Raw genomic sequence first — 144,179 nt, 5'->3', positions numbered from 1 at the left:
TCATTTTATTAATTTGGGCTTTCTCTCTTTTCTTTTGGATTAGTGTGGCCAATGGTTTATCGATCTTATTGATTCTTTCAAAAAACCGGCTTCTAGTTTCATTGATACGTTCTACTGTATCTCTCGTTTCCACCTCATTGATCTCTGCTCTACTCTTGATTATTTCCCTTCTTGCATGTGGAGTTGGTTTGATTTGTTGTTGATTCTCCAGTTCTTTAAGGTGTAGAGACAGCTGGTGTATTCTGGATTTTTCCATTTTTTTGAGGGAGGCTTGGATGGCTATATATTTCCCCCTTAGAACCGCCTTGGCTGCATCCCATAGGTTTTGGACCGAAGTGTCTTCATTCTCATTGGTTTCCATGAATTGTTTAAGTTCATCTTTGATCTTCTGGGTGATCCAAGCATTCTTAAGCAAGGTGGTCTTTAGCTTCCAGGTGTTTGAGTTCCTTCTGAACTTTTCCTTGTGATTGAGTTCCAGTTTCAAAGCATTGTGATCTGGGAATATGCAGGGAATAATGTCAGTCTTTTGGTATCAGTTGAGTCCTGCTTTGTGACCCAGTATGTGGTCTGTTCTGGAGAAGGTTCCATGTGCACTTGAGAAGAATGAGTATTCTGTTGTTTTAGGGTGGAATGTTCTGTATACGTCAATGAGGTCCATCTGGTCCAATGTTTCATTCAATGCTCTTATTTCTTTATTAATTTTCTGCTTCGATGATCTGTCTATTTCTGAGAGAGGCGTATTAAGATCTCCTACTATTATTGTATTCATATCAATATGACTCTTTATCTTGATTAATAGTTTTGTTATGTAATTGTGTGCTCCCATATTGGGAGCATAGATATTCACAATTGTTAGATTATCTTGGCGGATAGTCCCTTTAAGAATTATGTAGTGTCCTTCTGTATCTCTGACTACAGTCTTTAGTTTAAAATCTAATTTATCTGATTCTTCATGATTTTCTTAATAACATTTTTTCTAGCTTACTTTACTGTATATAATACATATAACATAAAATATGTATTAATGAGCCCTTTATGTCATTGGTAAGGCTGCCTTTCAACAGTAGGCTATTAGTAGTCCATTTTGGGAAAAGTCAAATGTAATACACAGATTTTTGCTACACAGAGAATTGGTGCTCAAAACCCCAATATTGTCCAATGATCAACTCTATGTTGCCCTTTCTGAGTCTGATAAGCAGACACTGCTTTTCCTTAAAAAGAGAGTAGTAATAAGAGGTCTAAATTTCCAGCATGTACAGCAGAAGGATTTAATGTAAATATTTTACTGTTACAATAATGATTATTAAGGATTATTACAGAACCACTACATCTGGGGAGCTTAAAGAGTAAACCTGACAATTTAAGGGATAAAAAGATAGCCAGAAAATAATTTGGATCTCACTGTTCTTTGAATGCAATGACAAGTGATGCTGAAAAGACCCTCTACAGGACCTAGGCCAAGAGGAATGAAAGAGAACACACAGAACCGGCAGTTTACTTTAAAAAATCAGAATTTTTGAGGGGTTGCTGTTATTATTCTTAGCCACCAGACTTTTAAAACTAATAGCTTTATAGAAACATAATTAACATACATATAATTCACCCCCCAAAAGTGTAAAAATCAGTGGTTTATGATATATTCATAATTATGGGACTATCACTACACTTAATTTTAGAACATTTTCACGACTGCAAATTAAACTCTATACCAATTAGCAGTCACCTCCCATTCCTTCCCTCATCCCATCCCAGAACCTGGAAACCACCAATCTACTTTTTGTCTGTATGGAGTTGCCTATACTAGAACTTTTATATAGGTGAATTTACACAAAAGATCACTTATAGGTGCCGGGGGGGCTCAGTTGATTACCTTTGGTTTGGGTCATAATCCTAGGGTCCTGGGATTGAGTACCCCATCAGGCTCCTTGTTTGGCAGGGAACCAGCTTCTCTGTCTGCCTGCCACTCCCCCTGCCTGTGCTATCTGCCATACTCTCTCTTTCTCTCTCTCTCTCTGTGTCAAAGAAAGAAATAAATAAAATCAAGAAAGGATGCTGTATTTTGTCAAATGCCTTCTCTGCATCAATTGAGAGGATCATGTGGTTCTTATCTTTTCTTTTATTGATGTGCTCTATCATATTAATTGATTTCTGAATGTTGAACCACCATTGCATCCTGGGAATAAATCCCACCTGTTACTGGTGAATAATCCCTTTAATTTACTGTTGTATCCTATGGGCTAGAATCTTGTTAAGTATTTTGGCATCCATGTTCAATAGGGATATTGGACTGTACTTCTCCTTTTTGATGATGTCTTTGCCTGGTTTGGGGATCAGGGTAATGCTGGCCTCATAGAACAAGTTTGGAAGTTTTTCTTCTATTTCTATGTTTTGAAACAGCTTCAGTAGAATAAATATTATTTCTTCTTTAAATGTATAGTAGGATTCCCCTAGGAAGCCGTCAGTTCCTGGACTCTTGTTTTTTGGGAGGTTTTTAATTACTGCTTCAATTTTGTTACTGGTTATTGGTCTGTTCAGATTGTCTGTTTCTTCCTGCTTCAGTCTTGGCAGTTTATAAGTTTCCAGGAATGCTCCCATTTCTTCTAGATTGCCTAATTTGGTGGCATACAGTTGCTGGTAATAATTTCTAATAATTGTTTCTATTTCCTTGAAATACAAACAAACAAAATTCCATGAATTCTGTTCATGATTTTATTAATTTCGGTCCTTTCCCTTTTCTTTTGAATAAAGTCTGGCCAGCAGTATATGGATCTTATTAATTCTTCCAAAGAACCAGGTTCTAGTTTCATTGATCGATTCTACTATTTTTCTTCTTTCTATTTCATTGATTTCTGCTCTAATCTTTATTATACACCATCTTTTACTGACTAAAACTCTTCAAAGTACAGGGATGAAACCATCCATGAAGAGCCCACAGCAAATATTATTCTCAATGAGGAAAAACAGAGAGCTTCTCCCTTAAGAACAGGAACACGACACGGATGCCCACTTTCAGCAAAGTACTAAAAGTCCTAGCCTCAGCAATCAGACAACAAAAAGAAATAAAAAGCATTTAAATTGGTAAAGAAGAAGTCAAACTCTCTCTCTTCAAAGATGACATGATACTTTACATGGAAAACCCAAAAGACTCTACCCCCAAATAACTAGAACTCATAAAGCAATTCAGCACTGTGGCAGGATACAAAAGAAATACACAGAAATCAGATGTATTTCTATACACTACCAACATAACTGGACAAAGAGGATTTAAGGAAATAATTCCACTTACAACAGCTCTGAAAACCATAAGATACCTAGAAATAAATCAAACCAAACAGGTAATGGATCTATACTCTAGAAATTACAGAACACTTATGAAAGAAATGGAGGAAGACACAAAAAGAAGGAAAAACATTCCATGCTCATGGATGGGAATAATAAACATTGTTAAAATGTCTATCCTGCCTAGAGCAATCTACACTTTCAATGTAATCCTTATCAAAATACCATTTACATTTTTCACAGAGCTGGAACAACCAATCCTAAAGTTTGTATGGAACCAGAACAAACAATCCTGAAGTTTGTATGGAACCAGAAAAGACCCCAAATTGCCAGAGGAATGTTGAAAAAGAAAACCAAAGCTGTGGGCATCACAATGCCTGACTTCAAGCTATATTACAAAGCCATGACCATCAAGACAGTATGGTACTGGCAGAAAAACAGACACATAGACCAATGGAACAGAGTAGAGAGCCCAGCTATGGACCCTCAACTCTATCGTCAAATAATCTTTTACAAAGCAGGAAAGAATATCCAGTGAAAAAAAAGATAGTCTTTTCAATAAATGGTGCTGGGAAAAGTGGCCAGCTACATACAGAAGAATGAAACAACTATTCACTTACACCATACACAAAGATAAACTTTAAAGATAAGATAAGCTCAAAATGGATGAAAGACCTCAGTGTGACACAGGAATCCATCAAAATCCTAGGGGACAGCATAGGCAGTAACCTCTTTGACATTGGCCACAGCAACTTCTTTCAAGACACGTCTCCAAAGACAAGGGAAACAAAAGCAAAAATGAACTTTTGGGATGTCATCAAGATAAAAAGCATCTGCACAGCACAGGAACAGTTGACAAAACTAAGAGGCAACCCACAGATTGGGAGAAGATATTCCCAAATGGCATTACAGATAAAGAACTGGTATCCAAGGTCTATAAAGAAATTCTCAAACTCAACACTCAAAAAAACAAATAAGTCAAAAAGGGACAGAAGACATGAACAGATACTTGTCCAAAGAAGACATACAAATGGCTAATAGATGCATGAAAAAATGTTCAACATCACTAGCCATCAGGGAAATTGAAACCAAAACCACAATGGGATACCACCGTATACCAGTTAGAATGGCAAAAATTAGCAAGGCAGGAAACAACGAGTGTTGGTGAGGATGTGGAGAAAGGGGAACCCTCTTATACTCCTGGTGGGAATGCACCTGGTACAGTCACTTTGGAAAACAGTATGGAGGTTCCTCAAAAAGTTAAAAATAGTGCTACCCTATGACCCAGAAATTGCACTACAGGGTATTTGTCCCAAAGATACAGATATAATGAAAAGAAGGGGCATATGTACACAATGTTCATAGCAGCAATGTCCACAACAACCAAACTGTGGAAGGAGCTGAGAGGTTCTTCAACAGATGAATGGTAAGATGTGGTACATATGTACAATGGAATATTACTCACCCACAGAAAGGATAAATACCCATCATTTGCATTAAAATGATGGAATTGGAGGGGATTATGTTAAGTAAAATAAGTCAAGCAGAGAAAGTCAATTATCATATGGTTCAACTTATATGTGGAACATAAGGAAATAGGATGGAGGACCATAGAGGAAGGGAGGAAAACTGAACAAGGGGAAATCAAAGAGGGAGATAAACCATAGAGACTATGGACTCTAGGAAACAATCTGAGGATTTCAGAGGGGAGGAGAGTGGGAGGATGGGGTAGCCAGGTGATGGGTATGAAGGAGGACATGTGTGACAAGCGCTGAGTGTAATATGCAATTATTGAATCATTGATCATTACTTAAAAAACTAATGATGTACTACATGGTGACTAACTGAACAGGAAAAAAAGAGTGTTTTATGGTTTGATTCTCTGTTTTGTTTCTTGAATTCCACATATGAGTGAAATCATATGGAATTTGTCTTTCTCTGACCAATTTCACATAGCGTTAATACTCTCTAGCTCCATCCACGTCATCCAAAGGGCAAGATTTCGTTCTTCTTATGGCCGAGTAATATTCCATTATGTGTGTGTATGCGCACACATATGTGAATGTGTGTGTGTGTGTGTGTGTGTGTGTGTGTGTGTGTGTGTGTGTGTATCACATCTTCTTTATCCATTTACCAGTCAATGGACATTTGGGCTTTTTCCATAATGTAGCTGTTGTTGATAATGCTGCTATAAACACTAAAGTGCATGTATCTCTTTTTTTTTTCAGTATTTAAATTTATTTATTTTTTCAGTGTAACAGTATCCATTGTTTTTGCACAACACTCAGTGCTCCATGCAATACGTGCCCTCCCTATATCCCACCACCTGTTCCCCCAACCTCCCACCCCCGACCCTTCAAAACCCTCAGGTTGTTTTTCAGAGTCCATAGTCTCTTATGGTTCGCCTCCCCTTCCATTTTTTTTAATAAACATATACTGTATATTTATCCCCAGGGGTACAGGTCATGTATCTCTTTGAATCAGTATTTTTGTATCCTTTGGGTACATTCCTGGTATTGTAATTGCTGGACCATTGAGTAGTTCTATTTTTAACCTTTTGAGGAACTTCCATTGTTTTTCAGAGTGGTTGCACCTGTTTGCTTTCCCACCAACACTGTAAGCTCTTTCTCCACATCCTTGAAAACACCTGTTTCCAGTATTATTAACTTCAGCAATTTTGAGTTGATGTGAGGTAATATCACATGTGGTTTTTTTTAAATCTTTTAAAAAATTTTTATAAACATATAATGTGTTATTAGCCCCTGGGGTACAGGTCTGTGAATCACCAGGTTTACACACTTCACAGAACTCACCATAGCACATACCCTCCCCAATGTCCATAATCCCACCACCCTCTCCCTTCCCCTCTCCCCCCAGCAACCCTCAGTTTCTTTTGTGAGATTAAGAGTCTCTTATGGTTTTGCATGTGGTTTTGATTTGTATTTCCCTGGTGCTGAGTGATATTGAGCATTTTTTTAATGTGTCTGTTAGGCATTTGTATGTCTTCTTTGGAGAAATGTCTATTCATGTTAGTAGTGATTTCTCCCCTGTGATTCATGATTTTATTAATTTGGGTCCTTTCTCTTTACTTTTGTTAAGTCTGGGCAGAGGTTTATCAATCTTATTAATTCTTCCAAAGAACCAGCTTCTAGTTTCATTAAACTATTCTACTGTTTTTCTGGTTTCTATTTCATTGATCTCTGCTCTAATATTTATTATTTCTCTTCTCCTGCTTGGTTTAGGCTTTATTTGCCCTTCTTTCTCCAGCTCCTTGGGGTGTAAGGTTAGCTTGTGCATTTGGAATTTTTCTAATATTTTGAAAGAGGCTTGGATGGCTATGGACTTCCCCCTTAGCAGTATCCCTTTGGCTATCCCATAGGTTTTGGACCAATGTATTTTCATTCTCATTGGCTTCCATGAATTGCTTAAGTTCTAGTTTACCCATTCATTCTTTAGCAGGATGCTCTTTAATTTCCAAGTGTTTTAATTCCTTCCAAATTTTGTCTTGTGATTGAGTTCCAGTTTCACAGCATTGTGGTCTGATGCCATGCAGGAAATAATCTCAATATTTTGGTAGTGATTGAGACCTGATTTGTAACCCAGTATGTGTTCTATTCTGGAGAAAGTCCCATACGCACTTGAGAAGAATGAGTATTCTGTTGTTTTACAGTGGAATGTTCTGTGTGTATCTTTGAGGTCCATCTGATCCAATGTGTCATTTAAAGGTCTTGTTTCTCTGCTTAGATGATCTCTGCTTAGATGATCCTCTGCTTAGATGATCTGTCCATTGCTGAGAGTGGAGTCCTGAGGTCTCCTACTGTTAGTGCATTATTATCAATATGGTTTTCTTACTTTGGTTAACAGTTGGCTTATGTAGTTCGTTGCTCTCACTTTGGGGGCATAGATATTTACAATTGTTCTTGTTGTATAGGCCTTGTAGATATGATGTGTCCTTCTACATCTCTCACTGCAGCCTTTGGTTTAAAATCTATTTTGGGGGGCACCTGGGTGGCTCAGTGGGTTAAGCCGCTGCCTTCAGCTCAGGTCATGGTCTCAGGGTCCTGGGATCGAGCCCTGCATCAGGCTCTCTGCTCAGCAGAGAGCCTGCTTCCCTCCCCACCTCTGCCTTCTTCTCTACCTCCTTGTGATCTCTCTCTGTCAAATAAATAAATAAAATCTTTTAAAAAAATCTATTTTTGTCTGATATGAGAATTGTTACCCCAGCTTTCTTTTGAGGTCTGTTGTCATGATAAATAGTTCTCCATCTGCTCATTTTCAATCTGGAGGTACTTTGGGTTCAAAATGAGTCTCTTGTAGACAACATATGGATGGGCCATGTGTTTTTATCCAATCTAAAAATCTAAAACCATCTGTTGCTTCATCAGAACATTTATGCCATTCCCTGGTGATGGTAACTATAGAAAGCTATGAATTTAGTGCCATCATTTATTGCCTGTAATGTTCCTGTTTCTATAGATTGCCTCTGTCATTTTCTGGGTTTTTGCTATTATTGGGGTCTTTCTTCTTTTATAGAACCCCTCCTTAATATTTCTTGCAGGGCTGGCTTAGTGGTCACATATTCTTTCTGTTTCTGCTGGTTCTGGAACCTCTTTTTCTCTCCATCCATTCTGAATGACAGCCATGATGGGTAAAGTATTCTTGGCTAACATTTTCTTATTTAGTACCTGAATATGTCCTGCCAGCCCTTTCTGGCTTGCCAGGTTTCTGTGGACAGGTCTGACATTATTCTGATATTCCTCCCTCCATAGATAAGAAATCCCTTTTCCTAGCTGCTCTCAAGATAGCTTCCTTGGTTCTAAGATTTGCAAGTTTTACTATGACATGACAGGGTGTTGGTCTATTTTTCTTGATCTTGAGAGGGGTGCTCTCTGCCTCTTGGACATAAATGCTTGTTTCCTTTACCAGATTAGGGAAGTTCTGAGCTATGATTTGCTCAGATATACCTTCTAGTCCCCTCACTCTTTCCACCCTTCAGGGATCCCAATTTTTCTGACATTGGAACATTTCATGGCATCATTGATCTAAATTCTGATCTCATGGGCTTCTATCTGTTTATCCCTATCCTGCTTGGTTCTCTTCCCTTTAATCAGCTTATCTTCCAGATAACTAACTCATTCTGGCTTATTTACCCTAGCTGTTAGAATATCCTGTTCAGGTGGCACCTCATACTTAGCAATTTTAAGTTTGGCCTGATTGGCTCTCATTTCTGCCCTTAGAAATTCTATATTATCACCAATGGTTTTCTCAAGCCTAGCTATTGACATCATAATTGCTAACCTGAAGTCTATCTCTGACATCTTGCTTATATCCATATCCATTAGGTCTGTGGCAGAGGCCACTGTCTCTGGTTCTTTTCTTTTTTGGGTGTTCCTCCTCCTAGTCATTCTGTTGAGGGATGACTGAGGGAATGCAGAGTACAAAATATCAACCATGACCCAAGCAAGATGCACCCTAGGAAAATCTGGAGTGTTAGAAGCCACCACCAAAAAGACAAAGTCAAAATGAAACACAAGAATAAAATTTATAACATTAAAAAAATAGAAAAAAAATTAAAAATTAAAAAAGGGAGGGGCATGGGAAAGGGAGGTTGAAATCTCTCAATGTGGACAAAGTAGGGTGTTTCAGTTGTTCCTGGGTGTATTTTGTTCTCCTTGTTAGAGGACACTACTTACCAAAGTTACAGGGAAAAAAAAAACTTGTATATATATAAAGGTAATATTGAATGGGGGGGAAAAGTACTAAATTGAAGCTTATATTAATAAAAAGAATATGGATGTTAAAAAGTACAAGTTAAAAAGCTACTATGAAATATAGGTTGATATATTAAAGAACTAGTCGAAATTAGAAAAAGGTAAAAAGAAAAAGCATAGAAACATAAGAGGAAGTAAAAAGAAAAAGAGAGTTATATCTGAAAAGTAAACAAGCATGAGGCAACACCTGAGCTCAATATACTATTTTCCCCGGTGTTGGCATTTTAGTCTTATGGGGACCATTGATTTGTTGTCCTTTTGTTCTTCCAGCCTGTATTCTAGGGTAAGGGTCTGCTGCACTCTTTCTCAGGCAACCCTGCTTGTGCAGAGTTTCCCTGCTCCTGGTTGTGGGCTGGACTCTGTGGAAACCAGTCTTTTGAGTTTTGTTCTCTGGCAGCTTTTTGCACCTCTTCAGTGGGTCAGAGCAGAAATGGCTGCACCCAAACCTCTGTCTCAGAGCAGAGAAATCACAGTCTTTTCTCTTCACTAAGCCCTCCAGAACACAGAGTCTCTGTTTCTGTATGTGCCACTGAAAACAGCAGCCACCCGCTGTGTGTGCCCACTGTGATTCTCTCAGGGGCCTGGGTGTGTCCCTGCCCTTTGTGCTTCTAAAACCATGAGCAGCGGTTTTAGAACCGCTAGGTTCTAGGTTTAGGTTGAGGGGGCTCATGCACACACATACACACACACATGCATTCTCAATTCCTGGGTCTTGCCTGAGCACTGCTCTAAAGCCTTTTCCTGCTGCTACCACTCTTGTGACTTTTTGCCCAGTTCCTGGCTCAGGACACTTTTACACTCAGTGTTATATCACTTTCTAGATTCAGCTTATGGATGTTCCCACCCTCTTCTATTTATCTCCTGTATCTCCCTACAGATTCATGATTCTGCCCTTCCTACCTCATAACAGGTGGTATTTTTCTGCTTGTAGGGATCCAGATATATATCTTCTTACATCTCAGACTGATTTTGTGGGTGTTCAGGATTGTTCGGTAGATACCCAACTAAATTCAGGGAACTGGTTGAAATAGGGTTCTCTACTTCTCCACCATCTTGCCTCCTCCTCCCATAAAACAGATTCTTTAGTATAGAGAATAAATGAGGGTTGCTGGAGGGGAGGGGAAATGGGTTAAATGGGTGATGGGTTTTAAGGAGTGGACTTGTGATGAGCACTGGTTGTTGTATGATTGATGAATCACTAAATTCTACACTTTATACATATTATGCTGAGTGAAATAAGTCAATCAGAGAAAGGCAATTATATGTTTTCAATCATATGTGGAATATAAGAAATGGCCAGGGTCATAGGGGAAGGGAGGAAAAACTGAATGGGAGGTCATCAAAGAGGGAGACAAACCATGATAGACTTTTAACTATAAGAAAGGAAGTGAGGGTTGCTGGAGGGGAGGTGAGTAAGGGCATGGGATAATTGGGTAATGGGCATTAAGGAGGGCATGTGATATGATGAACACTGGGTGTTATAGGCAACTGATAAATTATTGAATTCTACATCTGAAACTAATGACATACTATATGTTGGCTCCTTGATTTTTTAAAAAAATGAAAAAAAGGAAACACATGTTATCAGACTATCCCACCTACCAACTCTCCCTTGTCTTATTTCAACCATATTATCATCATCCTAGACAATATTTCTTCTTCATTAAAGCTTTGATTCCTGACTTATAGTCTTTCTTCATCATTTATCTTGTCATCATTATTGATGATTCTAATATTCCTAAAGGTAATCCAAGCAATATCCAAGTTATAGCTCCTTTACCTCTTCACTTCCAGTGTACTTGTTTTCCAACTCACTGAAGATACTCCTCCCATAGGCATTCTTGAAAGTAATTATCATACCATCACCAAAATCTCTTTTCTTTTTTTTTAAAGATTTTATTTTATTTATTTGACAGAGAGAGATCACAAGCAGATAGAGAGGCAGGCAGAGAGAGAGAGAGAGAGGGAAGCAGGCTCCCTGCTGAGCAGAGAGCCCGATGTGGGACTTGATCCCAGGACCCTGAGATCATGACCTGAGCCGAAGGCAGCGGCATAACCCACTGAGCCACCCAGGCGCCCCTAAAATCTCTTTTCAAACATACTTCTTTCCAATCACTTTTTTTTCCTGCTTATCCTATTCCAACAAGCCTTTGAACTCACTGGCACTTTCAACTTACTGATCTTACCACCTTTGTACTACTATCCATCATTTCATTCACATTTTCGCTTTCTCCTTATTTGGTTGACATTCCATGTCAGTCATTTTTATCATTTTCTTGAATATATTCTCAACTCTTTTGCTCCTCTCCCCTTCATCATACTCACCCAACATATTCCAACGTTTATTAGATCTAATTTTCTGTCTACTCAGCACTTTCACTTGAGTATATGAACATAGTTCAAGAAAAATAGTCAGCCAGCTATAGGTCTCACATTAAATGTAAGATACCCTAATGAAGTGGTCCTTCAATTTATCCAGTATTCTTTTATTCTATTCTATTAACATTGAACAACTTCTTTACCTTCCTCACACTTTTTCATGACATTGTTTTTTCTTGAAGTAAATAAAAAAGATCACTGTCTGTCAAACAAATAAATAAAATCTTTAAAAAAAAAAGAAAGAAAATAACCACATCTGTCTATGCCTTTTACCCTGCCTTCTTTTTTTAAAATAATGCATGTGAGCTTAGCTTCTCCATATGTGCATTAGGTCCCATCCCCTTAGGCCTGCTCAAAAACTTTGAAATGTGATTACTCTTCTATCTCCTGGATCATCACATTCCCCTTCTTTACTCTCTAATTCATATCAACATACAAACTGTAGCAATAATCTCCCATAATATCCCTTTTTAACTCCACATCACCCCACTATCTACCACCTTTTTTTTTTGGCAAAATTCTTTGAAGGGGTTATTTACATGATTTCTGCATTTATCCTGTTGTTCTTCTCTTAAAGGCAGCAAAAGCTTCCACCTTCCCACTAAAGCAGTTCTCGCTAAGGTAATCATTATCTCCACATTGGCAGAACCAATGAAGTGTGCTTAGTCTTATTCTTTCCTAACTTGTTTGAAGAAAGTTGACACAGAAGCAACAACTTGAAATACTTTTTTCATTAATCTTCAAGACATCAAATTTCCCTGGCTTTCTTCTTACCCTATTCATGGCTCCTCCTTATTAGACTCTCTGGTTCTTCCAATCTTTCAATGTTGGAATGCTTCAGGATTTGATCTTCATATCTTTGCTTTTCTGATTCTTTAATATGTTGAACATCAATGTTACATTTTCATCCTGTTATGAATTCAATGTTTGCATCACCAAAATTCATATATTAAAGCCATAATCCCAATGTGATGTTATTTGGAGATGGGGAACTTGGGGGTAATAGGATTAGATGAGGTCTTGAGAATGAAGCCATGATCTGATGTTAGCACTCTTAAAATAAGAGACAACAGAGAGCTAGCACTTTCTGTCTCTCTACGCATGTTCAAAGAAGAGGTCTTGTGAGCACATAGTAAGATAGCATTCACTTGCAACCCAAAAGAAGAGGCAACAAATTTCTGTCAGAAATAGATATCTATTGTTTAAGCCACCTAGTCTGTGGTATTTTGTTATGGCAGCCCAAGCAGACTAAGACACCTCCCTATGCATCTCATCAAGTTTCATGATTTTCCTTTAAGTAATGAAAAAATATTTAATATGCTGAACATCAAAGTTACATTTCCAGCAACACACTTGTATCTCCACTTGAAATACCCCATAGAGGTCCTGGGATCGAGTCCCGCATCGGGCTCTCTGCTCAGCAGGGGTCTGCTTCCCTCTCTCTCTCTCTGCCTGCCTCTCTTATCTACTTGTGATCTCTCTCTGTCAAATAAATAAAATTAAAAAAAAAAAGAAATACCCCATAGACAAATTAACTCAATTCTCTCCCCCTACCCCACAACTTACTTTCTCCTTGCTCCTTAGTATCTCAATTAATGACACTTCCTCTGCCCCTTGGGAGGATCAAAATCTTAGTATTATCATTGATGTTCTACTTTCTCTCACATTTCACCTGTAATTTTTAGAAAATCCTACTGCCTCTGATGTAGGAAAGACATTAGGGTTCAAATTGATGGCCAAGAAAGAATTCTTGAGATGTCTTTGAAGCAAAAATGTAGCTTTATTAAAGCATGGGTACAGGATCTGTGGGCAGATAGAGCTGCATTGGGGTCATGAGGAGTGGCTCATTGTATACCTTCAGGTTGGTGGGGTTTAGGGATAGCATGAGTCTCTAAGGAGTTTTGGAATAAGGATTACCAGGACCTTGAGGGGGCTAGCTATTGTTGGGAAAAGATCATTTATTGCCATCTAATAAAATCTTAGTCATGAGACCCTTCAGGAGTCTATCAGTGGGCCACATGCTTGAGAGATGATTACCAACATGATCTTGGGAGATTTAGAGATAAAGGAAGTTTTCCAAGCAATTTTTATATGTTAAAGTAGACTTACTGGTTCCTAGGGTGAGGGAGGATTTGGCTAGGATTGCCTTTTGCCCTTAGCAAAGTATTAACATCAAGGCAGTTGAGTCCCTAGAGGAATATCACTCTGCTTGTTTCAAGGACTTGTCAGCGGGCTGTAGGTAGTAAGGAAATTTATTTTTTTTCTACATAGGTTTCCCACATCTTTAAAATATACTCCAAAGAAAAATCTTGCTTCCCTTTGGTCTAAGCCATAATCATAACTTGCCTGGATTATTGCAATCACCCCAAACTGAATTCCTTGAGAACAAAACAAAAGCAAAAACAAAAAAAAAAGTCCACTCTTGTCTCTATGTTTTTTCTCTATATAGCAGTCAAAATGATTATTTAAAAACACAAGTCATAGAATGTCAAATGACTACCAAAGATCCCCCAATAGATTCCTTCATGCATAAAATGAAACATATAGTCCTTACTATGCTCTACAATGCCTTACATAGCCCAGTTCCCTGCCTCCTCTCTGCTCTCTCTTACCCTTCTTCACCTCATGCACAGACCTTCAGACTCTTTGCATTCATTATGCTTCCTTGGACAAGAATGATCTTGCCTCAAGGTTTATGTATCCTTTGTTCTCTCTGCCTGGAGCTTCTCCCAGATACATAAGCAAATTCTCCTCATTTATTTAAAATCTCTGTTTAAATGTTACTTACAGTGTGATGGGTATTAAAGAGAGTACCTGTGGTGATGAGCACCCGTTGTTATATGCAAATAATGAATCATTGAACACCACATCAAAAACTAATGATGTATTATATGTTGGCTAATTGAACATGATAAAAAATATAAATAAATTAATAAATAAATAATACTTTAGTAAATAATACTTTAATAAATAATACTCTAAAGAGACTTCCCTGATCACTCTTTCTAAAATAGCAGACCTTAGCATAATCTGTGCTCTTACCCAGCTTTATTTTTCTTTATAGCATTTATCACAACCTGATATATGATATATCTATTGTTTATTTGCTTATAGTATTTCTTCCTCACTAGAATATAAGTTCCCCATGGTCAGGGGCTTTTTCTGGCACTTTCACTGAGGTATGTGCTGTGTATAGAGTAGTGTTTGGCACTTCAGAGGTGTTCAGTAAGTATCTGTTGATCAAATACGTGCATTGAGTTGTAAAAAGAAAGAAGAGAGGCTATTATAACTTACAACTTTTTCCAGAGAAAGGGCATTTTCTTTGAGTAATTTACAGGAATACTAATGTGTCCAGAGTAATTTTCAGATCTTTAGGTATTCAGTATTGGGAATATGAGGAAAGAAGGCAACACAAGGCAAAAATTATGCTTCTTATATGTTCATTCAGCGAATAGGTATTGAGTACCTATGCTGTGCTAGGCACTGTCCTAGGTATTGAGAATAAACAGTAAACAAAACATACAAAAACCCATTTACTCATGGGGGTAATATTAATTAGGAGAATGAGAAAATAAACAAGATCAATTAGTAAGTTACATAATATGTTAAGGTGTGATAGTCAGGGGGTAAAAGGGGAAAGAAACACTACAGGTTAAACACCCAGAATTCAATATATTCATTGTAAAGAAATTAAGGGAGAATGAACACATGAAAAATACTTTAAAATATGACTTAACTATGGTGTTTAGAAATGAATATTTGGAAGACAAAATAAAAAGTGCAAGAAAATGATTGCTACGAAATTCAAGGTAGTTGTTAATTATGAAAGGAGTGACAGAATTGTAATAGGAAGGGGCACGTGGAAGGGACTTCTGAGGTGAGTGACAGGGTTCTGTTTCTTAACTTGGGAGACTTTTACAAGGATATTCACTTTATAGAGAGAATCTTTTTTTTTTTAAGACTTTATTTATTTATTTGACAGACAGAGATCACAAGTAGGCAGAGAGGTAGGCAGAGAGAGAGAGGAGGAAGCAGGCTCCCTGCAGAGCAGAGAGCCGGATGTGGGACTCAATCCCAGGACCCTGAGATCATGACCGGAGCCGAAGGCAGAGGCTTAACCCACTGAGCCACCCAGGTACCCCCAAGGATATTCACTTTATAATGACTCATTAAGCTATACTTTTTTTTTTTGCATGGTTTTCTGTATCTGTGTTTTATTTTACAATAAAAGATTAACAACAAAAAAAGGCAATGGAAAGCAAAGAACCACTCCCAGTAAGGTCAATTATCAAACAAATACTCTTGCAGTTAACTATCAACTCTAAACAAAATATAAATACAAATACTTGAAGGAAATTGAATCATGAACTGTAGGGAGTCAACACTTGGCAGAAGAAAACAAAAGTCAATTTCCCTTTTGTTAGTGTTGCTTTTAGCTATGTGCAGTAGTTAACATTCTGATAGAAAACTAAAGTCTTATTGCCTTAAGAAATAGAAAAGAAGGTTTGAGTTTACAGTAACACATTCACTGGAAAGTGAGAGAGGAGATCCCAGGAAGAAGCCAAAAAAAATGAAAATCCAAAATTCTGCGTATAAAACAGAAAGAAATATAAATCTTCAGCAAGGCATAAATGATCATTGTAAATGGTAATTATGTATATAAATATAAAAGACTGTTTCCTCCTTAATTTCTTTAGAATTAAGATAACTAGACAAAAACTATAAAATTGTATGGTAGGGCATTTGCAGATGTAATGTGTATGATAACTATAGCATGAGGAGGTAGTAAATGTACCTTTATATTTACAAGGTTTCCACATTTTATGTGAAGTAGTACAAAATTAATTCAAAACAGACGGGTAAAAGCTAGGGATGTGAACTTAAATCCCCAGAAAAGCCTAAAAAATGTGAACAAAAACAAAAACAAAGTATAGCTAAAAAGCCAGTAGGTAGCTCTTTTCCTTCCTGGCTGCTTGAAGCTAAGCCACCATTATGAATGACACAGCAACTATTTGGACCAGGAATTTCATGACCAACCAACTACTTCAGCATAAACAAATGGTCATAAATGGTCTTCACTCCAGAAAGGCAACAACAGAAAGTAAGACAGAAATCCTGGAAAAATTAGCCAAAATGTATAAGACCACACCAGCCATCATCTTTGTATTTGGGTTCAGAACCCATTTTGGTGGAGGCAAGACAACAAGTTTTTGCATGATCTATGATTCCTAGGATTATGCAAAGAAAAATAAACCTAAACATAGATTGGTAAGACAGGCTTTATGAGAGGAAAAGACCTCAAGAAAACAGTGAAAGGAACACAAGAACAGAAGGAAGAAACTCAGGGGGCTACAAAAGCCAATGAAGATGCTGGCAAAAAGAAATGAAGTGTCTAGCAGTGAGCTGGAGATTGGACAGTAGAAGGAGTACAGACTCTGCAGTGACTTTATCTGTAGTGATTGAGCAGATTTTTCATGAGAGGACTAATAAACTAAGAACTTTAATAAAATAAAATAAAGTAAAAAGCCAGTAGGTAAATTAGATGGAATTCTAAAATATATTCAATTAATTCAAAACAAAATGGGAAAGAGGGAAGAGATGAATAAAAAACACAGGAGTCAAAGTGGAACAAATAGTAGAAAGGTAGATCTGAATTCAATCATATCGATAACTATGTCAAGTGTTAATAAACCAAATACTCAAATTAAAAGGCAAAGGCTGTCAGAATGGATTAGAAAGAGAAATCCAACATGCTGTCTACATAAAGACATATAAAGATAGGTTGAACACAAATGGATAAAAAGGTACACAAACACTAAGAATGAAGAGGAAAATTACCCAGAGTAGGCCGAGGCCTGCAAACCCCAGTAAATGGGAAGTAACTAACGATAAGCAAGAGATAACCAAAGCCCCACTGGCAGCAAGAGATTTCTCCTTCTGTAAACAGGCCTCCTGAATAAAGCAGGTCCCCCCCCACCCCCGCCACCCCAACTCCCCCAGTTTAAACCCACCTACCAGTAGTCAGCATAGCCCTTGGAACCTGACCTCCTGCACTTCCTGCTGTCCGGGACCCAGAATTTCAAATGCATGCTTGTCTGGGTCTGCTGGCATAAAATAAACCCGAGTTCTCCTGCTTCTCAGAGTGTCACCTGAGTGTCACCTGTCACCTCGCTAGTCTGATTATTTTTCCTAACAAGAATATGACTGCAGGGGCGCCTGGGTGGCTCAGTGGGTTAAAGCCTCTGCCTTCGGCTCAGGTCATGATCCCAGGGTCCTGGGATCGAGCCCCACATCGGGCTCTCTGCTCCGCGGGGAGCCTGCTTCCTCCTCTCTCTCTGCCTGCCTCTCTGCCTAGTTGTGATTTCTCTCTGTCAAATAAATAAAATATTTAAAAAAAAAAAAGAATATGACTGCAGTAGCTCTATTAATATCATATAGACTTGAGGGCAAGATATTATGAGGAATTAAAGAGAGAGATTTCAAAATAATAAAAGGAAGAGAAAAAAATTAGAGGTACCTGGGTGGCTCAGTCAGTTAAGTGTCTGACTCTTGATTTTGGCTCAGGTCATGATCTCAGGGTTGTGAGATACATCCCTAAGTTGGACTCTCCCTCTCTCTCTTCCTATCCCCCCACTTGAGCTCACTCTTGCTCTCTCTCTCACTCTAATGTAAATAAATAAATCTTTAAAAAATGAATACATAAAAAAACATGTAATGAGCTAATAGATATTTAGGAAACACTGCATCTAGGTAAGAAATTATGGTGATTTGGGCCAGGTGAAGGGCAGTGAAGTGGTGACAAGTGATCAAATTCTAGATATGTTTTAAAGACTGACTTGGGAAAGTCATTTAACATCTCAAAACATTGGTTATAAATCAGTAAAATGAGGATAAATTGTGTCAACCTCATTGAGTCATTGTGCCTTTAAATGAGATTTTACATTCAAGGTGTTTAGCATAGCACATGACTCAGAGCATGCAATTAGTACACTTAGTTTTACTATTACAATCTGGGGGAATCGTTCATTCAGAAACACTTATTGAGTCTTCCTGTGTACCAGGCACTAAGTTAGGTGCAGAGAAAACTTATTTGAATATAATGAACTTCATCAAGGATGAAATGGAAACCAAACTCTGCACTTCATTAAAGTACCAATTGGGAGCAGGTATGCCCAGAAGCAATAAAAATGAGACATAAAAGCTATGATATTCATTTGTTAAAATGTCTTTCAAGAGGACACACCTGTAATTCTATGCTTTTTACCACTCCTACAACTGTATCTTTGAGCCCCTATGCAGAGTCAGATCACCTAACAATAGCTTCATGTCAAGAGAATATTGTGGAAAAGAATAAGTGATACCCGGTTCAAATTGTCAGGGTTCATTTTGTAAGGGCCTGTTTTAGCCAGAGCTATTCCATCTTGGATTAAACAGTCCTTTTGTTGTTTATGCAGTAAAACTTAAGGTGACCTTGCCCCCCATCCCAGGGGACTTACTTAAAAGCAAGCCCAGGAAACCAGCCCCAGGTAACAAAGCCCAAATACAAGGGGGGGGGGGGGTCAGGACAGGTGGAGATATCAGTGGGGTGCATACTGTCTCCTTAGCTACCAATGAGTATGGGCCCCGCCTTTTGGGCACCAATTCTGACCAAGGTGATAGGCTAGTTCAAATATCTGCTAGGGTAAATTGTAATTCAATTGGCCACCCATGTGTGACCTAACGTGACTGTGCAGCTTTCTCTGTGTGTTACAATCTCATTGGCCACCTGTGTGTGGCCAGGCCCAACCACATTGCCCTTGCCCTTTAAATGTTAGTCGGTAAGGTGGAGGGGTGGCGGGGGTAGTACACTCTGTAAGAGGCATGGCCCTGGCCAGTTGGTTTGATTCTTGATGCTTGGCACAAAATAAAGCTTTGCTTGTATCAGTCTCACTCCTTTAATCACGGACCCATTATTGGGGGAACCTTTCAATCTTTAGATTCTTCTATCCTAACTGAATCCAGAATATCTGGCTTCTATTGCTTTTTGCTAAAGGAAGACTGACCTGGATTCTGTAAAATTAAAGTAGGAGAATAAGAAGTCTAAAAGCTGGAGACTCAAGAGAAAGAATTTACAGTAAATATTTGAGTAGCACATTATCCATATCGTACCACACTCTGGTCAAGAAATATTTTGACAATGGGAAAAGGGCTTTTTCAAATTAAAAATTTTAAATTTTTAGGAGATTGATCCCAGCTGGTCTATACCAATTGGAAGGGGAATAGGAAAATTGTATAAAATGATCCTATGAAACTAAGTGGGTCAGAATAATTGTTTCCATATGCACTGGGTTAACACCTACATCTTTATTATATCTCCCATGAGCAAGTGCTGGGCACAGCAGGTACAAAGAAGAATGAGGTACCATTAGAGGCTTCCTCCAGGAAACCTGTTGTTATCAGTCTGGGAAGAAACTCACTGACGCAATGATCATGCCACCAGCTCTGACTCAGGATAGTTTCCTGGTCCTCAGACAGAGATAAATGCTGAAGGCAAAAGCCTAAAGAAGGAAACCCCCTAGATTTTTAGCTGGTTGACTTCTATATGCATTTCAGGCCCACACACAACATCCCACATCCCTGTTCTGTAACCACAGAGGCTGATTCTATGGGCTATCTTACTTGGCTCCCCTGCTTTTCAGTCTTCTAAGAAGCATTCATTGAGTAATGCTGCATAATCAACAACTTCACATTATTACACTGAATATATCTGTCTCATGTTACACAAGGGCTAATCTAAAAATTTACCCCTATATTTGTGTCTAAGGCTTTTACAGTTTTAATTCTTACATTTAGGTCTTTAATCCATTTTGCTGTACTTTTGTATATGGTGGGAGGCAGTGTCCAACTTCAGTTTACTCAATGAAGATATCCCTTTGTCAGAACATAATCTGAGACTATTCCTTTCCTCCACTGAATGGCATTGGTCCTCTTGTCAAAAATCATTTGATTATAAATGTAGGCTTACTTCTGGGTTCTATTCTACTCCATTTTTCTATATGTATAACTTTATGCTAATACCACACTCTTCTGACCATTTTAGGCTTGTAAAGTTTTGAAATCAGGAAGCATGAGCCCTCCAATTTTGTTCTTTTTCATGATTATTTTGGCTACTCTGGGTCCTTTACAGTTCTATATAAATTTTAAAACCAGTTTGTTGATTTCTACCAAGGAGACACTGAGAATTCTGATAAGGATTGTATTGACTCTGTAGATAAATTTGTAAAGTATTGCCATCTTAACAATATTAAGCCCTTCAATTCATGAACATGGGACATCTTTCCACTCATCTAGGTCTTTAATTCTTTTCAACAATCTTTTGTAGTTTTCAGTGTACAATTTTTATACCACCTTAGTCAAATTTATTCCAAACTATTTTATCCTTTTGATATTAATGTAAATGGAATTGTTTTCTTGATTTTATTATTTATTTTATTTACTACTATTGCATAGAAACACAAATGATTTTTTGGTTGATATTGTAACCTGCAACTTTGCTAAAATAATTTATTACCTCTAATTGTTTTGGGATTTTTTTATGGATTCTTTGGGATTATCTACATTTAAAAGCAAGTATCTGCAAATAGACATATACATGCTCATCTTTCACCAAACTTGATGACATATTTAACCATTATTTTTTTTAATTAATTAATTTATTTTTATTTGCTTATTTACAGCATAACAGTGTTCATTGTTTTGGCATCACACCCAGTGCTCCATGCAGTACGTGCCCTCCCTATTACCCACCACCTGGTTCCTCAACCTCCCACCCCACCCCACCCCTTCCCGCCGCCCCTTCATAACCCTCTGGTTGTTTTTCAGAGTCCATAGTCTCTCATGGTTAACCATTATTTTTAAAAATATTTTTCTGGGGCACCTGGGTGACTCAGTGGGTTAAGCCTCTGCCTTCAACTCAGGTCATGGTCTCAGGGTCCTGGAATCAAGCCCCACATTGTGCTCTCTGCTCAGCAGGGAGCCTGCTTCCCCCTCTCTCTCTGCTTGCCTCTCTGCCTACTTGTGATCTCTCTCTGTGTGTCAAATAAATAAATAAAATCTTTAAAAGAAATTAAGTCTCACCCTGGAATATCAGAAATAACAGAAAATATTTATTTAAAGTCCTATAAAATAAGAGTATGGAGAAGATAAAATATATTAAATACAAAACAAGAGGGCCTTTGGGGAAATACATATGTATTTCTTTTTCTAAATCTCTCTTCCACACAGAAGTAAAGGAAGAAGAAAGAAAGAAAGAGGAAAGAAAGACCAAGAAACAAAATTGCATTCCACTTGTAAGTCATATAAAATAGTTTCTTCAGGATGGGCATAAAGCTCAGTTTATCTACAGAGAAATACCAACCTATAAAGTATTTCAAAATAAGGATGCAGGGCACCTGGGTGGCTCGGTGGGTTAATCCTTTGCCTTTGGCTCAGGTCATGATTTCAGGGTCCTGGGATTGAGGCCCGTATCAGGCTCTCTGCTCAGCAGCCTGATATGCTCTCTGCTGAGCAGAGAGTCTGCTTCTCCCTCTCTCTCTCTCTGCCTGTCTCTCTCCATACTTGTGATTTCTCTCTGTCAAATAAATAAGCAAATAAATAAATAAATAAGTCTTTATAAATAAATAAATAAAATATTTTCTCTGTCCCATTTTCTTTCTTCTTTCCCTCTGAGACTTCTATTATGCATATGTTCTTATGCTCGATAGTGTCTCACGGGTCTCATAGACTCTGCTCACTTTCTTCTGTTTTTTTTTTTTTTTTTTCCCTCTTCTTGGAACTCAAACCAAACAATCTAAATTGATCTATCATGTCCCTTTTCACTGCTCAAATCTACTACAAAACTCCTCTAGTGAATTTTTCATTTCATTTATACTTTTCAACTCCAGAATTTCTAGTTGGTACCTTTTCATAATTTCTTTCTCTGTATTGATATTCTGTCTTTAGTATGACATCATTATCCTGGTTTCCTTTTGCCCTTTGTTTTGGTTTATTATTATTATTAATGTTATGTTAGTCACCATACAGTACATCATTAGTTTCTGATGTAGTGTTCCAACATTCATTGTTTACATATAACACCCAGTGCTCCATGCAATATGTGTCCTCCTTAATACCCATCACCAGGTGAACATATCCCCCCATTCCTCTCCTCTCTAAAACCCTCCATTTATTTCTCAGAGTCCACAGTCTGTCATGATTTGTTTCCCTCTCTGATTCCCCCCCCTTCATTTTTCCGTTGCTTCTCCTAATATCCTTCATCTATTCCTTGTGTAACACAAGTAAGTGAAACCATATGATAATTGACTCTGTCTGCTTGACTTATTTCATTCAATATAATCTCCTCTAGTCACATTCACGTTGATGCAAAAGTTGGGTATTCATCCTTTCTGATGGCTGAGTAATATTCCATTGTATATATGGATCCACATCTTCTTTATGCATTTGTCTGTTGAAGGGTATCTCAGCTTTTTCCACAGTTTGGCTACTATGGACATTGTTGCTATGAACATTGGGGTGCAAATGGACCTTCTGTTCATTACATCTGGACCTTTGATGTAAATACCCAGTGGTACAATTGCCAGCTAATAGATAACTCTATTTTTAATTTATTGAAAAACCTCTGAGAAAGAGTCCTCAAAGTGGCTGCATAAACTTGCATTCCCACCAACTGTGTAAGAGGATTCCTCTTTCTCCACATTCTCCCCAAAACTTGTTGTTTCTTGCCTTCTTAATTTTGGCCATTCTAACTGGTGTAAGGGGGTATCTTAATGTGTGTTTTTTTGTTTAAATAGACAACTTATTTTTATTTTTATTTTTTCCTTATTATCACTTTTTTATTTTTTATTTGTTTATTTTCAGCATAACAGTATTCATTGCTCATTATCATTTTTTTAAATTTATTTATTTATTTTCAGCAAAACAGTACTCGTTTTTGCACCACACGTGCTCCATGCAATACGTGCCCTCTCTATTACCCACCACCTGCTTCCCCAACCTCCCACCCCCCGCCCCTTCAAAACTCTCGGGTTGTTTTTCAGAGTCCATAGTCTCTCATGGTTCATCTCCCCTTCCAATTTCCCACAACTCCCTTCTCCTCTCCATCTCCCCATGTCCTCCATGTTCTTTGTTATGCTCCACAAATAAGTGAAACCATATGATACTTGACTCTCTCTGCTTGACTTATTTCGCTCAGCATAATCTCTTCCAGTCCCGTCCATGTTGCTCCAAAAGTTGGGTGTTCATCCTTTCTGATGGAGGATAATACTCCATCATGTATATGGACCACATCTTCCTTATCCATTCGTCCGTTGAATGGCATCTTGGTTCTTTCCAGTTTGGCGACCATGGCCATTGCTGCTATAAACATTGGGGTACAGATGGCTCTTCTTTTCACTACATCTGTATCTTTGGGGTAAATACCCAGCAGTGCAATTGCAGTGTCATGGGGAAGCTCTATTTTTAATTTCTTGAGGAATCTCCATACTGTTCTCCAGAGTAGCTGCACCAACTTGCATTCCCACCAACAGTGTAAGAGGGTTCCCCTTTCTCCACATCCTCTCCAACACACGCTGTTTCCTGTCTTGCTAATTTTGGCCATTCTAACTGGTCTAAGGTGATATCTCAATGAGGTTTTAATTTGAGTCTCCCTGATGGCTAGTGATGATGAGCATTTTTTCATGTGTCTGATAGCCATTTGTATGTCCTCATTGGAGAGGTGTCTGTTCATATCTTCTGCCCATTTTTTTATTTGATTATCTGTTTTGTGTGTGTTGAGTTTGAGGAGTTCTTTATAAATCTTGATTATCAGCCCTTTGTACTATCATTTGTGAATATCTTCTCCCATTCTGTGGGTTGCCTCTTTGTTTTGTTGACTGTTTCCTTTGTTGTGCAGAAGCTTTTGGTCTTGATGAAGTCCCAAAAGTTCATTTTCATCTTCATTATCATTTTTATTTTTTTAACTTTATTTTATTTTTTCAGTGTTCCAAGATTTATTGTTTATGCATCACACCCAGTGATCCATGCAATACATGCCTTCCTTAACACCCAACACCAGGCTCACCCAATACTCGACCCCTCCCCTCCAAAACCCTCAATTTGTTTCTCAGAGTCCACAGTCTATCATGGTTTGTCTCCCCTTCTGATTTCTCACGTCTTCCTTCTCCTCTCCTTCTCTCAGTGTCCTCCATGTTATTCCTTATGCTCCACAAGTGAAACCGTATGATAATTGACTCTCTCTGCTTGAGTTATTTCACTCAACATAATCTCCTCCATTTCCATCATGTTGATACAGAAGTTGGGTATTCATCCTTTCTGATGGGGGCATAATATTCCATTGTATATACGGACCACATCTTCTTTATCCATTTGTCTGTCTGAAGGGCATCTTGGCTCTTCCCACAGTTTGATGACTGTGGCCATTGCTTCTATGAACATTGGGGTACTGATGGCCCTTCTTTTCACTACCTCTGTATCTTTGGGGTAAATACCCAGCAGTGCAATTGTAGGGTCATAGGGAAGCTCTATTTTTAATTTCATAAGGAATCTCCACACTGTTTTCCAAAGTGGCTGCACCAACTTGCATTCTCACCATCAGTGGAAAAGAGTTCCCCTTTCTCTACATCCTCTCCAACACATGTTGTTTACTGTATTGTTAATTTTGGCCATTCTAACTGGTGTAAGGTGGTATCTCAATGTGGTTTTGATTTGAATCTCTCTGATGGCTAATGATGGTGAAGATTTTTCATCTGTCTGTTAATTATTTGTATGTCTTCATTGAAGAAGTGTCTGTTCATGTCTTCTGCCCATTTTTTGACATCATTATCTGTTTTTTTTGGGTGTTGAGTTTGAGAAGTTCTTTATAGATTCTGGATATCAGCCCTTTGCCTGTACTTTTCATTTGTGAATATCTTCTCCCATTCTGTGGGTTGCCTCTTTGTTTTGTTGACTGTTTCCTGCACAGAAGCTTTTTGTCTTGATGAAGTCCCAAAAGTTCATTTTCACTTTTGTTTCCTTTGCCTTTGGAGACGTGTCTTGAAAGAAGTTGCTATGGGCAATGTCAAAGAGGTTACTGCCCATGTTCTCCTCTAGGATTTTGATAGATTCCTGCTTCATGTTGAGGTCTTTTATCCATTTTGAGTTTATCTTTGTGTATAGTGTAAGAGAATGGTCAAGTATCATTCTTCTATAGGTAGCTGCCCCTGTTTTCCCAACACCATTTATGGAAGAGACTGTCTTTTTTCCATTGGATATTTTTTCCTGCTTTCTCAAAGATTATTTGACCATACATTTGAGGGTCCATAGCTGGACTCTCTACTCCATTCCATTGTTCTGTGTGTCTGCTTTTGTGCCATGATGTCTTGGTGATCACAGCTTTGTAATAAAACTTGAAATTAAGCAAAGCGATGCTCCAATCTTTATTTTTTTTTCAACATTTCCGTAGCAATTTCAACATTTCCAGTTCCATACATATTTTAGGAATGTTTGTTAGAGCACTTTTAAGAATTCCACTTGTATTTTGAACAGAATGGCATGAAAGTATAGATTGCTCTGAGCAGCATAGACAGTTTAACAATATTCATCCTTCTGATCTATGAATATAGAATGTTTTCTTTTTGTGCCTTTTTCAATTTTTTCATGAGTTTTCTGTAGTTCCTCAAGTATAGACCCTTTACCTCTTTGGTTATGTTTTTTCCAAGCTATCTTGTAATTTTTTTTGGTGCTATTGTAAATGGAATCAATTCTCTAATTTCCCTTTCTACAGTTTCAATGTTAGTGTATAAGAAAGCAACTGATTTCTGTGCATTGATTTTTTATCCTGCCACATTACTGAATTGCTCTATGAATTCTAGTAATTTGGGGGTGCAGTCTTTTGGGTTTTCCACATAAAGTATTATGTCATCTTTGAAGAGAGAGAGTTTGACTTCTTCTTTGCCAATTTGAATATGTTCTATTTCTTTTTGTTTTCTGATTGCTGTTGCTAGGACGTCTAGTACAATGTTGAATAATAGTGGTGAGAGTGGACATCCTTGTCATGTTCCTCAAGGGAAAAGCTCTCAGCTTTTCTCCATTGAGAATAATTGCTGTGGGTTTTTCATAGATGTATTTTATGAAGTTGAGGAATGTTCCCTCTATCCCTATTCTCTGAAGAGTTTTAATCAGGAAAGGATGCTGCATTTTGTCAAATGCTTTTTCTGCATCAATTGACAGGACCATGTGGTTCTTGTCTCTTCTCTTATTTATGTGTTCTGTCACATTGATTGATTTGTGAATGTTGAACTACCCTGATATCCCAGGGATAAATCCCATCTGATTGTGGTATATAATCCTTTTAATGTACTGTTGTATCCTATTAGCTACGATCTTGTTGAAAATCCCATATTCATCTGGGATATTGCTCAGAAATTCTCCTTTTTAGTGGGGTCTTTGCCTGGTTTGTGGATCAAGGTAATGCTGGCCTCATAGAAAGAGTCTGGAAGTTTTCCTTCTGTTTCTACTTTTTAAACAGCTTCAGGAGAATAAATATTTCTTCTTTGAATATTTTGTAGAATTCCCTAGGGAATCCATCAGGTTCTGGGCTCTTGTTTTTTGGGAGGTTTTTGATCACTGCTTCAATCTTGTTACTAGTTATTGGTCTATTCAGGCTGTCAATTTCTTCCCGTTTCAGTTTTGGAAGTTTATAGGTTTCCAGGAATGCATCCATTTCTTCTAGGTTGCTTAACTTATTAGGATATAGCTGCTGATAATTTCTGATGATTGTTTCTATTTCCTTGGTGTTAATCGTGATCTCTCCCCTTTCATTCATAATTTTATTAATTTGAGTCCTCTCTCTTTTCTCTTAGATTATTTTGGCCAGTGGTTTGTCAATATTATTAATTCTTCAAAGAACCAGCTTCTAGTTTTGCTGATGTGTTCTACTGTATTTCTGGTTTCTAACTCACTGATCTCTGCTGTAATCTTACTTATTTCCCTTCTGGTGCATGGGTTAGGTTTAAATTTTATTGATTCTCCAGATCTTTAAGGAGTGGTTCAAATCCTTGACTTGAATATCTTGTTTCCTTTCCTAGGTTGGGAAAGTTTTCAGCCACTATTTCTGCAAATAATTTTTCTGTCACTTTCTCTTCTCTCCTGGGACTCCAGAACCACGCTCTCCACTGGGCAAGGAGCCCAATGTGGGACTCAATCCCAAGATGCCAGGATCACGATCCTAGTCAAAAGCAGACATTTAACCAACTGAGCCACCAAGGCATCCCACCATTGTTTTTCTGCATAAATTCCATTGCTTGATCTTCTAGTTTATTGATCTACTTCTGTTTCATCAAGTCTGCTGTCGAGCCCCACTAGTGTATTTTTAAGTTCAGTTATTGCATTCTTAAACTCTGTGACTACATTGTGGTATTTTCTTAAGTTTCTACATCTTTGTTGAAGTTCTTATTGTGTTCTTCATTTCCTCTTCCAAGTTCAGTGAGCATATTTATGATCATTACTTTGAATTCCTTATCAGGTACATTACTTATCTCCATATTATTTAGGTCCTATTTCTTTTGTTTGGAACATATTTGTGTTTTCTCATTTTGCTTGACTCTCTTTTTATTTCTGTGTATTATGTGAAAGAGCTATGTCTCTCAGTCTTAAAGGCTTGTATAGATGATGACCTCATTCAAACTCACCCTATCTCTTGGTTCTCTCTTAAACCTTTGTGTTTTTCTAAATAGCTGATTTATTCCTGATATTCCCACATTGCTGAGAGTGTGCAATGACCTGTCAGTGATTCAAAGAGGAGAATCTCATTTAGCACCTCGTTTTGGGCTGACCAGAAACCACACTCTCAGGCAGCAGTTTTTAAAGTATGTAAATATACAGATCTGGAGTATCAATCATAATCCTTGCTGATCTCCAGACCAGGAGATATGGAAGTGTCCCCTGGGTGATAGTTGCAATAACTGGGGCTCTAGGAGAGTGTATAAGCTCCTTCCCAGGAAGTCTCATCAACCTCTAGCAAGGCCAAGGGAGAGTGCAATGATGATGTATCCCTGCTTATATCCCTGGAAGCTCTCCTTACCATCTAGATGTGTGGGATACCTAAAGCCTGTCCCTCAGGCTGAAGCTCCAAGCTAATAAGTGAGCATTTTTCATAGGAAGACTGGAGTTGTGTTTAAGTCTGATGTCTGTGCAGTGCCTTGGGTTTGATGACCTGCCAAAAACTGTCTTTCCAATTGTTACAGTCTTGGCCACCAGGGCCAGGCAATCAAGAAATGTCTCTTGTATGGATTGTGTATATCTACTAATTTGTGCAAGGAAGTTAGAGAGTATATAGGTGGGCCACACTCACCAGCTTCAGAAATGCAGTGAGCAAATGTCTTCACTGCATGCCTCCACAGCTTTCAGCAGTGCAGTGCAAGAGCACTTTGTCTCTGCACACACACCAGTTTTGAGCTAAAAGCTGGAATGTGATAACTGCTTGCTCTTGCCCACCCCAGTCAGAAAGTGAGGGAGCACTACAACTACCTGTGCTCTCTGCCTCAGCACATGCTGTAATTTCTTTCTTGCTCACCCCCATCACAGCAAATGGGGGTATGAGGGTGGTGAGAAGGTGCTGCATCTGAGCTCACCTGCATGTTCTTACAGACTGTGTGAAGAGGAGAACAGTTGTGTCCACCAGCATCTCCATCTCTAGGAAACACCTCAGCTGCTCCCTGTCCTTCCGGCCAATGGTTCCAGATCAATAAATGAATGTCCCTCATATAGTATTGGTTCTTTTCAAACTGCTATTTTTTCACTGGGTCTTGGGGCAAGTAAGCCTGTATGTGAACTCTCCAAGAAGAGAATCTCAGTTTCTTATTGCATTCTCCAGAATGCAATCAGGCACATTGGTTTTTCTAAACCAGATTTCTGGGGGCTTGTCTTTCCAGTGCAGATTCCACAGGCTGGGGCATCCAATATGGAATACCCTCACTCCTCTGGGAAAAACACCTATCTGGTGACATCCTTCATGCTGGGTGTTGGCATTTTTTGAGATTGTGTCTCTGCCTCTCCTACCCATCTTGATGTGGTTCTTTTATCTTTGTTGTATCCTTTTTTGCTGTTCTTTGTTGTGGAGAGAAGTTCATCTAATTTTCAGATCTTTTTTCAGAGGGAATCGATTCATAGGCAGCTATAGATTTGGAATGTTCATGAGAGAAGGTAAGTTCAGGAACTTCTCACTATCACCTTAAAACTCCCTCCAAGAATTTCCATATGAACAGTGCTGAAGGTGAACTGCAACTCTGAACAGAGCCAATACGTGGGAGCAGAGGCAGAGGAGGATTGTGAGTTGGAGATGGGAGTGGGGGTTGCATATAAGATAATTCTGATGTGAGTTGGAAATAAAAAACATAAATAAACCCATAATTTTTTAAAAAGATTTTATTTTATGTATTTGACACAAAGAGAGAGAGAGACAGTAAGAGAGGGAACACAAGTATGGGGAGGGGGAGCGGGAGAAGCAGGCCTCCTGTTGAGCAGGGAGCCCTATGCAGGGCTCTTGGGTTTGATCCCAGGACCTGAGCCAAAGGCATACACTTAATGACTGGACCACCCAGGTACCCAAAAATCCATAATTGTTTAATTAAATTTTAAGATGGAGATGGGGAGAAGACAGAAAGTAGGGAATCTTGAATGCTGACAGGATTGTAGCTCTATTGGCTTTTTGTATGCAGTTAAAATCCTGCCAAAATCTCACCCACTCAGATCTCCTTCTTACAGTGATCTGGTTCTATGCCAAACTTTGGGTAATAAATAGGATCTGCAAGCTCTCCAAACACAGAGCTGCAGCTTTTCGGAGGAGAAATCAAAACAAGATTACACGGTAAGAATAAAACTAATATCGTGCATTTTTTGTCAGGTTTGGTAAAATAAGATCTTGGGAACCATGGAGAACTGGATTTTATTTCTATAAAATAAAGGATTAGGTTGGTTTGTTATTTAGTGCCAACACTAGTAAAAGTGGATAATTACAGTTGCTACTAGCTTATAGTTCCACTTTGATTTCCTTTGGATGATTTAGAGAACAATTAATAAATTGCTAAAATTGATTATGATAGTCTTTATAGTAAGTTTCCATCCCCCACCACAAAACTTTATAAAACAAGTTGATAATTCTACAAACCTACTCACAATTGTTTACCAGTGGCTTCAAATAAGGGGGGCAAATAAAGAACAAATAACAATAAATAAATAAATAACAAAGATATCTCATAAATCCATCCCTTCAAAATCATCTACTCAAAAAATAAACCATTTTTGAAACAATAAGAATTGGCATCCTAAATGAGTAAATTCAAAAGCTCATTAGGTTTGCTACTATTCTTCATTTTGATACTGTCTTTAAAATACTGTTTTACTCACTTTATTTCTTTCTGTCTGCCTTGTGGCAATTTTTTCTCCTTGCACTTTTCTCTGCCTTATTTTGCCATACATAAATACGTGCCTCCAGACTATTTTAATAAAGGAAATGGTACAAATCCAAAAGTACTGTGGCTGCACAAAGTTGATTCCAGACCTTTGGAAACTTGAGAGTTTAGGAGTAGGTGTGGTTGGATCTTCCTGACTCTCACTCCCTCCTCAGCTGAAGCTTGAATCACCCCTGTATGCCAATGTGGTTCAGTGCTGTTCTCAATATCCTTACTATTGCTTCTCACATTTGTCTTTAGAATACTTTTTGCTCCTCTTTTAATTTTGTCCCCCAAAAGGCACAGTTCTGGGTTCAGAAAATGTTAGAATCCTCTATTTCCCAAAGTTTGGAATGCCTGAGAAGAATCACACAGTTGAGTAATATCCTTAAATAGTTAAGAACTCTGCACAAGCCTCACTCCCTATAGCTCAAATTTCACATTTTTCACATTTTTCTCTGAAAAGATCTTAGATTTTCTACCAGTCCTTCACTGGCAGCTGCATTATTCATTTTCTCAGCAATGATCTAGATCTTTTTCTATTTCCTATTGCTGTTTAGCTTACAATGTCTACAACCTAAATGTACCTCTTTCTCTTTTCCATTTATAAAGAAAGGAGAATTCTTAGGAGAAATTTTACTTCAGGTTTGAAACAGGGATGAAAGTAAGGCGAGAGTTGAAAAATGGGAGCTTCCGCTCCTCGTTAGGGTCAGCAGAAGGTTAAAGAAACAGAGCTTACAACTTACTTCTGGGAATGTGTCTGAGATTTAATTGCAAAAAAATTCATCCATGGGGGAATTAAATCATTACAGAGATTTACTGTGGGGTGTGTGTAAGAAGTAAGTAACAACTTACTTCTGGGAATGTGTCTGAGATTTAATTGCAAAAAAATTCATCCATGGGGGAATTAAATCATTACAGAGATTTACTGTGGGGTGTGTGTAAGTAGCACCAAAGGGAGGAAAAAAATAAACATCAAGGAATATTTATGCCAGTAAATTTGATAGCACAAGGCCTTTTTCGGAGATAGCATGCAGAATTAACTCTTTACAGAGAAGTTCTGCAGAACATACTGGTATTGAGGGAAATTTTATGCCAGCAAATCTGATAGCATGAGGTCATTTTTGGAGATATGAGTGTGACTGTGCTAGAATCAATGTATCTTTTACTCAAACAAGTTGAAATTCTGGCAAACATAGTTGAAATCAAAAGTAGCAGTAAGAATTTTTCTTCTTTATATTACAGCTTGTACAGGGACATTTAGAAACATTAAGACCAAAAATAATCTCCTTGAATAGCAGAAAGAAATCTTAATTCCTTCAAACAAAATGATGGATTCAAGGATTTCGGGAAATCGTGGTAGAACCTCTTATCTTTGTTCAGTTTCCCTCTGGGTTCTTTGGTGCTGACATTTGCATGCAAAAATAAGATTTAAGGGAACACAGCCTCACAGGGCAGCCAAAGTTCATTGTTGCGGGATGGTAATCGGAAGTAAAGAGTTTGGGGCACTTCCTCCTTCTAACAGACTCTTGGCAGATACTCACATGTTGGCCTTGTTATTGTCAATAGATCATGCTGTATTTGGGATAATTTCTGGTTTTGTTTTTGTTTTATGTGCAGAGCACAATATAGCATAATAGTAAAAATACACAGATTTTTTGAGTCAAACAGATCTTAAATCCATCATCTATCACTGACTACCTGTGTGATTTGGGATCTTACTTAATCTTCCTGACCCTGAATTTTTTTCCTCTGGTGCAAAATATAAAACAAAAAAAACAGTAACAATAACAAAACATCCTACCTTAGAGACATGTTCTGATACCTATGGAAATAAAGCAAGTCAGAAGAAGTCATTAATGACAATTATTAATCACTGATCACGTACTAAATGTGAGATATTTTCCCCACATTATCCCACTTAATTCTCAGAGTGTCTCCATGAGATAACATTCTCCGTTTATAAAGTTAAGCAAGAAAAATTTGGAAAGATTGTACTAACCCAAGATAATTCAGTCAGTAAATTTCAAATCTGAGGTTAAAACCCAAAGTTCAGTCCCATGTGGAAAAGAACCAAGAAGGAAGATGGATTCCAAAAACTTCATTTAGTGAGACTTTAATCTTGTGAAGCCATTTTCTATTCAAAGTTTCCATAATTTTCAAACATAAAAATATTAATGAGATCATATTAAAACCTTCCACCTATTGTTTTTAGGGTTACATTCATTGCCATCTGAGGTAAAAATTTCCACTTCCTTTTGTAATTTTCTTTCCCATTGGTATTGCCAGAACCAAGAGGGGTTCACCCACAAACTTGACTCAGTGCTTTCACTTTTAATTAGCACAACAGTTTACATCTAAGTCTCTTCACTTTGAATACCTTATTAATTAGTTGATTGCCACAATTTTCCGTAGCAACACCAAGGAACACTAGTGCATCTGAGACTTTTTGCAATTCTCTTGAATTTCCTAGCAAAGATTCAATGTTTCTTTAAAAAGTTTGATAGAATTTCATAGTTTTGCACATCTGCTGTGTTCAAATATCAACCACTCTAACCTCTTAGCCTGTTGGCTCTAACAGTCGCAGATGTTTAAGAAATGTTATCTAAGCAGTTAACATTTTTTTCGTTAAGAGATTATGAGCTTTTTCTCTTGTGTTCTTTGGAGACTTATTATATACAAACATGAATATTCCTCTAGCCTATATTTGTTTGTTCCAAAATTTTTCCTTTCTGAGGTTATATTTTTCCATTATCTTTTATGTATTAATGTATGTACATATATGTATTACTTGTCCACATTCTTTAGCAACCCTGTTTAAACAATACTTTATCAATAATCAGCATGACTGCTTCATATTGGTAAATCAGTAGTAGTTGTAGTATTCAGTTACTGTGAGTAATATTTCTTTCCAATCTTTTTAAAAAGTTTCAGCCTCAGGGGTGTCTAGGTGGCTCAGTTGGTTAAGGGTCCAACTCTTGATCTCAGCTCAGGTCTTGATCTCAAGGTCAAGAGTTTGGGGCCCTCACTGAGCTCCACACTAGGCGTGGAGTCTACTTTAAAAAAAAGTTTCAGCTACAGACATAGTTGTTAATATCTATTCTAATGTAATTTGGTAGATATATTCAGCTTCTTTTTTTTTTCTTTACTGCAACCTATATAAGATCCATATTACCTGAATGTAAATACAACACTGCTTTATCAAGGATGGCACATAGTTCATCTTCACTGACTATTCAAGAATAATATTGTTTGTGGGGCGCCTGGGTGGCTCAGTGGATTAAGCTGCTGCCTTCGGCTCAGGTCATGATCTCAGGGTCCTGGGATCGAGCCCCACATCGGTCTCTCTGCTCCGCAGGGAGCCTGCTTCCTCCTCGCTCTGCCTGCCTCTCTGCCTACTTGTGATCTCTCTCTCTGTCAAATAAATAAATAAAATTAAAAAAAAAGATTAAAAAAAAAGAATAATATTGTTTGTGACATAATCATAATTGTCACAGTGTGGTGGTTAATAGAATAAATTAGATATTATTAACTCAAAGGAGTATGAGCTCTTTTACTAAGAAAGTTTGGAGGGCCCTATGCTTAAGACATGGCATGTAATGCTTACATCTGATTGTCTAATTATTATTACCTGCATTATATCAAATAGTATGATTTCTTCTTGTTACCAAGAAGTCCATGAGATCAGACTCAGCATTTACAGCATTAAAACAATTTGCACTATGATGTGCTAGTTGGAAAAAAACTGTTTCTAAATCCTTGTATTTCTAAATTCATAAAAATATAAAAATTTGATAGAAGTCCATTTTTTGGCAGCATCCAATTTTTTTTCTGGTTATTTGTCATAAATGCTCCTAAACAATTTGGAGAATAGCTGGAGCAGCCCATGAAGTAGGCAAAGTGGGAGACAAAGGCTTGTCATACCATCATGGACAAGTTTCCAGCCCTCTGAGTTATATTTTCTGATTGTTGCACAAGGAAGCTCTGTTTAAACTTGTACAGGAATTAAATATCCAGAGTGTGGATTGTAACTTAAGTTTTTTCAGGTCAATTGCCAGGAACCTCCACACCTGTGAGTGGCAAACTTCCAAACCCTTGACATGGGTTGGGAAGCTGCCAGTGGCTTCTTCCTGCTGCACAGCTTGAGCATGGTGTAGGGCAGCAATTTCTAGTTGGTGGGCATGGGGACTGTATTGGCCTAGGCCTGCTCTGTGCTTGTGCCCTCAGTTTTTACATGGGTCAGCTGGAGCTAGATGTGAAATTGGTGCCCAAGGAAGATGGGACAGCCTCTGCTGAAGGCCCTGATGAGGTAAGCCAAAACCACAGGCATGAGCAACTGGGCCATGGGGAATGGCTAGGCACTGGACAGCCCAGGGACCAAGGACTGGGACATTAAAGTGTGACCCTTCCCTCATTCCAGGAAGGAAGAAAGGAAAGGAATGAAGGAAGGAAGGAAAGAAGGAATGGGAAAGAGAGAAAGGAAGGAAGGAAGGAACTTCCATACTCTTAATTTTTAAATTTCTTTTTAATAATCAATTTAATATCATCTAATACATGACACAGTGTATTACTAGGTGGCTATTTTGGTGTGAAAAAAATATCTCATGGTTTATCCTGGGGTGATGTTCTACAGCTGGTATGGCATAAGCAGAGATAATTAGGAAAAGACCCAGCCACGTGGAGCCTGCCAGCTGAATACCAGCATGGGGAGGGACTCTCATTCTGGCTTTGGACTATACCAACTAATCTGGGATAACATGACAGTGAGAGTAGTGTGGAATATCTAAAGTTCTACAGAACTTTTAACAACTTGATCAGTGTTTCTATTACTGTTTGATAGGCATATCCCAAACACAGGAGAAAATTTCTATAAAAGTTATGCAAGGAGTAACTTCAGTTTTTGTACCAGAGAAAATTTTCACATATTATGAAAATATATTTACAATTAATTTTAATATATCATTTATATATCCATATTATTATGCTATAGTTTTGTTTAAAATATAAAATTATTTAAATATTAAACTGTTTAAATTAGCTGATACAGAAAAAAGTATGATAATTCCTCAAAAGATTAAAATAGAACTACTATATGACCTTGCAATGCCACTTTTGGGTATATAGCCCAAAGAATTGAAAGCAGGATCTTGAAGGGATATTTGTATACCCATGTTCATCACAGTATTATTCAAAATAGCCAAGAGGTAATATCAGTCCAAATGTCCATTCACTGATAAATGGATAAAGAAAATGTGGTATATACATACAATGGAATATTATTCTGTCTTTGAAAAGAAGGAAATTTTATTACATGCTGCAACATGGATGAACCTTGAGGACATTATGTTAAGTGAAATAAACCACACACAAACATTTATACTGTATTATCTCACTTATATGAGTGTCTATAGTAGTCAAACATATAGAAACAGAGAGTGGAACAGTATCATCAGGGGCCTGGGAAAGGAGGAAACAGGGAGTTGTTGTGCAATGAATATAGTTTCAATTTTGTAAGATAAAAAAGTTCTAGATATCTGCTACAGATCAGCATTAACACTACTGAATTTAATAAATTTAATAAAATTTGATAAATTTAATTAAAAATTTAATTAAACATTAAATTAAAGGGACGCCTGAATGGCTTATTTGGTTAAGTGTTGGCCTTCAGTTTAGGTCATGATCTCAGGTTCCTGGGATCCGCCTGCCTGAGTAGTTGTCAGGCTTCTTGCTCAGCAGGGAATCTGCTTCTGTCCCTCCCACTGCCCTTTGTCCCTCTCATGTTCTTTCTCTCTCTCAAATAAATCAATAAAATCTTTTAAAAATAAAATAAAAATAAAAATTATATTAAAAGAGAAAAAGAAGCGTTTTAAGCATGGAGGTCAGGGGAAATGTTTAAATATCCCAGCTATTTTTAAAGATATTATTAAATCAATGTCCAGAATACATTAGTTGTTTGCCATTTAATTTTAGTGTTTAGAAAAAGCCAATGTAGATGACATTTAGACAAAAAACAAAGAGAATTTGTATTACTTGCTATGCGTTAGCTACAAAAATAGAATAATGAATTGAACATGGCTTAAAATATAAGCACACTTGTTGCTCTTTACAAGAAGTTATAAAGTGGGCAGTTCCACAAATGATGCAAAGAATCAAGGACATCACCAAAGACCCAAACTCTTCTCACCCTCTCCTCTGAGGTCCTCAGACTGTCCATGATCTCTGCCTTTATGCAAGAGCTCTGAGCTCTGAGCATCACATCCTCACAGAGGCCAAGTGAGTGCAAGTCAAAAAGTGCTTACTCTTAAGGAAAAAAATTTTTCCCAGAAGTCCCAGACACACCTCCCCTTTGTCTCATTAGCAAGATCTGCGTCACATGCCTACTCCTAAATGCATTATTGTCAGACAGACAGAATTACCATGAATGGTTTATGTTTCTGCATATCTACACTTATTCTTTGGGGAAAGAAAAGAGATTTGCCAGCTAAGAAACTACATTCAACCCAGGTAACTTTCAACATCTTCCAATTCCCACAGATCTCCAGCTTTTTTTGGTTTTTTAAGAACTTAAGGGGGGGGGCACTCGTAGGAAGGGCAGCCAAACTCTTTTCAAATTTACCATGAGGATTCTGACTTATTTCAAAAACACCTCAAAAATCTCTTTTAATCTGAGCAAATTTCAATTCCTTCAGGTCAGAAAACTAAGTCTTTAATCAGGCATATCATAACAACTTATTTTGCACTAAGAGAAGAAGAAAATGTGTGCATTTCCCAACTGACCATTTTCCAGTCAGCTCAATGCATTCTTAAACACGGATGCTGACACTTCCTTAATTTTTTAAATCATGACATATAGTGCTTACTTAATTCTGTCAATGAGTCTCTTTGACCACCACACTTAAGAATGTGGAACCTATATATTTTAGAATTCACTGACAGTCTCTCTTTCTTTTAACTTAAAAATTTTCATTCACGTATAGCACACACACACACACACACACACACACACACACATACACAAAACTGCATGAGTCATGACTGGATAGCTTAATGAATTGTCACAAAGTGGACAAACATAAGTAACCATTTAAAGAAATTGAAGTTTCTTTTGAAATTGAATTGAAGAAATTGAAGAACTCTAAGAGCCTCCTCACGTCCTTTTCTAGTCACTGCTCTGTACCTCGAGAATAGCATTATGCTTTCTAATATCATACATTCAATTTGCTTGTGGTGTCTTTGAACCATTTATAAATGCATTCATCTAGCCTTTCACTCAACATTGCATTTGTGAGATCCATCCCTGTAGTTCCACATAGACGTAGCTTGTTTATTCTCATTAATAGTTAGAATTCTTCTAAGTAAATGTGCAACAATTTATCTATTAAAATGTGGATGGACATTTTCAATGTTTCCAGCTTAGCATTATATGACTACTACTGCTATGAACATTCCCTTATTATGTCTTTTGACATTTTTATGCCTTTCATATATTCCCTCAAATAGAATTGTTGGGCCAAAATGTATGCACATGTTCAGCTGTAGTGAATACTACCAAATTATTTCCCAAAGTGGGTACAGCAATTTGTACTCTAATCAGTCATGTATAATAATTCCATTTGTTCCAAATCTTTGCAGATACTTGATATTTTCTATCTTCCTCATTTTAGCCATTCTGATAGGTGGGCATTGTGGTTCTCCTTTAATGCATGTATTTTCTTTACCTTCCCTAGAAATACACTATGTCAGTCTGGGGAAGCTAATAATTTTCCCCCAGAATTGAGTTAGCTAAGGAAACACAATTTAGAAAAAAACATGACTTCACTGTAATTGTAATTTTGGACTTAAGCCATTGTCTATTGTTTATCAATTGCAAAGCAACATTAATTACGGAATGAAACAAATCATCATATTGCATTTAGGTTTCAGAAAAAAAAGTCAGGAATCACTTTGTTTAAAGTGTCATACCATAGTAGAAAAAAAAAGGATTATTCTCTTAGTTCCATGGTCACAAATTTTGTTTTTATAGACTTTTTTAAAACAAATCTATAGCTTTGTTTATTTACTTTTCAGTAAGTTTAAATCCTTCAGGGGTACAGAATCACATGGATTCTGTAGCTTCGGCAGAAACATTGCTTCAGAGTTTGGCATGAACCATGTCACTGGTTCCATGAGCATAAGTTACTTTTCCCCATGTTACCCTGGTTTTGTTCAGTTTGCTACCAGGAGTTACTATATTTATCTTTTCTGTGTACAGATAAGCCTACCTCTTGTCTAGATTGAATTCAATTTCATCTCAAGGATAAACACCTTTAATTTTAATTTTTCCTTTTTTTTAAACACCTTTAATTTTAAGAAGAGCTGTGTACTCCCTCCAGTTCTAGAGACCCCACTTATAGCCAGCAAAAATGGTCTTGGACCACAGACTTCAGTCATTTTAGGAGTCCTGTTACTGGCAGGCCTCTGTAGGCTCCAAGATGGCAGAAAGAGCTAGTTTTTATAGACTTGAATACAAAATACTTTCAAAAAAATTTAGTCGAGGTATTGTTGAATCATTATGAGTTAATAATAACCCACCCTGATTAATTTTCTTGAATAAAACATTGTTCAAATGACATATAAGTGAACACAGTATTTGCTTTGTGTAATTTATTACAAGCATTTGGGGTTTTGTTTTTTTGTTTTATTTTATTTTATTTATTTGAGAGAGAGAGTGACCACAAGCAAGGGGGAGGGACAGAGGGAGAAGCAGACTCCTCGCTGAGCAAGGAGCCTGACATGGGGCTCAATCCCAGGACCCTGGGACCATGACCCAAGCCGAAGGCAGATGCTTAACTGACTGAGCCACCCAGGAACCCCTATCATAACTATTCAATAAACCAGATTATATCAAGGTTCTACATGTGACATCAAAATAAAGGCTCACTGGGCTGACTAGTTTGTGTTTTAGCACAAGGACAATTTTCATCTTCTGGTTGGGTGTCAGGACCATGAAACTTACCTTTTGAAACTTACCTTTTATACCTATTTTTAGGTATAAAAGTTTTTTATACCTATAAAAGGTATAAAAAGTTTTTAGGTATAAAAACTTATCTTTAGTCTTCATAATACAATTAGCAAGCACTTGACGAACCAGTAGTTGATTTCCACTCTTGAAGAGAAAACTTTTTTTATAATGTTTTTATTTTTAAAGGAAGTCTGCTACATTTATCTTCCACCAATACAAAGTTTGTTACCTCAGCTGCTGCTTCAGGCTGCCTTCTCTTGCTTCCAAATTTTAGAGACCAGAGCTCCTCTGTGCCCATTTCCATAAATATCTGGCTCATCCTTTTAGAAATTACTCTTGTTATTCCTTAGTTTTCCAAAGCCTACTATCTCCCAGGATCAATTCCAGAAGTTTCTAAGTGGCATCCTTGTGCACTAGAAATTGAAGCTAGGTATAACTTTTACTGGCTTTAAATATATATTGTTGGTATCTGGAAAAAATTTCTCCTCATCAATGTTTTATGTGGTTGAAAAATGTACCATACCCAAGCCTGCCTCTTTACAAATGAGCAAATTTTAAGATACATATTTCATTCTATTCATTCTTCTCTGAGCTTCAAAATTTAAATCTTTGCCTGTCTAAAGATCTCATGTTTCTCTTAAAAGACGAACAGCAAGTTACCTGATAAAATTTAGGCTACTGCCCAGAGAATTGTATCCTTGTTAGGATTTCAAATTATACAAATATTAAAGTACTTCAGGGTTTGGAGTCTGGGCACTATTCCCAGAGTCAAAACTAACAATAATGTGTAAGTTTTCATTCTTGGTTAAACAATTTATGTTTCTTGTATTGTTGCTAATTCCAGATGTTCTTACACATGTTGGTATATATTTGTAGAGAATTAGGCAAGACTCAGAAATAATTCTTCCATACATACATATACATAGATGCAATTACTGTCTTTTAATGAATGGAGATGATAGATTTTGATATATATACAAATGATTTGTCTTGAGACACAAGCCTTGCCAGTTGTCTTCCGCTGTGGATCTCAGTATAAATAAACTTTTCAGAAAGTAAAACAAGCTGGGTCTAAGACAGTGAACTGAAACAAAACAAACTGTATTTCAACTCCAGTTTTGAGGTTTGATTTATGACTTAGTGACTCAGATATCTACACATCCTGTGGCTTGGTACCTGCTTTCCTGTGTGTATTTCTCAGAAGACTCTCCCCAGATTGAGATTTTTCCATCTATCCCTACTTGTTCTTTTGCCACCTTCTACAGAATGCTATGCCAGAACTATTTCCCGTGACTCTGCTTTGATTACATCTTCTAAAACCTTTCTCATTCTACCCTCATGTTATCTTATAAGCTTAAAGGAAACAATGCTTTGTTTCAATGCTTTACCTCAAATGGAAAACTGAGCAGCTTCATTGGTTCCTAGTGATGGGACACTGTACTGTGTAAGAATGTATTAAAATAGTTATTAAATTCCATACATGATACGTAACAACAGTGCCAGAAAGTTCCCTAATAAACTGAAACTGTTCCCTGTACTTTCTTCACACTTTGTTTTTCTTTGCCATTGTTTAATATTTTAAAGAAATAGCCCCAGGTTAGAGAGGGAAGAGTAGTGATAGCTACCATTTAGTGAGTTGGGAGACCATAGTTCTTGTCCTGACTTCACACAAAGCTCTGTGACTTTGAGTAAAGATCTGACTTAATGGTTCCAAAAGCACCTGATGTTTATTTCTCAGGTTTGTGAAATTGGGGACTACTCTAGGACTAACAATCCATCCATAAGCCCTATAAAAATTTTCTCTTCCTCATCCCAATAGCTTCATTTTCCTCACCTTCTCTCTTTTTTCAATGTTCTGCGGTTTCATAATTAATATATAAAAATATGGATTTCTTTAATTTTTTTAACTTGCTTGGGATTCTTAGACCCAAGACTCCTTAGGAGTCTAAGAAAGTCAAAGAAAGACTCCTTAGAAATTGGAATCTTTCAGTAATTTTGGAAGTTCTCGGTCTTTATACCTTCAAATATTTTCCCTTCTCTATTTTATCATCCCCTTCTAAAATTCCAAATACATATACATTATCTATCCTCGAAGTTTCTCACACCCTTTTCCATATTTTCCATCTTTATGTATCTTTGAATTGTATTCCAAAGAATATCTTCAGATATATTTTCTATTTCACTGATTCTTCATCTAGTTCACTATGTCTAATCTATTTAATCTGCTGTTTAATGACGTTTTAATTTCAATATTACATTTTTTAATTTCTAGACATTCTATTTGGATCTTCTTTGAATCTAATTTTTCTTTGTTCCTTCTTTCAATATTTTTAGAACTCTACCTAAAAATATTAAAACTTAATTAAGTGTTTTATATGTCATTCCTGATTATTCTAATACATACAGCAACTTTGCAGGATGGTTTCTGCTGTCTGCCCCTTCTGTGGTTCTCACCATGGTACCTACTATTCTTGTTTGTTTTATAAATTTTGACTGCAAACTACTCATTTGGCCTGGAAATTTTTCTGTGCAAATGGATACTTTGTGGCTTGGGCTGCAGCTGAGTTCAAGTTAAGACTTGTGTTTGCCTTTCCCATTTTTCTTGAGACACTACCAACCTAAAACCATTTTATATTTAATTCTCTATTTCAGACTTTTGGAAACACACAGGTAGTGTGATTCCAGACTATAAACCCATATCAGGGCTGACTTTTCATGAGGGGAGAAATCCTCAGAAGAATTGTTTTCTTTCTGTCCAGTGCCAGAGTTGAGTCAAACAAACTTCCTAGTGGTGTCCTGCAAGTGAGGTTTATTTATCTCAACCACCCTTCTACTGCTAGTGCAGGATTTTGGATGTTCAGGTTTAGGCCATGCATTATTAGCATCCCCATGTTAGGCATATCCTGGGCTTTATCTCCTGGGGCCTGCATTTCACATAGTTGTTTACCCTGTCTCTAGCATTTGGTAGACAACTTTAGGGAAAAGCCAAGATTTCTTGCCTCCCAGTATTTTGAGCACTATACATTCTTTACTTCCCCTCCAGTTCAACCACGAGTTTAAATAAAAAGACATTATTTTTTACTATTTCTTTCAATATTTCAAAAGTCAGAGGTACTTGTCATGGTAACTAATACACCATCGTACTGAAAACAAAGTCTGGTTAATTAACTTTATAATGGACAAACATTAAAATTTAAACATATAAACCATATTTTTATTAATAAATAAATTACTGATTTTTTAAAAAATCTCTTGGTTCTTTGCATTATTTCTTTTTCAGACAGGGTTTCTACTCCTTATGGTGCTCCTAAATCTACTCACCAACTAGACTGTCAATGATGGTATATGAACTGGGCTTTAGTTTCACTCTCCCTTTACAAGGTTAAATAATCCAGATGACAGGGATTTATGCCATATTCTCAAAACTTTAATTTGTTTTCTTGTAGAAAAACCTTTCTGACCAAGTAAACTTTAAGCAGAAACCAAGTATGAATAAGGAGTTTCTGCTCTATGTGTGGGTGATAAGTAGGAATATCTGAAACCCGGAAGTTTACGTTCCTCCACCCCTATCTAGAGCACCTCATGAATTCTGAAAACATGCACACTTCAGGTTTTAACCATGGATCCTTGGGCAAGTTACTTGATCTTTCTGTTCCCCAGTTTTCTCATATAAAATAGGGAAAATAATAATACCTCCCTGACAAAATTATTGTAAATATATAGAGCATATATATATATACATATATGAAATTTTTATTTTAAATAAAATTTTTATTTATATTTTATACATACATTCATCTGTTGATGGACATCTAGGTTCTTTCCATAGTTTGGCTATTGTAGACATTGCTGCTATAAACATTCGGGTGCACGTGCCCCTTCGGATCACTACGTTTGTATCTTTAGGGTAAATACCCAGTAGTGCAATACATACAAAGCTTTTATTTTAACTCTGCATATGCTTATTGAATTTTTATGCTCCACTAAATTTTTAGAAAATCCATAATTTATATATTATTTGACCAGTTTTACTTTAAAAATTGTAAGTAAAAGAAAAAAAATGATCTCAACTTTAAACCTCAGAATTAAACTAAAACCAAGGACCAGTTTGTTCCATGTTGTTTCTTTTTAAGTGCTAGTGTTTCTCTAGCACTTAAGAGTTTTCCAAATCCGTGTATGTATGCTACAGACTTGGTTTTTCTCTGTAATTGTGCCCTAAAACAGAATGTAGCCAAGTCCATGGTTTACCTGAATTTTAGATCTGCCTTTGCCTAAGACATGACTCCAGGTTACTTAATTCTCCCCTTGTCTAATCCTGTCATCTTATGTGCTCTGAGGCAGTGAAAGGAGAGGAGGGAGGCACAGGCAGAGTTTGTGCATTTTTCTGAGAATGACATCTTTTGTGGGCAAGGGACTGGTGCAGCTGCGAGTATTGAAGTAGCAAGCCCAGGGAAAGGGGAAGGGAGGAGTTGAAGTGGGAGCCTGTATAGGAGCACAAGAAAGAGTCAAAGGGATAGGAAGACCCTGGCTTTCATGCACCCTCTTCATTTTTGAGATGAGGAACTAAGACCTAAAGAGCTGAACAGCCCTGCAGGGAAGGAGAAAACCCCGAGTCTAAGCTTGGGATTGGAGGTCATTCTAACTCTGCTTCTTTAAAAAAAAAAATCATTAAAGATTTGGTTCAATATATAGCTATGTCTCAAAAGTATGTGAGGCATGGGGAGAGGCACCAGAGGGGAATAAAACAACACACAACTGAACAATTCGAAATGTTTGGTCACACTAAAACCACAGGGCCATGGCCAAGCAGAAAGTCAGCTTCTTTAAATGATTTAGAAAGAGCATTGACCCAGGAACAAGAAGACCTGAGTTCTGTTTGCTGAGTCATATAAAACTGTCATTTTGTATTACAGCCAATTCTGCACTGGTCAATTTACAGTCTCAACTCCACCACTCAGTAGATCTTTGGGATTTGGACAGGGCCTCCATATCTATTCAGTGGGAAATACTTGCCTAATCTATTATGTAGGGATTTTGCAAGGACAGATACAAAGTACACAATATTTACTGGGTGCCTGCTATCAATAATTGCTTGGGAAATAAAGATGACTAAGGAATAATCTTTGTTCCCAAGGAGCTAGCAGTCCATCAGAAGAGATATGAAATTGTATATACTTGGATATGATAAGCAAGTAAGAAAGGAAGCAATAAATTCTGCTTAATTGTGGGTGGTTAGGGAAACAAAAGCATTTGAATTGGGCTCTAAAGGTTGAATAGAGGATTCACAGACAAAGAGGAAAAGGGATCTCTAGCAAGAGGAAAAGCTTGAGCAGAAGTGTGGAGGTGTGCAAGTGCCCAGTGAATTGAGGAACAGCAAGCAGTCCAATGGTGCAAAATGTACAGTGGGGAGAGGAGGTGTTCTGTGATGTTAGAAAAATTAAGGGACAGGTAGTGCCAGTGAATAAAAATGATTGGGTAAGCATGAGTCCAGGAAAACTGTGGGAAGGCATAGATGTACTTTACATATGCTAAGTGAAGAACAAAAGAAAGTTTTCCTAAATACTCATAACATCCCTACCTCCTCTTACATGGGTTTGGGTTGAGTCATATATTGATTTGCCAAATTTCTTCATACTGCTTCCTCTTTCTGGGAGAAATGTTCTCTCCTGGGTCCAGGTAAGGGGTATGCAGAAACTTTCAGAGTGTCAGTGACAGGAAGTGATTCAGTTTGAGTAAGGACAATGCTGTCTCATTGTTCCCCAAACTTAAACCTCCTGTTCCTCCACATCACTTTTTCTGATCTCCCCCAAGAAAGAAGTGAAACCAGTATACCCAAGGAAACAGAGGATAATGTAATTACCCTCCCATCTCACTCTTTCCCTCCTGCTCCCCTATAAAATCTCCCAGAATGAAGTCATATAGTATGGCCAAGCTTAGTCAGACTCCTCATCTCCTCTCCCTCCTACCAGCTAGGAAAGTTTGAGGACTCTCTTCCTCCAGTAATTTTCTAGTACCCAAGAATGGGTTTGTAAAATTGCACCATACCTTCATAGATCTTCTGACTATGCAAGACCATGCAAGCTTGACAAGGTGATGAATGGACTTTCAGGCTCAGGAATTTAATTATACCTCATTCTACCAATGATTCTCATGGATTAAGAGAAAGAACAAGATGGACTTGAGTTCAGACCCTAGCTTTGCTACTTACTAAGACATTTATTTAATCTCTCAATCTCTGTTTCCTTACTTCTAAAATGAAGGCAATCATACTCAAATGCCAGGGTCATGGTGACAATTAGATGGCCAGGACACTGTAACTGCCATCACTATTATCATCATCATCACCACCTCTGAACTAATGCAGACTCCTTGCTGATTTCATTCCTTCCCTCTTAATGCCCTCTATCTGTCCCTCAGATGGCAGCCAGAGCACTCTTTTGAAAACAAAATCCAAGTCATATCCCATATTACTTAAAACACTTCCTTGGCTTCCCATTGCATTTTGAATAGAATCCGAGTTCCTTCCCCTGGCCTTCATGACCCAACCCTAGCTGGCTTCTCTCCCCTTCCATCACAGACCTCATGACATTATACTCTCTTCATTGTCCACTGAGTTCCAGCCACACTAGCCTGCTTAGTTCCCTAAATACTACAAGTTCTGTCAGGGCCCTTGCCCCTAGGGTTTTCTCTGTCCAGAAGGCACCCTCTGTCCCCTCTCTTCCGCAGATTTTTCACACGCTCGGAGTACAGCATAAATGCCACCTTCTGTGACCACACTACGTTAGTACTACTCCTCATCTTCTTTACCAGACAGTTCTTATTTATCACTGTTTGTGAATTAATTATTTGTATGATCATTTGCTTCATATCTATCTCCCCAAAGAAAGTAAACTCCAGGAAGGTAGGAAAAAGTTTGTTTTGTTCAATACTATACCTCCAGCCCTTAGCCCAGCGCTGGACAATTGTTTGAGTTGTTACTGTTACCATTACTAGGCAGCACTCTGTTGTAGTACAGATAGGTGTAAACCCAGCATCATTTGGGACTTTGGGATCTTAGGAGGGCAGAATTTCCTTACAATGATTACTAAGTATCTTCTTTCCAAAGCATTTAATTACTTTCTAGGGCATCAAATATTTTATATTCCAAATTTTCTATAATTAGCATGTATTTTAAAAATTTCTTACAAACTCTGCATGTTAACAAGAAGCCTCCACACAGGAAATCAGTCTAACTAAATGAATTTATTTTAGAAGTAAAATTCACAATAAGGAAAGAAAGACCAACAGGTTTAACATGATAAAGGGTATCAGTATTTTAAAAGAGGGAAACTGTTAATCAAAGGGCATTGCCTGACATATGAGAGGTGGTTAGTGATTTAATAACAGATTTTCCAGTTGATCAGATGTAGATAATAAGACAAAGTGAAATGAAAATTTTCATGCAGTGTCCCATGTACACTTTGATGCCTAGAAAGTAATTAATACTGTTGGAATACATTGTCCCTGACAAGTTATGTACACTTGATATTTGTTGAACGTAAATTTCTGGAAGCCTTCCTGGGGCAGAGACTAAAACACATTGCAACTGTGGAAATGATTATACTTCACACATTTTTTGTTGTTGTTCAGATGTGAATCATCAACTAATGAATTTCTATGTAAGATATTACTTCTTGATAGATTAAAATCTTCCAGGTTGTTTGGGGTTTTTTGTTTTTCGTGATTTAAATGTGTAACATTTCATCTGGAACGTTGTCTCCCTCCTTTTTTCTTAAAAATCTTCTTCTATTTCCTTTTATTACCTAAAATGTGGCTTTCCCCTGGTGATAGCACTATCCTCAAAACCCACCAATTTTTCTTGTGTATGCCCATCTCCCAGGGCCAACAGAGAAGTGGCACATTCTCATTTTCTACTTATGTTCATTTCTTTCCATTCATGTTGACAGAGACCCTCATCTTCTTTTCTAGTTAATGTTGCCTCTGCTGATATCAATCTTGGTGACTCCATTGTCTGTTTTGATGACTCTTTAATACTCCTCCACAGGTCACCCACAAAACCTCATTGTGACAACCATTAGCTTCAGAACTTTTCTAACCTCCAAGATAGGGAACATTAGAATTCCTTTACAAACAACCTCGTCTTTCTCATTTTTCTCACTCCCATTTTGTAATCTTTTTTAAAATCATTTTTTAAATTGTGTTAAGATTTATCATTTTAACAATTTTATGGATGTAGTGCAGTGGTATGAAGTACATTCATATTATTGAGTAACCATTACCACAACCCATGTCCAAATATTTTTTCATCTTCTAAAACTGAAACTCAGGGCTGCCTGGGTGGCTCAGTCAGGTAAATGTCAGCCTTCAGCTTAGGTCATGATCCCAGGGTCCCAGGATAGAGTCCTGCATCGGACTCCCTGCTCAGCTGGGAGCCTGCTTCTTCCTCTGCCTGCTGCTCTCCCTGCTTGTGCTCTCCTTCTCTCTGACAAATAAATACATAAAATCTTTTAAAAAATAAAATTAATAAAATAAATTTTAAAAAATAAAATAAAAAATAAAACTGAAACTCAATATCTATGAACAGTAGTTCCTCATTCCTTGTAAATTGGTTTTTTTTTTTTTACATTCTCCAAGGAACCACTTACCCTCAAAAATTAAAACTCATGCCTATTTCTCTTAATTTCTATAACTCTTCTCACAACCTACTTTATGAAGATTTCAGGCCATTTTTACAAGACTATCAAGTTCATGTCCCTTAAAATGCCATAATCTCTCCCATTCTCTTGCTCTTCCTCCTCTTCTAAAGAATTATGCATCCTCCTTTTAAAGCCAAACACTCCACTAGTATTCTTTCCCCTCTCTCTGTCTCCTCTGGGACTTTATTACACCAGTCCTCCCCTTTTCATTTCCCTCTCTTCATTCTCCTTTTCTCTCTACAGTGAAACAAGCCTAAGAGGGCCATATTCCAATAAAAAAATCAATAATAATAATAATAAAAACATGTATTAAGTTCCCACTATGTGCCAGCTTCTGTGCCAAGGGTTTAAAATATAACTTCTCATATAGTTCTTTCAATGAGCCACTGAATGGCTCATTTATTACTATAAAGAAAATTATTATGAGGAAACTGAGAGTTTAGAAGTATCAAGTAACTTGCCCAAGGTCGTCTAACTAGTAAGCAGTATCTTCCATTCTCCACGGTACTGTCAAGATACAATTTTCTCTTTGTTTCCCTTTCATTATTGTATTTCTTGAAAAATTCTCAGTTCCTCCTCTCCACTGTGCAATCCACTGCAGTTTCTTGGAGATTCCCATGATTACTGGACTCTTTCCAAGGTCTCTAATCTCCACCTAGGTCTCTGTAGTGATCATCTACCATATGTTCCTTTTTGAGATGGTTTTCTCTTTTAGCCTTCATAATATATGACTTCTTCTTTTTTCTAGTGTTCTTTCTGGTCTTCTTTGATAACTCCTTAGCTTCTCCCCACTCTTAAATGTATTTCCATATAGTTCCATCTAGACATAGCCTGCTCTTCCTCTTCCACACTCAGCTGAGACAATCTCATTTGTTCCCACATCATCAATTCTCATGCTGTAACAAATGAAATTCACATGTAGCAAATCCAGATTGCTACTTCTGGCCTCCCCTACCCACCCACAACTTAATTCCAGCTCAGTGCTGAAATTTCTATATTTGTTCCTCAAGTATCTCAAACTCTATCTGCCCCATGTCAGATTCATTACCTGTACCTGAAAAAAGACACTGCACATGAGTTTCCTACTCTGAACCACTGACAGCCCCCTCACTTACCTTCATCTCTTCACTTCCTCAGTCCAGACCTGATACAAACACTACCAAAAAGAGCTGTGGAGGCTCTGTGGTGGACACAACCACAACCCTGAGCTGAGAGTGAAACTTGGGTTCTAATCCTGATTCAGCCACTAACGAGTTAAGTGACTTAGTGGAACTGGAACAGGGATCTCTGGGGCCCTTTCTCACGCTAATATTTAAGGACTCTATGAAATGCCAGCAGCACTCATCACCTTCATCTGCTCCTTACTAGCCTAACAATGCCCTAGTCCCTGCCCTCACTGCTTTTTTGCCTGGGTATTTCAGTTGGCTTTCTGACTGGGCTCTGTTTCCTGTCTTTCTCTTCTTTCATTCCTTCAGTTATTCTTTCACACAACCATAAATTACATTCACAAAACACATTTTTTATAATACTTCTCACTTGCATAAAAAACTTTTAAAAGATTCCTGTTGACTACAGGATGAAATTCCAACTTCTTATTGCTGCATTTACAGCCCTTTGCATGCTAGTCCCAACATAACATATGAAACTTCACTTTGTCTAAATTGGATTACATGTGTGGTTGAGATAAGCACTGGAGGGGAAAAAATCCTATTCTTTATATACTAAAAATGATAGTGGGTCAATGATTTAGATATGAAGTAGTAGACAATACAATTTTAGAAAATGGTGTGATAAATTTATTTATAATTTTAGAAGAGGGGAGGTCTTTTGAAACAGAACACAAAATCCAGAAATTCTAAAACAATAATTAAATTTGACCACAGGAGATTTGAAAATTTATATATTATCAAAAAAATGCCATTTGTCTAAGGACAAATGGTACTGGGGAAAATTTTTCAACACAGATAACACATGTTTTATTCCTTAATTCATAAAGAATTCATATAAATCAATAATTTATAGAAACTGACAATAAATATATTTTTAAAGATGCTTAATTTCACTAAATATAATAAAATTCAAAATCATGAGATATCTTCCACTCTTTAGAAAGGCAAATTTAAAAAATTTTTTATTTATTTAAAATCCAGTTGGTTAACATACAGTATAAGATTAGTTTCAGGTGTACAATACAGTGGTTCAACACTTCCATATATCACTCTGTTCTTATCATGACAAGTGGTGTCCTTAATACTCATCAACTATTTAACCCATCCCCCAACCCACCTCCCCTCTGGTAACCATTGTTTGTTCTCTATAGTTAAGAGTATGTTTCTTGGTTTGTCTCTGTTTTCCCCTCCTTGGCTCATTTGTTTTGTTTCTTAAATTCCACTAGAAAGGCAAACATTTTAAAGGTGATGACACCCACTGTTGCTAAGGCAATGGTGAAAAGAACATTCCCTGGATCATTAAAAACACATAAATCAATACAAACTTTTAGAAATTCAATAGAGTAATATTTTATCAATATATAAGATGCACAAACTCTGGTTCTGCAATCTTGCTACTAGGAATTGTGCTACCAGTGAACATGCAAAAGTTCACCAGGAATCACAACACACACACACACACACACACACACACACACAGGTGTCAGTTGTTGCGACAGTGGTAATTTTAGAAATAAAAGAAAAGAAAGGAGAAAAACAGAAATGGTCAAAGTGTTAATCAATAAAAGATTTGTGATGCTATACTTACATGATTGAGGGTTTTATAAAGCCTCCTATAAAAGAATATTTGTGACATTAATTGGAAAATCAAAAAAGCAACTTACAATATAATACAGTAGATTCTCTTTCTTATGAAAAATAGATATGTATAGTATTTCTGTATTGGAAAAAGAATGTCAGGAAATATAGCATACATGCTTTCCTATCATTTAACCATTTTCTGAGCACCCATACATTATTTTTACAATCAGAAAAAGATTATCTAAAGTTTTTGACTTCCTAGTAGAAAAGAGAAAGGCAATGAAAGTCTTTGCCCTTGTATGCTTTATTTTGAGCAATAAACAGTACCTAAGGCCCATGTCATAGAACTTTCATAAAAATTAAAGATTAACTGAGTATAACTCTTTGGAAGTGCTACAGTTAAAATAATCTAAAAACTCTGTTTAGGATTTGGCTGTGGGAATAAGATATACTCCCACTCATTCTAATCCATTCAACTGGTGCTATTTGCATTGCCTCATTCACCAAACACTGCCACCCAATGTTGCTTAATCCAAGTGCATATATAAGTAGAGTTGGAATGTAGCATCAACCACTACCAAAACACTGACAACAAGAAACTTCATTATTTGAGACAAGCTTTTCACGTTCATGACTAAGGTAAGGTATCAGAACCAGTGTGCAAGAATATTTGCTTATATTATTGGGAAAAGCAGCATGAAAAACTAGTGATTTTTATACTGCTATATATTCTGAAATATTTCTGACTTAAAAATAGGAGAGTAGAGAGTAAATTTCAAGTCTGAAAAAATGGTGAAGAGTGATTGTATTTTTTTTTTTAAGATTTTTATTTACTTATTTGACAGACAGAGATCACAAGTAGGTAGAGAGGTAGGCAGAGGTGGGTGGGGGGAAGCAGGCTCCCTGCTGAGCAGAGAGCTGGATGTGGGGCTTGATCCCAGAACCCTGGGATCATGACCTGAGCAGAAGGCAGAGGCTTTAACCCACTGAGCCACTCAGGCACCCCGTGATTGTATTTTTTAAAGCAAAAGATTTGTAGACTATTTAAAGAAAACACTTTGTTAAAAAAGGAAGGAAGGAAGGAAGAAAGAAAGAAAGAAAGAAAGAAAGAAAGAAAGAAAGAAAACACTTTGTTTTTTAGATTAGGATTTGGAAATATTTCCTGACTATCCTTTTTTCTGACTATGCTTTTGATTTATCATTTGATTTTTAAAAAGCAGCTGACTTTGTGCCAATCACTCCATTGTAAATGTGGTATTTCAGTTTCTTATCTATGTTGCTTAAATCAGAAAGCTAACTTTGGTTTAGAGCAGAGTTCCTCCAAGTGTGTTATCTCAAATTAGACCATGATAACAGATAGTCCATGTTAACAGGGGTGTTTTTTAAAAGTAGTGGGGAAAGTTACAAGATCAAATAATTTCCAAAAATAATTAAACAAAAGTACCCATGAATCTTCAACGGAAGACTGTCAACAACTTTACTATGCTAATGTGGTTCTGACTTCAAAAGAGGTTGAATAATATACATAGGAACACTTCCCAGATTTATTTGAAAATGCAACAGTTTTTTGGTTAGGGGGTGGTTAATGTCCATCCAGGAGAACTTTTTTTCTGGGACATAAGGATCTTTGGATAAAAAAGGAAACAAAGAAACAAACAAAAACAACAATCCAGCATTACAATTTTCATGTTATCAGTGAAGTGCTACCTGGATACCTACTGTGTGCAGGGTATTATTTGAACTATTTTCTGAAAATTTAAAATTTAACTACAGTAAGATTACCTAACTGCACATGTTATTATTACATATTAACTATCATATTTAGAAATTCATTATTTCTAAAGAAGTTGGACAACTGGCCAAGCATTTGAAGTTAAATTGCCAGTTCTGATTATATTCTTCCTACAATTGGAAGAGGGAGAGAGGAGACATGGTGCAGAAGCTCTGGCATAAAGATGGATATCAGTAGACTAGATACTCACCCCAGTTTTGTTTTTGCCATCCTTCGGTCTTAGCCTACTCATTCACAGATTTAGAGGCTCAGGAAAATGACAAATGACATCTAAAGTTCTCTGCTCCTAAGTGTTTTTCTGACTTTGAAGATTCTTGCTCATGAAGCCAGTTGTAAATAGGATGGTTGTGTATAAGATTCTAGTTCCATCTAAACAAGAAAATTTGGAATTTCAGTCCATTCAAGGTTGTTCAGAAACAAAAATAAAGTTGTGTGAAGTTTATCTTTCATGGAGTCCTCCAATGTAGTAACCAAATGCTCATCCCTTACCCTGCTAGAAGAGCTGATTCATATAAAGTTTGTAAGAGATTTAAATAGCAATCACCTCTGGAATACACCAGTTTTGTTTTGTTTTTAATCTAGGAAAAAGAAGACAAGGCTTAATGCAAGTAGGAGTAAACTATTAGTAGAATTTCAAGCAATGTAAGGGAGAATTTAAGGCTGGAGAAGTCCTGCTCCCTTCACAAATCAAAGCACCACTACCTTACCTTGATGATGAAGCCAGACAATGGTACCCTACTGAATGAATATGGGGTTTTCTGCAGTTTATAAGAAAAAATGCAATATTCTTTCAATAAGGTACTCTGACCCAGCTTGACATGCAAGGCACAGCATCCATTGATGATCCTTGCTTCTATCAAGTATTACACTGAGGGTTACAAGACTGTTATTTTTCTAACTACCATTCATTCTGTAATGAATAAATCCCTTGTTCATTCATTCTTAAGGAATGTTATGGACTGGTGGGTTTCTTTTTGCATTAAATGCTTTATAGTGAATTACCAAAAGAATTACCATTCTTTCTGATGCTCAAATTGTGCCAAATTTGGCCAGTGAGAAACCCTTTGAAGGGGATCCTGTGTCCTTTTGACACAAACTCACAAGTTTTTGAATGACCAACTGCTTTCTGGTATAACTGAATATTCCATATTCACTTTATATTCTCAGCCCAAACCTAGAGAATCCTGGTTCCTTTTAGAGGAAAAGTATTTAGAACCTAAGATAGGGGCACACTGATAATACTGGTTCAGATTTAACATTACAGAGATTTTCCTGTGGCTTCTTATTTTTTTTTATTTGTATTTCCTTTCCCTTGCAGTAAAAATCCTACAGTATCAACACATCTACTTATTTGCTCTGTTTTATAATATAGTAAAAATATTTCAAAATCCTAATATCAATATTACCAACAATAACCCACTATGTAAAGTTTTTTTTTCCACTATGTAAAGTTTAATACTTCTTTGTAGCTCTTTTTGTCCTCTGACTATATTTCAATATGGGTATATTTTCAGAAACTAAATTCAGATTTTACTGAAATAAATGTTTTCTTTATGTGGCTATATTATTAATGTTATTTTGAGTCAGCCACAGTTGTTTCTGTTTATTTTCAAGTTGAGGCATTTGAACTAGTATTACATTTTAATCCACAGAAGCCTGAAAAATGAAGACTAAAATGAAGTATTCAACCACCAAAATCTCTCCAGCAAAGATGAACAGTTCAGCAAGCAAGACTTTGGTAAAATCTCCCAAGTTGAGAAGTAAGGACTTAGCATTTCTGACTGTTTTACAAACTCTTTTTATCTGTTATCAAATTCTTATTCTGATGTTCATACAAGCTACCTTGACAAAAGCTATTAAGAATACAAGAGCTGAAATTAGAAGAGATAGCTCATAAGTTTGTAATACAGCAGTGTTTGTTTTTAAACAGACTATACATAGCCAACATTTGCTTATCTGATAAATCCCAGGACAAGAATGGTTTAAGTAATTTAAACCCTTTAACGGTGATAAACACACATAGTCCTTCATATCAATCCCTTCTCACTACCTCATTCCAACTAGTCCCAAAATCTTTTTCCTAGATTAATAAAATTTTAATCGATTTTCTTTTATACAACATTTATTGCATATAAAATATACACCTTTAATGTATCAAGTCGTGGTCTTGACTTGCAACCTCTGAAAAAGGAGAGAACAGTAAGAGTGAAGATATTTGAATAATCCATGCCCCAAATAAAATAGAATTGATCAAATGATGCTCAAGTCTCTCCAGTTGCAAACTTAAAGAACTGGGCATAAATTGAAGGGTAAATAAAGTCAGGTAGTGGCCATAGCTCTAAGATGAAAGGGCTATATCTTTGATCCTGAAAATTACCCTAGGGGGCGGGTGGGTGACTCATACACTTAAGTGTCTAACTCATGGTTTCTGCTCAGGTCATGATCTCAGGGTCGTGAGGTTGAGCCCCACAACAGCCTCTGTGCTCAGCAGGGAGTCTGCTTGAGATTATCTCCCTCTACCCCGTCCCCCACTGCTCTAAGCCCCTAAGCAATAAAGCAAAATAAATAAATAAATAAAATAAAATAAAAGCTTGTTTTAGTTCCTTCTCCTCCTGCTTTGGACTAGCAGGATCTGACACAATCACAAAGCCAAAAAACTCAATATTTACCCACTAGAGATATATATACACAATCAGTCTCCATATGAGTTTAGGTCACCACCAACAAAATACAGAACTTAGTGAAATAGAGAAAAGCCCCTCCCCAAACTCATTCCCTTCCTAGTTTCCAGGAAGCTACTCCCAGAGTCAGGCCATCTTCCCCTGTTATTCCTCTCCCCTAAATCCATCAACACTTTCCCTGCTCTGACAATCCAGTTTCCTTATGTATCTAGCCAGAAGTCACAATATGGGAGCTTTGGGACAGATCCATCCAGCAGAAGCTTTTGATTTGGCCTAAACAGTACTATGGTATTTTTTAATTGAGGAACCATTTAAAAATTAGAAGATTGTGCATAAAAATCTGAATCTCTTGAAAAATCAGAAAATCTAGCAACACTGGGCACATATCCCTACATGGCATAAGTAAAGGTCACACCCCTTAATTTGGGCCTGTCCATGGAATATCTTCTAAAGTTACAGTGACAGAACTTCAAATTTATCCTATGGGCAGTAAGCAGCCATTGAAAACATTCAACTGGGGAATAACAAGATATTTTTATTTTAGAGAGATCACATGGATGGTGGTGTAAAGATAGAGTGAGGGAGCAAGAATAGATACCAAAACTGGTTAGAGGTATACTGCATTCATCTAGGGGACTGAGAATGAAGCCCTGACCTAAGACAACAGAATGGAAAAGAAGGACTAAAGGTCAGATACATTCAGAAACTGAAATCAATAAGATTTAATTACAGACTAAATAAATTCAGGGATGGACAGAGAGGGAAAAATAGATGATTCTCAGCTTTCAGGATGACTTAAGATTTGGGCAGACAGTGGTAGAAGTGGTACTGTTTTTCAAGATAGATTGAAAATTTCAGGAAGAAAGTACTGTGGGTAGAAAAAAATAAATATTTTTTTTTATTATGAGTATTTTTGTATTTGGGGTAAGTATAGGTCATCCAGGTAGGGATGTCCAGAATTCTGGACACTCCCCATAAGTAGATCTAGAGATGTCTGAAGCTAACTGAAGTGAAAATACCTTGTGAAGAAAGAGCAACAGATACAAAGCTCAGGAGAGAGACCTAAGGAAGAGTTACTTTTTGGGGAGTCATCAGCATACAAAAAGATGATTGAAGTCATTGAAGCAGGCAGGACAAAGATGCCCTTCAATGGACGAATGGATAAGGAAGATGTGGTACATATACACGATGGAGTATTATGCCTCCATCAGAAAGGATAAATACCCAACTTTTGTAGCAACATGGATGGGACTGGAAGAGATTATGCTGAGCGAAATAAGTCAAGCAGAGAGAGTCAAGATCATATGGTTTCACTTATTTGTGGAGCATAACAAAAAACATGGAGGACATGGGGAGATGGAGAGGAGAAGGATGTTGAGAGAAATTGGAAGGGGAGATGAACCATAAGAGACTATGGACTCTGAAAAACAACCTGAGGGTTTTGAAGGGGCGGGGGGTGGGAGGTTGGGGAAGCAGATGGTGGGTAATAGAAAGGGTGAAATAGGTGTTCGGGAAAGAAATGAAAGATGAGTGATTCATTTATGTAGTTCCTCTCAGTCACAGTCTGGCTCTTTCAGTGGCAGAACTACAGGAAGAGTTCCAGGCCACTTCCCATGTACTCACCAGAAATGCGTGAGGGATTTCATCATGCTGTTGCTATGATGAAATTACTTGTGAGAATTTCCTTATAAGCCATGTTGAGACACTACCTTCAGACATCAGGCAAGATAGAGACATAGGAAATGACAACAGTCCTTACATAAGCTTAAGATGAGCCTTTCACCCCAGTTAGCATTCTCTCCCACAGAGTCCCCAAGACCATGCCATATTTATATTTCCCATCTGAGACCACAACCATCACACCACACTTTCAGCTGCTGCAAACACCAAAGTATACCTTCTGTTAGGTCCCTCAATAATGGGTCCGCGATTAAAGGAGCAAGACTGATACAAAGCGAAGGTCAAGCAAAGCTTTATTTCACACCAAGCATCAAGAATCAAACTGACTGGCCAGGGCCGTGCCTCTTACAGAGAGGGCACCTCTCTCTGTTTAACAGACTAGCTTTTAAGGGCAAAGGCCATGCAGTTGGGCCTGGCCATGTACAGGTGGCCAAGGAAATTGTAACACAGAGAGAAAGCTGCACAGTCATGCTAGTTGACCAACTGAATTACAATTTACCCGAGTAGATATTTTAATTAGCCTATCATCTTGGTCAGAATGAGAGCCCAAAAGGTGCCCAAAGGGTGGGGCCCATACTCCTTGGTAACTAGGGAGACAGTATGCATCCCCCCACTGGTTGGATGTCTCCACCTGGCCTGACCCACCCTTGTATTTGGGCTTTGTTACCTGGGGCTGGTTTCCAGGACTTGTTTTTGAGTAAATCCCTTGAGGGAAGGGGTGCAGGGACAGTTTAAGGGTTAAACAACAAAGTTATTGTTTAACCTGGATGGAAGCCTCTGGCTAAATAGGTCCTTACACTTCTTCTATATTCTCCCAATGTGAAGTATCTTAAATACTTCAAATGTAGTCACCCCTTGATTCCCAGTGTTTGTCCCATTAAATGCGAGCCCCTATATCAATATCTTTAGCCCCTTTCTTCTTCTACATCCATAATACTTCCTTAATATAATGACCCTTACTTCTAACTACCCAGGACCCACATCCTGCTCCTCAGAAAGTCCACTTTCCATATTATACATATCTGTCAGTCATGTCCCATGGGATTCTGAATATAGTATAAAGTATATAAGGAGTGAGCATCCTTAAAATATTGTCTTATGCCCTTTATGTCTTGAGAGACAATGTGATACAGTTAATAAGTATTGTATTAGATTACTTATTAGGAGACCAGTTTCAATGCTGGCTCTGGCATAGCTTTCTAAATTTCTTCGCAATTGTAAAAGCACTACATAAAGGTGAGATACTATAGATGATATTTATAAGCTGTGATGCAATGTTGGGAAGTTCCAGGGTAGATGTGAGTATAATTAAGTGGTCTTGCCTTGTTCAGACAGTTGAAAATACTTAAATGAAGGTGTCCATCTGAATTGGAGGCAAGATATAGATAATTCAAAATAGGGCCTAATGAAAGTTTACTCCACTTAACTTTGAAAAGCATATCAGGAAGGAAAATCTTTTAGAAAATTAAAAAAAAATCATATAATGGGTCCCAAAGTCACAAGTAACTATTTTCATTTTCTGAATTACTATGAATAATTGAAATTTGGCTGTATTATGCAAATTGCTTGATAATTCATTTGCTATAATGTTAAAAGTTTAGATGCCATGACTCAAGAGTTATGACTTTCTTTTCTATTTAAATTTGAAAGGCCTTCTATGAATTTCCAAATAGCAAATTTAATTTTTTATTTGAGACCTTTTCTTTGACAAGTGAATAAAAATGATTAAATAGGTGATGAAATCTTTAATGATATAATTTGTATTGTTAGTTCACAAAATTGCAGTATAGCACACTAATATTTAATGAGGGAGCCAAGAATACTCAAAGAAGAAATTAAAGTCTCTTCAGTAAATGGTTCTGGGAAAACTGGATATTCACATGTAAAAGAACTCACAAAAACTAACCTGAAATGGATTAAAGATTTAAATGTAAGACCTGAAACCATAAAACTCCTAGATGAAAATATAGGGGGAATAGCTCCTTAACATTAGTCAGTTATTTTTAGTATCAATAAACTCTAGAAACTATAGCTATCCTTCTAAAATTATTTTTTTAATTTAATTTTATTTTGTGTATGTGTGTATTACAAAATTCATTGTTTATGCACCTCACCCAGTGCTCCATGCAATACGTGTGCTCCTTAATACCACCACCAGGCTCACCCAACCTCCCACCTCCCTCCCCACCAAAACCCTCAGTTTGTTCCAAAATTATTAAAAGTTAATTCTAGATAAGTAAGAAATATTATAGATTCCATATGACCATAAAATTTCCCCCTCAGGCGAAGATTGATACATATTGGATGTAGATCCACACTCCCTTATATATAATTTGGACAACCAAAATTTTTCTAGAGACCTAAAATTTTTCATAACTCATTTGGTAATAAGAAATTATCTGAACTTCCATGACAGTTAAATCTTGACCTGAGCAAACATGAGGTGTTTATTTCACTTTGTGTAAATTTTCCTTTATTTCACTATAAAATCATTAATTTTTGATGATAAGAGTACTGCCCTAGTCCCTGCTGGGAGTACTACATATATATAGTATATATTCTACATGACAGTTCTAGAATCTTAAAAACTGTGAATTTTGAAACACAACTGGTCCCAAGGTTTCTGGTAAGGTACTATAGACCCGAAGAGGGACAAGATGGTAAAGAAGTAGGAGACCCTTTTTCAACCGGTCCCCTGAATTGAGCTAAATATCTACCAGAACACTCTGGATACCCAGGAAATCAGCCTGAGATGTAAGATTATACACTTATGGATCTCTACAGGAGCAGAAGATCATCAGTGGAGAGGTACAGAGGAGTGAGAGTGTTTGGACTAATATCAGAGGATAAACAGATGGGGAAGGGAGCCACCAGAAGCAACCCATTAAAAAGTAATACCCCATTGCAAAATTACCCTATGCTTGGGGACCAGCATTAGCTTGGAGACTGGTTAAAAGCACTCAAAAAGAACAAAGGGTCTTAAGGGGAAATTGGTGGGATTGGGTGGTCATAGGCACAGACCTAAGCCCGGTCCCAGGGCGGGTCACAGCTGGCACCCACCCGAGCCTGAAAGAGCCCAGTAGAGGCTCCAGTCATCCGTCCATGGGCCCACAGCCTTCCATGGCCTGGACCACCGCTGGGTCTGGGCATACCCCAGTCTGCACCTGAGAGAGCCCAACATGGGATCCAGCCCGCAGTCCCTAGGCCTGCAGCCTTCTGCAACATGCACCGCTGCCAGGTCTGAGTGCACCTGGCATGGGCATGGGATACAGAGAGAAGTCCTGGCAACAGCAGCGACCAGGATCTGGATCAGTATTGCTCACAGTTTTAGTGTCACAAGGTGCAGAGGCAAGCAGGGGCCTCAGGCAACCACTGAGACAGTGGCTGGGGGTGCGCACTGCCTGTGGGAGGTTGCAGTGTTCAGTGGAGTTTGCAGAGGGAGAGTCTGTGTTTTTGCACCATCCTGAGGGGAGCAGACTGAGGCTTCTCTCCAAGGGGAAGGTCTTGGTGTGGATAGATTACTTTGCTCTGACACTCACAAAAAGGCACAAAAAGCCTCCAAAGAACAAAAACCTCCAAAGAACAAAAGCCTGAAAAACCGGTTTCCACAGTGCCCAGCCCCTTAATAAGAGGGAAGGGCAACTCAACACAAGCAAGATAGACTAAAAAACAAATCTACAGGACCCTCCCTCAGAAGACAAGCCAAAAGAACAAGAGGACAATAACCACAGCATCCCCATAAAACTGTAAAACCCCAATATCAGGGGAAAACAATATATTAAGCTCCTGGTACTTCCCCTAAACCTGTATATTTCATAGATATAACTTTATTTATTTATTCTTGGATGGAAAGGAGAAGGGAGCTGGGGGAAATTGGAGGGGGAGACAAACTATGAGAGACTGTGGACTATGAGATACAACTTTTCTTTTTTTAATTTGTTCTCATGATCCTTGTTTTTTTTGTTTTGTTTTGTTTTTCCATTTTATTTATTTTTTCAGCGTAACAGTATTCATTGTTTTTGCACATCACCCAGTGCTCCATGCAAAACGTGCCCTCCCCATTACCCACCACCTGTTCCCCCAACCTCCCACCCCTGACCCTTCAAAACCCTCAGGTTGTTTTTCAGAGTCCATAGTCTCTTATGGTTCGCCTCCCCTTCCAAATTTTTTTTTTTAATGAACATATAATGTATTTTTATCCCCAGGGGTACAGGTCTGTGAATCGCCAGGTTTACACACTTCACAGCACTCACGATAGCACATACCCTCCCCAATGTCCATAACCCCTCCCCCTCTCCCAATCCCACCTCCCCCCAGCAACCCCCAGTTTGTTTTGTGAGATTAAGAGTCATTTATGGTTTGTCTCACTCCCAATCCCATCTTGTTTCATTTATTCTTCACCTATCCCCCTAAACCCCCATGTTGCTTCTCCATGTCCTCATATCAGGGAGATCATATGATAGTTGTCTTTCTCCGATTGACTTATTTCACTAAGCATGATAAGCTCTAGTTCCATCCACGTCGTCGCAAATGGCAAGATTTCATTTCTTTTGATGGCTGCATAGTATTCCATTGTGTATATATACCACGTCTTCTTTATCCAGTCATCTGTTGATGGACATCTAGGTTCTTTCCATAGTTTGGCTATTGTAGACATTGCTGCTATAAACATTCGGGTACCCATGCCCCTTCGGATCACTATGTTTGTATCTTTAGGGTAAATACCCAGTAGTGCAATTGCTGGGTCATAGGGTAGTTCTATTTTCAACATTTTGAGGAACCTCCATGCTGTTTTCCAGAGTGGTTGCACCAGCTTGCATTCCCACCAACAGTGTAGGAGGGTTCCCCTTTCTCCGCATCCTCGCCAGCATCTATCATTTCCTGACTTGTTAATTTTAGCCATTCTGACTGGTATGAGGTGATATCTCATTGTGGTTTTGATTTGTATTTCCCTGATGCCGAGTGACGTGGAGCACTTTTTCATGTGTCTGTTGGCCATCTGGATGTCTTCTTTGCAGAAATGTCTGTTCATGCCCTCTGCCCATTTCTTGATTGGACTGTTTGTTCTTTGGGTGTTGAGTTTGCTAAGTTCCTTATCGATTTTGGATACTAGCCCTTTGTCTGATATGTCGTTTGCAAATATCTTCTCCCATTCTGTCAGTTGTCTTTTGGTTTTGTTAACTGTTTCCTTTGCTGTGCAAAAGCTTTTGATCTTGATGAAATCCCAAGAGTTCATTTTTGCCCTTGCTTCCCTTGCCTTTGCCGTTGTTCCTAGGAAGATGTTGCTACGGCTGAGGTCGAAGAGGTTGCTGCATGCATTCTCCTCAAGGATTTTGATGGATTCCTTTCTCACATTGAGGTCCTTCATCCATTTGGAGTCTATTTTCATGTATGGTGTAAGGAAGTGGTCCAATTTCATTTTTCTGCATGTGGCTGTCCAATTTTCCCAGCACCATTTATTGAAGAGGCTGTCTTTTTTCCATTGGACATTCTTTCCTGCTTTGTTGAAGATTAGTTGACCAAAGAGTTGAGGGTCGATTTCTGGGCTCTCTATTCTGTTCCACTGATCTATGTGTCTGTTTTTGTGCCAGTACCATGCTGTTTTGATGATGACGGCTTTGTAATAGAGCTTGAAGTCCGGAATTGTGATGCCACCAACTTTGGCTTTCTTTTTCAATATTCCTTTGGCTATTCGAGGTCTTTTCTGGTTCCATATAAATTTGAGGATTATTTGTTCCATTTCTTTGAAAAAAATGGATGGTATTTTGATAAGGATTGCATTAAATGTGTAGATTGCTTTAGGTAGCATAGACATTTTCACAATATTTATTCTTCCAATCCAGGAGCATGGAACATTTTTCCATTTCTTTGTGTCTTCCTCAATTTCTTTCATGAGTACTTTATAATTTTCTGTGTATAGATTCTTAGCCTCTTTGGTTAGGTTTATTCCTAGGTATCTTATAGTTTTGGGTACAATCGTAAATGGGATTGACTCCTTAATTTCTCTTTCTTCTGTCTTGTTGTTGGTGTACAGAAATGCAACTGATTTCTGTGCATTGATTTTATATCCTGACACTTTACTGAATTCCTGTACAAGTTCTAGCAGTTTTGGAGTGGAGTCTTTTGGGTTTTCCACATATAGTATCATATCATCTGCGAAGAGTGATAGTTTGACTTCTTCTTTTCCAATTTGGATGCCTTTAATTTCTTTTTGTTGTCTGATTGCTGAGGCTAGGACTTCTAGTACTATGTTGAATAGCAGTAGTGATAATGGACATCCCTGCCGTGTTCCTGACCTTAGCGGAAAAGCTTTCAGTGTTTCTCCATTGAGAATGATATTTGCGGTGGGTTTTTCATAGATGGCTTTGATAATATTGAGGTATGCGCCCTCTATCCCCACATTTTGAAGAGTTTTGATCAGGAAGGGATGCTGTACTTTGTCAAATGCTTTTTCAGCATCTATTGAGAGTATCATATGGTTCTTGTTCTTTCTTTTATTAATGTGTTCTATCACATTGATTGATTTGTGGATGTTGAACCAACCCTGCAGCCCTGGAATAAATCCCACTTGATCGTGGTGAATAATCCTTTTAATGTACTGTTGAATCCTATTGCCTAGTATTTTGGCGAGAATTTTTGCGTCTGTGTTCATCAAGGATATTGGTCTGTAGTTCTCTTTTTTGGTGGGATCCTTGTCTGGTTTTGGGATCAAGGTGATGCTGGCCTCATAAAATGAGTTTGGAAGTTTTCCTTCCATTTCTATTTTTTGGAACAGTTTCAGGAGAATAGGAATTAGTTCTTCTTTCAATGTTTGGTAGAATTCCCCTGGGAAGCCGTCTGGCCCTGGGCTTTTGTTTGTTTGGAGATTTTGGATGACTGTTTCAATCTCCTTACTGGTTATGGGCCTGTTCAGGTTTTCTATTTCTTCCTGGTTCAGTTGTGGTAGTTTATATGTCTCTAGGAATGCATCCATTTCTTCCAGATTGTCCAATTTGTTGGCGTAGAGTTGCTCATAGTATGTTCTTATAATTGTCTGTATTTCTTTGGTGTTAGTTGTGATCTCTCCTCTTTCATTCATGATTTTATTGATTTGGGTCCTTTCTCTTTTCTTTTGGGTGAGTCTGGCCAGGGGTTTATCAATCTTATTGATTCTTTCAAAGAACCAGCTCCTAGTTTCATTGATTTTTTTCTATTGTTTTTTTGGTTCTATTTCATTGATTTCTGCTCTGATCTTTATGATTTCTCTTCTCCTGCTGGGTTTAGGGTTTCTTTCTTGTTCTTTCTCCAGCTCCCTTACATGTAGGGTTAGGTTGTGTACTTGAGACCTTTCTTGTTTCTTGAGAAAGGCTTGTACCGCTATATATTTTCCTCTCAGGACTGCCTTTGCTGTGTCCCACACATTTTGAACTGTTGTGTTTTCATTATCATTTGTTTCCATGAATTTTTTCAATTCTTTAATTTCCTGGTTAACCCATTCATTCTTTAGAAGGATGCTGTTTAGTCTCCATGTATTTGGGTTCTTTCCAGCTTTCCTCTTGTGATTGAGTTCTAGCTTCAGAGCATTGTGGTCTGAAAATATGCAGGGAATTATCCTAATCTTTTGATACCGGTTGAGAGCTGATTTGTGACCCAGGATGTGATCTATTCTGGAGAAGGTTCCATGTGCACTAGAGAAGAATGTGTATTCTGTTGCTTTGGGATGAAATGTTCTGAATATATCTGTGATGTCCATCTGGTCCAGTGTGTCATTTAAGGCCTTTATTTCCTTGTTGATCTTTTGCTTGGATGATCTGTCCATTTCAGTGAGGGGAGTGTTAAAGTCCCCTACTATTATTGTATTATTATTGATGTGTTTCTTTGATTTTGTTATTAATTGGTTGATATAGTTGGCTGCTCCCACGTTAGGGGCATAGATATTTAAAATTGTTAGATCTTCTTGTTGGACAGACCCTTTGAGTAGGATATAGTGTCCTTCCTCATCTCTTATTATAGTCTTTGGCTTAAAATCTAATTGATCTGATATAAGGATTGCCACCCCAGCTTCCTTCTGATGCCCATTAGCATGGTAAATTGTTTTCCACCCCCTCACTTTCAATCTGGAGGTGTCTTCGTGTCTAAAATGAGTTTCTTGTAGGCAACATACTGATGGGTTTTGTTTTTTTATCCATTCTGATACCCTGTGTCTTTTGATTGGGGCATTTAGCCCATTAACATTCAGGGTAACTATTGAGAGATATGAATTTAGTGCCATTATTAGTCTGTAAGGTGACTGTTACTGTATATTGTCTCTGTACCTTTCTGATCTACTACTTTTAGGCTCTCTCTTTGCTTAGAGGACCCCTTTCAATATTTCCTGGAGAGCTGGTTTGGTGTTTGCAAATTCTTTCAGTTTTTGTTTGTCCTGGAAGCTTTTGATCTCTCCTTCTATTTTCAATGATAGCCTAGCTGGATAGAGTATTCTTGGCTGCATGTTTTTCTCGTTTAGTGCTCTGAATATATCATGCCAGCTCTTCCTGGCCTGCCAGGTCTCTATGGATAAGTCTGCTGCCCATCTAATATTTTTACCATTGTATGTTACAGACTTCTTTTCTCAGGCTGCTTTCAGGATTTTCTCTTTGTCACTAAGACTTGTAAATTTTACTATTAGGTGACGGGGTGTGGACCTATTCTTGTTGACTTTGAGGGGGGTTCTCTGCATCTCCTGGATTTTGATGCTTGTTCCCTTTGCTATATTAGGGAAATTCTCCAATGATTCTCTCCAATAGACCTTCTGCTCCCCTCTCTGTTTCTTCTTCTTCTGGAATCCCAATTATTCTAATGTTGTTTCGTCTTATGGTGTCACTTATCTCTCAAATTCTCCCCTCATGGTCCAGTAGCTGTTTGTCCCTCTTTTGTTCGGCTTCTTTATTCTCTGTCATTTGGTCTTCTATATCACTAATTCTTTCTTCTGCCTCATTGATCCTAGCAGTGAGAGCCTCCATTTTTGATTGCACCTCATTAATAGCTTTTTTGATTTCAACTTGGTTAGATTTTAGTTCTTTAATTTCTCCAGAAAGGGCTTTAATATCTCCAGAGAGGGTTTCTCTAATGTCTTCCATGCCTTTTTCGAGCCTGGCTAGAATGTTCAGAATTGTCATTCTGAACTCTTCATCTGACATATTACCAATGTCTGTGTTGATTAGGTCCCTAGCCTTCAGTACTGTCTCTTGTTCTTTGGTTTGTGGTGATTTTTTCCGCCTTGTCATTTTGTCCAGATAAGAGGATATGAAGGAGCAAATAAAATACTAAAAGGGTGGCAAAGACCCCAGAAAAATGCGCTGTGACCAAATCATAGAGACCCCTAATTGTGGGGGGGAGAAAGGGGATAAAAACAGGTTCTGAAAAAAAAAAGAAAAAAATTTAAAAAATAAAACAAATAAAGAAAAAATATAAAAAAAGAAAAAAATATATATATTTAGATAAACTAGTCAAAAAACGCTAAAAAAGAAAAGGGTAAAAGTTTTAAAAAATTTAGCAGAAGAAGAAAAAAGAAAAAAGAAAAAAAAATTGAAAAAAAGAAAAAAAAATTGAAGTAGCCGCAAGACTAAAGAATCATGGGGAGAAAGCCATGAGTTCCGTGCTTTGCTTTCTCCTCCTCTGGAATTGCTCTGCTGTCTTAGGAATTGAACCTACTTTCCTTGATAGATGAACTTCGTCCTGGCTGGATATTTTGTTGATCTTCTGGTGGAGGGGCCTGTTGTAGTGACTCTCAAGTGTCTTTGCCCGAGGTGGGATTGCACCGCCCTTACCGGTGGCCGGACTAAGTAATGGGCTCGGGTTCGCTTTTGGGAGCTTCTGTTCCCTGAACGCTTTCCGTAGAGTTCCGGAGGACGGGAATGAAAATGGCGGCCTCCTAGTCTCCGGCCCGGAGGAGCCGAGAGCCTGGGGCCCCACTCCTCAGTGCGCCCCCAGAGGACAGCACCCAATCACTCCCGTATCCCCAGCCTCTAGCCACGCTCCGAGCTCACCCAGCCCGCGACCAGTTCAAGGTTACCCCGAGCTGAGAGTTCAGTCCTCAGCTCTGTCTTTGTAGCCGGCTTCTCCGTTCTAATACCTGGGAGCTCTCCAACACTCTGACACCCCCAATCCTTCTGTGACCCTGCGGGACCTGGGGCCACACTGACCCCGCGTGGGCTTCACCCTGGTTTAGCCTCTGGAGCAATGTCCCTCAGTGGAACAGACTTTTAAAAGTCCTGATTTTGTGCTCCGCTCCTCCGCCGCTTGCGGGGGGCCGGCCCCTCCCCCCGCGGTCTATCTTCCCATCGTTTTAGATTCACTTCTCCGCCAGTCCTACCTTTCAGAAAGTGGTTGATTTTCTGTTTCTAGAGTTGCTGTTCTTCTTCTCTTCGCTCTCCCATTGGATTTGTAGGTGTTTGCAATGTTTAGATAAGCTGTCGAGCTGATCTCCTGCTACCTGATGTAGTCTCAGGCTGCTACTTCTCCGCCATCTTGACTCCTCCCTCATGATTCTTGTTTTTTTATTTTTTTTAAACCTACTTACCATTATGACTAGACATTTAATACAACATATTCCATAATAACTTTTTAAATGAGCTATTTTCATACATATACCTATGTTTTATTTTTTTTTCTTTTAGATAGATATATAGATGATAGATAGATAGATATAAGCTTCAAGATACTCCTTTTTTCCTTTTCAATACTTCCCCTATATATAAACCAGTATTAATTTCCCTGTATCTCTGTGATATGTCCCCCCCAAAATGGGTCCGTGATTAAAGGAGCAAGACTGATATAAAGCGAAGGTCAAGCAAAGTTTTATTCCAGCCCAAGCATCAAGAATCAGACCGAATGTTTGAGGACACACCTCTTACAAGAGAGGGAGACCTTTCTCTGTTTTACAGACCAGCTTTTAAGGGCAAAGGCCATGTGGTCTTTGCTTGGCCACCCACAGGTGGCCAATGAGATTGTAACACACACAGGAAACTCCATAGTCATGTTAGGTCACACATAAGTGACCAATTGAATTACAATTTACCCTATAGTAGACATTTGACCTAGCCTATCACCTTGGTTAGAATTGGCACCCAAAAGGTTCCCAAAGGGCAGGGCCCATACTCCTTGGTAACTAGGGAGACAGTATGCAACCCCCCACTGATCAGATGTCTCCACCTGGCCTGACCCACCCTTGTATCTGGGCTTTGTTACCTGGGGCTGGTTTCTAGGACTTGTTCTTATAAGTAAGTCCCCTGGGGGAAGGGGAGTAGGGACAGTTTTAGGGTTAAACAACAAGGTTATTGTTTTAACCTTGATGAAGCCTCTGGCTAAATAGGTCCTTACACTCTGGAAAGTTGAGTCCATTAACAAAGATAACAAGATACACCCAGGAAGAACTGAGATAAACTTCCTCACCCATATCGAGGTTTAAACCATCTTCCCATCTTACTCTTTTGTTAGTGTTTCTGTGTATTTGTTTTTGTTTTTGTACTATTTTCTTATTCTTACAGGTCTTTTTGGCTGGGTTTTTTTTTTCTTTTAATTTTGTTGATCCTTTTGTTTGTTCATTTTTGTTTTTGTACCTTATAAATCTTACTTTTGGGACTCATTTTGGCTGGTTTCCTTCTTTCTTTTTTTTTTCTTTTTCACTCTCTTTTTTTCTTTTTTCTTTCTTTTTGATGGTGACTTCCAATTGCTCTGAAACTTTCCAGAGTGCACTTTGCCTGGATTGTGGTTGATATTTTCAGCCATACCTCCTCTCAACCATCTCTCACCAAAATGACTGAGAGGAATAATACACAACAGAGGAAAAATTCGGATACTGTGACCTCTGCCAGAGAACTATTGGATATGGACATAAACAAAATGTCAGAAATAGATTTCAGGGTAATAATTATCCAGGCAATGGATAGGTTGGAGAAGATCATTAGTGGCAACATAGAATCTCTAAGGGCAAAAATGAGAGTTGACCTGACAAAACATAAAAATGCTTTCAGTGAGATCCAATCTAATCTAAATACTCTTAACAGCTAGGGTAACTGAGGCAGAAGTAGAATTAGTGACCTAGAGGACAAACTGATAGAGAAAAAGGATCAGGAGGAGGCATGGAACAACCAGCTTAGAAGCCATGAAAACAAAATTAGGGAAATAAATGATGCCGTAAAACATTCCAACATCTGAATTATTGGGATCCCTGAGGGGGTGGAGAAAGAGAGAAGACTAGAAGATATAGTTGCGCAAATTTTCCCAGTCTGGGGAATGGAACAAGTGTTCGTGTCCTAGAGAAAGAACACCCCCCAGAATTAACGAATCTAGAAAGATCTCAAGGCACTTGATAGTGAAACTGACAAATCATAATTTTAGACAAGAGCATCTGATGGGAACTGAGGGAAGAGATTCCTTATGTACAGAGGAAGGTCCATCAGAATAATATCAGACCTGTCCACAGCAACCTGTCAAGCCAGAAAGGGCTGGCAAAACATACTCAGAGCACTAAATGAGAAGAATATGCAGCCAAAAATATTTTATCCAGCAAGGTTGACATTCAAAATGGACAGAGAGAAGAAGAGTTTCCAAAACTGGCAAGGTTTAAAAGAGTATGTGATCACCAAGCTGGCACTACAAGAAATACTAAGGGGGGTTCTATAAAAGAAGAAACAACCTAAGAGTAGCAGAGACCAGAAATTTACAGAGACAATCTATAGAAACAAGGACTTTGCAGGCAACATGACATCAATAAAAACGTATCTTTCAATAACCACTCTCAACATGAATGGCCTAAATGCTCCTATAAAATGACACAAGGTTGCAGATTAGATAAAATGACAGGATCCATCTATATGTTGTCTACAAGAGACCCATTTGGAACCTAAAGATACATCCAGACTGAAAGTGAAGGGATGGAGAAGAATCTCTCGTGCCAACAGGCCTCAAAAGAAAGGTGGGGTAGCAATTCTCATATCAGATAAATTAGATTTTAAACTGCAGACTGTAGTCAGAGATGCAGAAGGACACTACATCATTCTTAAAGGGTCTATCCACCAAGAAGATCTAACAACTATAAACATTTATGCCCCCAATATGGGCGCAACCAACTACATAAGCAACTGTTAATCAAAATAAAGAGTCTTATTGATAAAAATACATTAATTGTAGAGGATCTTAATGCACCACTCTCAGCAATAGACAGATCATCCAAGCATAAAATCAACAAAGAAACAAGAGCTTTGAATGACACACTGGACCAGATGGACCTCATAGATACATACAGAACATTACACCCTAAAACTCATTCTTCTCAAGCACACATGAAGCTTTCTCCAGAATAGACCACATACTAGGTCACAAATCAGGGCTCAACTGATACCAAAATATTGAGATTATTCCCTGCATATTTGTAGACCACAGTGCTTTGAAACTGGAATCTCAACACAAGAAAAAGATTAGAAGGAATCCAAACACTTGGAAGCTAAAGACCATCCTGCTCAAGACCATTCAGAACAATCAGGAAATCAAAGAACTTAAACAATTCATGGAAACCAATGAGAATGAAGACACATCAGTCCAAAACCTATGAGATACAGCAAAAGTGGTCCTAAGGGGGAAATATACAGCCATCCAAGCCTCACTCAAAAAAATTGAAAAATCCTGAATACACCAACTCTCTTTACACCTTAAAGAACTGGAAAATCAACATCAAATTAAGCCAACCCTACACACAAGAAGGGAAATAATCAAGATTAGAGCAGAGATCAAAAATTTTAAAGGAGACAATGGCAATATTTATTAATTACGAATGTACATACCTTTTGATTTAGCAATTCCGTTTGCAATTCCACTAGTTAGTGGAATTCTGACTCCACTACTCTAGAAAGATCTCAAATATATCATTGAGAAAGTTAAGAACAGCACAGAGAGTATGCTACCACCTATGTAAAAAAATGGAGAAAAAATACTTCCTTGTATACTTTGATATATCTCTAAAACAATAAAACAGAGGGAACTCTGTGGTTGAGGGACCTCAATAGAAGGCAAAAAAAAAAAAAAAAAGATTAGAGCAGAGATCAATGAGTTAGAACTAGAGATACAGTAGAACACATCAACAAAACTAGAAGCTGGTTCTCTGAAAGATTTAATAAGATTGATAAACCATTGGCCAAACAAATTGAAAAGAAAAGAGAGAGGACCCAAGTTAATAAAATTATGGATGAAAGGAGATAGATTACAACTAACACCAAGGAAATAGAAATAATCATCAGAAATTACTATCAATAGTTACATGCCAATAAGTTAAGCAACCTAGAAGAAATGGATGCATTCCTGGAAACACATAAACTTCCAAAACTGAAACAAGAAGAAATTGACAACCTGAATAGACCACTATCTAGTAACAATATTGAAGCAGTGATCAAAAACCTTTCAAAAAACAAATATCCAGGACTGGGCGGATTCCCTGTGGAATTCTACCAAACATTCAAAGAAGAAATAATACCTATTCTCCTGAAGCTGTTTCAAAAATGGAAATGGTAAGAAAACTTCCAGACTCTCTCTATGAAGCCAGCATTACCTTAATCCCCAAACCAGGCAAAGACCCCATCAAAAAGGAGAATTTCAGACCAATATCCCTGATGAATATGGATGTCAACTTCCTCAATAAGATCCTAGCTAATAGGATCCAACAGTACATTAATAATCATTATTAATTATAATAAATAATAATTGTTAATTAATATTAATAATTATTATTAATTATAATTAGTAATTAAATCATAATGGTACATCCACCATAACCAAATGGGATTTATCCCTGGGATGCAAGAGTGGCTCAGCATTCACAAATTAATCAATGTGATGGAACAAATCAATAAGAGAAGAGAGAAGAAGCACATGGTTCCCTCAATTGATTCAGAAAAAGCATTTGACAAAATACAGCATTGTTTCATGATTAAAACTCTTCAGAGTATAGGGATAGAGGAAATATTCCTCAACTTCATAAATCCATCTATGAAAAACCCACAATGAATATTATTCTCAATGAGGAAAAGATGAGAGCCTTCCCATTGAGATCAGGAACATGACGAGGATGTCCACTCTCATCACTGTTGTTCAATATAGTACTAGAAGTTCTAGCAACAGCAATCAAACAACAAAAGGAAATAAAATGTATTTAAATTGGCAAGGAAGTTGAACTTTCTCTCTTCACAATGACATGATACTTTATATGGAAACCCCAAAAGATTCCACCCCCAAATTACTAGAATTTATACAGCAATTCAGTAATGTGGCAGGATGCAAAATCAATGCTCAGAAGTCAGTTCCCTTCCTATACACTAACAAAGAAACTATAGAAGGGGAAATTAGAGAATTGATTCCACTTACTATAGCACCAAAAACAATAAGATGACTTGGAATAAACCTAACCAAAGAGGTAAAGGATCTGTACTCAAGGATCTATAGAACACTCATGAAAGAAACTGAAGAAGACACAAAGAGATGGAAAAACATTCCTTGCTCATGGGAAGAACAAACCTTGTTAAAATGTCTATTCTACCCAGAGCAATCCATACTTTTATGCCATCCTGATCAAAATTCCTGATCAAAAATGGGAATTTCTCAAAGTGAAGGAAAAAATAATCCTAAAATTTGTATGGAACCAGAAAAAAACCCTTAATCACTAAGGAAATGTTGAAAAAGAAAAAACAAAGCTGGGGGCATCATGTTGTCTGATATCAAGCTTTATTACAAAGCTGTGATCACTAAGACATCATAGTACTGGGACAAAAACAGACACATAGACCAATGGAACAGAGTTGAGAGTCCAGATATGGATCTGCATCTCTATGGTCAAGTAATCTTTGACAAAGCAGAAAAAAATATCCAGTGGAAAGAAGACAGCCTCTTCAATAAGTGCTGGGAAAATTGGGCAGCTAAGTATAGAAGAATAAAACTTGAGCATTCTTTTACACCAGACACAAAGGTAAACAAAATGAATGATAGACCTCAAATTGAGAGAGGAATCCATCAAAATCTTAGAGAAGAACATAGGCAGTAACTTCTTCGACTTTGGCCACATCAACTTCTCTCAAGATATGTCTCCAAAGGCAAAGGAAACAAAAGTGAAAATGAATTTTTGGGACATCAAGATAAAAAGCTTCTGCACAGCAAAGGAAACAGTCAAAAAAACAAGAGGAAGCCCACAGAATGGTAAAAGATTTGCAAATGACACTGCAGAAAAAGGGCTCAGATATAAGGTCTATAAAGAACTCCTCAAACTCAGCACCCAAAAACCAGACAATCATGTCAAAAAATGGGCAAAAAACATGAACAGACACATCTCCAAAGAAGACATACAAATACCTAGCATACACATGAAAAAATGTTCATCATTAGACATCAGGAAGATTCAAATCAAAACCACATTGAGATACCACCTTACACCAGTTAGAATGGTCTAAATTAACAGGAGAGGAAACAACAAGTGTTGAAGAGTATGTTGAGAAAGGGTAACCCTCTTACACTGATGGTGAGAATGCAAGTTGGTGCAGCCACTTTGGAAAATAGTGTGGAGATTCCTTATGAAATTAAAAATAGAGCTACCCTATGACCCTGCAATTGCACTACTGGGTATTTACCCCAAAGATACAGATGTAGTTAAAAGAAGGGCCATCGGTACCCTGATGTTTATAGCAGCAATGACCACAAGAGCCAAACTGTGGAAAGAACCAAGATGCCCTTCAACGGATGAATGAATAAAGATATGGTTCATATATGCAATGGAATATTATGCAGCCATCAGAAAGGATGAATGCCCAACTTTTGTATCAACATGGACGGGACTGGAGGACATTAGGCTAACTAAGTCATTCAGAGAGAAACAATTATCATATGGTTTCACTTACTTGTGGAGCACTAGAAATAACATGGAGGAGACTAGGAGAAGGAAATTAAAAGTGAATTGTGGGAAATTAGGGGGGCAGGGAGAGGAACCATGAGAGACTGTGGACTCTGAGAAACAAACTGAGGGTTTGGGAGGGTAGGGGTGTTGGGGGATGCGTGAGCCTGATGGTAGGTAGTAAGGAGGGCATGTATTGCATGGAGCACTGGGTGTGGTGCATAAAAAATGAATCTTGGAACACTGAAAAAATAAAATTAAATTTTAAAAAAGATACTATAGACTTTTTTTTAGCAAATAGATATGCTTTTTAAAATTTTTTATTTATTTGTCAGAGAGGGAGCATGAACAAACAAGGGGAGCAGAGGGCAGAGGGAGAAGCAAGTTTCCCGATGAGCAGGGAACGTGATGCGGGATTCAATCCCTGGGATCATGACCCGAGCCAAAGGCAGATACTTAACCAACTAAGCAATCCAGACATCCCAATACTATAGACTTTAGTTGCTTTCTTGGTCTGCTACATTCAGTGCTTGTAAATGGACAAAAATGGATGGAATGAAATGGTATCAAAAATTTTCAATTGTTTAGAATCCCAACAGAAAGCTGAAGAGGTTTGCCAGATGTATTTTATGCAGCTGCGTTCTGGCCTTATCATAGAAAAGACGGCCTGTTATTTTAGGAAAGAAATCACCAAAAGGCATTCACCAAGAACAGGTAAGGGGAAACTACATTTCCTGGTAACTCTTCAGTATTGTAATGGGCTTCTCTCTGCCTTTATTTACCACATAGTGGATGTATATTTTTTTCCCTTGAGCAAATTTTCCTTCTGAAAAAAAGTAAGGATGCTGAATTACTTTCTAGCCATTTTCAAAAGGACATATAAAACTTTTTATAGCATGGGAGAAATGGTATTGTTACAATATTAAGTGAAAACAGATGATATAAAAGTTATAAATATGTTTACAGTATTTTAAGTTTTTTGTATTTAAAGGAATTAAACTAAAATGTTAATAGCAGTTTTTTGGTTGTTGATTCCACGTGTAACTAGTTTTCTTCCACCTGGGCTCCAATGGGTATGCCCTACTGGGGTATAAGTATGCTAGGAGGTATTGATCCTTCAGACTATAGGGCAGCTAAAGCCCTGGGATCAGTCCCAGCAATCAGCTTTGACTGGGAATCCTCAAAGAGGGGTAAAGAAGTTTAGGCAGAGTGGGTACTGACAGTCTACTCCTACTCTCTTCCTGTCCTCCAGGTGGAAAGTACAAAGAGCAACAACACCTGGTATTCACTGCTTGTCATCAGCAGCTAAAGGAAGACTTTGTCTGTGATGTACCTAGGGCCCAGAAATGTTTTAGGGCAGCTAATTTTCCAAGTATCCAAGGTATGACTGGTGCTGAGGGTGGTGTGGGTGTGAGGAGGGAGGAAAGACACAGAACCAGGGACACTCTAGGAAGCAGCTCCAAGTCAATGCCTACCTGTGTAACAGAAACTTCTGTCCATTTGCAGCCCACAAATCTATTCAGTGGTATTCAAACTAGGTACAGAGTAGCTGCTCTAACAATGAATGTACACTTTATAGTTAGCCCTCCATTATTATTTTGAAATATTTGTTATGAATTGGAATCCCATATCATTATTCCTGGGGAAAATATGTTATCCTTTGGGGGAAAACCCCCCACATTCCCCTCCCCCAAATTTCAACATTGACAATGAAAGAAAATTATATTTTTAAAAATATCATTTCAACTCCTAAAAATTTTAAATGTTTGTTCAAATGGATTTAAGTATCACCTACTCATGCAAATAAAGTCCAATTTGATAGTGACCATCAAGAAGTGAAGAGATCATTACAAAAATTTGACCAGGAATTGCATGTTGCCATTTCAAGCATAATCCTGATATAAATGTCTTAAGTTCCCAGAAGCATACTGGAGTTTCTCATTCATTAAGTGTCTTTTTAAAAATTTTTTTATTTTTTCTATTTCTTTTCAGTGTTCCAGAATTCATTGCTTATGCATCACACCCAGTGTTCCATGCACTACATGCCCTCCATAATAACCACCACCAGGCTCACCCAACTTCCCACCACCCTCCCCTCCAAAACCCTCAGTTTGCTTCTCAGAGTCCACAGTCTCCCAGAGTTCATCTCCCCCTCCAATTTCCCCAACTCCCTTCTCCTCTCCATCTCCCCATGTCCTCCATGTTATTCCTTATGCTCCACGAATAAGTGAAACCATATGATAATTGACTCTCTCTGCTTGACTTATTTCACTCAGCATAATCTCTTCCAGTCTGGTCCATGTTGATACAAAAGTTGGGTATTCATCCTTTCTGATGGAGGCATAATACTCCATAGTATATATGGACCATATCTTCTTTACCCATTCATCCGTTGAAGAGAATCTTGGTTCTTCCCACAGTTTGGTGACTGTGGCCATTGCTGCTATAAACATTGGGGTACAGATGGCCCTTCTTGTCACTACATCTGTATCTTTGGGGTAAATACCCAGCAGTGCAATTGCAGGGTCATAGGGAATCTCTATATTTAATTTCTTAAGGAATATCCACACTGTTCTCCAAAGTGGCTGCACAAACCTGCATTCCCACCAACATTCTCCCACACATGTTATTTACTGTCTTGTTAATTTTGGCCATTCTAACTGGTGTAGTGGTATCTCAATGTGGTTTTGATTAGAATCTCCCTGATGGCTAGTGATGATGAACATTTTTTCATGTGTCTGTTGGCCATTTGGATGTCTTCTTTGGAGTAGTGTCTGTTCATGTTTTCTCCCCATTTTTTGACATGATTATCTGTTTTGTGTGTGTTGAGTTTGAGGACTTCTTTATAGATCTTGGATATCAGCCCTTTGTCTGTACTGTCATTTGTGAATATCTTCTCCCATTCCATGGGTTGCCTCTTTGTTTTGTTGACTGCTTCCTTTGCTGTGCAGAAGCTTTTGACCTTGATGAAGTCCTAAAAGTTCATTTTTGCTTTTGTTTCCTTTGTCTTTGGAGACATATCTTGAAAAGTTGCTGTGGCCGATGTCAAAGAAGTTACTGCCTATGTTCTCCTCTAGGATTCTGATAGATTCCTGCCTCATGTTTAGGTCTTTTATCCATTTTGAGTTTATCCCTGTGTATGGTGTAGGAGAATGGTTGAGTTTCATTCTTGTACACATAGCTGTCCAATTTTCCCAGCACCATTTATTGAAGAGACGGTCTTTTTTCCACTGTATATTTTTTCCTGCTTTGTAGAAGATTATTTGACCATAGAGTTGGGGGTCCATATCTGGGCTCTCTACTCTGTTCCACTGGTCTATGTGTCTGTTATTGTGCCAGTACCATGCTGTCTTGGTGATCACAGCTTTGAAGGAAAGCTTAAAATCAGGCATTGTGATGACCCCAGTTCTAAATCATTTTATTTTAGAAGTTCATGTACAGACTCAATATTTAACATTCTTCTGTTGTGTACATTATTTTTCTTGGCACAATGCTATAACATAAAGAAAACATATTTTTTTCCTCAAGACCAACATAAATGGTCCCTAATTATACACTGGTTTACCCCAGTGTGCCATAGAAATACTTTCATTTTCTATGTGTGCTGGGACATTTTTTTTTTAAGTCGGGAATACTGTTCTAAGTGTCTCTGTTATTTAGCCAGAGGACAGAATGGTAATCACGCTCTCCAGGATTGTTGGAAGTCTTTGAATAATTCCACAACTTACAGATTGGTATTCATTTAACCATGTCTATCAAAATACAGTCTCCTTGTCCACAGTCCCCCTGACCATAAGAAAAAAGGAAACAGAGGTGTCTTTAGGCAAAGTATGTCACTTTTTCAGCTTCTTTCTTTCCACCAAATCCTCCCCTAAACACACTAACATGACCTCCTATGGTTTTCAAGCAAGAGACTAGCATCTCTAATCCCATTCAAGTGGTACACCTTATCCTTTGAGCTACATTAAGCTTGCACCCAACTTTTGTATCAACATGAACAGGACTAGAAGAGACTATGCTGAGTGAAATAAGTCAAGCAGAGAGAGTCAATTATCATATGGTTTCACTTATTTGTGGAGCATAAGAAATAACATGGAGGACATGGGTAGATGGAGAGGAGAAGGGAGTTGAGGGAAATTGGAGGGTGAGATGAACCATGAGACACTATGGACTCTGAAAAACAATCTGAGCATTTTGAAGGGGCAGGGGGTGGGAGGTTGGGGGAGCCTGGTGCTGGCTTTTATGGAGGGCACATATGCATGGAGCACTGGGTGTGGTGCATAAACAATGAATTCTGTTACACTGAAAAGAAATAAATAAAATAAAATAAAATAAACAGGTTGCACCAAAGGCTTTTATCAATCCAATGGTGGTGGGCAAAGTGCAGCTCAAATTGAAAAGAAAAACAAAAATCAAAAAACTTTAAGGAAGCATTTCTTTTTGATTGTTGAAATATTGTTCATGGGAAAAAGTGTGTTTGAATTTTTAATGACAAGCTTTTCATTTGTTACAGAACATTCTGCTTCCCTGAGCACATACAATGATCAATCTATTACTTTCGTTTTTGAGGATGGAGGTTATGAGATCTATGTAGAAGACTTGAGAAAAGACCAGGAGAAAGGTAGAATATTTCTTTTGTCTATAATGATATAATGATGACTAGTAAAGTAAAAAATAAATTTACCAAGGGGTGCCTGGATTACTCAAACAGTTAAGTGTTCAACCCTTGATTTCAGCTCAGGTCATTGATCTCAGGGTCTTGAGATCAAGCCCCATATCAGGCTCTCACTAGGTGTGAAGCCTACTTAAGATTCTCTCCTTCTGGGCACGTGTACCCGAATGTTTATAGCAGCAATGTCTACAATAGCCAGACTATGGAAAGAACCTAGATGTCCATCAACAGATGAATGGATAAAGAAGATGTGGTATATATACACAATGGAATACTATGCAGCCATCAAAAGAAATGAAATCATGCCATTTGCGACGACGTGGATGGAACTAGAGCGTATCATGCTTAGTGAAATAAGTCAATCGGAGAAAGACAACTATCATATGATCTCCCTGATATGAGGACATGGAGAAGCAACATGGGGGGGTAGGGGGATAGGAGAAGAGTAAATGAAACAAGATGGGATTGGGAGGGAGACAAACCATAAATGACTCTTAATCTCACAAAACAAACTGGGGGTTGCTGGGGGGAGGTGGGATTGGGAGAGGGGGAGCGGGCTATGGACATTGGGGAGGGGAGGCGAACCATAAGAGACTATGTACTCTGAAAAACAACCTGAGGGTTTTGAAGGGTCAGGGGTGGGAGGTTGGGGCAACCTGAGGGTTTTGAAGGGTCAGGGGTGGGAGGTTGGGGGAACAGGTGGTGGGTAATGGGGAGGGCACGTTTTGCATGGAGCACTGGGTGTTGTGCAAAAAGAATGAATACTGTTACACTGAAAAAATAAATAAAATGGAAAAAAAAAGAAAAAAAAAAGATTCTCTCCTTCTCCTCCTGCTCCTGCCCCTCCAACTCCACCTCCCCCTAATAATAATAATAATAATAATAATAATAATAATAATAAATTTGCCAAACCATAAACAGTGGACTACTTCAGACATAGCAAATAAATTCCTACTGCATGCTAACTCCAATGCATTGGCAGCAGGTACCTAAATACACTAAGTTGAGGAGAATTTAGAAGCTTTTCGGCCTTTCTTAAAATCACAAAAGTTTTGCTTTTATTGATATGTAATAAAAGAGGATATTTTCTTCTGTTATGTGTATGTTGAAATTGAAATCTTTTGATAAAATTGTATCTCACCAAAAGGATTTTATGCATTCTCTTTCAGATAAGGTGCTATTCCGTTATTATGATTCCCAATCCCCCACTCATGGAACAGGTAATTTGGAGGACTGGGCAGTTGTAGTGCTTGGATTCCTGAATTTGGGGACAAGGACAAATCCAAAAATGCTCCATGAAAAAGGCAGTCTCAGAAGGTTCTCTCCAGCCCACACTCATGGCAAAATCTTAGAATCTTACAGGATTTATTCCACCCATCCATTGCAGAATGATAGTGGCTTAAGCTACACAAAACTTCATTTTTGTCTTACCCAGGCTGGAATAGCAGTTCTGTTCAACAAGTTGTACAAGGACCAAGCTCCTTCTCTGTGACTCTGCCAACATCTACATGGTTCAAGATTACTTGCTACCATGACAATGCCCAATCAGAGGACAAAGGAAGACATGACACATGAATTCTCTTTCCCTTTAAGGACAAAACTTTAAGTTGCAACTGGCACTTCCATTCACCTCATATTTGTCAAAACGTAGTCACACTGCTACACTTGATTATAAGAAAACAGACTGGGAAATGTTCTATTATACAAGGAGGGTAGTTGGATATTGGGAAACAACTATCAGTGGCTTTGCATGCAGACAGGGAAACTGACACCAAGACAAATACCCAATAGAGTCACAATTCTACAATTAGAAAGCAAATAAGGAAACTAAGGAGCTTAAAATTACCCCCAAATAATGGGGTAATTTTGCTAAGTTTAATTTAATTTAATGAGATAATTTTGCTAATTTTACTAAATGGGGTAATAACTAAGGAGCTTTAAATCACCCCAAATTGTCCAATAATTTCTTTAGGAAATTAAACTTACCCCCATATTGTCCAATGATTCTTTAGTTTCACTTGGGTACAAATACTTCTAAAAGACATGTAGGTTAATGAAACAATTATTTTACATCATATCTTGGACTCTTTTCCTATGTGTTAAACTCATTTAAATTAAAATGACTAAATACTTAACTTTATAATTTAGATTTTTCAATTTTTTATTACTTTTTAAATTTACTTTTTTTTTTAATTGCAAGGTGATGGTGTTGATGGCCAGACATTATTGGTAAACCTGAGCCCTACAAAAGACAAAGACTTTTTGCTGCATGCCAACAACAAGGAACACTCTGTGGAGGTAAAAGAAATATGCACTTAAACTGTCATAACTAACTCCACTCACTTGTGCAGATTTGGGTGTCTGGCATATTTCAAAGAAGTTTTGCTTCTGCTATTATACCTAAGACACAATCAGTTACTGCTAATAACCTGCTTCTGGAGTAGGAAAGGGAGATAAATGGCATGTATAGCCTGCTACAGAAAGTCTGTTCTCTGCCAGCAGTGCACCTGGGAGTGTGTTAGCTATGCAGAATCTCAGGTTTCCTCACAATTAAAGCAGAATCATAATTTTAACAAATCTCCAGGAGATTCATAAGCATATTGAAGTTTGAGAAGCACTGTTATATAGAATAATCTCAAATCCTTTCCATTTTACTTTAGGAACTACTTTGTTCTTCCAAGAAGTGTTCCTGATAAAATATAGTTTTCTTAGGCAAATGTAAAAACAATTTTACACTCTGACCCTGCTAAAGGGAAAGTCATAAATGTTTCCATATGCCAAGATTTACAATGTTACAACGTTGTTACAAAAAAATGTAAGTGGCAGTATAATATAGGTCATGATGAAATTTATAAACATCTTCAGGAACAAACAAGCCAAAGATAGAGACCAGGAAGAAACATAAAGAGTATAATATAGATGACAAATGACATAAATACAAAATTATGATTCTAACTAATACAGCCATATAAGGTATTATCATAAACACTGGATGGTAACCAGCATCTTTCTTAACAAACATTCCTAAATGTATATAACAGTGTTGGATGTATATAACTACTCAATGATAAGAGCTGACCCCATACAGAGCTCTGTTACATGCCAAATACTGTGCTAAATGTTTTACAAGCAGTCTCCTTTAGTTATTGCAGTAATTCCATAATAGAGTTGTTTTATTAGTCAAATATTACTATAATACAAACCATCCCTAACACTTATTGGCCTAAAATAATAATCACTTACATCATTCGCATATGTGCTGGTAAGTTGTTGGTTGACTGATCTAGAAAACTGATTAGACTAAAAAATTGAGGTTTGAGAAGTAAAGCAATGTGCACATGTCTCAGAGATAGTACATGGCAAAAGTCAGGCACAAATCCTGAGCTGCTGCATCCAAATCAGTCACTCTAAGCTATGTTTCTCAACTACCAATGAATCAAATCAGACAACCCCCCCAACTTTAGCCCTCTACCCATTTCTTCCTACTACACCCGCCACTCCCATCCCCTACTTAGTAATCACCCTTGCTAGAAATACTAGTTATAATTATTCCCTTTTAGTTTCGATTGCAGGGAGGTAAGGTTGACTTTGGACTTCCCACTTACATGCTGGTTGCTTGCTTTCTTTTTTCCTCAGCTACAAAAATGTGAAAACCAATTGCCAGACCAGGCCTTCTTCCGCCTTCATAGGAAGTCTTCTAAATGTGTTTCTTTTGAATGTAAGAACAATCCTGGAGTGTTTATAGGAGTAAAGGATAACCACCTTGTTCTAATTAAAGTAGGGGACCCAACTGAGGATTCAAAGAGTATAGAGAATACCATATTTAAGCTCTCTTAAACTTCATGTGATGAAAAGCTGTGGACCCTGGGTTGGGTAACCCAAATAGCCAGTGCTGGAGAAAGGTTGAGAGATAAAGAAAGAGACAGACAATGTTTAAGGGAAATGAAGGGTAATTAGTATGCTATGGAATATTTGTCTTATTATTTGTAAAAATATTTTTATAATATATTCTGTCTGTTTTTTATTACCCTTTGTCTCACTACATATTCAAAAGTGTATTGTTACATAGACCTCAGAAAATATACAACTTGACTTCTACTTTTTTCTACTTTTAGCCCAGAAAGCTTGATATTTAGAGCTGAGATCTCTGGGGAGAAGCAAGGGCCTTAATCTAAGTTTCATTTTAGTCAGGGATCCATTTTCAAAAGCTACATAGAGACATAATTTTCCCTGGTTCCAAACAACAAGTTCAAACCTTAGAGCTGTTGGTGAAAAGATAATCAGATCTACCTAGATTGACCATTTCACAAATGGAAAAAAATACAAAATTTGTTTGAAGATGCCCAAAACCAGGACTCCTGCTTGGCTCAGCTGGTTAAGCTGATGCCTTTGGCTTAAGTCATGTACCCAGGGTCCTGGGATCAAGTCCTGCTTCAGACTCCCTGTTCAGCCAGGAGCCTGCTTCTCGCTTTACCTGCCACTCCCCCCTGCTTGTGCACTCACTCTCTCTTGCTCTCTCTGACAAATAAATAAATAAATAAAATCTTTCAAAAAAATGCCCAAAACTTCAGACACATTGATAGGTAGGCAGATAATATGAGAAAAGAGAAAGGCAGTTGAAGAATTAAGAAAAATAAATCTAGTATTTGTAAAGTAAATAATTTTACATCTAATTATTTCATTTTAAAAATGCTGATTCTTACAGAATGAGGTAAATTTAGCAAGGCATTCTTATATTACAAGGTAAAATAAATTTTAGTTCAGACGTATAATTGAAATCTTTGGGAATATCTAACAAACTAAGTACCATGGGGAGGCCACAAGTCCTTTAATCTACTAGAGCCTAGATGGGATACAGAATTAACATTACAATATTAATAACTGACTATTCCTTATGTTTGTGTTATACAATATCCTTCTGACATCATGCTCCAGGGATTTATGACCTGATATACATGTCACCCTGGACAAAATTTCTTCTAATCCTTTCTTCCCATGTGTACAGTGTTTTCCTTGTCCAGCTTCCTGATTAGCATGCCTACTATGGAATGTTTTCTTGACTTTTCTTCTTTCTTTTGACCAACTGTGCTCTTGATATACATTTTGTGATCCCTGAGCTTCATTCCATATTACCTAACCTCTGGATGGCAACATCTTTTTCAACTTTGTCTACCTGGTGTAGAATTTCACATAAGCATAATGATGGCAATATTTTTTATTAAATAACTTTGTGTTTTACATTACTAAGATAGTAAAATTTATACTTGACTATATAGTAAAAGTTTTCAACCACTAAAGCAATAATTTTTGCTTACTTAAGGTTTCAAATTCTATTATAACTTTTTCATAGGTTTAATACTGACAATAAGTGCTAAAACTAATAACAGCACCTATAAAATACAACTTTTTCTTAAAGTGTAGGCTTTTAAATTTCTAATTAGTTGAGATCTATTGGATAAAAGGCTGGTGGAACATAAGATTAAAAAGGCTAAGAATTACTGTGTGAGGGTAAGCACCAATATATCTTTCATTACATTGTCAATTTTATTATGGAGACAAAAATAAAGCAGAATATATATCATCTTTTCTGAAAAACATTAAGTGTTAATCATATGCATCTGTATGATATACTTAATATGATTGTTTTAAAATAACCTAATGTATCTATTACATTGTTTAAGTTCTTGAATAAACTGTATTTTTTAAAAAGTGTGTGAGCCATAATGATTTTATCATAAAATGACTATTCTGAAATTTTTAAGTCAAAATAAGCATAGCTTAATCCACTGATGTTGCTATCTGGAGTAGGTCATTTGTATGGTAATTCAAAACTAAGTAAGATATTCCAAAAAAAATAAATTAAAAAAAAAAAAAAACAGAATAAAGCGGGGCGCCTGGGTGGCTCAGTGGGTTAAAGCCTCTGCCTTCGGCTCAGGTCATGATCTCAAGGTCCTGGGATTGAGCCCCACATCAGGCTCTCTGCTCAGTGGGGAGCCTGCTTCCTCCTCTCTCTCTGCCTGCCTCTCTGCCTACTTGTGACCTCTGTCTGTCAAATAAATAAATAAAAATCTTGAAAAAAAAATAAAATTAAAAAATAAAAAAAATTTAAAAATTTAAAAAAGATATTCCAGACAAGAGATTGTGTCTTTTTCACATTTGTACTCCCAGTGCCCATCATAGGGGCCAGCACAAAGGACCTGGTCAGCAACTTTTACCTGAGATCAAACAACCAACATACACCTGCAAAAGAAAATTTAACCTGACTTCTGACTCAGTTAGGTATCTTTCAACCTGATTACTTTATTTCTGCTATTCAATTTTCTTTTCCTAAAAATACTTCCTACCATCACTATGGTGATTTTTATTTGATTAAAATATATAAATGTGTGGTGGTCTTTTGCTATTTATTTTTATGTGTTTTGTGTTATGTGTTTTGATGGTCTACATTATTGGAAGGAATTTGGTCATTTCTTTGTATCTGGAATAAGAATTATGTTAAAACTTACTTTTCCCTCATTTTATTTATATTTGTTAGATTTTTATGTATTTATTAGATACCTTGAAATACTGTCAAGAAAATTTTATTTGAATGAGTAATGTGGCTTAGAATTGGAAAAGAATAGTAAAAATTGAGATTCGGGGGATTTTGAAAGAAAATTGCTAGTTATAATACAATAACTTGATTAAAGTCTAAAAAGATTAACTTATAACCCCCGCATCTACAAAACAAGTCAAAAAACAAAAACAATTTCAACCTTTGTGCTGCATGCCAAGAAATTGTATGATAGAGAAATCTTAAGCTAGGGTACTCAGGTGGGGATTGAGCCAGGCTTGTCCCAAAATTCCTTTCCCCCATCATACAGTGACCTGTACAGCCCAGAAATCTTGTCTTCTAGCACTGGTTTCTTAAACATATGCCATGTATATTGGACTTTCCTAAGTACCATGAAAGCACCAAACAAAACAAAACAAAACAAAACAAAACAAAACCTAAGCTATGCTCCTTGTCCTCATAGAACTTGAAACTTGTACAATTTATGTATTGAAACTCCAACACTGCAGTACACAGTTGCACAAAGGTAAGAGACGTCAGGTGAGTTTCTCATTAGAGAAAGAAATAGGACTGAAGACTCTATTCCCATACCGTAATACCCACCCTGATTGATTCCTATATCCATTCTCAAAGTCATGTTAAATAGATTCTCTGTGCAGGTCCCAGGCAAGATGGGGTCAATTCAGTTGCTCCAAATTCCTTAATACACAGGGTTGGGATTAGGGGGCTTAGGAATCTGAGAAACAGATGCAAGAGATAAAAGTTAAAGCCAATTGGTAGAGTTAGAATCAATGAGCTGCATCCTGTTGAGATGCCAAGATGATGAAATATTTGTCCAAGTTCAATTATAGTCTCTAGCCCATAGGATACTCCATAAGAGGACACATGAATCACTATCCATCATATTAAAAGCATAGGTTTGCCTCTTGCACTGTTAATGGAAATACAGACTGGCGCAGCCTCTCTGGAGAACAATATGGAGGTTCGTCAAAAATCAAAAAATAGAACTACCCTATGATCCAGCAATTGCACTAATCGGTATTTACCCAAAGGATACAAAAATGCAGATTCAAAGGGGTACATGTACCCCAATGTTTATAGCAGCATTATCAACAATAGCCAAACTATAGAGAGAGACTAAATGTCCATTGACTGACAAATAGATAAAGAAGAAGATATATATATATATATATATACACATATATATACCACATATATATGTATACATATGTGTATATGTATATTCAGTTATGTTTTAAAATCTCTGTAATGTGATACTGATGAAGGAATTGACAGGCAAATTGAATAGAAAAATATTAGGTAGTCTTAAACGCACATGCAAATTTAGCATATGATAAAGGTGACACCTCAGTTAAGTATGGAAAAGGATAACTTTGTGATGCAGGTATGGGGTTAATTGGATATCCATAAGGGGAAAAGTAAAATTGCTGATACTAAGAGAAATACCAAATGGGTTAGAGGTCTAAATATAAGAAGTGAAACGATGGAAAAAAATCAATAAAATCTTCTAATATCTGTTAGTAGTAGAAGCCTTTGCTTACTATGACTCAAATTCCAGATGCAGTTAATCAAAATATTGTTAAAATGATTATATATTTTTAACTCAAGAGGTGTAAAATGTTATATGAGAAAAATAATTGCAGTTATTCCATGAATAGTTAATATGCTTAATACATAGTTTCTAAAAATAGAGAAGCAGTCAATAACCCTATAGAATAAAATAAGATAAGATATGGGCAAGTCAAAGAAAAAAAGTGCAAATGGTCCTTCCTCCAATCCTACTTACAGAAATCATTTGTAAAGGCACAATTTTATGTGTATACTACCCAAAGTAATCAACAGATTTAAAGCAATCTTTACTAAAACACCAATAGCATTTTTTTCACAGAACCAGAAAAAACAATCCTAAAATTTATATGGAACCATAAAAGACCTCAAATAATCAAAGCAATCTTGAAAAAGAAAAGCAAAGCTGGAGGCATCACAATTCCAGACTTCAGGTTATATTACAAAAGTGTAAACAAAACAGCATGGTAATGATACAAAATGGGTATATAGATCAACAGAACAGAATAGAAAATCCAGAAATCGACCCACAATTATATGGTCAATTAATCTTCGACAAAGAAGAAAGATTTTCCAATGCATAAAAGACAGTCTCTTCAACAAATGGTGTTGGGAAAACTAGACAGCAACATGCAAAAGAATGAAACTACTAACTTACACCACACACAAAAGTAAATTCAAAATGGATTAAAGACTTAAATGTGAGACCAGAAACCATAAAAATCTTAGAAAAGAGCACAGGCAGTAATTTCTCTGGCATAGACCATAGCAACTTCTTTCTAGATATGTCTCCTGGGGCAAGGAAAACAAAAGGAAAAATGAACTATTGGGACTTCAAAACCTTTTGTGCAGCAAAGAAAACAATTAACAAAACTAAAAGGCAACCAATGGAATGGGAAAAGATATTTATAAATGACATATCCAATAAAGGGTTAGTTTCCAAAATATATAAAGAACTTACCAAACTCAACCCCCCAAAATAAAATAATCCAATTAAAAATGAGAAGACATGAACAAACATTTCTCCAAAGAAAACATACAGAAGGCTAATAGACACATGAAAAGATGCTTATCATCACTTATCATCAGGGAAATATAAATCAAAACTACAATGAGACACTTTACACCTGTCAGAATGGCTAAAATCTGAGGCCAGCAAGATGGCAGGGAAGTAGGAGGAGGCACCATTGCAACCTGTACCCTAAAGTGAGCTGATTACCTACCAAAGAACTCCGATCACCCATGAAATCAGCCTGAGATCAGAATTATACACGTCTGGATCGCTACAGGAGCAGAAGACGCCAGTGGCCCGTAAAGCAGACTGGGAGCATCGGACTGATATCAACAAAAGGGAGAGGGAGCCACCAGAGGTGACTGATTGGAAAGTAATACCCAAACACGAGAGTGCTCTGCGTCTGAGGACCAGCATTAACTTGGAGTCTGGTTGAAAGCACTCAAAAAACAAAGAGCAAAGGATCGCGGGGGGTAATAGTGGGAACCTGGGCGGTTAGGGTCAGGGACCTAAGTCCCCTGACCCAGGAAGCCTCCCCTGGCACTGAGCCAGAGAGAGTGCAGCGGAGAAATCAGGTCTCCGTCCCTGAGCCACCAGTGCGCCTGAACGCCAGCGCGCCCGAAAACGAGTGGGATCTGGCTCCCGTGAGGGGCTGGGAGCCTAGCCAGACGGCAATCCTGAAATGCGTGCATCCCACACCCTCCCTTGGGATACCTGCTCATAGGCGCTAGCCTGGAGCTCTGGCATCCAGAAAAACCAGACATTCCCAGCCCGGGACAGCGGGAAAATCTCAGTGTGCGATCTCTGCTCAGAACCTCTCTGGCAGTCTGGAGCTGCCTAGACAGCCACTGCTGCCCTGGTTTTGGGTACAACGAGGAGCTCCTGCATCCCCAGGGACAGTGACTCAGAACCGACTCATCCAGCAGCTTTTCCAAAACATTCTGGGGCTTCTCTCTGAGAGGGAGGTCGGCGTGCAGTTTGCTCTCCTCTAAACCTCCAAAAACCATCAAAAGCTGTCAAGGCGAGAGAAAGCAGATGAAAGAACATAAAAACCCCCAGAGAACAAAAGGCTGAAAAAAAACAGTTTCCTCAGAGCTCACCCCCTTGAGGGGAGCGGGAGGACCTAACTCAGGGAACATCATTGTCTGAAAACCCACGTGGCAGGCCCCTCCCCCAGAAAACCAACCAGGAAGGAAGAAAAAAAAAAAAGACTACAAGAGAACAACCACCACTACTTCATAAATACAACTTTTATTTTTAACTCTTTACCAATATTCTGGTTCTTTTTTTTTAAAGATTTTATTTAATTATTTGACAGAGAGAGATCACAAGTAGGCAGAGAGGCAGGCAGAGAGAGTGAGAGGGAAGCAGGCTCCCTGCCGAGCAGAGAGCCCGATGTGGGACTCGATCCCAGGACCCTAAGATCATGACCTGAGCCAAAGGCAGCGGCTTAAACCACTGAGCCACCCAGGCGCCCCTGGTTCTTTTTTTTTTATACATACAGATAATTTTTTAACCTATTTACCACCACACTGAGATGTCCAGTACATCAAATTCTTTCATAACCCTCTAAACTGAACTTTTTGATACATACACCCATGTTTTTCTCTTGCTTTTCTATTTTTTTAATTCTTTTTAAATTTTAACTTAGTTTAGTCTAGTTTATTCTTTTTTAATTTTTATTTTCTACTATACATATAGAGTTAAACTTCAAGGTAATCCCCTTTCCCCAATCAATGCTACCCCTATAGGCAAACCAGTTTCTAATCCCCCTGTAACTTAGGAAAGTTGAGTCCCTTAACAAAAACATCAAGATACCTTCAAGAAGAATCAAAATAACCTTCCTCACCCACACTGAGAATTTATAACCACTCTCCCAATTTTTCCTTCTGTCAGTGCTTCTGTGAATTTGTGTTTGTCCTGATAATATATAAATCTTATACTTGGGGTTCTTTCTGATGAGGTTCTTCCCTTTTTTTTGCATATATATATCTATATATATATATTTTGCATATATATATATACATATAAATATATATATATTTCTCTTGTCATATACTTTTATCAGTCTTTTTGTTTGTCTGTTTTTGTTTGTATATTTCATAAATCTTACCTTGTGGCCCATTTGGGCTGAGCCTTCTCTTTTATCTTCCCTTTTTTTCCTATCTCTCTCTCTCTCTTTTTTTTTCCTTTTTTCTTTCCCCTTTTTTTTCTTTCTTCTTCTCTATTTCTTTTTCTTTTCTTTTTTCTCTCATTTGGGTGGGGAATCCTGATTGCACAGAAGCGTTCCAGGGTGCACCTTGACTGCACCACAATCGATAAGTCCAGCTGCATCTGTTCAGTCATCTCTTTCCAAAATGACTAGGAGGAGGAATACCCAACAGAAGAAAAATACAGAGGATGGGCCTTCTGCAACAGAGCTAATGGCTATCGACATAGACAATATGTCAGAAAAGGAATTCAGACTAACAATTATCCAGGCAATAGCTAGGTTGGAGAAAGCCATAGATGAACAAACGGAATTGATTAGGGCAGAACTGAAAGCCACCAGGGATGATGTTCACAATGTTAGGGCAGAACTGAAAGCCACCAGGGATGATGTTCAAAATGCTCTCAATGAGTTCCAATCCAATCTAAATTCTCTAAAAGCTAGGGTAACTGAGACAGAAGATAGAATTAGTGATCTGGAGGACAAACAGATAGAGAGAAAGGATCAGGCGGAAGCCTGGAACAAACAGCTCAGAAGCCACGAAAACAGAATCAGGGAAATAAACGATGCCATGAAACGTTCCAACGTCAGACTTATTGCAATCCCTGAAGGGGAGGAAAAAGAAAGAAGTCTAGAAGATATAGTGGAAGAAGTTGTCTATGAAAATTTTCCCAGTCTCACGAATGCAAACAACGTTCAGGTACTAGAGGCAGAGAGATTTCCTCCCAAGATTTTAGATTCTCAAAAGTCCTCACGACACCTTATAGTTAAAATGAGGAATTGTGTTTCAGGACAGACCCTCTTAAAAGCAGCTAGGACAAAGAAGCTCCTTACATACAGAGGAAAGCCCATTAGAATAATGTCAGACCTGTCCACAGAGACCTGGCAAGCCAGGAAGGGCTGGCAAAATATATTCAGAGTACTAAATGAGAAGAACATGCAACCAAGAATACTCTATCCAGCAAGACTGACATTTAAAATGGATGGAGAGGGGCGCCTGGGTGGCTCAGTGGGTTAAGCCTCTGCCTTCAGCTCAGGTCATGATCTCAGGGTCCTGGGATCGAGCCCCGTATCGGGCTCTCTGCTTGGCAGGGAGCCTGCTTCCTCCCCTCTCTGGCTGCTGCTCTGCCTACTTGTAATCTCTCTCTCTCTCTCTCTCTCAATCTGTAAAAAAGAAAAAAAAATTAAAAAAAAAATAAAATAAAATGGATGGAGAGATAAAGAGTTTCCAAGACCGGCAAGGCTTAAAAGTCTATGCAACCACCAAGCCGACACTGCAGGAAATATTAAGGGGGGTCCTATAAAAGAGAAAAAAATCCTAAGAATATCATTGAACAGAAATATAGAAACAATCTACAGACAGAAAGACTTCAAAGGCAACACGATGTCAATAAAAACCTATCTCTCAATAATCACTCTCAATGTGAATGGCCTAATGCGCCCATAAAACGACACAGGGTTGCAGATTGGATAAAACGACAGGACCCATCCATATGTTGTCTAAAAGAGACCCATTTTGAACCTAAGGATACACCCAGACTGAAAGTGAAGGGATGGAGAAGCATCCTTCATGCCAATGGGCCTCAAAAGAAGGCCGGAGTAGCGATTCTCATATCAGATAAATTAGATTTTAAACTAAAGACTGTAGTCAGAGATACAGAAGGACACTACATAATTCTTAAAGGGACTATCCGCCAAGATGATCTAACAATTGTGAATATTTATGCCCCCAATATGGGAGCACCCAATTACATAAGAAAACTATTAATCAAGATAAAGAGTCATATTGATATGAATACAATAATAGTAGGAGACCTTAATACGCCTCTCTCAGAAATAGACAGGTCATCAAAGCAGAAAATTAATAAAGAAATAAGAGCACTGAATGAAACATTGGACCAGATGGACCTCATAGACGTATACAGAACATTCCACCCTAAAACAACAGAATACTCATTCTTCTCAAGTGCACATGGAACCTTCTCCAGAATAGACCACATACTGGGTCACAAAGCAGGTCTCAACCGATACCAAAAGACTGACATTATTCCCTGCATATTCTCAGATCACAATGCTTTGAAACTGGAACTCAATCACAAGGAAAAGTTGAGAAGGAACTCAAACACCTGGAAGCTAAAGACCACCTTGCTTAAGAATGCTTGGATCACCCAGGAGATCAAAGATGAACTTAAACAATTCATGGAAACCAATGAGAATGAAGACACTTTGGTCCAAAACCTATGGGATACAGCAAAGGCAGTTCTAAGGGGGAAATACATAGCCATCCAAGCCTCCCTCAAAAACATTGAAAAATCCAGAATACACCAGCTGTCTCTACACCTTAAAGAACTGGAGAATCAACAACAAATCAAACCAACTCCACATGCAAGAAGGGAAGTAATCAAGAGTAGAGCAGAGATCAATGAGGTAGAAACGAGAGATACAGTAGAACGTATCAATGAAACTAGAAGCCGGTTTTTTGAAAGAATCAATAAGATCGATAAACCATTGGCCACACTAATCCAAAAGAAAAGAGAAAGCCCAAATTAATAAAATGATGAATGAAAAGGGAGAGATCACCACTAACACCAAGGAAATAGAAACAATCATCAGAAATTTTTACCAACAGTTATATGCCAATAAGCTAAGCAACCTAGATGAAATGGATGCATTCCTGGAAAACTACAAACTCCCAAAATTGAACCAGGAAGAAATTGACAACCTGAATAGACCGATATCTAGTAACGAGATTGAAGCAGTGATCAAAAACCTCCCAAAAAACAAGAGCCCAGGACATGAAGGATTCCGTGGGTAATTCTACCTAACTTTCAAAGAAGAAATAACACCAATTCTCCTGAAGCTGTTCCAAAAAATTGAGGCAGAAGGAAAACTTCCAGACTCTTTTTATGAAGCCAGCATTACCCTGATCCCCAAACCAGGCAAAGACCCTACCAAAAAGGAGAATTTCAGACCAATATCACTGATGAATATGGATGCAAAGATTCTCAACAAGATCCTAGCAAACAGGATCCAGCAGCACATTCAAAAGATTATCCACCATGACCAGGTGGGATTCATCCCTGGGTTGCAAGGTTGGTTCAACATTCGCAAATCAATCAGTGTGATAGAACACATCAATAAGAGAAGAGAGAAGAACCACATGGTCCTCTCAATGGATGCAGAAAAAGCATTTGACAAAATCCAGCATCCGTTCCTGATGAAAACGCTTCAAAGTATAGGGTTAGAGGGAACATTCCTGAACTTCATAAAATCTATCTATGAAAGACCCACAGCAAATATCATCCTCAATGGGAAAAAGCTTGCAGCCTTCCCGTTGAGATCAGGAAGATGACAAGGATGCCCCCTCTCACCACTCTTGTTCAACATAGTATTAGAAGTTCTAGCAATGGCAGTCAGACAACAAAGAGAAATAAAATGTATCCAAATTGGCAAAGAAGAAGTCAAACTCTCTCTCTTCGCAGATGACATAATTCTTTATATGGAAAACCCCAAAGACTCCGCCCCAAACTACTAGAACTCATACAGCAATTCAGTAACGTGGCAGGATACAAAGTCAATGTACAGAAATCAGTGGCTTTCTTATACACTAACAATGAAAATACAGAAAGGGAAATTAGAGAATCGATTCCATTTACTATAGCACCAAGAACCATAAGATACCTGGGAATAAACCTAACCAAAGAGGTAAAGGACCTGTACTCGAGGAACTACAGAACACTCATGAAAGAAATTGAAGAAGACACAAAAAGATGGAAGACTGTTCCATGCTCTTGGACTGGAAGAATAAACATTGTTAAAATGTCTATACTGCCTAGAGCAATCTATACTTTTAATGCCATTCCGATCAAAATTCCACCGGTATTTTTCAAAGAGCTGGAGCAAATAATCCTAAAATTTGTATGGAATCAGAAGAGACACCGAATTACTAAGGAAATGTTGAAAAACAAAAACAAAACTGGCGGCATCACGTTACCCGATTTCAAGCTTTACTACAAAGCTGTGATCACCAAGACAGCGTGGTACTGGCATAAAAACAGACACATAGACCAATGGAATAGAGTGGAGAGCCCAGATATGGACCCTCAACTCTATGGTCAAATAATCTTTGACAAAACAGGAAAAAATATTCAATGGAAAAAAGACAGTCTCTTCAATAAAGGTGCGGGGAAAACTGGACTGCGATATGTAGAAGAATGAAACTCGACCATTCTCTTACACCATACACAAAGATAAACTCGAAATGGATAAAAGACCTCAACGTGAGACAGGAATCTATCAGAATCCTAGAGGAGAACATAGGCAGTAACCTCTTCGATATCAGCCACAGCAACTTCTTTCAAGATATGTCTCCAAAGGCCAAGGAAACAAAAGCAAAAATGAACTTTTGGGACTTCATCAAGATCAAAAGCTTCTGCACAGCAAATGAAACAGTCAACAAAACAAAAAGGCAACCCACGGAGTGGGAGAAGATATTTGCAAATGACAGTACAGACAAAAGGTTGATATCCAGGATCTATAAAGAACTTCTCAAACTCAACACACACAAAACAGATAATCATATCGAAAAATGGGCAGAAGATATGAACAGACACTTCTCCAACGAAGACATACAAATGGCTATCAGACACATGAAAAAATGTTCATCATCACTAGCCATCAAGGAGATTCAAATTAAAACCACATTGAGATACCACCTGACACCAGTTAGAATGGCCAAAATTAGCAAGACAGGAAACAACGTGTGTTGGAGAGGATTGGAGAAAGGGGAACCCTCTTACACTGTTGGTGGGAATGCAAGTTAGTGCAGCCACTTTGGAGAACAGTGTGGAGACTCCTGAAGAAATTAAGAATAGAGCTTCCCTATGACCCTGCAATTGCGCTGCTGGGTATTTACCCCAAAGATACAGATGTAGTGAAAAGAAGGGCCATCTGTACCCCAATGTTTATAGCAGCAATGGCTATGGTCGCCAAACTGTGGAAAGAACCAAGATGTCCTTCAATGGATGAATGTATAAGGAAGATGTGGTCCATATACACAATGGAGTATTATGCCTCCATCAGAAAGGATGAATACCCAACTTTTGTAGCAACATGGACGGGACTGGAAGAGATTATGCTAAGCGAAATAAGTCAAGCAGAGAGAGTCAAGTATCATATGGTCTCACTTATTTGTGGAGCGTAACAAATAACATGGAGGACATGAGGAGATGGAGAGGAGAGGGAGTTGAGGGAAACTGGAAGGGGAGATGAACCATGAGAGACTATGGACTCTGAAAAACAACCAGAGGGTTTTGAAGGGGCGGGGAGGGGGTGGAAGGTTGAGGAACCAGGTGGTGGTTAATAGGGAGGGCACGTACTGCATGGAGTACTGGGTGTGATGCCAAAACAATGAACACTGTTATGCTGTAAACAAACAAACAAACAAACAAACAAAAGAATGGTTAAAATCAACAACACAAGAAACAGCAGATGTTGGTGAGGATATGGAGACAGGAAAACTGTTGCCGTGTTAGTGGGAGTGAAAACTGATGCAGCAACTCTGGAAAACAGTATGGAAGTGCCTCTAAAAGTTAAAAATAGAACTATCCTGCAATCACAGTACTAGGTATTTACCCAAAGAATACAAAAAAACATTAATTCAAAGGGATACATGCACCCCTATATTTATAACAGCATTATTTACAATAGTCAAGATATGGAAGCAGCCTGAGTGTCCATCAACTGATGAATGAATAAAAAGGATGTAATACACACACACATACACATGGGAATATTATTCAGTCATAAAAAAGAATGAAATCTTACCATTTGCAACATAGATGGAATAGAGAGTATAATGCCAAGTGCAATATGTCAGTCAGAGAAAGCCAAATGCCATATGATTTCACTCATATCAAACAAAACAAAAGCAAAGGGGAAAAAAGAGAAAGACACACACACACACACACACACAAAGACTTTTAAATATAGAGAACAAACTGGTGGTTACTAGAGGGGAGGTGGATGGAGGGATAGGTGAAGCAGAATATGGAGAGTAAGTAGTGCATTTGTCATGATGAGCAGCAGGTGGTTAAAATAAATACTTAAAAAATAAAAATGATAAATTTTAAAATAAAGACACATTTTTAAATACAAAAAAGATGTATTTTAACTGAAAACTGTTGGGAAAAAAATAATAAGGTTGGAAAATCCAGGGACTATAAACATGGAGTATTATACAACTGTATAAAGAATGAGGAATACAGGCACCTGGGTAGTTAAGCCAGTTGAGCATCTGACTCGATTTCAGCTCAGGTCACGATCTCAGGGTCATGAGATCAAGCCCCATGTTGGGCTACATGCTTGCACATGAAGTCTGCTTCAGATTCTCTTCCTTCTGTTCTCTATCCTCCCCCTTCACATGCACACTCTATCTCTCTAAAGAGAAAGAAAGAGAGAAAAAAAGGAAGGAAAGAAGGGAGAGAGAGAGAGAAAAAAAAAGAACTTCATGAAAAGGCCTTTAAAATAAAAGAATGAGGGATATATGCTACTATGGTGTCATCATAATGTATGCCTTAAAATAAAAATGGCAAGATGACAAAAACTATATGTAGTGTGCCACAAAAACAACAACAACAAAACCAACAACAAAACCACTAAGTTTGAGGTACCTGGCTGACTCAGTTGGAAGAGCCTGCAACTCTTGATCTCAGGATGATGAATTTGAGCCCCATGCTGGGTGTAGAGATTATATACATTCACACATACATACATACACACACACGAGAAAAAAAAAAAGCTTAAATCTTCTTTATAAAAGAACGTAAGTTTGGTTTACTGCTTACAGGCTGTGCAACTTCAGTAAATCATGTGACCCTGCTCAATCTCTCTATCCTCTGTAAAATGAGTAGGTATCAAATATTGCAGGTGTTTACCTTATATCTGTCACACTATCCCTACTTTCTTATCAACAGAACCTCATTTTGTACTGGATGCCAATATTCTGAACTTGAAATATACACCTTCCCAGAATCCCATGCAGTAGATATGGTAACCATTTGACATTTTTCTGAACAATAAAATATAGGCAGGATAAGGGGTTGAGAAAAGCTTTTGTAAAGGGGAGATATTCAATTAAAATGCCCTTTTTCAGTCTTACCCTATTCCCCTTCCTCCTACCTAGACATAGATATAAGGCTGAAGGTAGAACAGCCAACTTCTTTCCATGAGGCAATGAGCATGGAGAGAAAGGCCAATACTTTAAAAATGGTAGGAAGGAAATATGGAAGAACCCTCATGTGGTGAGCAATACTGATATTCTGCCCAAATATACCTAGATCCTTTAATACTGAATTATTTTATTACATTTCTGTATGTACACCTGTATAACCATCACCACCATCATCTTCTATGCACTTTCAATATCCAGCACTTGCAGCTCTTTTTACAAGGATTGTCTTTATGGTACTAATGTTGCTTTGCTGTCTTGCACAGGGAGATGAAAGTTTCTGTGAGTTTGCATTCCTTCTTCAACCTCACAAAGCTTTTGGAAGTCCTTTCTTGGATCAAACTATTCTGCCAAAAATTCTCCTATAGACGTCATGCTGAAGCTACCATCCCTGCTCTGCCCAGCTCCCTTAGCAGTCTCTCTTGGGAATAATTCTTTAGTAAATCACATGCTCATGAATCTCTAAGTCAGGGTCCACATCTGAGGAATCTAATGTAAGATAGCAGGTCATGTGTGACATATTTCTGCCATTCTAGTCTTATAATATTAACTGCAAACTTTCTTATTGACAGAGAAAAATAAACCCATGTGTGCTTAAGCTAGAGTTGGGTTTTATGTTGAGTATGGCTTAAAGCAAACTTCAACAATAAAAAAGATGATAGTAACATCTGCTTCTGAGGACACTGATAAGAACTGCAGAAAGCGGTCAGTGAATGTTAGCTTTAAAAGGTAGGCAAACTTGACTTAATGTTAACTGAGAATGATTTTTCTTAGGTACAATTAGTACATAGAAAAACATGATCAAATTCCTCTACAACTTTTTTAAGATTCATTTATTCATCTTAGAAAGAAGGAGAGAAAGTGCACAAGCATGAGTAGGAAGGCATAGGGAGAGGGAGAGAGAATTTCAAACAGAATCTACACTTAAATGAAGCCCACATAGGGTTTGATCTTACAACCCTGAGATCAGGACCTAAGCTGAAACCAAGAGTCAGTTGATCAACCAACTGTGCCACCCTACTTCCCCCTTCTACAACTTTAATTGAAGTTACCCTGTAAAAGATAAAGGAGGGGGAATCAGTATTATTAAGATCTGATGGGTATAGAAGTAATCCACCAAGGACATAGGTGTTTATTTATTGTACTTCTAGCTTACAAGTTACATAAGTCTTTCTAAAATATGGATGTTTATAATTAAAAATTTAATATTAAAAATGAAAAGGCCTATATTTCTTCAAAAGATAATGGATAAAATTATAGAAGTTCCAGGATAATAAAAATGGGATAACTAAAAATATTATATAATAATTCATTAATTTTAATTAGGTCAGAAAAATAATAGATAAATCAATGAAAACAAAAGCTGTGTATCAGAAAAACAACAATAATAATAAGATTGATAAGACTCTAGCCAGACTAATTAGAAAAACAAAAAGAAATAATACAAATTACCAATATCAGTGATAAGAGAGTTGATATTATTATAGTTTATAAAGATATTAAAATGATGAAAAGGAGAATACCATAGACAATACTTCAATAATTTTAGTGGAAAATAGAGAAATTCCTTAAAAGGCACCAAACATTAAGACTCACTCAAGAGCAGGGGGGAGAGCAAGATGGCAGAAGAGTAGGAGACCTAAATTTCGTCTGGTTCCAGGAATTCAGCTAGATAGTTATCAAACCATTCTGAATACCTACAAACTCAACAGGAGATCCAAGAAAAGAATAGTAGCAATTCCATGAGCAGAAAAGTGACCACTTTCTGGAAGGTAGGATGTGTGGAGAAGTGAATCCCAGGTATATTTGGACTGAAGGGTGGAGGGAGCTGGCTACTGGAAAGCAATAGAGACGCAGAGCACAAAATCCAAACTTTTAAATTTTTTAAAATATTTTATTTATTTGACAGAGAGAAATCACAACTAGGCAGAGAGGCAGGCAGAGAGAGAGGAGGAAGCAGGCTCCCTGTGGAGCAGAGAGCCTGATGTGGGGCTCAATCCAAGGACCCTGGGATCATGACCTGAGCCAAAGGCAGAGGCTTTAACCCACTGAGCTACCCAGGTGCCCCAAAATCCAAACTTTTAGAAATGTGCTCCCCTGACAGACATCACTCCAGTGGCTAAGCGGTTGGGATGGGGGAGAGTGGAACCCTCACTGGGACAGTGTGGTCTAGGGACCCTCAGGGGGACAGGAAGACCAGGAGTGTCTGAGCCTGACAGAGCTCCCAAATATTAATCAGAGAAACTGGCTACAAAGATGAAGCCAAGGGGTGCTCCCACCTCAGGGATACCATAAAACATGATCCATGGCACAGTCAGGACAGTGCTCTTCAAGCAGGGGCCCAACAAGCAGCAGATCTGAGGAAACTCCCCCAGGAGGAGCCACGTAGGAGTGCACCACAGGGATCCTCTGGGTTTGAACTCCAAATGGTGTCATATACCAGAGATAGAAACACTTGGTCACAGGCCACGTGAGCACAGAGTGCTGCCAGACACCAGGGAGACAGGAGTGGTTGACTCCTTTTCTCTAAGGGATCACTGAGGGCAGGGGGGCTAAGTTCTCAGCTTCTCCAGGGCCAGAGAGTGGAAAGCCACCATTTTCATTCTCATCCTCCAAAGCTGTATGGAAAGCTTTCAAGGAACAAAAGCTACTGAGAACAAACCCAAGAAGATTACTTAACCTGCAGCCTAGCAAAGGCAGGGCAGTTCTACCTCGGGCAAAGACATTTGAGAATCACTGCATCAGGTCCCTCCCTCAGAAGATCAGCAAGAATATCCAGGCAAAACCAAATTTACCAATCAATGAGAACTGCAATATTCCAGCTCTAGGAGAAAATAACACATATAATTCATGGCTTTTTCCCTGTGATTCTGTAGTCTTTCAAAGTTAATTTTTTAAATTTTCATTATTTTTTTTTCATTTTCTATTTTTCTTAAATTTTCTCCTTTCCTATTTTAACCAATATCTTATAAATTCCTTTTTTTATTTTTAAATTAAAATATAATGTATTATTAGCCCCAGGGGCACAGGTCTGTGAATCGCCAGGTTTAAACTTCACAGGACTCACCATACCACATACCTTCCCCAATGTCCATAACCCAACCACCCTCTCCCTCCACCCCTACCCCCAGCAACCCTCAGTTTGTTTTGTGAGATTAAGAGTCTCTTATGGTTTGTCTCCCTCCCAATCCCATCTTGTTTCATTTATTCCTTTCCTACCCCCCAAACCAGCCACATTGCCTCTCAACTTCCTCATATCATGGAGATCATATAATAATTGTCTTTCTCTGATTGACTTATTTCACTAAGTATAATAACCTCTAGTTCCATCCACGTCATTGCAAATGGCAAGAATACGTTACTTTTGATGGCTGCATAATATTCCATTGTGTGTGTATATATATATATATATATATATATATATATATATGCATCTTCGTTATCCATTCATCTGTTGATGGACATCTAGGTTCTTTCCATAGTTTGGCTATTGTGGACTTTGCTGCTATAAACATTTGGGTGCACATGCCCCTTTGGAGCACTACATTTGTATCTTTAGGATAAATAACCAGTAGTGCAATTGCTGGGTCATAGGGTAGCTCTATTTTCAACTTTTTGAGGAATCTTCATGCTGTTTTCCACAGTGGTTGCACCAGCTTGCATTCCCACCAACAGTGTAGGAGGGTTATCCTTTCTTTGCATCCTCGCCAACATCTGTAATTCCCTGACTTGCTAATTTTAGCCATTCTGACTGGTGTGAGGTGGTATCTCATTGTGGTTTTGATTTGTATTTCCCTGATGCTGAGTAATGTGGAGCACTTTTACATATGTCTGTTGGCCATCTGGATGTCTTCTTCCCAGATGTCTGTTCATGTCCACTGTCCATTTCTTGATTGGATTCATTTGTTCTTTTGGTGTTGAGTTTGATAAGCTCTTTATAGATTTTGGATACTAGCCCTTTATCAGATTCGTTGTTTACAAACATTGTCTCCCATTCTGTCAGTTGTCTTTTGGTTTTGTTGATTGTTTCCTTTGCTGTGCAAAAGCTTTTGATCTTGATGAAGTTCCAATAGTTCATTTTTGCCCTAGCATCCCTTGCCTTTGGCAATGTTCCTAGGAAGAAGTTGCTGTGGCTGAGGTTGAAGAGGTTGCTGCCTGTGTTCTCCTCAAGGATTTTGATGGATTCCTGTCTCACATTGAGGTCTTCCAACCATTTTGAGTCCATTTTTGTGTGTGGTGTAAGGAAATGGTCCAGTTTCATTTTTCTGAATGCGGCTGTCCAATTTTCCCAATACCATTTGTTGAAGAGACTGCCTTTTTCCCATTGGACATTCTTTCCTGCTTTGTCAAAGATTAGTTGACCATAGATCCATTGATCTATGTGTCTGTTTTTGTGCCAGTACCATACTGTCTTGATGATGACTGCTTTGTAATAGAGCTTGAAGTCTGGAATTGTGATTCCAACAACTTTGGCTTTCTTTTTCAACATTCCTCTTTTTTTTTTTCAAATGGGTCTTTTCTGGTTCCATATAAATTTTAGGATTATTTGCTCCATTTCTTTGAAAAAAAAATGGATGATATTTTCATAGGAATTGCATTAAATGTGTAGATTGCTTTAGGTAGCATAGACATTTTCACAGTATTTGTTCTTCCAATCCATGAGCATGGAACATTTTTCCATTTCTTTGTGTCTTCTTCAATTTCTTTCATGAGTACTTTATAGTTTTCTGAGTACAGATTCTTTGCCTCTTTAGTTAGGTTTATTCCTAGGTATCTTATGGTTTTGGGTGCAATTGTAAATGGGATTGACTCCTTAATTTCTTTTTCTTTTTTCTTGTTGTTGTTGTGTAGAAATGCAACTGACTTCTGTGCATTGATTTTTATATCCTGACACTTTGCTGAATTCCTGTACAGGTTCTAGCAGATTTGGAGTAGAGTCCTTTGGGTTTTCCACGTAAAGTATCATACCATCTGCAAAGAGTGAGCATTTGACTTCTTCTTTGCTGATTTGGATGCCTTTAATTTCTTTTTGTTGTCTGATTGCTGAGGCTAGGACTTCTAGTACTATGTTGAATAGCAGTGGTCATAATGGACATCCCTGCCATGTTCCTGACCTTAGGGGAAAAGCTCTCAGTTTTTCCTCATTGAGAATGATATTCGCTATGGGTTTTTCATACATGGCTTTTATGATACTGAGGTATGTGCCCTCTATCCCCACACTTTGAAGAGTTTTTATCAGGAAGGGATGCTGTACTTTTTCAAATGCTTTTTCAGCATCTATTGAGCGTATCATATGCTTTTGTTCTTTCTTTTATTAATCTATTGTATCACAATGATTAATTTGAAGATGTTGAACCAAACTTGCAGCCCAGGAATAAATCCCCCTTGGTCATGGTGAATAATCCTTTAAATGTACTGTTGGATCCTATTAGCTAGTATTTTGGTGAAAATTTTTGCATCCGTGTTCATCAGGGATATTGGTCTGTTATTCTCTTTTTTGATGGGATCATTGTCTGGTTTTGGGATCAAGGTAATGCTGGTCTCATAAAATGAGTTTGGAAGTTTCCCTTCCATTTCTATTTTTTGGAACAGTTTCAGGAGAATAGGAATTAATTCTTTAAATGTTTGGTAGAATTCCCCTTGGAAGCCATCTTATTTGTTGGGAGATTTTTGATGACTGCTTCAATCTCCTTAATGGTTATGCATCTGTTCAGGTTTTCCAGTTCTTCCTGGTTCAGTTTTGCTGGCTTATATGTCTCTAGGAATGCATCCATTTCTTCTAGATTGTCAAATTTGCTGGCATATAGTTACTCATAATATGTTCTTATAATTGTTTGTATTTCTTTGGTACTGGTTGTGATCTCTCCTCTTTCATTCATGATTTTATTTCTTTGGGTCCTTTCTTTTCTCTTTTTAATAAGTCTGACCAGGGGTTTATCAATCTTATTAATTCTTTCAAAGAACCAACTCCTAGTTTTGTTGATTTGTTCTACTATTTTGTTTTTTGGTTTCTATTTCATTGATTTCTGCTCTGATCCTTATTATTTCTCTTCTCCTGCTGGGTTTAGGCTTTCTTTGTTGTTCTTTCTGCAGCTCCTTAAGCTGTAGGGTTAGGTTGTGTATTTGAGACCTTTCTTGTTTCTTGAGAAAGGCTTGTATCACTATATACTTTCCACTCAGGACCACCTTTGTGGTCAATATGAGACAGGAATTCATCAAAATCCTTGAGAACACAGGCAACAACCTCTTTGACCTCAGCTTCAGCAACTTCTTCTTAGAAACATCGCCAAAGCCAAGGGAAGCAAGAGCAAAAATGAACTATTGGGACTTCATCAAGATAAAAAGCTTTCACACAACAAAGGAAACAGTCAACAAAACCAAAAGACAACTTATAGAATGGGAGAAGATATTTGCAAATGACATATCAGATAAAGGACTAGTATCCAAAATCTATAGAAAACTTAACAACTCAATATCCAAAGAACAAATAATCCAATCATGAAATAAGCAGAAGACATGAATAGACATTTCTTCAAAGAAGACATCCAAATGGCCAACAGACACATGAAAAAGTGTTCAACATCACTCAGCATCAGGGAAATAAATCAAAACCACAGTGAGATACCATCTCACACCCTTGCTTCCCACTCCAGTTCCAGCCCTCAAGTCAGAAAGAGCAAATCTATAGAAACACAAAGTAGATTAGTGGTTGCCTGGAGCTAAGGGTAGATGCAGGTCTTTTTAAGGTGGTGAATATTGGCTAAAGTTGGATTGTGGTTTACAACTCTGTAAATCAAAATTTACTCAAAATGATGAATTTTAAGGTATGTAATTTATACCTCAATAAAACTAATTTTTATTTTTTTAAAGATTTTATTTATTTGACAGAGACAGCGAGAGAGGGAACACAAGCAGGGGAAGTGGGAGAAGGAGAAGCAGGCTTCCCACCAAGCAGGGAGCCTGATGTGGGGCTCCATCCCACGATGCTAAGACCATGACCTGAGCCGAAGGCAGACCTTTAATGACTGAACCACCCAGGGGCCCAATAAAGCTAATTTATAATAATTAGACCAATAAGCTAATTTTAAAAAAGATTTTTAAAGTAAGTAAACATACATTATATGATATAACCACTTCACTCCTAAGTATTTACTCAAAAGAAATAAAATCACATCTTCCTTGTCCATTTGTCTGTTGAAGGGCATCTTGATTCTTTCCACAGTTTGGTGACCGTGGCCATTGCTGCTATAAACATTGGGGTACAGATGGCCCTTCTTTAAGATGTGGTCCATATACACTATGGAGTATTATGACTCCATCAGAAAGGATGAATACCCAACTTTTGTAGCAACATGGACAGGACTGGAAGAGATTATGCTGAGTGAAATAAGTCAAGCAGAGAGAGTCAATTATCATATGGTTTCACTTATTTGTGGAGCATAACAAATAACATGGAGGACATAGGGAGATGGAGAGGAGAAGGGAGTTGAGGGAAATTGGTTGGGGAGGTGAACCATGAGAGACTATGGACTCTGAAAAACAACCTGAGCATTTTGAAGGGGTGGGGGGAAGGAGGTTGGGGGATCCAGGTGGTGGGTATTAAGGAGGGCACATATTGCATGGAGCACTGGGTGTGGTGCAAAAACAATGAATTCTGTTATGCTGAAAAGAAAGAAAATAAATAAATAAAATCATATCTCTGTACAAAGACATGAATGCTCATATCTGTTTTGTTTACAATAGTCAAAAACTGGAACCCATATATCCACCCAGTAAATGGATAAACAAACTACAGCGTATCTGTACAATAAAATTAGTCCTCACCCATAAAATGGAACAAACTACTGAGATTCCCTGCAATATGGATAGCTCTCAAAACAATTAAGTTGAGTGAAAGAGCTGGATTAAAAAGAAAAGAGTGCATAGTAAATGATTCTATTTATAAAAAACTTAAAATATGCAACCTAATCTATAGTAATAGCACATTCATGGTTGTTTGAGGATGGGCATGTATGTGAGTGGAAAAGGAAGGAATAATAACAATAAGGTAAAAAGAAACTTCTGGACATGATTGATACTCTCATTACCTCAAATGTGCTGTGATGGTGTCTCAGGAACACTCATACTTCAAAACTTATCAAATTGTCCATCTTAAATTATGTTAATAGGCTATTAAGCATCACCAAAACTGTCAGAATGTTTAAAGATATTTAATAGTCCTACAGTATGAGTAATTAATAACTGTGTTTTTGAAATATTTTCTCTTATTCAGTTTCTTATTGCATTGTCCTTTTATTTACCACTAACTACTTAAAATACGTGATTAACTGAGTAATAAAAATTGTAATAAAGAAGTAACCCACCAAATGATGTTGCATGCTGAAATGAAAAACAAACAAACAAACAAAAAAACAGTTTTTCAGTTGCCAGACCCAAGTTGGAAAATCATGGCCTTAGATCCACTAGTAAGTTAATTTTTTAATTTAAATTCAATTAATTCAATTAATATATACATACAATATATTATTGGTTTCTGAGGCAGAGGTCAATGATTAATCAGTCTTATATAATACCCAGTGCTCATTCCATCACATCACATCATGTACCCTTCTTAATATCTATCATACAGTTACCCTATCCCTCCACCTCCCTTCCCTCTAGGAACCTTCAGTTTGTTTCCTATTATTAAGAGTTTCTTAAAGTTTGTCTTGCTCTCTGATCTTATTTTATTACTTTTAAATCATTCAGCCTCTGTTTCAGTCCATGAAGTGGAATGACAATAAGACCTTCCTCATAGATCTGTTTTGAATATTAAAAAGGTAATACAACGAAGGTGTCTTAAAATCATGCCTGGTGTCTCAAAGAAGCTCAATAAATAGTTATTCCTTTTTTCAGTTCAAAAACATAAGCTGGATGGGAGAGGCATTTGACTAAATAAAACCATTTCTAAGGAATTATCTGAAGATTGTGTAAACAGGAGGTAGGGAAGGGGGAAATGTGGGTTATTTTCAAGAATTGGACAGTATTTATCCAGAACCCTGACAAACAAGAACTTCTGTCCCTACATAGATATATTCAACAATGCAGGTATTGCAAGGCCTGGCTGAAATAGCCCTTCAAGCTATTACCCTACTCCAAGAGGTAATAGTTGTTATCATTAGGTGGATGGAGTTATCGACCATTTTCATTTTTATCTTGATAGCAATCTGTATTACCTGAATGCATTAAAACAAGCAAAGATAATGAGAAAAATATTCCTATCTTGAAAATAAAATTGTTTGAAAAGAAAATTAGTTTAAAAAAAACTCTTTACATCTATCAAGGGGAAAAAGTTTTTAAAAAGGAAAATAAAAACTGTTGGCAAGGATGTGAAAAAAGTGAGACCTTCATACAATATTTGTGAAAAGGTGCAATGGTACAACCAATATGGAAAACAACTTGTTGATTCCTCAAAAAGTTATTATTTGACCCAAATTCTACTCCTATGTGTACACCAAAGAGAAATGAAAAGAATCACAAAAAAACTTCTACACAAATGTTCATAACATCATTTTTATAATAGCCTGAATGTAGAAGTAAACTAAATGTCTATCAATTGATAATAACCATACAATGGAATATTATTCAGCTTCAAAAAGGAATAAAGTACTGATAGATGTTACAACATAGATAAACATTGAAAGCATTATGCAAAGTTAAATAAGCCAGACACAAAAGGTCACATATTGTATGGTTTCATTTATATGAGATATAGAAAATAATCCACTAAAGGCAAATACATGGGCAGAAAGTAGATCATTGGCTTGCAGTGTTGGGGGGAGGAGGGCAAAGAGAATGAGAAGTGGTTGCTAACAGATATGAGGTTTCTTTTCCAGGTGATAAAAATTATCTGGAGTGAGATAGTGATGGACACACAATCTTGTGAATATGATAAAAATATCTGAATCATATAGTCTAAAATGGTGAATTTTATGCTGTATGAATTACCTCAGTTTTTAAAAACTATCCTGCTTAGTATTTGTCTTTCTCTGACTTATTGCACTTAGCTTAATAATGTCTAGCTCCATCCATGACATTGCAAATGGCAAGATTTCACTCTTTTCTTGTAGCTGAGTAATATTCCATTGTGTGCATGTGTATGTGTATATAAATTTTTTTTTTCTGCATCTTCTTTACTCATTCACCAGTGAATAGATACTTAGGCTGTTTACATAATACCACTATTGTAGATAATGTTGTTAAAAACATCAGAGTGCATGTATCCCTTTGAATTCATATTTTTGTGTTCTTTAGGTAAGTACCTATTCTGTAATTGCTAGATCATAGTAATGTTTTACTTTCTCTCCACATCCTCTTCAGCTCCTGTTGTTTCTTGTGTTGCTGACTTTAGCCATTCTGACAGGTGTGAGGTGATATCTCATTGTAGTTTTGATTTTCATTTTCCTGATGATAAGTGACGTTAAGCATCTTTTCATGTGTTTGTTTGCCATCTGGTTGTCTTCTTTGGAAACATGTCTATTCATGTCTTCTGCCCATTTTTAAATTGGATTATATTTATTTTGGGGGTGTTGAGTTTGATAAGTTCTTTATATATTTTGGATACTAAACCTTTATCAGATAGGGCATTTGCAAATATCTTTCCCCATTCTGTTGGTTGCCTTTTAGTTTTGTTGATTGCTCCCTGCTACTCACTAGGATAAAGTTCCATTTCTCAGCACTACATTTCCAGATTTATTTCTAGCCATCCTGTTCCCAAATACCTTCAACCTTGCACCATTCCCAACTGTGTTATATATTTTCATGCTCCTGTGACATTGAATATTTAGTCCTTCCCCTTGTCATATAATTAAGAATCTTAACCATTCATTCATTCAACCAACAATTACCAAGAGCCTAAGATGTGGCAAAAGTTGTGGTAAGCATTGAGGATGCAGTGGTGAAGAAAATAGAATTAGTCCCAGCATTTGTCACAGCTTCAGAGAAGATTTTGTTATGGCAGAGGAATAGGAGAAAGAATAGCACTATTCTAATTGTCTTTACATTTGCTTTGAGTTTTTATTTGTAAACTGGGTTAACCATGCTAAAGTCCCCTCTCTTATCTTCACTTCTTATTTTAGTGAGGGTTGTCCAAAGAAAACAAGAGAAGCATAAATGTATTTATGTGTGTGCATGTATGTGTATACACACATATATGTGTATACGCATAAACATATATGTACAATAAGGATGAACATGTATATATAGATACATACATATTCACAATGCACATATACATAGATGTGTATGTATGTATTCAGAGGGAAAGAAAGAGAAAGAGGGAAATTTATTTGAAGGAATTGTTCATGACTGTGAAGGCTTGGTAAGTCCAAAATATGTTGGGTAGGCCGGCATGCCGGAGACTCAGGGAAGAGTTACAGATTGAGTTTAAAGACAGCCTACTGACAAAATTCCTTCATATTTGGGGAAGGGTTGGGGAGAGAGGTCAGTCTTTGTTCTGTTAAAGCTTTCAACTAATTAGATGAAGTATGCCTAGTCATATTATAGAGGGCAATCTGCTTTACTCAAAAGTCTTCTACTTTTGCATCAACATCAACATGGATGGGACTGGAGGAGATTATGCTGAGGGAAATAAATCAAGCAGAGAAATTCAATTATCATATTGCTTCACTTACCTGTGGAACAAAAGGAATAGCATGGAGGACATTAGAAGAAGGAAGGGAAAAATGAAGGGGGGGGAGGAATCTGAGGGGGAAATGAACCATGAGAGACTGTGGACTCCCAGAAACAAACTGAGAGTTTTAGAGGGGTGCAGGGTGGGGAGATGGGTTGGCCAGTGATGGATATTAAGGAGGACGCGTATTACATGAAACACTGGTTGTTATATATAAACATGATGTACTGTGTGGTGACTAACATAACATAATAAAAAATAAAAATAGTTAAAGAATCTACCAATTTAAATGTTAATCTCATTCAGAATTTATAAATGTTAATCTCAAAAAACATCCAGAATAAGGTTTGACCAAATATCTGTGCACCATGACCCAACCAAATTGACATATAAAATCAACTTCACGTTTCTTATCTTTCCTTTTCTTTCTTACACCCTTGAATTCATTTATTTCAGGAGAACTGAGTAGGAGGAGGAAAAGTGGGATAAAAGAAATGTGTCCACAGGCAGAGTTAAGATAGCAGAGTGGTAGGATACTCTGAGCTTGTCTTGTCCCTTGAACACAGCTAGATCAACATCCAACTATTTTGAACACCTAGGAAATTGATCTGAGAATTAAGAGAACAATCTGCACCATCAGAGGAAGAGAATATGGCAGATGCAAGGTTCAGAGCAATGAGCTGGGGAGGGGACTGCGGGGCCATGAAGCAAGTGGGGGGGACCCTTTTTGCAGGGCAAAGTCAAGGAGAGGGAAAGAGTGGGAGATAGCATAGCGGTAGGGATCACACAATAACTGGCATTCGGGAGATCCCTGGGTTACAATGAGAGAGATTGTTCCCCTCCCCAGAGTACATTATGAAGAGTGTATTTTGCCTCCCAAAGGACAAAAGGTCAACTGGGAGCCATTGAGCTGATGCTCAACAGCAGGGACTGCTGTGTGAGCCACAATAGGGTTAAACCTCTGTGTTTGCCCTGAGTGGCTGCTTTCCTGGGAAGAAATGAGTCAAAAAACAGAGACCCAGATGACTGAAGAGAATCTGGACACTGGTTGTTTTGCTCTCTGCCACAATAGATTTAAGCCTCCAAGCAACTGCTTTTCTGGGACAAAACAGAATAGGGGACTGAGTCATGCACAGACAGCCAATAAATTGGTTCCAGCTTTTTGCTGAGCCTTACAATAAACTACAGCCTCCAAGGAAAACTATGCAACAGCTTCTCTGAGACAGTATGGTGCTGAGTGTGTTGCAAGACTCTCCTCCAGGGGAGGGGAGTGGGTCTTTACTTTGCCAGGCCTTTTAAAACTTGAAGTTTTGAATCCAGCCACAAGCCAGAGATAAATTACAGATCTGTGGCACCGGGTGCGTGGATGGCCCAGTAAGAGAGAGGTTAAGGGAAGGAAACTGAAGAAAGCCTGGGGACACAAGAGATTGTTTACTTTTCTGGGAGGACCTCCTGAGTATCTGTGGCCAAGCATTCCCCTCCCAGGGACAAGAGGGCAGAGTGATGTCAAATTCTTCCTCCTCCATCATCTGTCCTTTTCCCCACCCTCCCCCACAGCCCACCAGCACAGTCAGACTTCAGATAAAAAGGCAGTGTGTCCAGTGGAGGCTGCAGTCCCATACACTAAACCCCACTCCCTGCACCTGGTAGGGGCTTCCATGAAAGGAGAGGTCAGGTTGTGAGGCAGCCCAGCAAGCTTTCCCTCAGAAGTCCAACACAGCCCCCCAACATGTATCAAGTCTACTGATCAAAAAATGCTCCAAAATAGCAGGTTCTGTTGGATATCAGACCAGACTTCCTTCTATTTTTTTTCCTTTGTTAATTTTTTAAATTTTTTCACTTTTATTTTTCTATTTCTTATTTTTAGTTTTTGTCATTTATATATTTTTTCTTTTTTCTTTCTTTTTTTTCTTGTTATCAGGCTTATAATTTTTTGTTCATTTGTTGGTTTATTTCCTATTATTTTTTAGATTAGACTCCCTTTTTTTTCTCTTTTATTCCTTGATTATTCTTTTCCCCTTCTTTTCCCTTATTCTTTGAAGGACACTTAAAGTTATTTGTTTGTCTCTTGGAGTTTTTTTCATTTTCTTTTTCTCTTGTCTTGGATGAGGCATTTTATTTTATTTTATTTTATTTTCCAACTTATCTGAACAAACAAATCAAAGCACACCTAAATTTCCAAACACCACCCACTACAAACAAGAAGGAACTCTATAGAGGATGAACCAGTGGGAAAAGCAGCCAAAAACAATAGCAGAGTGTATAAAGCATACAAGAGAAACATTTCCTGAAGTTTTTGTTGGTGGTAGTGATGGTGGTGGTGGTGGGTTTTTCCTTTTTCTTTATTCCTTACTTCTTTGGTCAAAATGACAGGATGGAGAAATTCATCACAAAAGAAAGAACAGGAGGTAGTACCCACTGCCAGGGACTTCATCAATATAGATATAAGTAAGATGTCTGAGCCAGAATTAAAACAATGATAACAAAGATGCTAGCTGGGCTTTAAAAAGGCATAAAAGACATTAAAGAATCCCTTACTGTAGAAATAAAAGAACTAAAATCTAGTCATCCTTTCAGATGGAGGGATAATACTCTATTGTATACATGGACCATATCTTCTTTATCCATTCATCTTTTGAAGGGCATCTTGCCTCTTTCCAGAGTTTGGTGATTGTGGCCATTGCTGCTATAAACATTGGGGGTACATATGGCCCTTCTTTTCACTGCATCTGTATCTTTGGGGTAAATATCCAGTAGTGCAATTGCAGGATCATAGGGTAGCTCTATTTTTAATTTCTTAAGGAATCTCCACGGTTTTCCAAAGTGGCTGCACCAACTTGCATTCCCACCAACAGTGGAAAAGTGTTCCCCTTTCTCTACATCCTCTCCAAAATTTGTTCTTTTTTGTCTTAATTTTGGCCATTCTAACTGCTGTAAGGTGGTATCTCAATGTGGTTTTGATTTGAATCTCCCTGATGGCTAGTGATGATGAACACTTTTTCATGTGTCTGTTAGCCATTTGTATATCTTCATTGAAGAAGTGTCTGTTCATGTCTTCTGTCCATTTTTTGACATGATTATCTGTTTAGTGTGGGTTGAGTTTGAGGACTTCTTTATAGATCTTGAATATCAGCCCTTTGTCTGTATTGTCACTTGTGAATATCTTTTCCTATTCCGTGGATTGCCTCTGTGTTTTGTTGACTGTTTCCTTTGCTGTGCAGAAGCTTTTGGTCTTGATGAAGTCCCAAAAGTTCATTTTTGCTTTTGTTTCCTTTGCCTTTGGAGACATATCTTGAAAGAAGCTGCTATGGCCATTGTCAAAGAGGTTACCACCTATGTTCTATTTGAGGATTTTGATAGATTCCACCCTCATTTTGAGGTATGTTATCCATTTTGAGTTTATCTTTGTGTATGTTGTAAAAGAATGGTCAAGTTTCATTCTTCTATATATAGCTATTCAATTTTCCTAGCACCATTTATTGAAGGGACTGTATTTTTTCCACTGTATACTGTTTCCTTGCTTTGTCAAAGATTATTTGACCATAGAGTTGTGGGTCCATGTCTGGACTCTACTCTGTTCCACTGGTGTATATGTATGTTTTTCTGCCAGTACCATGCTGTTGTGTGATCAGAGCTTTGCAGCAGTTTGAAATTAGGCAATGAGATGCCACTAGCTTTGTTTTGTTTTTTTTTTTTCCAACATTTCCTTAACAATTCAGGTTTTTTTTCTGGTTCCATACCAATTTTAGGATTGCTTGTTCCAGCTCTTTGAAAAATGCCCATGGAATTTTAATCAGGATGGCATTGAAACTATAGATTGCTCTGAGCAGTATAGACATTTTAACTATGCTTATTCTTCTGATCCATGAGCATGGAATGCTTTTCCATCTTTTTGTGTCTTCTTCAGTTTATTTCGTGAGTGTTCTGTAGTTCCCCGAGTATACATCCTTTACCTCTTTGGTTAGGTTTATTCCAAGGTTTCTTACAGTTTTTGGTGCTACTGTAAATGGAATGGATTCCCTATTTCTATTTCTACAGTTATATTGCTAGTGTATAGAAAAGTAACTGATTTCTGAGCATTGATTTTGTATCCTCCTACATTACTGAATTGCTGTATGAGTTCTAGTAATTTGGGGTTGGAGTCTGTTGGGTTTTCCACATAAAGTGTCATGTTATCTTTGAAGAGAGAGTTTGACTTTTTCTTTGCCAATTTGAATACCTTTTATTTCTTTTTTTTGTTTGATTTCTGAGGCTAAGAGTTCTAGTACTATGTTGAATAATAGTGAGAATGGGCATCCTTGTTGTGTTCCTGATCTAAGGAAAAGGCTGTCATCTTTTCCCCATTGAGAATGTTATTTGCTGTGGGCTTTTATAGCTGGTTTTTATGAAATTGGGGAATGTTCCCACTATCCCTATTCTCTGAAGAGTTTTAATCAAGAAGGGATGCTGTATTTAGGTGTACGGTTAGCTTGTGATTTTGGGATTTTTCTACTTTTTTGGTAAGGATTGGATAGATATGTATTTCCCCCTTAGAACCACCTGTGTTTTTGTGCTCATTGGTTTCCCTGAATTGTTTAAGTTTTTCTTTGATTTCCTGGTTGACCCCAACATTCTTTAGCAGGGTCATCTATAGCTTCTATGTATTTGAATTCCGCCCAAATATTTTCTTGTGGTTGAGAAGCAGTTTCAAAACATTGTGGTCTGAAAATACACAGGGAATAATCTCAGTCTTTTGGCATCAGTTGGGACCTGATTTGTGCCCCCGTGTGTGGTCTATTCTGGAGAAAGTTCTGTGAGTGTTCAAGAAAAATGAGTATTCTCTTGTTTTGGGTGGAATGTTCTCTATATATCTATGAAGTCGATCTCATGCAATGTGTCATTCAAAGCTCTTGTTTCTTTGTTGATCTTCTGCTTAGATGATCTGTCTATTCCTGAGAGTGTTGAGGTTTCCTACTATTAAAGTATTATTATCATTATGTCTATTTTGGGTAAAAGTTGCCTTATGGGGGGGGAGTCAACATGGCAGGGAAGTAGGAGAAGGTGCCATTTCAACCTGTACCCTAAAGTAAGCTGATTACTTACCAAAGAACTCCAACCACCCATGGAATCCGTCTGAGATCAGAATTATACACATCTGTATCTCTGCAGGAGCAGAAGACGCCAGTGGCAGGTAAAGCAGAGTGGGAACATCAGACTGATATCAGAAGATAAACAAAAGGGGGAGGGAGCCAAGAGGTGACCGATTGGAAAGTAATACCCCAATACAAGAGTGCCCTGCATCTGGGGACCAGCATTAACTTGGAGTCTGGTTGAAAGCACTCAAAAAACAAAGAGCAAAGGATCGCGGGGGGTAATTGTGGGAATTTGGGCGGGGAGGGACAGGGACCTAAGTCCCTGGACCTAGGACAGCCTCCACTGGCACTGAGCCAGAGAAAGTGCAGCGGAGAAATCAGGTCTCTGTCCCTGAGCCACCAGTGCGCCTGAGCTGCCAGTGCGCCCGAGAACAAGTGGGGTCCAGCTCCAGTGAGGGGCTGGGAGCCTGGCCAGATGGCAATCCTGAAATGCGCGCATCCCACACCTTCCCTTGGGAGAGGTGCTCATAGGTGCTAGCCTGGAGCTCTGGCATCCGGAAAAACCAGACATTCCCAGCCCGGGACAGGGGGAAAATCTCAGTGTGTGATCTCTGCTCGGACCTCTCTGGCAGTCTGGAGCTGCCTAGACAGCCACCGCTGCCCTGGTATTGGGTACAATGAGGAGCTCCTGCATCCCCAGGGACTATGACTCAGAACTGACTCTGCCAGGAGCTCTGCAGAGCATTCTGAGGCTTCTCTCTGAGAGGGAGGTCGGGGTGCAGTTTGCTCTCCTCTAAAACTCCAAAAACCATCAAAAGCTGTCAAGGCGAGAGAAAACAGATGAAAGAACATAAAAACCCCCAGAGAACAAAAGCCTGGGAAAAAAAAACAGTTTCCTCAGAGCCCACTCCCTTGAGGGGAACGGGAGGACCTAACTCAGGGAACATCATTGTCTGAAAACCCACGTGGCAGGCCCCTCCCCCAGAAAACCAACCAGGAAGGAAGAAAAAAAAAAAGAAGACTATAAGAGAACAACCACCACTACTTCATAAATACAACTTTTATTTTTAATTCTTTACCAATATTCTGGTTCTTTTTTTAAAGCATACATATTTTTTTAATTTATTTTTATTTGTTTATTTACAGTATAACAGTGTTCATTGTTTTGGCATCACACCCAGTGCTCCATGCAGTACGTGCCCTCCCTATTACCCACCACCTGGTTCCTCAACCTCCCACCCCACCCCCCCCACCCACCCCCCGCCATCCCTTCATAACCCTCTGGTTGTTTTTCAGAGTCCATAGTCTCTCATGCAGATTATTTTTTAACGTATTTACCATCACACTGAGATGTCCAGTACATCAAATTCCTTAATAACCTTCTAACCTGAAATTTTGATACATACACCCGTGTTTTTCTTTTGCTTTTCTTTTTTTTTAAATTCTTTTTTAATTTTAACTTAGTTTAGTCTAGTTTATTCTTTTTTAATTTTTATTTTCTACTATACATATAGAGTTAAACATCAAGGTAATCCCCTTTCCCCAATCAATGCTACCCCTATAGGCAAACCAGTTTCTAATCCCCCTGTAACTTAGGAAAGTTGAGTCCTTAACAAAAACATCAAGATACATTCAGGAAGAATCAAAATAACCTTCCTCGCCCACACTGAGAATTTATAACCACTCTCCCAATTTTTCCTTCTGCCAGTGTTTCTGTGAATTTGTGTTTGTCCTGATAGTATATAAATCTTATACTTGCGGTTCTTTCTGATGAGGTTCTTCCCTTTTTTTGCTTATATTATATATTTTTTTCTCTTGTCATATATTTTATCAGCTTTTTTGTTTGTCTGGTTTTTTTTTGTATACTTCATAAATCTTACCTTGGGGCCCATTTGGGCTGAGCCTTCTCTTTTATCTTCCCCATTTTTTCTGTCTCTCCCTCTCTCTCTTTTTTTCCTTTTTTCTTTTCCTTTTTTTTTTTCTTTCTTCTTCTCTATTTCTGTTCTTTACTTTTTTCTCTCATTTGGGTGTGGAACCATGATTGCACAGAAGCGTTCCAGGGTGCACATTGACTGCACTAAAATCGATAAGTCCAGCTGCATCTGTTCAGTCATCTCTTACCAAAATGACTAGGAGGAGGAATACCCAACAGAAGAAAAATACAGAGGATGGACCTTCAGCAACAGAGCTAATGGCTATTGACATAGACAATATGTCGGAAAAGGAATTCAGACTAACAATTATCCAGGCAATAGCTAGTTTGGAGAACACCATGGATGAACAAACGGAATTGATTAGGGCAGAACTGAAAGCCACCAGGGATGATGTTCACAATGTTAGGGCAGAACTGAAAGCCACCAGGGATAATGTTCAAAATGCTCTCAATGAGTTCCAATCCAATCTAAATTCTCTAAAAGCTAGGGTAACTGAGACAGAAGATAGAATTAGTGATCTGGAGGACAAACAGATAGAGAGAAAGGATCAGGCGGAAGCCTGGAACAAACAGCTCAGAAGCCACGAAAACAGAATCAGGGAAATAAACGATGCCATGAAACGTTCCAACGTCAGAATTATTGCAATCCCTGAAGGGGAGGAAAAAGAAAGAAGTCTAGAAGATATAGTGGAAGAAGTTGTCTATGAAAATTTTCCTAATCTCACGAATGGAAACAACGTTCAGGTACTAGAGGCAGAGAGATTTCCTCCCAAGATTTTAGATTCTTGAAAGTCCTCACAACACCTTATAGTTAAAATGAGGAATTATGTTTCACGACAGACCCTCTTAAAAGCAGCTAGGACAAAGAAGCTCTTTACATACAGAGGAAAGCCCATTAGAATAACGTCAGACCTGTCCACAGAGACCTGGAAAGCCAGGAAGGGCTGGCAAAATATATTCAGAGTACTAAATGAGAAGAACATGCAACCAAGAATACTCTATCCAGCAAGACTGACATTTAAAATGGATGGAGAGATAAAGAGTTTCCAAGACCGGCAAGGCTTAAAAGACTATGCAACCACGAAGCCAACACTGCAGGAAATATTAAGGGGGGTCCTATAAAAGAGAAAAAATCCAAAGAATATCATTGAACAGAAATATAGAAACAATCTACAGACAGAAAGACTTCAAAGGCAACACGATGTCAATAAAAACCTATCTCTCAATAATCACTCTCAATGTGAATGGCCTAAATGCGCCCATAGAACGACACAGGGTTGCAGATTGGATAAAATGACAGGACCCATCCATATGTTGTCTACAAGAGACCCATTTTGAACCTAAGGATACACCCAGACTGGAAGTGAAGGGATGGAGAAGCATCCTTCATGCCAATGGGCCTCAAAAGAAGGCCGCTGTAGCGATTCTCATATCAGATAAATTAGATTTTAAACTAAAGACTGTAGTCAGAGATACAGAAGGACACTACATAATTCTTAAAGGGACTATCTGCCAAGATGATCTAACAATTGTGAATATCTATGCCCCCAATATGGGAGCACCCAATTACATAAGAAAACTATTAATCAAGATAAAGAGTCATATTGATATGAATACAATAATAGTAGGAGATCTTAATACACCTCTCTCAGAAATATACAGATCATCGAAGCAGAAAATTCATAAAGAAATAAGAACACTGAATGAAACATTGGACCAGATGGACCTCATAGACATATACAGAACATTCCACCCTAAAACAACAGAATACTCATTCTTCTCAAGTGCACATGGAACCTTCTCCAGAATAGACCACATACTGGGTCACAAAGCAGGACTCAACAGATACCAAAAGACTGACATTATTCCCTGCATATTCTCAGATCACAATGCTTTGAAACTGGAACTCAATCACAAGGAAAAGTTCAGAAGGAACTCAAACACCTGGAAGCTAAAGACCACCTTGCTTAAGAATGCTTGGATCACCCAGGAGATCAAAGATGAACTTAAACAATTCATGGAAACCAATGAGAATGAAGACACTTCAGTCCAAAACCTATGGGATGCAGCCAAGGCGGTTCTAAGGGGGAAATACATAGCCATCCAAGCCTCCCTCAAAAAAATGGAAAAATCCAGAATACACCAGCTGTCTCTACACCTTAAAGAACTGGAGAATCAACAACAAATCAAACCAACTCCACATGCAAGAAGGGAAATAATCAAGAGTAGAGCAGAGATCAATGAGGTAGAAATGAGAGATACAGTAGAACGTATCAATGAAACTAGAAGCCGGTTTTTTGAAAGAATCAATAAGATCGATAAACCATTGGCCACACTAATCCAAAAGAAAAGAGAGAAAGCCCAAATTAATAAAATTATGAATGAAAAGGAAGAGATCACAACTAACACCAAGGAAACAGGAACAATCATCAGAAATTATTACCAACAGTTATATGCCAATAAGCTAAGCAACCTAGATGAAATGGATGCATTCCTGGAAAGCTACAAACTCCCAAAATTGAACCAGGAAGAAATTGTCAACCTGAATAGACCGATATCTAGTAACGAGATTGAAGCAGTGATCAAAAACCTCCCAAAAAACAAGAGCCCAGGACCTGATGGATTCCGTGGGTAATTCTACCTAACTTTCAAAGAAGAAATAACACCAATTCTTCTGAAGCTGTTCCAAAAAATTGAGGCAGAAGGAAAACTTCCAGACTCTTTTTATGAAGCCAGCATTACCCTGATCCCCAAACCAGGCAAAGACCCTACCAAAAAGGAGAATTTCAGACCAATATCACTGATGAATATGGATGCAAAGATTCTCAACAAGATCCTAGCAAACAGGATCCAGCAGCACATTAAAAATATTATCCACCATGACCAGGTGGGATTCATCCCTGGGTTACAAGGTTGGTTCAACATTCACAAATCAATCAATGTGATAGAACAAATCAATAAGAAGAGAGAAGAACCACATGGTCCTCTCAATAGATGCAGAAACAGCATTTAACAAAATCTAGCATCCGTTCCTGATGAAAACGCTTCAAAGTATAGGGATAGAGGGAACATTCCTGAACTTCATAAAATCTATCTATGAAAGACCCACAGTGTCATGCCCACAGGACAAACAGCAAGGGGAAAAGAAAGGGGAAAAAGAGGGAGAGTCCCGGGGGAAAGGGAATGCGAAGAACACGCGAGGGACACCAGGCCGATTGACACAAGTGACAAAGTTCTTTATTAAGCACATACTCTTATAATCTGTTTCATAAGTGATTACCATAGCATATTTCTGTTTCATAAGTGATTACCACAGCATTTTTGCGCAAAGATGAGACATGTCTCATGTACAGGATGTGTCAGTCATAATTATAGAAAATGCAGCTGCAGGGTAGACCGCAAGGTCCGCTTTCGGAATGACAGCAGAACATGGGAGAATAATCTTAAGGCAAACAACAGGGCCTTAACGAGCCCAGGGGATTAGCCATGAGTGCCCTCTGACAGAGGACCAGGGAGCCTTTGCTACCACCTGCTCAACTCTCTCTAGGAGAGCCACTCACAACATCTCCCCCTTTTTGTTTTAATTGCCAAAAATGTAGGTGGGCATTAACACGTTGCAAGAAATGTTTCCATACATTGTAGAAACAACACCATATAGCAAATAAAATTCCTAGCAGGATTATTAGTCCCAGAAGATACCAAAAGGTACGTTGCAGCATGTTACCTGGGTTAAAACCCTGCATAGTATGCAATATAGAACGAGCAAGGTCAGAGGGGTTAGCAATGTCGAGTTGGGCATGCCCAATGGCAGATATACTCTTTTGGAGTTCAAGAAGGTCAAGGCTAACATTTGCATCATGCCATATGCCTTTAAGATGATTTTGGATTTTGGGCCAAGAATAATTCGTCGCTGGTAACGGTGTGACATAAATATGTTGAAATGCACCATGACATATTAAAGACATTTGTGTTTTTAATATTGATAGTTGCGAACCTAAGAACTCCACTGCTTCCTCTAGACCATCTAAGTGGGCTAAGATTTTTTGGTCTATATTTTGTTGTATATGTAGAGCGGCCAAAACATTTTTTGACAGTTGATTGACATGACTAGCAGTATGAATGGTATTACTAAGAGCCACAGTGGAAACTGCGGCTGAAGCAATTAAAGATATCAGAGCAGTGATGCCAGCTATAGCAAGCCCAATAAATTTTTTAGACCTGCGTAAGTGATTTTCCAACTCAACTGCGAATTGATAGCCATAGTTAGCATACCAGGGACCCTCTACTTCAACAGGAAGGAGAACAAAAGGTGGCTGCATTACCAGGAACACATGTACGGGAGATCGAGGCCAGCTCATGGCGTCTATAGGAATACAATTGGTTAGTCTGTACCTAGGACAATAGATATCATACATGGTTGTATCATTAACCCTTACGGATGTAACAGCCCCTACCCCCACGACTAGCAGAAATGGACGCGGGACACAAGCACGTAGTGTTAGTTGGCCCGATACAAGATCTTGGTTTCGCACGGGCCCCATGGCAGCGACAAGTTTCCAAAGTTCAGGATGAAACATACCCTGGGGGGTGGACAGCATAGACCCAGGGAACTGACCAAAATTTACTTCTCGAGGTCCAGTCGGACGCAAAGGAACATGGGGGATGCTCATTTCTTCTTTCTTCCTTTTCGACCAGTCTGTAAGAGGAAAGTCGATGCCAGTGGGAGCAAGGAGCAACGGTTCCTCCTGGACACACTCAGTCCACAAACTGTTGGATCTCTTCCAGGCATAGGTAGTTGCACAAGGGGGATGTCCCAGGGGATGCATTCCGAATTTCTGAGTGGTGACTGGGGTTGTGGGCACAACTTTGAGAATACTCCAGGGCGTGGTAGGTCCCTTCGGTGTGCGGGGGACGTACCCGGGAGTGCCAGGATCCCTAAATAAAGCTCGAGGATATTTAGCAGTAGATACACATCCTTAAGTGGGGTTATCATCGGTAAAGAGCTGGAAACAAATAGGGGGGGTGGTGGCTCGAGCTTGCCAATCAAAAGGGCGAGCTATCGTCTCTCTGACATTATAATCATTAAGGCCTCCAAATCCCCAAGTGAAATTAGTATGCACTCGAGGTGTGGGATCATTCCAGGTAACAGGTTGAACAAGAGGGGGATCAGGGAGATAAGCCCAATAAGGGGCAGCTTCTGTGTTTGCGGTAATCAACGCTATAAAAGCCAGAAAGAGCATAGAAGGGGTGCATGGTTGATTCTGTTCCTTTAAAAGGAATACTGCCTTTGTTGACATGGCCTTAATTTGGCCCCAAGATAACATGGACTGGTGGGGGGAGACCGTATAAGGCACATTGCAAGGGAGTGACACCTATGGCAGAAAAGGTCAGAGCTTGTTCGTCCTGAGCAGAACGAATAACTGGACATACCTTTCGGGGAGCAGGCAAGGGTGGCCTACTAGGAGGGGGCAATTTGAAACGTTGTTTCTTCCATTGGGCATTATGTTCGGGATCTGATGTGGGAGGTGTCCTTTTAGGAGGGGAAAGGGTTAATCCTTCCAAGGGAATATTACCAAGGTCGTCCTCTCCCTTATCCAAAAAGGAACATAAGGGATGAGGATATGAGGAAAGGTTAAAAACGTCATTATTATTATCATCATCTAGATACACATCATCATCCCCAAACTCATCCCCTCCTGATAGAACATTTGGAGGAGGGGGAGGAAAATCATCTGTAGGATGCCCTAAATGGGACCCTGATCGAGAAGAGTCAGAAGATATTGACATAGGGGACCTCCGATATAAGGGGGGAGTCGGTTCTATATAATCAGGCTCTTCAGATAAATATTCATCCACCTGAGTAGGGGCTAAACTGCCTGCAGGCGAGCCAGGTTTTGGAGAAACTAAGACTATACTATGAGAAGGGTCCAACAAATCACGAATGACGGACCAGGTAGTCATGGTCCGAGGGGGCACCGTGTCAGCACCCCTAGCAAAAATTTGGTTCTTAATCTCCTGTCCGATGCGGCGCCAATGTTTAAGGTCTACACTCCCTTCCTTAAGGAACCAGGGACAAAAATCATGTATCACTTTAAAAAGTCCCTCAAGTTCCTTTTTGGAGATTTTTGACCACCTTTCTCTGAGGAGAGTCTGCAAAGTTTGCATGAAATAAGTGGACTCTGCTGATTGCAAAAGTCCCATTTTACTCGCGGCGTCCCGGGCCAACCGGGTTCCCTTACCTGAATCGAAAGCAACACCTCGTTCCCGAGAGGTCCCTGTTCGGGCGCCACTTGTCGTGCCCGCACGACAAACAGCAAGGGGAAAAGAAAGGGGAAAAAGAGGGAGAGTCCCGGGGGAAAGGGAATGCGAAGAACACACAAGGGACACCAGGCCGATTGACACAAGTGACAAAGTTCTTTATTAAGCACATACTCTTATAATCTGTTTCATAAGTGATTACCATAGCATATTTCTGTTTCATAAGTGATTACCACAGCATTTTTGTGCAAAGATGAGACATGTCTCATGTACAGGATGTGTCAGTCATAATTATAGAAAATGCAGCTGCAGGGTAGACCACAAGGTCCGCTTTCGGAATGACAGCAGAACATGGGAGAATAATCTTAAGGCAAACAACAGGGCCTTAACGAGCCCAGGGGATTAGCCATGAGTGCCCTCCGACCGAGGACCAGGGAGCCTTTGCTACCACCTGCTCAACTCGCTCTAGGAGAGCCGCTCACAACACCACAGCAAATATCATCTTCAATGGGAAAAAGCTTGCAGCCTTCCCGTTGAGATCAGGAACACGACAAGGATGCCCACTCTCACCACTCCAGTTCAACATAGTATTAGAAGTCCTAGCAATGGCAATCAGAAAACAAAGAGAAATAAAAGGTATCCAAATTGGCAATGAATAAGTCAAACTCTCTCTCTTCGCAGATGACATGATTCTTTATATGGAAAACCCCAAAGACTCCACCTGCAATCTACTAGAACTCATACAGCAATTCAGTAACGTGGCAGGATACAAAGTCAATGTACAGAAATCAGTGGCTTTCTTATGCACTAACAATGAAAACACAGAACGGGATATTAGAGAATCGATTCCATTTACTATAGCACCAAGAACCATAAGATACCTGGGAATAAACCTAACCAAAGAGTTAAAGGACCTGTACTCGAGGAACTACAGAACACTCATGAAAGAAATTGAAGAAGACACACAAAGATGGAAGACCATTCCATGCTCTTGGATCAGAAGAATAAACATTGTTAAAATGTCTATATTGCCTAGAGCAATCTATAATTTTAACGCCATTCCGATCAAAATTCCACCAGTATTTTTTTTAAAGATTTTATTTTATTTATTTGACAGAGAGAGAGAGATCACAAGTAGGCAGAGAGGCAGGCAGAGAGAGAGGAGGAAGCAGGCTCCCTGCAGAGCAGAGAGCCCAACACGGGGCTCGATCTCAGGACCCTGAGATCATGACCTGAGCCAAAGGCAGTGGCTTAATCCACTGAGCCACCCAGGCGCCCCTCCACTGGTATTTTTCAAAGAGCTGGAACAAATAATCCTAAAATTTGTATGGAATCAGAAGAGACTCCGAATTGCTAAGAAAATGTTGAAAAACAAAAACAAAACTGGCGGCATCACATTACCCAATTTCAAGCTTTACTACAAAGCTGTAATCACCAAGACAGCGTGGTACTGGCAGAAAAACAGACACATTGACCAGTGGAACAGAGTGGACCTCAACTCTATGGTCAAATAATCTTCGACAAAACAGGAAAAAATATACAATGGAAAAAAACAGTCTCTTCAATAAATGGTGCTGGGAAAACTGGACAGCGATATGTAGAAGAATGAAACTCGACCATTCTCTTACACCATACTCAAAGATAAACTCGAAATGGATAAAAGACCTCAACGTGAGACAGGAATCCATCAGAATCCTAGAGAAGAACATAGGCAGTAACCTCTTTGATATCAGCCACAGCAACTTCTTTCAAGATATGTCTCCAAAGGCCAAGGAAACAAAAGCGAAAATGAACTTTTGGGACTTCATCAAGATCAAAAGCTTCTGCACAGCAAAGGCAACAGTCAACAAAACAAAAAGGGAAACCACGGAATGGGAGAAGATATTTGCAATGACAGTACAGACAAAAGGTTGATATCCAGGATCTATAAAGAACTTCTCAAACTCAACACACACAAAACAGATAAACATATCAAAAAAATGGGCAGAAGATATGAACAGACACTTCTCCAATGAAGACATACAAATGGCTATCAGACACATGAAAAAATGTTCATCATCACTAGCCATCAGGGAGATTCAAATTAAAACAACATTGAGATACCACCCGACACCAGTTAGAATGGTCAAAATTAGCAAGACAGGAAACAACGTGTGTTGGAGAGGATGTGGAGAAAGGGGAACCCTCTTACACTGTTGGTGGGAATGCAAGTTAGTGCAGCCACTTTGGAGAACAGTGTGGAGCTTCCTCAAGAAATTAAAAATAGAGCTTCCCTATGACCCTGCAATTGCACTGCTGGGTATTTACCCCAAAGATACAGATGTAGTGAAAAGAAGAGCCATCTGTACCCCAATGTTTATAGCAGCAATGGCCACGGTCGCCAAACTGTGGAAAGAACCAAGATGTCCTTCAACGGACGAATGGATAAGGAAGATGTGGTCCATATACACAATGGAGTATTATGCCTCCATCAGAAAGGATGAATACCCAACTTTTGTATCAACATGGACGGGACTGGAAGAGATTATGCTGAGTGAAATAAGTCAAGCAGAGAGAGTCAAGTATCATATGGTCTCACTTATTTGTGGAGCATAACAAATAAATGGAGGACATGGGGAGATGGAGAGGAGAGGGAGTTGAGGGAAACTGGAAAGGGAGATGAACCATGAGAGACTATGGACTCTGAAAAACAACCAGAGGGTTTTGAAGGGGCGGGGTGTGAGAGGTTGAGGAACCAGGTGCTGGGTAATAGCGAGGGCACGTACTGCATGGATCACTGGGTGTGGTGCAAAATCAATGAACACTGTTACGCTGAAAATAAACAAATAAAAAAAAGTTGCCTTATGTTACAATTGTTATATCTTGTTGGATAGAACCTTTTAGAATGATACAGTGTTCCTCTGTATCTTTAACTATAGTCTTTAGGTTAAAATCTAATTTGTCTGATATGAAAACTGCCACCCTAGGTTTCTTTTGAGGTCTGTTGGCATGACATGGTTCTCCATCTCCTCAGTTTCAGTCCAGATGTATATTTAGGATTAAAATGAGTCTCTTGCAGACAGCGTATGGGTGGGGCATGTCTTTTTATCCAATCTGCAACCCTGTGCCTTTTCATGGGAACATTTAGGCCATTCACACTGAGAGTTAGTATTGAAAGATATGATGGGGGGGCAAGATGGCGGAGAAGTGGAGACACTGTTTCAACCATTCCCCTAATGTGAGATGATTATCTACCAGAACACTCTGAACACACATGAAATCAGCCAGAGATGTAGGAGTATACACTTCTGGATCTCTATGGGGGCAGAAGACACCAGTGGACAGGTAAAGTGGAGCAGACTGGGAATGTCAGACTGATATGGGAAGATAAACAGAAGGGGGAGGGAGCCACCAGAAGCAACACTTTGGAAAGTAATACCCCAATATGAAAGTGCCCTGTGATTGGGAACCAGCATTAACTTGGAGTCTAGTTAAAAGCACTCACAAAGAGCAAAAGATCTTAAGGAGAAACTGGTTGAATCAGGCAGTCAGGGGAACAGGTTTAAGCCCATGGACCCAGAATGGCCACCACCGGTGATCACCCCTGCAAGAGAATGTGGCAAATCCTCCGGGCTGTGGTCCCTGAGTCACTGGTGTGCCCATGACAGAGTCTGGGTGGATGCCTGCTGGTGCTCTCTAGAACCACAGTCTTTTGCACTCTCCACATGCACTGCACTACCAGGGCCCGAGCTACGCTCCACGCTCTCCCCTGAGAGAGGTTCATGTGGGTGCTAGCCAGTGTCTCTAAGACCAGCTGAGAGTCTGAACACTCCCAGCCTGTGTGGGGGTGAAAATCTCAGTGTGCTGTCCCAGGTTGGGATCTCTCCTGTGGTCTGGACCTGCCCAGACAGTTGAGGCAAAGGAAGCCAATGAAAGCAGGCTCTCTGGACTAATATTGCTCATGGCTTTAGTATCAGTGGGGTACAGAGACAAGAAGGAGCTCCTGCGACCCCTGAGACTGTGACTGGGGACATGCTCTGCCAGTAAGAGTAGACTCCAGGAGGAGTCTATGTGCTCTGGACCACCCAGAGGGGAACAGACTGAGTCTTCTCTCTGAGAACAAGGTCTGGGTGAAGTCTGCTTTCCTCTAAACCTCTGAAGCACTGCCAAAACCCACCAAGGGGAAAAAAACAAAAAACAAAAAACCTCCAGAAAACAAAAGCCTGAAAAACAGTTTTCCTTAGAGCCCAGTCTTTTGATAGGGGGCAGGAGGACTCAACTCTAGCAAGATTGCCTGAAAAACCAAGCAGCAGACCCCTCACCCAGAAATCAGCCAAAAAACAAGAGGACAACCACCTTAGGTCCCCATAAAACTGTAAAACCCCAATATCAGAGGAAAAGAAGATATTAAGCTCCCAGTATTGCCCTATAACCCATTTACTTCATAGATACAACTTTTATTTTTAATTCTTTCCTACTATTCTCATTCTCTTTAATTTTTTCTAATTTTTAACCTACTTACCATCACAACAAGAGGTTCGGTACAACAAATTCCATAACAACATTTTAACTTGAACTTTTTTGATACATATTCATGTGTTTTTCTTTTGCTTTTCTATTTTTTTAAATATTCATATAGAGATAAGCTTCAAGGTAATCCTCTTTCCCCAATCAATACTACCTCTATATATAAACCAGTTTTAATCCCCCTTTATCTCCGGAAAGTTGAGTCCTTTAACAAAGATATCAAGATACACCCAGGAAGAGTCAAAATAAGCTTCATTGCCCACACTGATGATTCATGACCACCCTCCTATCTTTTTCTTCTGCCAGTGTTTCTGTGTATTTGTTTTTGTTCTGGTAGTGTATAAATCTTATACTTGGGGTTCATTTTGGCTGGGTTCTTTTTTTCTTCTCACTTACTTTTTTTGTTTATTCATTGTTGTCTGTATACCTTGTAAATCTTATCTTTAGGGCCCATTCTGGCTGGGTCTTCTCTTTTTTTTTCTGTTTTTTTTCCCTCTCTCTCTCTCTCTCTCTCTTTTTTCTTTCCTTTTGGTGGGGATTCCCTATAGCTCAGAAGCATTCCAGGGTGCACCTTGCTTGGATCACAGTTGATACATTCAGCTACACAAACCCTCAGCCATCTCTTACCAAAATTACTAGGAGGAGGTATCCACAACAGAGGAAATATTCAGAGACTGTGCCCTCACCATCAGAGCTATTAGATATGGACATAAAAAGTATGTCAGAAAGGGAACTCTGGCTAATAATTATACAGGCAATGGCTAAGTTGGAGAAAACCAATAATGACAACATGGAATTGATTAGGGCAGAAGTGAAAGTCACAAGGGAAGAAGTTTAAAATGCTATCAATGAGTTCCAATCTAATATAAATTCTCTAACAGTTAGGGTAACTGAGGCAGAAGATAGAATCAGTGATCTAGAGGACAAACAGATAGAGAAATAGGATCAGGAGTAGGCCTGGAACAAACAGCTTAGAAGCCATTAAAACAGAATTATGGAAATAAATGATGCCATGAAATGTACAACATCAGAATTATTGGAATCCCTGGGGGCAAGAGAAAGAAAGAAGACTAGAGGATATAGTAGAACAAATTCTCCATGAAATTTTTCTCAATCTGGGGAATGGAAAAAGCGTTTGTGTCCTAGAGGCAGAAAGGACCCCCCCCCAAGATCATGAAATCTAGAAAGACCTCAAGACACCTGGTTGTGAAACTGATGAATCAATATTTTAAGCAGAAGTTCTTGATAGCAGCTGGGGGAAGAGGTTCCTTATGTACAGAGGAAGGCCCATCAGAATAACAACATACCTGTCCATAGAAACCTAGCAAGCCAGAAAGGCCTGGCAAGATGTATTCAGGGCACTAAATGAAAATAACATGCAGCCAAGAATACTTTACCCAGCAAGACTGACATTCAAAATGGATGGAGAGATAAAGAGCTTCCAAGACCGGCAAGGTTTAAAACAGTATGTGACCACCAAGCCAGCACTACAAGAAATATTAAGGAGGTTCTATAAAAGAAGAAAGAATCCAAGAATGTCACAGAACAGAAATTTATGGAGACAATCTATAAAAACAAGGACTTCACAGGCAACATGATGTCAATAAAAATGAATCTCACAACGTGAACTGCCTAAATGTTCCCATAAAAAGGATAAAATGACAGAACCCATCCATATGTTGTCTATAAGAGACACATTTTGAACCTAAGGATATATCCAGACTGAAAATGAAGGGATGGAGAAGCATCTTTCATGCCAATGAGCTTCCAAGAAAGGCTGGGGTAGTGATTCTCATAACAGATAAATTAGATTTTAAACTAAAGGCTGTAGTCAGAGATAAGAAAGACACTACATCATTCTTAAAGGGTATATCCACCAAGAAGATCTAAGAATTATAAACATTTACACCCACAATACAGGAGCAGCCAACTACATAAGACAACTGTTAATCAAAATAAAGAGTCATATTGATAAGAATACATTGATTGTAGGGGATCTTAACATGCCACTCTCAGTAATAGACAGATCACCCAAGCAGAAAATCAATAAAGAAACAAGAGCATTGAATGACACATTGGACCAGAGAAACCTCAAGATATATACAGAATATTCCACCCTAAAACAACAAAATACTCATTCATCTTGAGTGTACATGGAACTTTCACCAAATAGGCCACATACTGGGTCACAAATCAGGACTCAACCAATACAAAAAGATTGAGATTATTCCCTGAATATTCTGAGACAGCCATGCTTTGAAACAGGAACTCAACCACAAGAAAAAGTTTGGAAGGAATTCAAACCTTGCTTAAGAATGCTTGGATAAACCAGGAAATCAAAGAACTTAAACAATTCATGGAAACCAATGAGAATGGAGACACTTCGGTCCAAAACCTACGCAATACAGCAAAGGCAGTCCTAAGGGGGGAAATAGCCATCCAAGCCTCCCTCAAAACAACTGAAAAATCCAGAATATATCAGCTGTCTTTACACCTTAAAAAACTGGGGAATCAACAACAAATTAAACCAACTTCACACATAAGAAGGGAAATAATCAAGATTAAAGCAGAGATCAATGAGATAGAAATTAGAGATACAGTAGAATGCATCAATGAAACTAGAAGCGGGTTTTTTAAAAGAATCAATAAGATCAATAAACCATTGCCCAAAGTAATCCAAAAGAAAAGAGAAAGGACCCAAATTAATAAAATAGTGAATGAAAAGGGAGAGATCACGACTAACACCAAGGAAATGGAAACAATCTTCAGAAATTATTATCAACAGTTATATGCCAATAAACTAAGCAACCTAGATGAAATGGATGCATTCCTGGAAACCTATAAACTTCGAAACTTCCAGGACCTGATGGATTCCCTGGGGAATTCTACCAAACTTTCAAAGAAAAAAATAATACCTATTTTCCTGAAGCTGTTTCAAAAAATTGAAGCAGAAGGGAAATTCCAGACTCTTTTTATGAAGCCAGCATTACCATGATCCCCAAACCAGGCAAAGACCCCACCAAAAAGGGGAATTTCAGACCAATATCCCTGATGAATATGGATGCTAACATTCCCAACAAGATTCTAGCCAATAGGATCCAATAATACATTAAAAAGATTATCCACCATGACCAGGTGGGATTTATCCATGGGATGCAAGTGTGGTTCAACACACACAAATCAATCAATGTGATAGAACAAATCACTCAGAGAAGAAAGAAGAACCACATGGTCCTCTCAATTGATGGAGAAAAAGCATTTGACAAAATCCAGCATCCGTTCCTGATTAAAATGCTTCAAACTATATGGATAGAGGGAACATTGCTCAACTTCATAAAATCTATCTATAAAAAACCCACAGCAAATATCATCCTCAATGGGGAAAAGCTTACAACCTTCCCTTTGAGATCAGGAACACGACAAGGATGCCCACTCTCATCATTCTTGTCCTCGCAAAAGCAATCAGACAACAAAGAGAAATAAAGGGTATCCAAATTGCAGTGAAGAAGTCAAACTCTCTCTCTTCGCAGATGACATGATTCTTTATATGGAAAACCCAAGTACTCAACCCCCAAACTACTACAATTCATTCAGCAATTCAGCAATGTGGCAGGATACAAAATCAATGTACAGAAATCAGTTGCCTTCTTATACACTTATACACTAACAATGAAAATACAGAAAGGGAAATTAGAGAATTGATTCCATTTGTTATAGCACCAAGAACCATAAGATACCTGGGAATAAACCTAACCAAAGAGGTAAAGGATCTGTACTCAAGGAACTACAGAACACTCATGAAAGAAATTGAAGAAGACATGAAAAGATGGAAGACCATTCCAAGCTCATGGATCAGAAGAAAAAACATTGTTAAAATGTCTATACTGCCTAGGGCAATCTATGCTTTCAATGCCATTCCGATCAAAATTCCACCAGCATTTTTCAAAGATCTGGAGCAAATAATCCTAAAATTTGTATGGAATCTGAAGAGACCCCGAATTGCTAAGGAAATGTTGAAAAACAAAAACAAAATTGGGGGCATCACATTGTCTGATTTCAAGCTTTACTACAAAGTTGTGATCACCAAGACAACATGGTACTGGCACAAAAACAGACACATAAACCAGTGGAACATAGTAGAGAGCCCAGATATGGACCTTCAACTGTATGGTCAAATAATCTTCAACAAAGCAAGAAAAATATACAGTGGAAAAAAGACTGTCTCTCCAATTAATGGTGTTGGGACAATTGGACAGCCATGTATAGAAGAATGAAACTCGACTGTTCTCTTACACCATACACAAAGATAAATTCAAAATGGATAAAAGACTACAAAGTGAAAAAAAAAAAAAGACCTCAAAGTGAGGCAGGAATCCATCAGAATCCTAGAGGAGAACATAGGCAATAACCTCTTTGATATAGGCCACAGCAACTTCTTTCAAGATATGTCTCCAGCAGTGCTATTGCAGGGTCATAGGGAAGCTCTATTTTTAATTTCTTGAGGAAGCTCCACACTGTTCTCCAAAGTGGCTGCACCAACTTGCATTCCCACCAACAGTGTAAGAGGGTTCCCCTTTCTCCATAACCTCTCCAACACACGTTGTTTCCTGTCTTGCTAATTTAGCCAAGAATACTTTTTATCTAGTAAGGCTGTCATTCAGAATGGAAGGAGAGAGAAAGGGCTTCCAGGACAAACTGAATTTGTGATAAATTCTGTTTATCACAAATAATTCTGATCACAAATAAAGGAATTTGTGATCATTAAACCATCCCTGCAAGAAATATTAAAGGGGATCCTGTATATGAAAAGAGAGCCCAAAGGTGACATAGAACAGAAAGAAACAGGCAATATGCAGAAATAGGGATTTTAGAGGAAACAAATTTGAACTAAATTCATAACTTCAATAGTTACTCTGAATATAAATGGGCTAAATGCTCCAATCAAAAGACACAGGGTATCAGATTGAATAAAAAAGTAAGATCTATCTATACACTGTCTACAAGAGATCCACTTCAGACCTAAAGACACATTCAGATTGAAAGCAAGGGAATGAGGGACACCAGCGTGACTCAGTCAGTTAAGCACCTGCCTTTATCTCAGGTCTTGCTTCCCAGGGTCCTAAGATCAAGTCCCAGCTTCCCTGCTCAGCAGGGAGTCTGCTTCTCCCTCTGCCTGCTGCTCCCCCTGCTTGTGCTCTGTATCTCTCTCTCTCTCTCTCTGACGAATAAAATCTTGAAAAGAAGAAAGAAGGAAAGAAAGAAAGAAAGAAAGAAAGAAAGAAAGAAAGAAAGAAAGGAAATTTAGGGGATCCATGCTAATGGATATCAAAAGAAATATGGGGTAGGAATTCTCATATCAGACAAATTAGATTTTAAACCAATGACTCTAGTAAGAATGAAGTGGGATACATCATACATAAAATGGCCTATTTCAAGGACTTATCCCCATAAAATCTAACAACTATAAATATTTATGCTCCTAACTTGGGAGCAGCCAATTATATAAACCAATTAATAACAAAATTTTAAAAAACACAATGATACTAATACAATAATAATAGAAGACTTTAACACCCCACTCACAGCAATGGGCAGATCATTTAAACAGAAGCTTGACAAGGACACAAGGACTTTGAATGACACACTGGATCAGATGGACTTCACAAATATGTTCAAAACATTCCACCCTAGAGCAACAGAATACACATTCTTCTTGAGTGCACATGGAACATTCTCCAGAATAGATCACACAATGGGTCACAAATCACATCTCAACTAGTATCAAAAGACTTGGATCATTCCCTGACTATTTTCAGACCACAATGTTTTGAAAATTGAATTCAATCACAAGGCAAAAGTTGTAAGGAGCTCAAACATTTAGAGTTTAAAGAGCATCACACTAAAGAATGGATGGATCAAACAAGAAATTAAAAAAGAATTTGAAAAATTCATGGAAACAATTGGAAATGAAAACACAATTGTTCAAAACTTTGGGATATATCAAAGGAGGTCCCAAGAGGAAATACAAAGCCTTTTTCAAGAAACGGGAAAAGTCTCAAATACAGAAGCTACCCTTACACTTCAAGGAGCTGGAGAAAGAACAGCAAATAAAGCCTAAGACAAGCAGGAGAGGAGAAATAATAAAGATTAGAGTAGAAATAAATGAAATAGAAACCAAAAGGGCAGTAGAACAGATCAATGAAACTAGAAGCTGGTTCTATGAAAGAATAAACAAGATCAATAAACCCTAACCAGACTTATCAAAAGAAAAGAGAAAGGACCCAAATTAATAAAATCATGAATGAAAGAGGAGAGATCACAACCAGCATCAAGGAAATACAAACAATTTAAATAACATATCATCAGCAACAATAATGCCAAAATATTAGGCAATCTGAAAGAAATGGATGCATTCCTGGGAGTTTATAAACAACCAAGACTGTTGGCTAACTGAATTTAAATAAAAATTTCCATTTTGCAACCTTAAAAAAAATAACTACCAAAACTGAAGGAGGAAGAAATAGAAAACCTGAATAGACCCAAAAGAGACAGGAAATTGAAGCACTAATGAAAAATCACCCAACAAACAAGAGTCAAGGGCTGGATAGCTTTCCAGGAGAATTCCACTAATATAACTATTCTTCTGAAACCACTTCAAAAAATAGAAAGGGAAGGAAAACTTCCAAACTCATTTATGAACCCAGCATTACCTTGATCCCAAAACCAGACCAAGACTCCATCAAAAAGGAGAATTATAGACAAACATCCCTGATGAATATGAATGCAAAAATTCTCACTAGGATACTAGCCCATAGGATCCAACAGTACCTTAAAATGATTATTCACCACAACCAAGTGGGATTTATTCCTGGGCTTCAAGTGTGGTTCAACATTTGCAAATCAATTAATGTGATAAATGACATTAATAAAAGAGAGGACAAGAACCATACGATCTTCTCAACTAATGCAGAAAAAGCATTTTACAAAGTGTGGCATCCTTTCTTGATTAAAACTCTCCGCAGTGTAGGGATAGAGGGATCATACCTTAATATCATAAAAGCCATCTTTGAAAAGTCCACGTGAATATCATTCTTAATGGGTAAAAACTGATAACTTCCCCCTAAGGTCAAGAACATGACAGGGCTGCCCACTCTCACCACTATTTTTCAACATAGTACTATAAGTCCTAGCCTCAGAAATCAGGCAACAAGAAGAAATAAAAGGCAGCCAAATTGACAAAGAAGACATCAAAGTCACACTCTTCCCAGATGACATAATACTCTATGGGGAAACCCAAAAGGCTCCACCCCAAAATTGCTAGAACTGATACAAGAAATCAGCAAAGTGGCAGGATATAAAAATGCACAGAAGTCACTTGCATTTCTTTTTTTTTAATTTTTTAATTTCTTTTCAGTGTTCCAGAATTCATTATTTATGCACCCAGTGCTCCATGCAATACATCACTTGCGTTTCTATACACAAACAATGAAGCAGAAGAAAGAGAAATTAAGGAATCAATCCCATTTACAACTCCACCAAAAACCATAAGATACCTAGGAATAAACCTAACCAAAGAAGCAAAGTATGCATATTCTGGAAACTACAGAACACTCATGAAAGAAATTGAGGAAGACACAATGAAATGGAAAAACGTTCCATGCTCATGGACTGTAAGAACAGATATTGTTAACATGTCTATGCAACATGGTGGATAATCTTTTTAATGTGCTGTTGGATCCTGTTTGCTAGGATCTTGTTGAGAATCTTAGCACCATGACCAGGTGGGATTCATCCCTGGGTTACAAGGATGGTTCAACATTCGAAAATCAATCAATGTGATAGAACACATCAATAAGAGAAGAGAGAAGAAACACATGGTCCTCTCAATGGATGCAGAAAAAGCATTTGACAAAATCCAGCATCCATTCCTGATGAAAATGCTTCAAAGTATAGGGATAGAGGGAACATTCCTGAACTTCATAAAATCTATCTATGAAAGACCCACAGCAAATATCATCCTCAATGGGAAAAAGCTTGCAGCCTTCCCATTGAGATCAGGAAGACGACAAGGATGCCCACTCTCACCACTCTTGTTCAACATAGTATTAGAAGTCCTAGCAATAGCAATCAGAAAACAAAGAGAAATAAAAGGTATCCAAATTGGCAGTGAAGAAGTCAAACTCTCTCTCTTCACTGATGACATGATTCTTTATATGGAAAACCCCAAAGACTCCACCCCAAACTACTAGAACTCGTACAGCAATTCAGTAACGTGGCAGGATACAAAGTCAATGTACAGAAATCAGTGGCTTTCTTATACACTAACAATGAAAATACAGAAAGGGAAATTAGAGAATCGATTCCATTAACTATAGCACCAAGAACCATAAGATACCTGGGCGTAAACCTAACCAAAGAGGTAAAGGATCTGTACTCGAGGAACTACAGAACACTCATGAAAGAAATTGAAGAAGACACAAAAAGATGGAAGACCGTTCCATGCTCTTGGATCAGAAGAATAAACATTGTTAAAATGTCTATACTGCCTAGAGCAATCTATACTTTTAATGCCATTCCGATCAAAATTCCACTGGTATTTTTCAAAGAGCTGGAGCAAATAATCCTAAAATTTGTATGGAACCAGAGAGACCCTGAATTGCTAAAGAAATGTTGAAAAACAAAAACAAAACTGGAGGCATCATGTTACCTGATTTCAAGCTTTACTACAAAGCTGTGATCACTAAGACAGCATGGTACTGGCATAAAAACAGACACATAGGCCAGTGGAACAGAGTAGAGAGCCCAGATATGGACCCTCAATTCTATGGTCAAATAATCTTCGACAAAACAGGAAAAAATATACAGTGAGAAAAAATCTCTTCGATAAATGGTACTGGGAAAACTGGACAGCTATATGTAGAATGAAACTCGACCATTCTCTTACACCATATACAAACATAAACTCAAAATGGATAAAAGACCTCACAGTGAGGCAGGAATCCATCAGAATCCTAGAGGAGAACATAGGCAGTAACCTCTTTGATATCGGCCACAGCAACATCTTTCAAGATATGTCTCCAAAGGCAAAAGAAACAAAAGCAAAAATGAACTTTTGGGGGGCGCCTGGGTGACTCAATGGTTTAAGTCTCTGCCTTCGGCTCAGGTCATGATCTCAGGGTCCTGGGATCGAGCCCCGCATCGGGCTCTCTGCTCAGTGGGGAGCCTGTTTCTCCTTCTCTCTCTGCCTGACTCTCTGCCTACTTGTGACCTCTCTCTCTGTCAAATAAATAAATAAAATATTTTTTAAAAATGAACTTTTGGGACTTCATCAAGATCAGAAGCTTCTGCACAGCAAAGGAAACAGTCAACAAAACAAAAAGGCAAACCACGGAATGGGAGAAGATATTTGCAAATGACAGTATAGACAAAAGGTTGATATCCGGGATCTATAAAGAACACCTCAAACTCAACACACACAAAACAGATAGTCATATCAAAAAATGGGCAGAAGGTATGAACAGACACTTCTTCAATGAAGACATACAAATGGCTGTCAGACACATGAAAAAATGCTCATCATCACTAGCCATCAGGGAGATTCATATCAAAACCACATTGAGGGAACCCTCTTACACTGTTGGTGGGAATGCAAGTTAGTGCAGCCACTTTGGAGAACAGTGTGGAGACTCCTGAAGAAATTAAGAATAGAGCTTCCCTATGACCCTGCAATTGCACTGCTGGGTATTTACCCCAAAGATACAGATGTAGTGAAAAGAAGGGCCATCTGTACCCCAATGTTTATTGCAGCAATGGCTACGGTCGCCAAACTGTGGAAAGAACCAAGATGCCCTTCAATGGATGAATGGATAAGGAAGATGTGGTCCATATACACGATGGAGTATTATGCCTCCATCAGAAAGGATGAATACCCAACTTTTGTAACAACATGGACAGGACTGGAAGAGATTATGCTGAGCGAAATAAGTCAAGCAGAGAGAGTCAAGTATCATATGGTTTCACTTATTTGTGGAGCATAACATATAACACGGAGGACATGGGGAGATGGAGAGGAGAGGGAGTTGAGGGAAACTGGAAGGGGAGATGAACCATGAGAGACTATGGACTCTGAAAAACAACCAGAGGGTTTTGAAGGGGCGGGGGGGGTGGGAGGTTGAGGAACCAGGTGGTGGGTAATAGCGAGGGCACGTACTGCATGGAGCACTGGGTGTTATGCCAAAACAATGAACACTGTTATGCTGTAAATAAACAAATAAAAAAATTAAAAAAAAAACACATTGAGATACCACCTCACACCAGTTAGAATGGCCAAAATTAGCAAGACAGGAAACAACGTGTGTTGGAGAGGATGTGGAGAAAGGGGAACCCTCTTACACTGTTCGTGGGAATGCAAGTTCATGCAACCACTTTGGAGAACAGTGTGGAGCTTCCTCAAGGAATTAAAAATAGAGCTTCCCTATGACCCTGCAATAGCACTGCTGGGTATTTACCCCAAAGATACAGATGTAGTGAAAAGAAGAGCCATCTGTACCCCCAATGTTTATTGCAGCAATGGCCATGGTCGCCATACTGTGGAAAGAGCCAAGATGCCCTTCAAGATGTGGTCCATATATACAGTGGAATATTACTCAGCCATCAGAAAGGATGAATACCCAACTTTTGCATCAGCATGGATGGGAGTGGAGGAGATTGTGCGGAGTGAAATAAGTCAAGCAGAGAAAGTAAATTATCATATGGTTTCACTTACTTGTGGAATATAAAGAATAACATGGAGGACATCAGGAGAAGGAAAGGAAAAGTCAAGGGGAGGAAATTAGAGGGGGAGATGAACCATAAGAGACTGTGGACTCCCAGAAACAAACTGAGGGCTTTTAGAGGGGATGGGGAGGGAAGATGGGTGAGCCTGGTGGGGGTATTAAGGAGGGCATGTATTGCATGAAGCACTGGAGCTATAAGTAAACAATGTATCTTGGAATACTACATCAAAACCTAATAATGTATTGTATGGTGACTAACATAATACAATAAAAGTTAAAAAAAAAAGAAAACCTAGAAAAAAAATCTGAAACTAACCCAAATGTATGGCATGAATTCACAGTGCCTGGCATTTAAACTTGATCTCCTGCTTTCCTTGGAAATAACAGGAAACACGTTTTAAGTTCAAATTTCTTTTTTACTTCCTTCATATGTCAATACCACAAAAATCTATTCAATAAAACTGTTTAGATTAAAAAAAGTCTATGCTACCCAAAACAATCTACACATTCAATGCAATCCCTATCAAAGTACCATCAGCATTTATCAACGAGCTAGAACAAATAATCCTAAAATTTATTGGGAACCAGGAAAGACCCCGAATAACCAAAGGAATGTTGAAAAAGAAAACCAAAGCTGGAGATATCACAATCCGGGACTTCAAGATCTATTACAAAGTTGTAATCATCCATGTAGTGTGGTACTGGCACAAAAATAGACACATAGATCAATGGAACAGAATAGAGACTCAGAAATGGATCCTCAACTTTATGGTCAATAATCTTTGACAAAGCAGGAAAGATCAATGGAACAGAATAGAGAACTCAGAAATGGATCCTCAACTTTATGGTCAACTAATCTTTGACAAAGCAGGAAAAAAAAAAGACAGTTTCTTCAATAAATGGTGCTGGGAAAATTGGACAGCCACATATAAAAGAATGAAATTGGACCATTTTCTTACACCTTACACAAAGACAAACTCAAAATGGATGAAAGACAGAAATGTGAAACAGGAATCCATCAATATCCTAGATCAGAACACAGGAAGCAACATTTATGACCTTGGCTACAGCAACTTCTTGTTAGGCGTGTTTCCAATGGTGAGGAAAACAAAAGCAAAAATGAACTATTGGGACTTCACCAAGACAAAAACCCTCTGCACAGCAAAGGAAACAGTCAAAAAAATTAAAAGGCAACCTATAGAATGGGAGAACATATTTGTAAACAACATACCAGATAAAAGGCTAGCATCCAAGATCTATAAAGAATGTCACAAACTCAACACCAAAAAACAAATAATCCAGTCAAGAAATGGGCAGTAGACATGAACAGACATTTCTCCAAAGAAGACATTTAATGGCAAATAGACACATGAAGAAATACCCTCCCATTCCCCTCCACTCCAGCAACCTTCAGTTTGTTTCCTGAGATTAAGAGTCTCATGGTTTGTCTCCCTCTCTGGTTTCATCTTGTTTCATTTTTCCCTCCCCTCCACTATGATCCTCTGTCGTGTTTCTCAAATTCCTCATATCAGTGAGATCATACAGCACATCATTAGTTTTTTATGTATATTCCATGATTCATTGTTTGCATATAACATCCAGTGTTCCATGCAATCCATGCCCTCCTTAATACCAATCTCCAGGCTCACACTGTATGGTGACTAGCATAACATAATACATACATACATACATACATAAACAAACAAGCAGATTTAAATAAATCAGTGAGATCATATGATAATTGTCTTTCTCTGACTGACTTATTTCACTCAACATAATACCCTCCAGTTCTCTCCATGTCATTGCAAATGGCAAGATTTCTCTTTTTGATGGCTGGATATATATATATATATATATATATATATATATATATATATATATAATCTTCTTTATACCAGAATGGGTAAAATTAACAAGACAGGAAAAAAAAAAAACAGATGTCGGCGAGGATGCAGAGAAAGGGGAACCCTCTTACACTCCTGGTGAGTATGCAAGCTGGTGTAGCCACTCTGGAAAACAGAACAGAGATTCCTCAAAAAGTTACAAATAGAGCTACCCCACAACCTAGAACCCACTACTAGGTATTTATCTACAGAATATAGACATAGTATTCCAAGGGGCACATGTACCCCAGTGTTTATAGCATCAATGTTCACCATAGCCAAATTATGGAAAGAGCCCATATGTCCATTGACAGATGAATGAAGAAAGATGTGGTGTATATATGCAAGGGAGTATTACTCGGTCATCAAAAAGAATGAAATCTTGGGGCGCCTGGGTGGCTCAGTAATTAATCGTCAGACTTCAGCTCAGGTCATGATCCCAGGGTCCTGAGATCGAGCCCCACATCGGGGTTCCTGCTCAGCGGGAAGCCTGCTTCTCCCTCTCCTACTCACCCTGCTTGTGTTTCCTCTCTCGCTGTATCTCTCTCTGTCAAATAAATAAATAAAATGTTAAAAAAAAAAAGAATGAAATCTTGCCACTGGCAATGACATGCACAAAACTACAGGGAATAATGTGCAAAGTAAGTCAGTCAGAGGAATAAAAATACCATAGGACTTTAGTGTATATGGAATTTAAGAAACAAAACAGAGGATCATAGGGGAAGGGAAGGAAAAATAATATAAGACAAAACCAGAGAGGGTGCAAAACCATAAGAGACTCTTAACTATAGGAAATAAACTGACAGTGACTGGAGTGGTGGTGGGTAGGGGGAATGGAGTAACTGGGTGATGGGCATTAAGGAGGGCACTTGATGGAATGAGCACTGGGTATTATATGCAATTGATGAGTCACTAAATTCCACCCCTGAAACTAATACTGCAGTATATGTTGACTAAATTGAATGTAAATAAAATAAATTAAAATTTAAGGGGAAAAAAGGAATAAGTGTCAAGGATAGCCATTTCATTCTCTTTTTCTTCTAGTTTTAACCTCTGAGGAAGGTGTAGTTAAGGAAGGGCTCAACTGTATAGTCTGTTCAACCCTGAAACCCCAACACACAGCGTCTTTTTGACCTCCTTCCTCAGAGGCTCCTGGTATATGCATAGATCATTCTGCCAACCTTGCTGCAGCAAAGCAAAAAAATCTTATAAAGCAGAATATTAATTTTCTTAATTAAGAGATAATAAATATAAAACTGTTGGGAGTTTTTATTCTTTTATTGTAGACCCAAAAGGGTTTGATTTCCCACATTAAAAGAAATAAAGTCTTGGGACACCTGGGTGGCTCAGTGGGTTAAGCTTCTGCCTTCAGGTCAGATCATGGTCTCAGGGTCCTGGGATTGAGCCCCACATTGGGCTCTCTGCTCAGCAGGGAGCCTACTTCCCCCACTCTTTCTGCCTGCCTCTGTGCCTACTTGTAATCTCTCCCTCTCTCTGTCAAATAAATAAATAAAATCTTTTAAAGAAATTAAGTCTCAACCTGGAATATCAGAAATAACAGAAAATAATTACTTAAAGTCCTATAAAATAAGAACGTGGAGAAGATACAATATATAAAGTACAAAACAAAAACAAGAGGGCCTTTGGGGAAGTACATATGTGTTTGTTTTTCTAAACCTCTCTTCCACACAAAAAAGAAAGAAGAAAGAAAGAGAACAAGAAACAAAATTGGATTCCACTTGTGAAGTCATATAAAATAGTTTCTTCAGGATGGGCATAAAGCTCAGCTTATCCACAAATATCAGCCTATAAATTATTTTAAAATAAGGATGCAGGGTGCCTGGGTGGCTCAGTTGGTTAAGCCTCTGCCTTTAGCTCAGGTCATGATCTCAGGGTCCTGGGATTGAGGCATGCATCGGGCTCCCTGCTCAGAAGGGAACCTGCTTCTCCTTCTCTCTCTCTCTCTCTGCCTCCCTCTCTGCCTACTTCTGATCTCTCTCTGTCAAATAAATAAATAAAATCTTAAAAAATGAAATAAGGATGCAAATATACAAATCTGAATTCACCTTAGTTCAATGGAATAGTCCACCATCAGAAGAGTTTATACCACCATCTAGTGGTTCCTTCAGGAAAAAGACGTTTGTACCCTTCAAAATGTATCAACTAGATAGGCAATCTATAGCTATAAATAGATCTCTTTTCCTGAGAGAAAACAGGCTAAAAGCAATAAAATAAACACTGAAATATACAGTAGGCCATGACAGACAGATTATTTAGTTAGCAGTCTGAGACCTATTATGCTGAGCAAAATAATTCAATCAGAGAAAGACAATTATCATATGGTTTCACTCATACATGGAATATAAGAAACAGAGCAGAGGACCATAGGGGAGGGGAGGGAAAACATAATGAGAAGTCAACAGAGAGGGAGAAAAACCATGAGAGACTCTTAACTCTAGGAAACCAACTGAGGGTTGATGGAGGGGACGTGGGTGGGGGAGGGAGTAATTGGGTGATGGGCATTAAGAAAGGTATGTAATGTAATGAGCACTGAGTGTTATACAAAACCGATAAATTATTGAACACTACTTCTGAAACTAATGATGTACAATATGTTGTCTAATTGAATTTAAATTTTTAAAAATCCTAAGAACTGAGTTCTAGCTCCGAGCTCTACTATTCACAGCTGTATGATTTTGGACAAGTTTTACAATTCTAAGCTTGTTTCTCATCCATAAAATAAAGTTACCACACTAAATTGGTATTTCTCGAATGACATGGTGATCTTACAATCAATTTAGTGACTCATGACCTTGTTTATTTTATTTAAATGTAATGCCCCCCAAAATAAACAAACAAAAACTATGAGAGTATGCCACAGATCATAAGAGTATTGCTTGATGAAGTGAATAAATATACACATTATATGATTTGTCAGTGTGTCTGTGCATGTGTATGTTTCCTGGAACACAATATAAAGTGTATCTGTTACTATGGGTCACAAACAAAAAAGGTGGAAAGCCTCTAAAATTCCATGTTCCTATGAATTGTGACCAAGAGTCCTCATCAGAGTACTGACACAGAGTTTGAGCCTGTATAATTTACAGTTAGATGTCTGACAGACCTGTCTGCTGACAGTGGGATGTCTTTTTGTCTCTCCTACAATAACTCAAAAAGACTCCAACTAAGATAGAAATATTTTCCTGGTTTTGTTTAGGTGTTTTGCTTTATTTTATTTTCCTAAAGACTACTATTCATCTTTCTAACACAGTGCTTTTCAAAATAATTGTCCAGGGACCACCTGCATTGAATTTATGTCAGGTGCTTATTTAAAATACACTTTTTTGCCTCCCCTGTCCCACTCACTGCCAGACCTAGTGCAACAGAACCTCAGGGCATAGAACTCAGTAACTCAGAACTGCACTGTCTTCAAGTACCCCAAGTGATTCTTATATGTCCTGAAGTTTGAGAAATATTAGTTTAATTTTCAATGACATTTTCAAGGAGAGCTCTTAGCAAGTAATTTTTTTGATACTTGTCTATCCTAACATCCTCTGTGCTGTCTCTGTCATTCCTTCCATTTATCCCTCCCAAAAGGAGGTAATCCTTTCTCATTTCCATCTCAAGAGGACAGATCTCTAATATCTACAGAGAATTAGGCCAATGGAAGCACTGGTAATTTCCAGGTATAAGATCTTTAGTATCTAACATACTATCTGAGACAAAATATGATTTCATATATACTAAACATACATCATATATAATATTATATATAATCTATACTGAACACATATTAGACAGCAATTGCTTGGAAGTATTCATGTTTGATATTTTTTAAGCAAAACCCCAATCCTTTCTTTCCCAATGTTCCAAATAAATACTTCCGAGTATGTGTGGTTACATATATTCTTACCACTCAAAGTGTTGTCCCTATTCCAGCAATATCAGCACTGCCTGAGAGATTGTTAGAAATAGATAAGCTCTACCCCAGGATCTGAATTATCTGCATTTTAACAAGATTCCCCTAGGTTAACTGAAGTTTAACAAGTGCATAAATAATGGTCATGAAATAGTCAATCAGTACATGCACAAGTAACTACAGCCAGAATTTTTGATGACACTCATAGGAAGAAAAAAAAAGTAATGGCTTCTACGTATTGTTATGGACTGAATGTTTGTGTCTGCCCCAAATTCATACATTAAAGCCTTAAGCCACTAGTATGATGGTATTTGGAAGTGGGGGTCTTTGGGAAGTAATTAGGTTTAAATGAGGTCAAGCGTCTGGGTTTCTTTAATAGGATTAGCATCCTTAAGAAGAGACACCAGAGCTTTCTCTCCATCATGTGAGGATACAATGAGAAAGCAGTTATCTGCATACCAGGAAGACAGCTCTCACCAAGAGTCAAATCTCCTGGAACTTTGATCTGGACTTCTCACCCT

General features: G+C 38.2%; 1 protein-coding gene across 2 annotated transcripts; it reads left to right on the top strand.

The window, feature by feature from the left end:
* The first annotated feature begins 30,264 nt into the window (after positions 1–30,264).
* Positions 30,265–84,797, top strand: IL33 (interleukin 33). 2 transcript variants are annotated; one of them, XM_046021896.1, is made up of 8 exons: positions 30,265–30,309; positions 54,784–54,891; positions 74,969–75,094; positions 75,633–75,761; positions 78,894–79,001; positions 80,222–80,272; positions 81,253–81,350; positions 82,689–84,795. In XM_046021896.1, exons 2-8 carry the CDS (start codon positions 54,795–54,797, stop codon positions 82,887–82,889), a joined length of 810 nt encoding a protein of 269 aa, XP_045877852.1. In that variant the 5' UTR covers positions 30,265–30,309; positions 54,784–54,794; the 3' UTR covers positions 82,890–84,795. The 2 variants fall into 2 exon arrangements, with proteins under 2 accessions (XP_045877852.1, XP_045877853.1); XM_046021897.1 differs by lacking the exon at positions 74,969–75,094 and having other exon boundaries at positions 82,689–84,797.
* Positions 84,798–144,179: the final 59,382 nt, after the last annotated feature.

Source organism: Meles meles, chromosome 11 (genome assembly GCF_922984935.1).
Source record: "Meles meles chromosome 11, mMelMel3.1 paternal haplotype, whole genome shotgun sequence".
Taxonomy (NCBI): domain Eukaryota; kingdom Metazoa; phylum Chordata; class Mammalia; order Carnivora; family Mustelidae; genus Meles; species Meles meles.
The sequence above is the reverse complement of the archived record's forward strand: the minus strand, read 5'-3'. Positions and strand labels throughout refer to the sequence as shown.

Coding starts and splice junctions, on each gene's coding strand:
- IL33 (XM_046021896.1), top strand. CDS start 54,795: ATGAAGACTAAAATGAAGTATTCAACCACCAAAATCTCTCCAGCAAAG. Junction 79,002..80,221: donor GAGAAAAGACCAGGAGAAAG/GTAGAATATTTC, acceptor ATTCTCTTTCAG/ATAAGGTGCTATTCCGTTAT. Junction 80,273..81,252: donor ATCCCCCACTCATGGAACAG/GTAATTTGGAGG, acceptor TTTAATTGCAAG/GTGATGGTGTTGATGGCCAG.